Genomic DNA, 119,336 nt, shown 5'->3' with positions numbered 1-119,336 from the left:
GAGGGGGAAGATGGCCGTACAAGGTGTAGGCTAGGTCAGTACCTGCATGATAAGACCAGAACAGGTACACTCAGGTCAACGTGTGATGCATGACCACAAGATGGCTTGAGACATTCAATTTACAGATGGGATGCAATGCATAATTTGTTTTGATCATTGTATAAAAGGAAAATTGGAAAGTATGGAAACTTTGTAATGGCCTGGGGGAGCCTGCATGGTGTTGCACCAAATATCACCAACTATCACCAACATAGGTACAGATGCCTTAACTTCTGGGCTGATGTATGTGTTAGGGCTGTGATTATAGCAAATAAACCTGGCTGAATCCATGTCAGTGAACCAAGTCTGTTGTCATTCTTTAAGACAAGACTGGTATTAGGCTCTCTTGACTGTGACTTGTTAACACTGAAGTGCCTGAGACTTTAGCATTGACAACACAGCAATAGCACCCAATGAGGACATCAGCAATGATGGCACTGATATCACTCAACAACACTCATCAAGGCCTTTAGATCAGAACTGCAGCTGGTTCAAAGTGGCATTTTGCTCTGTCAAAGGTAGAGTTTGGTGCAGAGGCACCGGGTCAAGCAGTGCATTTCTGAGTTGTACTTGACATTACTCCCATACCTACCCTAACTTACCCTACTGCCATGTCTAACCCTAACCCTAACAGCTCTACCATGATGAACTCACTGTTGGGTGGGTGTCTTTAATTCTTGTATATCAATGTTTTCAAGCATATTGAATTTGCTTGCTTAAGTATGGACTAGTACAGATCCAGTTGTTGAGCTAGAGACAAGAATTGCTGGGTGACACTCCTGTGGCCTGTGTTGTACAAGAGGCTGGTTTAAATGAACATACAAGTTCCACATAGCCTTAAAACAGATGAACACCACAGCTAGCATGAATCAGCACTGTTGCTTTTAAGGCAAAGGAATTATTCTGATTTGGATCTGGCTTAGATTGCAAGCTTTTTTATTTTTGGAACAAAAAGTCTTTTTAAAAAGGAAAATGGAGGGATTGTAATTATTTACTTGAAATGGAATTAATTATTGATGAGGCTAATGTCCCATTAGTCCAAGACCTGCCGATTTCCCAAAAAACAATGAGAAGAAAAAAAGGCATATCAGTGGGAAATCCAAACTGAGCTAGAGAAGCACAATCAGAAAATAACCGGTGCAACTAAGGAAAGAAAGGTGAAGCTGGTAGTAAATATAAAGAAGCTGGGGACAGTAGAAAAGTAGAAAAAGAAAACAGAACAGAGCAAAGAAGAATCTGTGACTATGGATAAATAGGAGACATTTTGGAAGTTTAGTAGGACTCAAATGTAACTTAACAAGGTGGTTGGTCCATTATTGAATGGGTATAGTATAACCATCAAACTAATGAAAAAGAGGCAAAAAGACTCAATAAATATTTCTGTTCTGTGCCTGGAAAAAAGACAGATAATATATGGAAAAAGATGATGGCAAAAATAAAATGCTTTCCATTACAGGAAGAAGGAAGGGAAGATAGCCTGCATTCATGAGTTTTAAAAGAGCTGGCTGAGGAGCCTGCTGGACTCATAATGCTGATTTTCATTTTTCTGGAATACTAAAGTTCCAGAGGATTGGGAGAAATGTATCCTCATGCCAAAAATAAAGGTAAATACTGCTAGGAAACCCAGGTAATTATAAGTCTTTCTGCCTGAGTTTTGGCACAGGCAAATAGAGAGGCATCTGGGACTTGATTAATAAAAAAGTAAAGGGGGATAATATAATTACTTCTATTTTACATAGAGTTGTGAACAATTGCCCTTTAAAATTCTGGAGTGCACGGGGCTTGGTACATCATAATGCTTTGATTAAGAAAAGAGAATGATCTGAAATCAATAAGGGGCACCTTAAATGGATTAAAAACTGCCCCCCTGGCAGGTCTGAAAAATGTAATTATAGATGAGAAATCCTTCTTGAGCAGGTACATTTTAGTAGGATCTTGAAGGTGCTGGTTCTGAGCTCGGTGCTGTGTAACAGTTATGTTTATGACCTGAAAGAAAATAGAAAGTCATCACAGATAAAATTTGGGTGACCAAAAAATGAGAGGCATGGGGGAAAACAGTGAGTACAGGCATGTGGGGGGAGAGGTTGTGTTATCTGTGCAGTTGGCATGGCTGAGACTGCTGCTGAAATATGAGGTCTAGTTTTGGGGTCTGAACTGGAGGGGTTCGGAGAAGAGTCTCAAGACTGGAAAGCATGCCCTGCTTTGGGTGTTAAGGCTGCATTACTAGCCCACGATAAAAGGCACAAGCTGAACATAAAGTCCTAGAGAAGTCTGACTTGCAGAGACCTCCAGAGGTCACATCTAGCCCAACCCCCTGCCTGAAGCAGGATCGGCCCTGTCCAAACCAGCTCAGACACATGCATTGTCCAACCTCTTAGCAGAACAACACAGTCACCCCTAACACACTAGCAGACATCACACCTGAATCTGCCACAAGGAAAGCAGGGGGACTGTGGGCAGCCAACGTGTTGCAGCTGTAAAAGGTTTTAATATACACTTGAGAGATCCCAGGCACTCCATGAGAAAGAGGCAACCCTCCCACTCCAGTCCATACCAGTCTGACCCCAAATTTGGCATTGGTTTGACCCTGAGTAGACATCAAAGACCCTCCAGCCAGGGCCCTCTGGCTTTAGTCCCAGCAGGAGCATTGGCTAGACAAGATACAGGACCTCCACCTAACCCAGAAGGTGCACGGTCCCACCAGGGAAAATCCCTTGTTGGACCTGGTCCTGGCCACAGATGACAACCTGGTGAGGGGTCTGCGGGTGCTCGATCACCTGGGCAATAGTGATCATCGCCTACTGGGATTCACCATCCAGCGCAGGATGTCAAAGGCCTGCAGCAAGGCAGCAGCTCTGGACTTCAGGAAGGCCAACTTCAATGAGGTAAGGAGACTAGTTTGGGAGGCACTGAGGTCCCAGAGGGAAAGGGAGTTGGGAGTCCAAGAGGAGTGGTCGTTCCTTAAGGAGACGATCATGCAAGCCCAAAGGGATGACAGTCCCAACGCGAATCAAAGGGTGCAAGAGTGCTCAAAAGCCCCCGTGGCTTACCAAAGGCATTCAGGATCATCTGAAAGCTAAAAAGGAGTTGTACACCCAATGGAAGAGAGGGGCCATCATCTGGGAGGATTATACCTCCATTGTTCAAGACTGTAGCGGGGCTGTTAGGAAGGCTAAAGCGGACACAGAACTGGGACTAGCAACCCGGATCAAAGACAACAAGAAGTCCTTTTTTAAATATATAGGGAGTAAAAAGGAGGGACCGGGTAATGTGGGGCCCCTGCAGGACACTCTTAGCAAACTGGTGGTTGCACCAGATGATAAAGCTGACCTCTTTAACAAATTCTTTGCCTCCATATTTCTGAGCAGGGACTGGGACATCCACCCCACCAGGATCCCGGATGAACTCAGGAGAGGCACAGCCAGGCCCGGGGTCAATGAGGACCTGGTCAGGGAACTTCTGGTGGGACCGGACATGTTCAAATCAGCAGGTCCTGACGATCTCCACCCAAGGGTGCTGAGGGAATTGGCAGTGGTCATTACGGGATGCTCTACGAGTACTCGTGGTGCTCTGGCAAGGTGCCAGAGGATTGGAAAAGGGCCAATGTGCTTCCCATTTTTTAAAAAGGGAGGAAGGAGGACCCAGGAAACTACAGGTCTATTAGTCTTACCTTGGTCCTGGGGAAGCTCTTTGAGAAAATTATCCAGGAGCACATCTGCGGGGGACCAGCAGGGGAGATTATGCTTAGGGGCAACCAACACGGGTTCATTAGAGGCAGGTCCTGTCAGACCAACCTGGTGGCCGCCTACGACCAGGTCACAATATCCTTGGACATATGTGTCACGGTGGATGCACCTTCGACACTCTCTTACCCCATTCTCATAAAAAAAATTAGGCAACTGTGGCGTGGATGCCTACACAATCAGCTTTTCCCCCTGGTTGGGTGGGCTGTAGTAGACACCCATCCTTAAGTCCCTTTACCCATGACCCCCTTATATTCTGACCCAGAGCACTTCAGTCTGCCCTTCCTCTGACCCTGTGCTGTTTGTTGAGGATGTGTATTGCTCTTTGGTGTAGAGCGCCACACCCCCGCCTTTCCTCCCCATTTCATCCTGCCTGCACAGTCTGTAGCCCTTGAAGTTTCTACCGCCCAGGCATGGGTTGAATCTCACCACATTTCAGGAAGCTCCATTATGTCCAGGTTTGTGTTAGGAATTGCTCTTCATTGTAAACCATTGTTCTAAATTAATTAGTACTTCCAAATATTTGTTGAAACCCTTTCTTAACATGCCTTTCTTCCATAAAGGATTTGGATTACCTAGACTTTTCTCACTATTTTATTGCTTTCTGCCAGGCTTCTCTTTAGACAGGTGTAAGTTTTAAGGCCAGAAAGGACTTGTGTTTTCATCATATCTAACCACCTGCACAGCACAAGCCATCAAATTTCATCTATTGACTCTTGTATCAAGCCCAATATGTTGTAGTTAAAGCTGAGCGAATGTCTTAGAAATATCTATGCGAGTCACCACTGCACATATTACCCATTGCAATAGGTTTTACAGCTTCTTCCTGTTTACCAAGTGATTTGGTGCCTATATTAAAATCAATTAAAATGTTGGTCTAATAAAAGATATCACATTCACCCAAGGAACCTTGTCTGCCTATATTAAAATCATACATTCATAGAAAATGGGGATTGAAAGGGACCTCAGTACTCCTGCTCAAAACGGACCAGCCCCAACTACATCATCCCAGCCAAGGCTTTGTCTAGTTGGGTCTTAGACATCTCCAAGAATGGAAACTCAACCCCCTGGATAGCCTGTTCCAGTGCTTCACCACCCTCCTAGTGAGAGTTTTTCTTCATATCCAACCTCAACTTCCCTTGCTGCAGTGTGAGCCCATTGCTCCTTGTTCTGCCATATGCCACCACTGAGACCAGTCCAGCTCAATCCTCTTTTGAGCCACTCTGCAGGGAGTTGAAGGCTGCTATTAACTCCCCCATCAGACTTCTATTCTCCAAACTAAATAAGCCCAGTTCCCTCAGCCTCTCCTCACAAGTCATGGCCCCCAGCTCCCAAACTAATTTCATTGTCCTCCGCTGGACTCTCTCCAATGTGTCTACATCCTTTCTGTAGTGGGGGAGGTGGGGAACTGGACACAGGACTCCAGATGTGGCCTCCACAGGGCTGAATAGAGGGGAAGAATCACTGTCCTCCATCTGTTGGCAACGCTCCTACACATGCAGCCCAGGATGCTGTTAGCCTTCTTTGCAGAAGGGGCACACGTGATCCTGAATGAATGGAGATTGTTTTATGTCTCCACTAAAAGAGTAGACGCCATCAGGAGGGGGCTGAATGCACACTCGTGTTGATGTCCTTGGCTATGGAGGGTGCACACTAGAGCACTCCAGTCTTTGTCACTCAGTGATGAGCTCTCTTTTTGCCAGGGGCAGTCTTGCTCCCAACACTGTTTATATCTTTCTCATTGGGTGGAGATTGAACACAAAACAACCCAGGACTGCCCCCCCTAGATGCATTCCCTAACCATTTGGCCACTGCCTAAGTCAGGTTGCATATTATGCCCCTCATTTCTGGAGAGAGGCAGGGCTTCGAACATAACACTTAACTTAGTACTTCCTGTTGGGTAGCTGCACAGATCTTACCAGGTAGTTTTGTCTCTGCCTTGGCAATGTTTGCATTCTTTGTGGTCCGGTTGCAAGCGGAAAGATGGAGAGTGAGATTTCTCACAGTACGCTGTAGCTTAGTGATTTGGGCACTCTCCTAGGAGATGTGATCTGAAGCCCTTTGGGCTCAGGAAGGAAGTGAACCTAAGTCTCCTACCCACCAGGCAAGTACTCTACCAACTAAGCTGTTATGTTAATGCAGGTGACATTACCACCACCAGTCAGGTAGCAGAAGTGGCACTATTTGCTCTGGATCCTGAGTGAATGGAGATGCTTAAGTCTGGCTGCACATTGGCACCTCTAATCACATGTGGGTGCTCTGAATAGCCCTTTGGAGTCATTAAGCACTCCCCATTGACTATACAGGGTCATATTTGCATTTGGGATACACAGATGCAGTTTCATAGAATCATAGAATCATAGAAGTCGGGTCGAAAGGGACCTTGTAGATCTTCAAGTCCGACCCCCTGCCTGGGCAGGAGGAAAACTGGGCTCAAGTGACCCCAGCCAGGTAGGCATTGAGCCGCTTCTTAAAGACCCCCAGGGTCGGAGCCAGCACCACTTCCCTTGGAAGTTGATTCCAGATCCTAGCTGCCCTGACAGTGAAGTAGTTCCTACAGCTGTCTAATCTAAACCTACTCTCCAACAACTTGTGGCCGTTATTCCTTGTTATCTTGGGGGGCGCTAGGGGAAATAAGGTCCCTCCCAAACCCTTCTGGCTCCCCCTAGTGAGTTTATAGAAGGTCACCAGGTCCCCCCTCAGCCTTCTCTTGTGAAGGCTGAACAGGTTCAGGTCCTGTAGCCTCTCGTTGTAGGGTCTGCCCTGCTGTCCCCGGATCACACGGGTGGCCCTGCTCTGGACCCTCTCAATGTTGTCCACATCCCTCCTGAAGTGTGGTGCCCAGAACTGGACACAGTACTCCACCTGCGGCCTGACCAGTGTCGTATAGAGGGGGAGGATCACCTCCTTGGCTCTACTTGAGATGCACCTGTGGATGCATGACAGGGTCCAGTTGGCCCTGCCGACTGTGACCTCGCATTGTCGGCCCATGTTCATCTTGGAGTCAATAATGACTCCAAGATCCCTTTGTGCCTCTGTGTTCTCAAGAAGGGAGTTTCACATTTCATACGTGTGTTGCTACTGCCCAAGCACAGCACCCTGCACTTGTCAGTATTGAAACACATCCTGTTTTTGTTAGCCCACCCCTGCAACCTATCCAGGTCTTGCTGCAATCTTTCCCTCCCTGCTAACGTGCCCACCTCACCCCAAATTTTGTTATCATCAGCAAATTTAAACAGGCTGCTTTTCACCCCATCGTCCAAATCGCTGATAAAGAAATTGAACAGCCCAGGCCCAAGAACCGAGCCCTGGGGGACTCCGCTGCCCACTTCCCCCCCGGTCAAATATGACCCGTCCACCACCACCCTCTGAGTATGACCCTTCAGCCAATTAGCAATCCGTCTGACTGCCATGGACACGTGCAGTTCATATAAGCTGTGAATCTGACCAGTGACCTGCTCAACCTCGGTGCACTCCCCAAATGGATATCATATTGCTCTTGTATGGATCAATCCTTGTGGAGTTAGCTTTGACCCATGATCCCTGCTCTCCATGAAAAGAATCAGCCTGTATGTTATTGCTGCTTTGCATCACCATAGCTGTGCAGAGATAATGGCACAACCCCGTCATTGTGGCCTCTTGTCCTTCTCTCTTACAAACAGTGGCAGAATCACAGGACCAGGCTGGAAACCCCTGATCCACACTGGACACCGGAGTCTTAATGGTCTCTCTCATGTCTCTCAGAGCACAAGAATCATGTTCTGGCCCATAGTATTAAGTGCCCTTCCTCTAGATGGCAATGAGAGATTTTATCATGTTGTCCAACACACTCCAAGTTGCCCCAGGGTACTCCAGAATGGTTGCCAATGAACTTATATGTTTCATTGAATAGGAACAGCATTCCTGCACTGATGCAAATCACCCTTGATGACCCTTTCAAAGCTATGATTCTCTGATTGGATGAATGCCATCTCTTCCTTTGGTCAGTGGTTTTGTATACAGGATCATAGGAAAGTTTGCAGATGACACCAAGCTGAGAAGAGTAGTAGATATGCTGGAAGGTAGAGCTAGGATTCAGAAAGGGTTGGGTCAAAAGAAATTTAATGAGGTTCAACAAGGAGAAGTGCAAAGTCCTGCACTAAGAATGGAGCAATTCCATGCACTGGTACAGGTGGGGGGTGACCGTGGGCAGTAAGCTTCATAGGATCCAACAGTGTGCCCTACTTGCCTAACAGCATCCTGGGATGCATTGGTAGGGGCATTGCGAGAAGATCGAGGGAAGTTATTCTTCCCCTCTATTCAATGATGGTGAGGTCACATCTGGAGTCCTGTGCCTAGCTGTGGATCCCCCACTACAGAAAGGATGTGGACAAGTTGAAGAGAGTCCAGTGGAGGTCAATGGACATGGTTCGAGGTCTGGGGGACATGACTTGTGAGGGGAGGCTGAGGGAACTGGGCTCATTTCATCTGAAGTAGAGAAGACCAAGGCCATTCGTGAATGTCTGATTGCTAAAAAGGAGGCATACACATGGTGGAAGGGAGGGGCTATCATCAAAGAGGAGTATGCCTTCACCACTTGGGTCTGTAGGGGGGCTGTTAGAAAAGCTAAGGCAGATACCAAGCTAGGGCTAGCATAAAGAATCAAAGATAATAAAAAGTCCTTTTTCAAATATATAGGGAGGAGGAAGAAGGCACCGGGAAATGTGGGGCCCCTGAAAGATACACTGGGCAATCTGGTGGTTGCACCAGAGGAGAAGGCAGACCTCTTTAACAAATTCTTCACCTCCATTTTCTTGTGCAGGGACCAGGACTCCCCCACTGGGATTCAAGACGGACTCGAGGGGAATGCCTCCAGACCTAGGTTGAGGAGGACCAGGTTAGAGTGCTTTTGGAGGGGCTGGACATGTTCAAATAGCAGGTCCAGATGCTCTCCAACCCAGGGTGTTGAGGGAGCTAGCAGGGGTTATTGGTGGGCCCTTGGCATGGCTTTACAAATGCTCGTGGTGCTCAGGCCAGGTTCCAGATGATTGGAATATAGACAATGTAGTCCCCATCTTTAAAAAAGGGATGAGGGAGGACCCGGGCAACTATAGGCCCATCAGTCTTACCTCAATCCTGAGGAAACTCTTTGAGAAGATCAAGGAGCACATCTGTGATCTGCCGGCATCGGGGATGATGCTCATGGGCAACCAAAATGGTTTCATTAGGGGCAGGTCATATCAGACCAACCTGATTGCCTTTTACGATCAGGTCACAAAAGCATTGGATGCAGGTGTTGCCGTGGAAGTAGTCTTTCTGGACTTCAGCAAGGCCTTTGACACTGTCGACCACCCAATCCTCATTAAAAAACTAGGTGACTGTGGCATTGATGCCTACACAGTCAGATGGGTCACCAATTGGCTGAAGGGACATACTCAGAGGGTAGTGTTGGACGGGTCATATTTGACCTAGAGGGGTGTGGGTAGTGGAGTCTCCCAGGGGCTCGGTCCTTGGGCCTGCACTGTTCAATTTCTTTATTAGTGATTTGGACGATGGGGTGAAAAGTAGCCTGTTTAAATTTTCTGATGATACCAAGATTAGGGGTGAAGTGGGCACGCTAGTAGGGAAGGATTGATTACAGCAGGACCTGGACAGGTTACAGGGGTGAGCTAATGAAAATAGGATGGGCTTCAATACTGACAAGTGCAGGGTGCTGCACTTGGGCAGTGGGAACCAGCAACACACTTATAAGCTGGGAAACTCCCTTCTCAAGAGCATGGTGGAAGAAAGAGATCTTGGAGTCATTATTGACTCCAAGATGAACATGGGCCAGCAATGCGAGGTCACAGTCAGTAGGGCTAACCTTACCTTGTCCTGCATCCACAGATGCATCTCAAGCAGGTCCAAGGAGGTGATCCTCCCCCTCTAGGCAACACTGGTCAAGCCACAATTGGACTACTGCATCCAGTTCTGGGCACCCCACTTCAAGAGGGATGCGGACAGCATGGAGAGGGTCCAGAGGAGGCCACCCGCATGATCTGGGGACAGTAGGGCAGACCCTATGAGGAGAGGCTACAGAACCTTCACAAGAGAAGGCTGAGGGGGGACCTGGTGACCACCTATAAACTCACTAGGGGGGACCAGCAGGGATTGGGAGACACCTTGCTCCCCCTAGCACCTCCCAGGGTAACAAGGAATAATGGCCACAAGTTGTTAGAGAGTAGGTTTAGAGTAGATATCAGAAGGCACTACTTCACAGTCAGGGCGGCTAGGATCTGGAACCAACTTCCAAGGGAAGTTGTGCTCGCTCCTATCCTGGGGTCTTTAAGAGGAAGCTGGATGTCTACCTGGCTGGGGTCATTTGAGCCTGGCTTTCTCGCCTGTCCAGGGCAGGGGGTCAGACCTGATGATCTACAAGGTCTCTTCTGAACCACTTCTATGCAGTTCAACAAGGAGAAATGCAAAGTGCTGCACCTAGGGAGGAAAAATGTCCAGCACACCTACAGCCTAGGGAATGACCTGCTGGGTGGCACAGAGGTGGAAAGGGATCTGGGAGTCCTAGTGGACCCCAAGATGAACATGAGCCGGCAGTGTGACGAAGCCATCAGAAAAGCCAATGGCACGTTATCGTGCATCAGCAGATGCATGACGAATAGGTCCAAGGAGGTGATACTTCCCCTCTATCGGGCGCTGGTCAGACCGCAGTTGGAGTACTGCGTGCAATTCTGGGCGCCACACTTCAAGAAGGATGCGGATAACCTGGAGAGGGTCCAGAGAAGGGCAACTCGTATGGTCAAGGGCCTGCAGACCAAGCCCTATGAGGAGAGACTAGAGAAACTGGATCTTTTCAGCCTCCGCAAGAGAAGGTTGAGAGGCGACCTTGTGGCTGCCTATAAGTTCATCACGGGGGCACAGAAGGGAATTGGTGAGTATTTATTCACCAAGGCGCCCCCGGGGGTTACAAGAAATAATGGCCACAAGCTAGCAGAGAGCAGATTTAGATTGGACATTAGGAAGAACTTCTTCACAGTTCGAGTGGCCAAGGTGTGGAACGGGCTCCCAAGGGAGGTGGTGCTCTCCCCTACCCTGGGGGTCTTCAAGAGGAGGTTAGATGAGAATCTAGCTGGGGTCATCTAGACCCAGCACTCTTTCCTGCTTATGCAGGGGGTCAGACTCGATGATCTATTGATGTCCCTTCCGACACTAACATCTATGAATCTATGAATCTATGAATAAGACTGAAGCAGGATTTAACAGCAGCCTTCAACTCCCTGTAGGACTGTTCTCAGTGGAGGCAGATGACAGAACAAGGAGCAATAGGCTCCAGTTGTATATGGGGCTGGTCCTGCTTTGAGTAGAAGGTTGGACTAAATGGGACCTCCTGAGTTCCCTTCTAACCCTATTCTTCTATGATTCTATCAAAGTAGGGCTACAAGGGACCTCATTAGGTCATCTAGTCCAGCCCCTGCTAAAAGCAGGATCCTTTCTGACTAAACCATCCCAGTCAAGTATCTGTCTAAGCTGGATTTGAAAACTTCCAAGGATGGAGAGTCCATAATTTCTCTCAGTAACCTGTTCCAGTGCTTGCCACTCTCCAATATCCCCTACCTCTGAAATTATTTTCCTGATAGTCAACCTAAACTTCTCTTTGCTCACTCATCTTGTGAACCACAGTTGCATACACCCAAAATGGTTCCTCCCCTGGTTGCCTTCCCCTGTCAAATAGCTGTAGTTATTGCATCCTAAGCTGCTGACTGCTGTTTGTGGCAACCTGTTAAACAGTTCCCCTTCTTTGTATTTTAAACTTGATGGAAGGGTTTGAATTTAAATTATTCCTTAAAGAAAAGTGTGCTGTGCACAGTTCCTTAATGAACATCTTTATACAATGGCCAACAGAACAAGAGTGTCCGGAAAAGTGTTAACACAATTAAAAGTCTTATACTGATGTCCTTGTTTATAACAAATAGGATCTTTCTCTATGTTATGTAGGTCATACTCAATGTAAATGCTAGTCCCTTCCAGGCTTATCATGTACAGTTGAATTCCTCAGCTCGGGTAAGGTCAGCCAAGCCCTTCCATCTTGTGGGAGCTCTAAGTCATAGATTAAATAGATTACATAGATTTTTAGGTTCAGAAGGGACCTTAGTAGATCATATGACCCCATCCAGGTGCTTGTCCAGTCTCCTCTTAAAGACCTTCAAGGTAGGGAAGAGCACCACCTCCCTTGGAAGCCCATTCCAGATTCTGGTAACCTTTACCATAAAGAAGTTCTTCCTGATGTCTAATCCTCTTCCCTCTTGAAGTGTGGTGCCCAAAACTGAGTGAATGGGAGTCTTTGGATCCCATTCTCATGGGTCTTCAGTATTACTCTGTATTGACCCTAATGTGAGATCAGAGCCAGAGTCGTTAATTCTAATGAGGTTATGGAGCATGAACTTCCAGCAGACTCCTGTTGCTGCAAAGCTTTCTGAGGATCTGTGCACGAATCTTTTTGGTTTTCACACTATATATGATGGGATTCATCAATGGCGGGACCAACAGGTAGACATTAGCCATGAGGATATGAACAATGGGAGATGCCTGTTTCCCAAACCTATGGATCATGGAGAGTCCAATCATTGGGATGTAAAATATTAAGACTGCACAGATATGGGAGATACAGGTGTTCAGGGTTTTGAACCGCTCTTCCTTGGATGCTATGCTCAGGACTGTCTTCAGGATCACAATGTAAGACAGGACAAGCAACAGTGAGTCCAGTGCCATGGAGGAGAGAACAACGAGCAAGCCATAAATGCTGCTGACCCTTCTGTCTGACTGTGCCACCTTGATGATATCCTGGTGCAGGCAGAAGGAATACGAGAGCACATTCACTCTGCCATACTGCAGTCTCTTAAGGAGAAAAGAGGCTGGCAACACAAGCAGCACCGCTCGTACACTCAATCCCAACCCAATCTTGACAATCATGGAGTTGGTTAGGATGGACACGTACCTCAGGGGGCTCCGGATGGCAATGACACGGTCAAAAGCCATGGCCAGGAGTACAGCAGACTCAAGGATGGAGAAGGTATGGATGAAGTACATCTGGATGAGGCACGCGTTGAAGTGGATGGGTCGGTAGTTGAACCAAAGCACACTCAGCATGGTTGGCAAAGTAGTGGAGGACAGGCCCAAGTCAGAGAGGGCCAGCATAGAAAGAAAATAGTACATGGGCTCATGGAGACTCTTCTCTGTCTTGATGACAAAGAGGATTGTGCAGTTCCCCACAATAGCGGTGAGGTACATGGAACATATTGGGATAGAAATCCAAACATGGGCATTTTCTAGCCCAGGAAAGCCCGTTAGAAGGAAGACAGGGGTAGTGTGGAGAGAATCGTTGGAAGAAGACATGATGCTTGGGGGAAGATCCTGTTCTTTCACCTGCTGTAAAAAGCAATGATACAGTCATTGATAGGAAGTGAAAAATGCCTCCAAGTAAAGGCTTTGTCATATTGTTTCAGACGAAAACCCAAGGGGCATTTTCATATCTGACACAAACCCATCCAAGCCAGTGGAGCCACACGTGGGGTACATCGGGGTTCTTTGTAGTAACTATTATTTATATTAATTCATTGCTATGGTTCAGCTGTCCCTATGAGCTTTCTCAGTCAGTGGACACCTTTTTCAGAGGCAGGCCAACACCCTGGATATTCTTGAGGAAGAATACACATTTACCATCACTTTTGGGCAGGATACCCAAGAGGGTATAACCCTTGCTGCCAGCTGCAGTACCTCAGCAAGTCCAAATAATGTTGCTTCCCTGCTATAGGAATCTCACTAAGAGCTATGGTCAGCTCAGTTCCCCGCAACCTATAGAGGGAAATCAAAGGACTCAGATTGAATGCGGGAGAACCAAGTTCATGTCTTTCCTTGAATTTGAACCTAAATTGCCCAGCAGAGTTCTCTGATCATGGGACATTTGGGAACAGGGACTCTCTCATGGTCCACATATGCTACTGCAGTGTACTATATCAATCTAACATGAAACCAGTGCCAATGCTCCTGCTCAGATTTAAAACTGGAGGTTCGTGGCTAAAGGGCCAGACTGATCACCATATCTGGGGTCAAGAAGGAAATTTACCCTATGCTCAGATTGGGATGGACTGGAGGTTTTTGCTTTCCTCTGAAGTGGGAGCTGTGGCCCTCTGCTTGGGATCTCTTCAGCACATTTTAACAAATTTCATACCAAGGTGTTGGCCACCATTTTCCCATTTACATAATAAGTTATGCACTACATTTGTACAGGATGCTTTGGATAGGAATGCCCTGCTTCTGACAGGGGGCTGGACTAGAGAATCTCTAAAGGTCTTTTGTAGCCCAACTTTTCAACGAGTCTGTGATGTTGACAGAAGTCTTTTGCAGCCCAACTTTTCAATGAGTCTGTGATGCTGACAAGAATTCAGCCAAAATAAACTTTCTGGAGTATCTATCAGAATCTAACATAAGCTTTACAGCATGCCCTGAGCCTTGGGTTGCTGCAGTTGCACTGCTATAAGCACTGATGCATGCTACATCATATTCATACTACTGCCAACTTAGGCCCAGAGACATCCAGTCAGGTTACAATGAGATCTGTGAGAAGAGACGTTTTGGTTCACTGAAAAATTCTGGGGGAGAGAGGAGTACCAGTAGGTTAGATTTGGGCAACACAAAATGAACACTGTTGAAATGAGAGGAGGGAAATGAACATAATGATTTGGTATCAAAGGCAGCATTCTGTTTTCAGGTTCTTAAACCCCTTGTATTCAATTTTGTCAAGGTTTTTAAAATAAAGAGGTTTGGAAATGACATATTCAAATGTGTTCTTTCTAAAATGACCAAAAAAAAAAAAATCCTTTTCTCTATTTCTTTTCCTTCTTTTTAGGTGTGAGGCTGCTTGTCAAATTTGACCTGGGATTTGTGAACAGTTGAAGTCTCTCCAAAATAGCATTTTTGGTGAACAAGATGTTCAAAGGGTGAAAAAACACCTGTGATGAGTTGCAGCTACCTGTACCTGCTGACACTGCAAGTTCCAGCCCAGATCTGACCCAAAGAAGGAAATAATTATTAATCCTGCACACTACTGAGATACCAACTTCAAATTAAGAAAAAAACAAGACAGAAATTCAACCCTGGGATGGATGGAGTGACATAAGAATGATGTCAGTGTAAAGAAAGAGCAGAATTGCTTCGCTTCTGTTACATATTTCCTTTACCCAGATGACATCATGCTAGATATAAGTGGATAGTTGTTTCTACAACTTGCCCAAATGATATTACTCCAATAAAGCCTGTTATCAATAAAGCCCAGGGAAGAAACACTATTTGAACAAGATGAAACACTGAGACTGGCCCTCTCACGCTTCCACCAATTCTGTGGCTGGCTTCCTGCTTCTGATGTATTTTTTAAAGTTTTTATTATTAAATTTTGCATCTTTTTTTTAGATGTTCCTCAAATTCTTTTTTGGCCTGCCTTATTTGTGGTTAGCTACATAGAAATTGGAATACATATTCTTCGGCTTTTGGAGACCAGGGATGGTCCAGATATTTTCATTGGTAGGAGTGTTGTCAGCAGATGGAAGACAGTGATTCTTCCCTTCTTTTGGCACTGGTGAGGCCACATCTGGAGTCCTCTGTCCAGTTGTGGGCTCCCCATTATAGAAAGGATGTGGACACACTGGAGAGAGTTCAGTGAAGGGCAACAAAAATGGTTGTGAGGCTGGGAGACAGGACTGGTGAGGAGAGGCTGAGGGAACTGGGCTGATAAAGTCTGGAGAAGAGAAGACTGAGGTGGGATTTGATAGCAGCCTTCAACGTCCTGGAGGGGGGGTTGCAAAGGGGATGGAGCTGGACTATTCTCAGTGGGGGCAGGCAACAGAACAAGGAGCAATGGGCTCCAGTTGCAGCAAGGTAGGTTTAGGTTGGATATTAGGAAAAACTTTCTCAGGAGGAGGGTGGTGAAGCGCTGGAACAGGCTCCCCAGAGGGGTGGTGGAAGCTCCATTCTTGCAGGTGTTTAAGCCGCAGCTGGACAAAGCCTTGGCTGGGATGATGTAGTTGGGGCCAGTCCTGCTTTGAGCAGCGGGCTGGACTAGATGTGACCTCCTGAGGTCCCTCTCAACTCTCATTTTCTATGATTCTGTGATTCTAACCTGTCTCCTGCCTTGGTCACTCTGTGAGCAGAACATATAGCAAATTCTGTCTTCAGAAATGTCTTTATTGCCCCTGGAATAACCAGACTAACCAAGGTATCTTTAGTATTGTGTTACTGGCTACATGAAGAATATAGTTAAATACTTCAGTATAGACAGACAGACATATGGACAGACAGACACAACTTTACCTGAATCTTGTCCCAGTGCATCTCATTCTCTCACCCCACAGGAAAAAAAAAAGGTGAACACCCTTTATATGTGTTGCATACAATCTACAACGACAACACAGAGATATTTATACCAGGCCTCTGAAGATGCCTCCTGTCTGGCACATATTCAGCTGGGACTCTTAGCTAATGGTGATGTTGTTAAACTGCAAATAACTTTGAGCCCTGTGATGAGCCAGAAAAGCCCCTGAGAGCTACATTCATTTTGAAAAAGTGAAAGACCAAGAACCAGAGAATCAAGATTGATCATTAACCCTTGTCCTCCAAACATGGTGTGTGTGGAATTGCAGAGTTCAGGTCAAAGCTGGGGAGCCAATATCCCACACCTCATTGTGCTTAGAGACAAGGAGGATAAAACCATGTGTCAGCCTTTACATATATGCATAGTAAACTGCATTTTACTGGGTGTAACAGGGAGCCCCAGGCTCTCTGTTACTTTAAGATAAAGGCAGTCCATCCAGGGAGCACTGCAGGGCAGGCAGGGTGCAGTAGGTGCCATCTGCCAGGACAACAGGGCAAAATGAGGCTGTCAGCAGACATCTGCAACCGGTCAGCTGATCAGGTGTAGACAGGGCCCTGTGAGCAAATGGCGCTGGAAGGGGAGCCACCCAGGGATGCTGGGCTGACTGTTTTTCTTCCTACAGAAACAGGGAGACTTAGGGAACTTGCGAGGCTAGGAGGCACACTTGACTAGGGGCAAAGGTTTGCCCTCTTGAAGGGACAGGAAGATGTTACTTTGATATTATTATGTTATAGCCCAGGGACTTAGGTTATGTTGTTGCTATTCCAGAGGTTTGAGATGAGGCTGCAAGGGGAGGTAAGAAGGTGTCATTAGTGCCCAGGGGGGCTCTTGACTGCCTTGAGCCTGGCCAGGGGCAGACTGAAGCAATTATTGAGCCCAGAGTGGGCAGAGAGAGAGACAGAGGGGCCTGGGGCCAGTATACAGGGCCCAGGGGTCCAGTGTTGGAAGGGACAAACAGAGCTAGACCCTCAAAGCCAGGTACAATTCAGTGGGCCCAGGCTAGGAGGCCTAGCAAGATTAAAGTGGCAGAGGCAGAGGTGGCTGAAGACCCACACAGGAAATAACATTGCAGTAACACCTGTGAGGCACGGGGTATGGTAAAGGGGAGGATTTTGAGCCACAATTAGCTCCTAAGGCTCTGAGTGCCCTGCCAGGCACAGTGCATTAGAGTGAGGCCCAGTGAGTGCCTAAGGACCAATAAACCCAGCAAGGAGCCTGGATACAGGCAGGGACTAGTGGGGTCCAGTGGGACTGAGGTCTAGCGAAGGCCTGTAAGCACCCTCTCTATCTGTTATAAATAACATCAAGGCATGGCAGACGAGACAAGGCATGGCTGTAGAGGCACCAAGGGGCATCATGGACACCCCTGAGACCCCAACATGGTACACTGGGTCAGACCATAGGTCTGTCTTGCCCAGGATCCTATGTCACCAAGTGGCAGGGAGCAGATGTTGAAAAGGAGAGTGAACAGGGTGTGACCAGGGTTTTTTTTCCCACTGTTCCCTCTTTCCTTGCAGCCATCAGCATTTAAGGTTGAAGAGGTTCTGATTCAGAGGCTCTACCCCTCACTCCTGTGCTCAATAGGTACCGATGCCCCTTTCCTCCAAGGATGTGTCCAGTCCCTTGTTAATCTGTCTAAACTGTCAGCTCCCACCACATCTGATGGCAACAACTTCCACCATTGCATGACATGCTGGGTGAAAACAAACTTCCTGTTGATATTTTGAAATGTATTACCTACTAGCTTCATTCTCTGACCCCTAGTTATTGTCTTGTGATAGAGTCAATCATAAATCTCTACTGACTTTCTCTTTACCATTTAGTAGGCTCATAGGACATGAGGGTTGGAAGGGACCTCAGAGGTCACATCTAGTCCAACCCCCTTCTCAGAGCAGGACCAGTCCCACTATATCATCTCAGCCAAGGCTTTCTCTAGACAGGTCTTCCAAACCTCCAGGGATGGAGATTCCACCACCTCTCTGGGTAACTTGTTCCAGGGCTTTACTACTCTCCTAGTAGTTGTCTGCTCTGGTTAACAGTCTAGCCTTGCCCTTACTTTTATTTTGGGGTCATCTCCCCTAGTAACAATTAGTAGCAATTGTTACTAGCAGCCAGCTAGGAACAATTGATGTAAACTCCAATAACATTGAAAAAAATGGGCATCCTTCAGAGACTCTGTCTATTTGGCTGCATGCAATAACTTCAGTTCCACCACAAATAATCATCAAGATTGGTTTGATGAAAACAATACAAGGATGCATCCATCGTCCACTTGTAAAAGTGGAAAGGCAATAGGCAATCCTGCGACAACCATCAGGGCATCTCTTTGCTGTCAATAGCCAGTAGAATCCTTGCTTGCCATCTTCAGAACTTCAACCTGTACATGACTTTCATTGACCTGAAAAAAGGGCCTTTGGAAGATCATGGTAAAATTTGATTGCCCAGAGAAATTAATCTCAGTGATTCAGCAAGTCCACGATGGCATGCTCATCCACATTGTGGATGATGCCTCGTGAGGCATCTGAACCACTCCCAGTCACCAATGAAGTCAGCAGGGCTTTGTGTTGGCCCCAACCCTCATCAGTATGATCTTCTGTGCCATGCTTACAGATGTCTTTTGTGACTGTGACACTGGGACTGACATCAGTTATGGAATGATGGTAAACTCTTCAGTTTGAGGTGACTACAGGTGAAGACGAAGTTAGAGGAAGTGAATGTTTGTGATCTTCTGTTTATTAATGACTGTTCCCTGAATGCCAAATCTGAGTCTGACATGCAACAAAGTATGAATCATTTCTCTTTAGGTAGTGAAACCTTTGTCTCACAATCAACACTAAGAAGACAGCAATGATGCACCAGCCTGTACCAGGAAAGCCTTACATAGAGACTACTGTCACACCGAATGGCCAAACCCTTCAAGCAATGGACAAGTTCACCTATCTCAGCAGTACACTGTCACGTGCAGTTCGCATCAGGCATGTCTACATGAGATGTGTTAATGCACATTAGCCTAAGCCAATGCACATTATTGATGTACATCTACATATGAGTGCCCTTAATGCATATTAACTTAGGCTAATCATGCCTAAATTTGATACCTGCAAATGTAGGTATCAAATTTAAGCACTATTACTTAATGGTCATGAACGCACATCTAGATGCAACCAGGCACTAACTTTAGTGCCGGGTCCGCCTTGCCACTAGGGGGCTGGCGTGAGTCCAGATCCAAGGGACATCCAGAGGCTGGGGTGCTGGGCAGCCTTGCCCCCTAAGCCTCCCCCCAACTCCCACTCTGGGTTTGAAGATCCAAAATATTCTAAATAGTTTTCCCCTTGTAAGCAGGGGTGTTTTTGTTTTTTTTAATTAACAACTGCTACCCAGTTGGTGGGTAGAAAGGGTGGTAGAGGGCTTTATTGGTTGAGGGGAGAAGGGTGGAGTTGTTCTTTTTGCTGAGGGGGAAGAGGGAAGGGGGAAGGGATGGGGATGGATGTTGTGAGGGTAATAAATTTTTTTTTGTTTCACCCACATGCATATTCAGAGAGCAGAGACGGGACTTGGCAGGGGGTTGGAGGGGTGTGGGCAGAAGGCTGAGAGGCTGGAGTGGGGAATGCAGGAGGAGGGGGTTGGGCAGGGCTTCCCAAAGCCAGTACCCTAGCCCCCACTGGCAAGTTCATGGTTGTCCTGGGATGTGGGAAGGGATGGGGCCTGCCAGGGTCACCAGAGCCAGCACCATGGCCAGCAGGAGCGTGGGTCACTGGCCATCACTGGCAGGGGCAGAGGCAGGGGTAAGGAGGGAGCTGCTGCATGCTGTCCCTGCAATTGGCACATGGCTCCTGGGCAGGGAAGGGCCTGGCCAGGGATCAGAGTTTCCCTCACGGATGCCAGGTGCTGGCAGCCATGTGGCCAGAGACTGGAGCTGCTCCTGGTCACCACAGGGGCACATGGCAGGACTGCAGGGATATGGGACTAATATTATTGCCAAGTCATTGCATGTCTAGACATCTGCCAAAAATCACTGAATGTGCATTAGCTTAATGCACATTAAATTTAGTCGCATTTAAATGTACTTGTAGACATGCCCATTGATGATGAAACCAATGCTAGAATTGATAAGGCAAGTGTGGCTTTCGGCAGACTTCATACAAATGTGCAGGAGCACAGGGGCATCAAACAACAAAGAAAACTGAAGGTCTCCAAAGCCATTGTGTTTCCAATGGATGTATGCATGCAAAACCTGGACAGTGTACAGATGCCAAACAATGAAGCTGAACCACTTTCAAAAGGGCTGGCTGAGGAAACTGATGAGGATAAGATGGCAAGACAAAGTCCCAGACACTGAGGTTCTTACGTGGGCAGGCATTTCAAGCATCCACACTCTGTTGATGAAATCACAGGTGAGAGAGGCAGGCCATGTCACCAGGATGTCAGGTGAGCAACTGCCAAAAATATTTTTTGGTGAGATAAAGGAAGGAAAGCACTCTCAGGAAGGCCAGAAGAAATGCTTCAAGGACTCACTCAAGTCATTCTTGAAATGTTTCAACACTGGCTCAAAGTCTGGGGAAGATCTTGCTCAGCTGGTAAAGCCTCATCCTTACTAGATTTACTAGATATGAGTGGGGGAAAACTGCTGCAGCAGAGCAGAAGCACAAACAGTGTAAATCTTGCAAAAGAAGCACATCTTCTGGAGATCAAGCACCCGAAGGTGGCATCTTTTGCTCAGTTTGCCATAGACAGTTGAAAGCACGAATTGGCCTGAGCAGCCACTCACATGTTCACAGAAACTAAACCAACCAGTGATGTCATGGTCATCTTCAAATTTGAGGATGAACAACAACAACACCTTTCTAGTGAGAAAACTTTTTCCTAATATCTACCCAAAGTTTCCTTGTTTCTAGTTTGTAAACCCTTCTCATGTCCCCTCTCAATCATCTCTTTTATCAACTGACCAGGCATGGATTCGTTAGCCTCTTCTCACATGGGAGTCCCACCCTGCTACTGATCATCTTTGTTGCCCTTCTCTGGGCCTTCTCTAGTTCTTCTATCTCTTTTTTGAGGTGTGGGGCCCAGAACTGTACATACATGTGGATCGGACACCAAGTCATTATATGTTCCATGATCTGTTCTGGGTGACCATGGTCGCCCACTGGAGAGTTTTAAATTTTCCATTTATGCTTCTAATGGACTTACGGACATATTTTTCAATATCTTTTGTGCGTCTAGCAAGTTTCTCCTCAAATTCTCTCTTGTCTTAGTCTTACATTGGATTTGCTAGTGTTTACGCTTCTCCTCCTGATTAGGCTTGGACCTACACTTTTCAAAAGGTTTCTGCTCATTGCTTCTGCAAGTCTACCATTAAACAATACTGGATTTTTTTTAAGATCCATTTTCCATTTTTTTTAATCTGAGGTGTGCATTTCCTCTGTGTCTCCAATATGGTGATCTTAAGCCATTTCCATGCTGCTTGCCAGTTCCTTACCTCCCTTTAACTCCTGTCTAACTAGCTTCCTCATTTTGGTGTAGTCTCCCTTTTAAAGTTAAAGACTGCTTGGTAGGTTTTATCATCTCCCCTAGTGTGTGCATGTGTTTGTATATCTATGGCTATATACCTGTGTATCTAGCCATATAGTTGTAGTTGTTACTGGTTGTTGTCTGGGTAGTCATTACTGGGTGTTGTTTTAGATATGAGAAATAAACCCAAAGTAGCAAAGTTACAAATAAACCCAATTCCCCATCTTGGGGAAGATTAGATCTACATTTCTTTTCTTGGTCTATGTATGTTAGAATGGACTGAACCAAAATCCTGGGCTGAAACAGATCTGTAAGGTAGATGTCTTAACTCTCTGTCATAGACCTAGCTCTAATACACACTCTGACCAACTATTGCTACCCTAAGGGCATGTCTAAATGTTGCCGTATAGTGATTTTGTTACTGCACCGTATTTTAGTACTTTCTTTTGGAATACTAAAATACATCTTGGTAATCATCCATACTGTGCTGTACTTGCAGCGCACAGGAAGACATCCCTGCTTCGCTGCAGTAGCGGTGCACTAGAAGCAGGGACCACGCCACTGCAGTGATATAGCTAGCGATCACGTGTAGACCTATGAGATCACTACATCACCATGGCATGCCATATGGTGATATAGTGCCTTGCTACATCATTCTAGGGCAACATGCAGATGACCCTAAGTGATTCTTGACAAGGCGATAGATATGGGTCTTAAAATGCTATTGGGTTGAATTTGTTGTCATTTCCTTGGTGTGAATCTGGAATGACTGTATCAAATTCTGGTTAAAACACTCCCCCTGGTCTCAGGGAACAGAACTCAGTACTTCAGGATTCAATTTCTGCCTCTGCCACAGACTCTCTGTGTGATTTGGGCAAGAGGCCTGGCCTCATCAGAGTGAGCCTTTAAAGTGCAGATAGCAAAATGGCCTTCTTCCTTCCCTTGGGTGGTCATGCTTGGACACGAAGCTCTCTATGCAGACACTGACTCCTTTATGTATTTGGACAGAGTCCAGCATGCTTGGGACCTCTAGGAACAATTAATACCTGCAACTATATAGGGTACCCACCCCCTCTTCCTGCTTGATGAGCAGTCCACACCAAGTAGTCTCATGGATTCCTTTGGTGATTTAATGTGTTGAGAAAGGTGAGTATATACATGAAACCTCGCATATGCCAGCTGGTGAAAATGACAAGAAATCATGTCCAATCACTGTGCTGCAAAGTAACCAGGGTGCACAAATTAGCATTGATAGAGTGGCCCAGTTCAGCAGGCAATGAAACCAGTTCCAGGTATTGAATACGATAGACAGGGGTGCAGCCTCTGAATACAAATGTAACACCCCCACACACTTGTGCTGTTTAGGGCAGTGTGTGTGCCTTTGTTTCTTGGGCATTTTTATTTTGTATTTATCTTTTCTTTCCTTTATTTGCTCTAGCCTGTTGCTAAAGAGACAACATGTATCCTGGTCATGTGGACAAGATGGCCCCTGTTGTACTGGCCATGTGTACTGTGATGCTCTGCACATGGAAGGCTAGGGCCTTCGATCTGCGAAGATATGTAAAATCATCTGGCCCAATTGGCTTTTCAGACAGATTGGTTAAGAGAGAGACTGGAGCATGGGACTCCCTGACTGGACAAAGCCAAGATGGTGTCATATGGAGGGATATAAGGGGAGATACACTGGTTTGGGGAGAAGGAGACACTGCGGGGCTGCTAAAGAGTGAAGTCTCCTCTGAGGGAGAAGGAATTTGCAGCTTAATCCTGCAAGTTTTGGGCTGGGATTGAGGATTGTAACCTTCTCCCAGGGGAGCTGTGTGACCCAGACTGCCTGTAGCTCAGACCTAGAAGGTAGGCCTGGCTTTCCCCCTTTGTTTCTTTTAAAGGTCCTTTTCTGCAGCCAAGCTGAGTGGTTGGGCCAGTTGTAGCCAGGAATAAATCTGGCTCCCTTTTGAATTCATCCAGCTGTTTCTGTTTCAGCAGGCTACATATCACAGCCACAGGAAGTTGTGGAGGCTGATTGGATGGCCCAATTCAACATCTGATTACATGGGCGACTGGTGCCATTTTAGTCAGGGGGGGATCGTGACCCCAGTGCTAACAGTCCTGCTGACTGGGGGGGTGGGGAAGGTACCCCTGCAGCCAATCTCACTGCCCAGGGGCAGGAGGATCCTCCCCGTGGAGTATCTTGCTGCCCAGGGAAACCCCTGCAGCCAGTCAGGGGGTGCACCGATGATCTCAGGAGGTGCACGTGCACCCCGTGCATCCCCTATGCATCGCCACTCACTGATTAGAACAGTTCCAGGTACTAAATCCCATAGGGTGCAGCCTCTGAATACAATTGCCCTAAACCTCTGCAATGGGAGCGAGGCATAGAGTGGAAAGCTCTGGCTATGCCTTGTTTGGCCTCTCTTCAGCAGCCATAATCTGCCACTGGGCTAGATGGGAAATGCACTGGGCCATGTGGACCTATGGTTTGACCCATCAAATGGTCACTTTTAAATTGGAAAGAACAGTTTTAAAGAGCTCCGTTGTACAATGGCCCGGGGGAATTCCATACATAGACAAGGAGTTTCTCCTGAAACAGAGAACACAACAGTGGCACGCAGACACTGCGGTGACTACAGACGTCAGCACCCCATCTGCAAGACCCTCCAGCCTGGCTCAAATCCCTCTCAGATGCAACAGACGGATCACCCGGCCCTGGATCTGCCTGGTTCTTATCCCATACACAATGGGGTTCAGCATGGGGGGTACCAGGAGATAGAGATTAGCCACCATGATGTGAAGGTGGTGTGGGATGTGGTGGCCAAATCGGTGGGTGAGGAAGGTGAAGAGGGCTGGGACGTAGAACGCTAGGATGACACAGGTGTGGGAAGCACAGGTGCTGACGGCTTTGAGACGGGCCTCGGTGGATGGGAGCCTCATGACTGTCCGCAAGATCATGGCATAGGACACAGAGATCACAAGCACATCAAAGCCCACCACCATGAAAGCCACAAATAGGCCATATATGATGTTCGCTCTGACATTCCCACACACCAGCTTTACCACGGCCATGTGCTCGCAGTACGAGTGGGAGATAAGGCGGTGCCCGCAGAAGGGAAGCCGGCTGGCGAGGATGCAGAAGGGGCTTATCAAGAGGATCCCACGTGTCAGCACGAGGCTGCCTATTGTCTTGGTCATGGGGATGGAGAGGATGCTGGAGTGCCGGAGAGGGTAGCATATAGCAATGTAGCGGTCCAGCGCCATGGCCATGAGAATGCCCGATTCCACCGATGAGAAGGCATGGACAAAGAACATCTGAGTGAGGCAGGCGTGGAAACCAATTTCTCTGGAGTCCAGCCACAAGACACCCAGCATTTTGGGCAGGGTAGAGGTGGACAGGACCACATCGTTGATAGCCAGCATGGCCAGGAAAAGGTACATGGGCTCATGCAAACATGGTTCTGTCTTTATAATGAAGAAGACGATGATGTTTCCCACCACAGCAATGGCATACATAATGCAGAAAGGGAAGGCAATCCAGAACTGGGTGGCCTCCAGGCCCGGGATCCCAACCAAGAGGAAGGCAGCAGGGTGTGAGAGAGTACTGGCATTCAGAATTGACATGACAGGCTGTTCATCTCCAGCCTGGGCTGAAAGGTCTTTCTTTCCGTGGGAAGAAGCGTCCCAGAACCTGTAAGCACCAAGTCAATTAGCAGGTAACATGAGAGGAAGTGAATCACTGAAGAGAGAATCAAGTTCCTTTCTTGGAACTTGATTCTTCATTCTCAGGACACTGACTTACACACAGTCACAGGAACTAAAGGTGACAAAGACCCATTGTCAATCAAACACTGTTAGACATATCAAAGCATTCAGAGATTAATCAGCTTTTCACCCACGTAAATTAAGAGGAGTTTTGCCCTTCATTTTAGCAGAAGCAGTCAGGCAAGGGCTGTGGATTTTTTGCAATCCTCATCCTATCGATATGATGCCAGTATTGTATCATTGTCTTTTGTCCATTTCCCTTGGCCAGCTGAGATTTATTGTTTATGGAACATTTTATTGACTTTCAAAGTCAGTGGTACTTCTATTTTCCCCTTTCTTATTTCTGTCTCATTTCACCCCATAATACCTATCAGTGTTGCATTAAATCATGCCTCTCCTTGGAGAGGAGGAAAAAAAATGACATCATAACCTGAAATCAGGAGAACTGTGAGTGCATGATTAAGTTGGTCAAAGGCCTAGCCTGGCCCCTTGGGCTAGTGTGGCTAAGGCTCATCAGTTCCTGTAGCTAATTGGCACAAACAGCAATGCTATGCCCAACATTATTTCCCAACACAGAACCTGAAATCAGACAAACCACGAGTGTACCATGAAGTTGGTCAATGCCAGGCCCATGCAGCCATGTGTGTGTTAGGCTCACAGTGATGTGGCCAGCATCACATGACGGGGCTCCTGAGGCAGCTCTCTTAGACCATAAAAGCTAAAGAGGCGGTAGTCATGGGTGACCTAAACTACCCAGACATCTGCTGGGAGACACAGACGGCAAAGTCCCACTCTTCACATAGGTTTCTAACCTGTGTACAGGACCTCCACCTGACACAGAAGGTACACGGTCCCACTAGGGAGAATGCCTTACTAGATCTGGTATGGGCAGTGGGGGATGATATGGTAGAGGACCTACAGATCGGTGGTCACTTGGGGGACAGTGATCACTAAATAATAGAATTCTTCATAAGACGTCGAGTGGGTAAGGTAACTAGTAGGGTGAAAGTGCTAGACTTTAGGAAAGCTGATCTCAATGAACTCAGGCGATTAGTCAAGGATGCGCTGCAGAGTAGGAGTTTTGAAGTGATGGGAGCCCAAGAAGGGTGGCTGTGCCTTAAGGAAACGATCCTTCGGGCACAAAGGGAGACGATCCTGATGCGAGGAAAAAGAGGGAAAGGGGGCAGGAGGCTTCCCTGGCTGACCAGAGAAATCCAGGGCAGCCTACGGGCCAAAAGGGGAGCACATAAAAAGTGGAAACAGGGAAAGATCACCAAAGACAAATATACCTCCTCTGCTTGCGCTTGTAGGGAGGCAGTTAGACAGGCCAATGCTACCATGGAGCTGAGGATGGCAACCCAAGTAAAAGACAACAAGAAATTGTTTTTTAGATATACAGGGAGTAAAAGGAAGGCCCAGGGAGGAATAGGACCCCTGCTAAATTGGCAGAAGCAATTGGTGACGGACAGGGGGGACAAGGCTGAACTCCTCAACGAGTTCTTTGCCTCAGTGTTCCTAAGCGAGGGGCACGACAAGTCTCTCACTGGGGTTGTAGAGAGGCAGCAGCAAGGCGCCAGACTGCCATGCATAGATCCTGAGATGGTGCAGAGTCACTTGGAAAAACTGGATGACTTTAAGTTGGCAGGCCCAGATGAGCTCCATCCGAGGGTGCTGAAGGCAGTGGCTGACATCATTGCAGAGCCGCTGGCGGGAATATTCGAACGCTCGTGGCGCACGGGCCAAGTCCCGGAGGACTGGAAAAGGGCCAATGTGGTCCCCATTTTCAAGAAGGGGAGGAAGGAGGACCTGGGCAATTATAGGCCAGTCAGTCTCACCTCTATCCTTGGCAAAATCTTTGAAAAAATTATCAAGGCTCACATTTGCGAGAGCCCTGCAGGACAAATTATGCTGAGGGGAAACCAGCACGGGTTCATAGCAGGCAGATCGTGCCTGACTAATCTAGTCTCCTTTTATGACCAGGTTAGGAAATGCCTGGACACAGGAGTAGGGGTGGATGTCGTATATTTAGACTTCAGGAAGGCCTTCAATACGGTATTCCACCCCATACTGGTTAACAAGTTAAGAGGTTGTTACTTGGATGGCTACACAGGACGGTGGGTGGCGAATTGACTAGAAGGTCACACCCAGAGAGTCGTGGTGGATGGGTCGGTCTCGACCTGGAAGGGTGTGGGCAGTGGGGTCCCGCAGGGCTCGGTCCTTGGACCAATACTGTTCAATGTATTCATCAGCGACTTGGATGAGGGAGTGAAGTGTACTCTGTCCAAGTTTGCAGATGACACAAAGCTGTGGAGAGGAGTGGACATGCCGGAGGGCAGGGAACAGCTGCAAGCAGACCTGGACAGGTTGGACAAGTGGGCAGAAAACAACAGGATGCAGTTCAACAAGGAGAAATGCAAAGTGCTGCACCTAGGGAGGAAAAATGTCCAGCACACCTACAGCCCAGGGAATGACCTGCTGGGTGGCACGGAAGCGGAAAGGGATCTTGGAGTCCTAGTTGACTCCAAGATGAACATGAGTCGGCAGTGTGACGAAGCCATCAGAAAAGTCAATGGCACTTTATCGTGCATCAGCAGATGCATGACGAACAGATCCAAGGAGGTGATACTTCCCCTCTATCTGGCGCTGGTCAGACCGCAGTTGGAGTACTGCGTGCAATTCTGGGCACCGCACTTCAAGAGGGATGTGGGTAACCTGGAGAGGGTCCAGAGAAGGGCCACTCGTATGGTTAAGGGTTTGCAGACTAAGCCCTACGATGAGAGGCTAGAGAACCTGGACCTTTTCAGCCTCCGCAAGAGAAGGTTGAGAGGCGACCTTGTGGCTGCCTTTTAGTTCATCACGGGGGCACAGAAGGGAATTGGTGAGGATTATTCACCAAGGCGCCCCCGGGGGTTACAAGAAACAATGGCCACAAGCTAGCAGAGAGCAGATTTAGATTGGACATTAGGAAGAACTTCTTCACAGTTCGAGTGGCCAAGGTCTGGAACGGGCTCCCAAGGGAGGTGGTGCTCTCCCCTACCCTGGGGGTCTTCAAGAGGAGGTTGGAAATGCATCTAGTTGGGGTTATCTAAACCCAGCACTCTTTCCTGCCTATGCAGAGGGTCGGACTCAATGATCTATTCAGCTCCCTTCTGACCCTAACATCTATGAATCTATGACCTCCAGCCACAATTTACTCTCCTTCCCAAATGACTAGACAAAGTTTGGAGACGATTCATCCAAATTGAATCTGAAAACTGATTCGGAGCTCCAAATCAACTAACTCGCATCCAAATAGGCCAAATCAGAACCTGAATAGAATAGTTCCCTATTCGCACAGACCTACTACACATTCATTAATGTGCTTTAAGTAATCTTGCCTACATTTGGTGCATTTGCCACCAGATAGAAGAGTGGTCTCTACTGGTTACAGCCAACCAGCCACAACCAGATCATCCTAGCCAGGGCTTTGTCTAACTTGGTTTTAAAAACATCAAAGGATATAGATCTCACCACCTCTCTGGGAGCCTGTTCCAATGCTTTACTACCCTCCTAGAGAGAATATTTTTTCCTAATATATAACTTAAACTTCCCTTGCTCCAGTTTGAAATATTGGGATATGTGCAACAAAGATGTGTTTAATTGGTTCCTAGGGCAGATAATACTTAATGGGGTGTTTGCAACTGTGTGTGGCAGGCTTGGTTTCAGATGGTCTTGATGTGGCTAATTATAGTGTGGACCCTTGTTCTAGGCTCATGGTTAAGCAGCAACACCCTTATAAAAAGCAGCTCCTGGTGAAGAGACCCACTTGCAAATTTTTGGAGGGCAGGATTATACTCTAATAACATGCTTTAACATTTCAGATGGCAAAATGACATGTAACAAAGTCCTATGTAAGGTGGTGCCACTAGGGAAGAAAAGCCAAATGATAATTGATGGAATAGGGGGATAAGGAGTTAGGCAGCAGCATTGCTGAGATGGATCTGGGGGGTTTAGTGCATCACAGAGGAAGCAGGAGGTGTTCAGCAGTTCTTGCTCTTCTTTCTGCATTCACCGGTGTTTCATTCAAGCAGCAGGGAAAACTCAGCTAGCTCCTAGGGCTTGGTTCTTACCATTGTAGTGGGTGTCTTGACTGCCGTGTGCTGGTGCTCCAGCTGGTGCCTTGAAATCTCTGGAGCTCCTGGTTATGCCTCTTTTTAGGCCCAAATCAATCACCAAAATTGGGCCCAGGTAGACAAGGACAGCGTGTGTTGGAGGAAGGAGGTAGCTGGTCTGCCTTGCTCTGTGCCATATAGCCCTCCAGCCTGGATCTCCGTGCACACATTCATTAAGTAATTTATCTGCTGTAGGGCTGGGAAAACAGTCAATTGGCCGATCCAATATTGTTAATTGATCAGTCAATTAACCACATATTTTTGACTGTTCAAAAATAGTAGAAAATTTACACCCCGCAAAACAAACAACCCCCCCCAACCCTATATTTTTTGTAGTTTAGTTGCAAGAAATGTAATTTATTTCTTTTTGACATATATTGATTAATGTTCTTATTGTGATTTTTGGGGAGTCTATTTGCTTTTGCTTTTTTTTTTTTTTTTTTCTTACAAGTTTGGACTAATATATGACCAGTCAATTGACTGAATTTTAATAGACTGGTCAAATACCCAACCCTGATCTCCTGAACAGCCTTAAGATGCCCTTCCCCTTCTGCCTCTTATGTAGTGCTTTCTGTAGAGTATTTGTGGTTGTGTTTCCATGAAGTGCATGCAATATGTGTGTGTGTGTGTGTGTGTGTGTGTGTGTGAGAGTGAGAAAGGAGTTTCTAGGACTGCTCCTGATCAGCGTTTTCCTCCAAGGAAAAAAAATCAGCAGCTCCTGCTTTTGCAAAAGAAATGCCTAAAAGCTGCCCTGAACCCAGACAACTCACCTGTGTCCTGGTGCAGCAGGAGTGAGGACTCCCTGCCTGCGATATGCACAGGGATCAGCCACGATGAGCAGGGGATATTTATATTGACACCCTGTGAAGATCCGAGCCAGCTGGGACCGATTATGCTCAGATATGCCTGTTATCTCCTCCTTTCTCCAGCCTCAATTAACCGTTTCAGTGCTAGGGACTTGAATCCTGCCATTCGTTGCCTAGATTTTTCTCCAGAGGGGTAATTTAAAGGAAGTCTCTTGCAGTCACATAATAAAGGACTGTATCAGAAGGCCTACACAAGGAGTCTGTTTAAGATGGCAAGGGGAACTTGAATTCATGCATCTCTTACATAATAATTACGATTATGGTGATAAATACGTTAAGTAGCACTTTTTAATTCATGGGCTGGCCAAAGAAGAGCGTGTGAAATTCCCATCCTCTTGCTAATTTCCTGTCTCAACTGTTTTCTGACAGCTGAAGTACACGACTGGGGGAAGACTCCAGTGCTTCCCCAAGGCTGGGATTGACAACCAGCAAGCTGTGCTCGTATTACCTCCATGGAGTGGTCTGAAAAGGGCTGAACACGTGTTCCCTAAAATCTGGAGATACCACTCGCTCCTGGCATGAAAATCCCTACCCTTGCCATGCAACGTTGGCACTGCTTGGTCTAGGGGATGATCGCATTTTAACTGCAGGTAACACATCCTCAATGTCACTGCAGCATGGCCCTTAGACTGCCTGGCTCCCAGGGAGGAACTCAGATCCCGAATTTAGATGTCTGAAATCTTTCTGTGACACTATCATAGAAGACTAAGGGCTGGAGCGGACCTTGAAAGATCATCGAGTCCAACCCCCTGCCCTGGGCAGGAATATTGCTGACATGAAACGATGCCAGCAAAAGGTGTCCATCTAGTCTCCTCTTGATGACTTCCAAGACTGGGCATTGCACCACCTCCCTGGGCAGTCTAGTTCAGATTCTGGTCACCCTTACCATGAAGAAGTTCTTCTTTGCATCCAACCTGAAACCATCCTCTAATGCTTTATGTCCACTGCTCCTTGTCCTCCTCTGGGGCATCATAGTGAACAGTTTATCTCCCAGCACCCTTACACACTTGAAGATGGCCACCAAGTCCCTCCTCAGTATTCTCTTGCCCAGGCTGAACAGCCCCACATCCCTGAATCTTTCCTCATAAGGTTTGTCCTCAAGACACTTCATCATTCTTGTGGCTCTTCTCTGGACCCTTTCAAGTATCACTATGTTTTAGGGGTTTGTTTATTTTTTTAAGTGGAGCACTCAGACCTGGCCTATGTATGATAAAATAGACTGAGCCAAGATCCTGGGTTAAAACAGATCTGTAAAGCCGGTGTCTTATCTGTCTGTCCCACACACAGCTCTAACACCATGACCAGCTCTTGCTACTCTAAGAGATTTTTGACATGGCTATTTACATGAGTCCCCAATGTTATTGGGTTGGATTTGTTCTCATTGCTCTTGTATGAATCTGGAATGACTCTATTGTGGTCCACAGCATCATCTATATTACCAATTTGTTCTGATTATTGATTACTGGGAATGATCTATTGTCAGTGTCATCAGCTGGCATACGGGAGGTTTCTATCAAGAGGTTTGGACAGAAAGTAGGGGACAGAATTAGCCCCTGTTTGAAATGCCTGGAGACCACATGGCTGGGCACCAGCCCCGAACCCTAACTTTGCCATGTCTATGGAGCAGGAAACCTTCTTTTTGTTCCATATTCAAACAGTGATCTACAGCCTGAGGTCCTGGTTCTGGAACAGACTCTTAATCCTTGTAACAACAGTACCAATGATGATGATGATGATGATAATGGGAAAAGCTAGCACTTGGAGCAGCAGGTTGATTTTCTGGTTTAGACAATCACCCAGGACTCAGGAACCTGAAGTCGCTACTTGAGGATTCAATTCCTGCCTCTGCCACAGCCCCCTTGAGTGACTTGGGAAAGAGGCCTAGACTCACCAGACCAAGGCATTAAAATGCTGGTAGCAAAACATCCTTCTTCCTTGCTTTGGGTGGTCCTTCTTGGACAGGAAGCTCTCCAGGCAGGCACTAACTCCTTTCTTTATTTGGAGAGAATCCAGCATCCTTGGGATCTCTAGAATCAATTCATGACATAAAATATATAGTGGTCCCTGCTTGATGGGCAGTCCACACCGCGGGGTCTCATGGCTTCCTTTGGTTTTTGAATGAATTGAGAAATATGACTACATGCTGTGACAGCTGAAATTATGTCTGTGTGATAAAGGTGCTTGCTGAAGGCCCTATGAAGATTAGACGGTGTTTTTTTTTTTTCTGTAATTGTTTAGATATTAAGCTATATATTGTTGTTAAAAACGTAATTAAAGTCTAATTAAGGCCTTGTATAAAGTAAGGCCTAGCAAATTTAGCAAAGCCTTGAAGTACTAAGGCCCCGAGGTGTAGTTAAAATTACGTTATGAAAGGAATGCATGGCTTGTACTGTTAAATGGTCAGTCTAAGGACAGTTGATCTAAAAGAAATCTGAGTGGTTTTACGTTATCAAAACCATTCAGAAGGTTTAAATTGGCTGGAATATCTGGAAACCATTCAGAAGGAAGATAGAGCTCTGTGAAAAGGATTAGTTAGCTGTTGCCTGGATCAATGGGCCCATGGACCTCGAGGAGCCCGAGGACTGCATTCCAGGGTCCTTCCCAGTACCCCTTCAGACAGGGTAATTCAGGGATGCCTGACTTCACTGAACTTTGTGGAAGGAGAAGCTTGCTGTGTATCAGGTATTTGAGGGGACTGCCAATAAGTTGGCGACGTGAATTGCTTTGTCTGTCATTGTTTGTCTTGTTACTACGTGTATTTGTGTTTTAGTTAAGTCAATAAATCTTTCTTACCTTTCTACCCCTGACCAAACTCTCAGTCCTGAACCCTCCGCAACTGGCTGGCACACATGCATACATCATTATGCTGCAAGGTTACTACAGTGCACATATTAGCACTGAATTGTAATGAACACACTTGAATGCATGCCTTCACAAACAGTCCACCTGCACACATGAACACACACATGAAAAAACTCCTAACAATCGTCAAAATATTAGAACTACAGGACACACGTGAAAGGGTAGCAGGTTTAATACTAGGAAGATGAGCTTATTCTTCACACCAGTGTTTCAAATATAGTGCTATGGGAAGTTGTGGAGGCTAATTGGGCGGCCCAGTTCAAGAGGCTGGGCTCTGGAGTCCAGTAGATTAGTCCAGTTCCTGGTACTGAATATGAGACGGGAGTGCAGAATGTGAATAAAAATAGCCTAAACCTTTGCAATGGGACAGGTGCACAGAGTAGAAAACTCTGGATATGCCCTATTTGGCCTTCCCTTCCACATACAAACTCTGCCACTGAGCTAGATGGGCAATGGTCTGACCAGCAAATGGCCATTCTTATGGAGGTCAGGAAAGTTTTAAAGAGCTCCATGAAACAATGTTTCTGGTAAGCAGTGACACTAAAAGGCCATTTGTCAACCCCCCCCCCCCCCACGCCAGCCTGGTTCAGACCCCTTTAGGGTGGAACAGACGGATCACCCTGTCCCGGATCTGCTTGGTTCTCACCCCATACACAATAGGGTTCAGCATTGGGGGCACCAGGAGGTAGAGATTGGCCACCATGATGTGAACGTGGTGTGGGATGTGGTGGCCAAAGCGGTGGGTGAGGAAGGTGAAGAGGGCCGGGACATACAACGCGAGGATGACACAGGTGTGGGAAGTGCAGGTGCTGACGGCTTTGAGACGGGCCTCGGTGGATGGGAGCCTCATGACCGTCCGCAGGATCATGGCATAGGACACAGAGATCACAAGCACATCAAAGCCCACCACCACAAAAGCCACAAGTAGGCCATACACAACGTTGGCTCTGGCATCTCCACACACCAGCTTCACCACAGCCATGTGCTCACAGTACGAGTGGGAGATGAGGCGGTGCCCGCAGAAGGGAAGCCGGCTGGCAAGGATGGAGAAGGGGCTTATCAAGAGGACACCACGTATCAGCACGAGGCTTCCTATTGTCATGGTCATGGGGATGGAGAGGATGCGGGAGTGCCGGAGAGGGTAGCGGATAGCAATGTAGCGGTCCAGCGCCATGGCCATGAGAACGCCCGACTCCACCGATGAGAAGGTGTGAATAAAGAACATCTGAGTGAGGCAGGCATGGAAACCAATCTCCCTGGAGTCCAGCCAGAAGACACCCAGCATTTTGGGTATGGTGGAAGTGGACAGGACCAGGTCAGTGATGGCCAGCATGGCCAAGAAAAGGTACATGGGCTCATGCAAGCTCGGCTCGGTCTTTATAATGAAGGAGACAATGACATTTCCCACCATGGCAATGACATACATGATGCAGAAAGGGAAGGCGATCCAGAACTGGGTGGCCTCCAGGCCCGGGATCCCAACCAGGAGGAAGGCAGCAGGGTGGAAGGGAGTACTGGCATTCAGCATTGACATGACAGGCTGTTCATCTCCAGCCTGTGCTGAAAAGGCTCTCGTTCCCTGGCAACAACCATCACCTCACCTGGAAGCACCAAGTCAATTAGTGAGAAACATGCAAAGAAATGAATCGCTCAAGACAGGATCAGGTTCCTCAATTTGAAATCCAGTTCCATTCTCCGGACAGCGACTTACACAAAGTCACAGGAAGTAAAGGTGGGAAAGACCCATAGGCATTCAAACTATATGAGTATTTCAAAGTATTCAGAGATGAATCGACTCTTTCCCCAGGTAAATGAACAGGGATTTTGCCATTGGTTTTAGCAGAAGGAGCAAGGCAACGGATGAGGGGTTTTTGCAAACCTCATCCTAGAAATGCAATGTAGAGTTGTAGATATTGTCATTTGAAGGACAGGGCCATTTCCCTTGGCCCACTCACATTTATTCTTTATAGATGATATTGCTGCCTTTCAAAGTCAGTGGTACTTCTATTTTCCTCTACCACAGTCTCATTCCTCCCCTTACACCCATCAACTCTGAATTCAATATTATCCTTCTGGATAGAAGGAAAAATAGAAATGCTAACAGAATCTGAAATCAGGAGAAACATGAGTGTTGGCTCATGAAGTTGGTCTGAGGTCTAACTTGTCCAATGTGGACCTTTGGGCTAGCTAAGGCTCACCAGTTCCTGTAGCCAATGGCACAAACACAATGCTATGCCCAGCATTACCACCAGCATCAGAACCGGAAACCAGGCACAGAACGAGTGCACCATGAAGTTGGTCAAAGCCAGGGCCATGTGGCTAGTTGGGGATGGAGCTGGGCTGGTCTCAGTGGGGGCAGATGACAGGACAAGGAGCAATGGGCTTCAGGTGGAGCAAGGGAAGTTGAGGTTGGATGTTAGGAAAAAACTCTACTTTACTAGGAGAGTCATAAAACATTGGAATAGCAATGCATAGAGGTTGTGGACTTTCCACCCTTGGAGGTTTTGAAGACCCGGCTAGACAAAGCTTCGGCTAGGATGATGTAGATGGAGCTGGTCCATCTTTGAATAGGGGGTTGGACTAGATGTGACCTCCCAAGGTCCCTTCCAACATTTCTTTTCTATAATGCTATGACACCACTGAGTGCTATGAAGAAGGAAGCCTCAAGCACAATTGCTCCCAGAAGCAGAAATAATTAAGAGTGACAATGCAGGGAAATCATCCCGGAAGCCTGATTTTTCCCAGGATTTCCATCCAAGCATTTGCAGAGCAGCTTGGTTGCTGGTCAGTGTGAAAGGGAATCGTGCACACTCTCAGGGAAGCTTTGGATATGTTTCCAGGAATGCTAGACCTGAGCACGATGATAGACACAGCTGAGTGGCTTGTAATGATGCCGTTACAAGTCATTTTTGAACAAATCACCCAGAAAAGTAGCTTTTGCTTTTGTTAGCTTTCCATAGCCCATGTACACTTGTAGATCACTGCCAGAGACATAGCTCAGCTCCTTGGACCATTGTGTGAGGAGTTATATTGCAATCACCCGGGCACAGTGAAGCTGGCACCCATGCTACTTTTCAACACCGAGCAGAGATGAAATGGAAAATCTCCCAGATGCCCTGGAGTGTGTGGCAGCTCTTCTGTACACAATAGAAATGTAGAAATTAATGTCCAGATCCCCCCAGCCCTGCTCCTCCCCTTTCACTTTTGGCTCCAATCCTTCCATCGTTTGGACAAAGCGGTATGTCATTTCTCAACCTGAATGGCCACTATATATGCAATTGTATCTTCAGTCCATAGATTTTATACAGATTTGAAAATCTTCAGTGCATGGTGCTCCAGTTTTCAGAAAAAGGGGAGTGCTGTGCCGTGCCATTGAATCCACCCCCTGGCTTCCAGGGTCCAACCAGCGATTTGCAAAGATAAAAAGCAGAAATCCTACCTGGGACCGCAGGCTGAGAGCTGTCAGACTTGTGTGGGGAGACACAACATACACACAAGTCTATGAGCTGCACAAGCATCAGGCGTGATGCTGAACACCCCTCGGTCTTTTCCACAGCTCTCAGTATAAGATCCATAATTGTTTGCAAATAAAGTACAAGGTTTGTTCTGACATCATCATCTTGATGGGTGCATCGCAAATCACTGAATCAGCTCTCTTCTTCAAACTAGGGTTGTGTATTAGATCAGTCAAATAAAATTTGGTCAACTGACTGGCGAACTATCAATTAAAACTTTAAAAACTTGTTAAAAGGTCCAAAGAATACACAGAAAAAGCAGAATTGTTCCAATAAGAAATGTGTCAAAAACAAGGAAAGACCATATAGTTGCCAAGAAAACTACCAAAGAAATGTAGTTTTTTTGTTTAAATTGTTATAATCTTTGAAAAAACAACGCAGGGATTTCATTGATTTCCCATTATACCCTATGGCCAAATCTCTGAATTGTCTCCAAAGCTTTGGAGCCAACCAGCCGCAACCAGATCTTCCTAGCCAGGACTTTGTCTAACTTGGTTTTAAAAACCTCAAAGGATATAGATCCCACTACCTCTCTGGGAGCCTGTTCCAATGCTTTACTACCCTCCAAGGGAGATTTTTTTTTCCTAATATATAACTTTAACTTCCCTTGCTGAAATTTGTAATATTGGGGTATCTCCAACAAAGATGTGTTTGATTGGTGCCTAGGGCAGATATTACTTGATGGGGTGTTTGCAACTGTGTGTGGCAGGCTTGGTTTCAGATGGTCTTGATGTGGTTAATTATAGTGTGGACCCTTGTTCTAGGCTCATGGTTTAGCAGCAACAGCCTGATAAAAAGCATCTCCTTGTGAAGAGAAGCATTTGTAAACTTTTTGAAGGGCAGGATTATATTCTAATAACATGCTTTAACATTTCAGATGGCAAAATGACATGTAACAAAGTCCAATGTAGGGTGGTGCCCCTAGGGAAGAAAAGCCGAATCGAAATGGATGAAATAGGGGATAAAGAGTTGGACAGCAGCATTGCTGAGATGGATCTGGGGGTTTTGGTGCACCACAGAGGAAGCAGGAGGTGTTCAGCAGTTCTTGCTCTTCTTTCTGCATTCACCGGTGTTTCATTCAAGCAGCAGGGAAAACTCAGCTAGCTACTAGGGCTTGGCTCTTACCACTGAAGGGGGTGTCTTGACTGCCCCCACAACATCCCTCTTATGTTGTGCTTGCTCTAGAGTGTTTGTGGTTGTGTTTCCATGAAGTGTATGCAATACACGTGTGTGTGTGTGTGTGTGTGTGTGTGTGTGTGAAAGGAGCTTGTAGGACTGCTCCTGATCAGCATTTTTGTCCAAGGAAAAGATCAACAGCTCCTGCTATTGCAAAAGAAATGCCAAAGAGCTGCCCTGAACCCAGACAACTCACCTGTGTCCTGGTGCAGCAGGAGTGAGGACTCCCTGCCTGGGATATGCACGGGGATCAGCCACTCCGAGCAGGGATATTTATGTTGCCTCCCTGCGGTGCCCCGAGCCAGCTGGGACCAACTATTCTCAGATGTGCCTGTCTTGCCTCCTCCCTCCAGTCTCAATTAACCCTTTCAGTGCTAGGGACTAGCATCCTGCCATTCATCGCCTAGATTTTTCTCCAGAGGGGTAATTTAAGGGTAGTCTCTTGCAGTCACATAATAAAGGACTGTATCAGAAGGCCTGCATAAGGAGGCCGTGTAAGATGGCAAGGGGAACTTGACTTCATGCATCTCTTACATAATAAGTATGCTTTTCGTGATAAATATGTTAAGTAGCGCTTTTTAATTCATGGGCTGGCCAAAGAAGAGTGGGTGAAATGCCCATCCTCTTGGTAATTTCTGCTCTCAGCTGTTTTTTGATAGCTGAAGTGCACGACTGGGGGAAGACTCCAGTTCTTCCCCAGGGCTGGGATTGACAACCAGCAAGCTGTGCTCATATTATCCCCTTGAAGTGGTCTGACAAGGGCTGAACACGTGTTCCCTAAAACCATCTGGAGATACCCCTCACTCCTGGCATGAAAATCCCTACCCTTGCCATGCAACGTTGGCACTGCTTCGTCTTGGGGACGATTGCATTTTAACTGGAGGTAACACATCCTCAGTGTCACTGCAGCTTGGCCCTTAGACTGCCTGGCTCCCAGGGAGGAACTCAGATCCCAAATTTAGATGTCTAATATCTCTCTGTGACACAGTCATAGAAGAGTCAGGGCTGAAGGGACCTCAAAAGATCATCGAGTCCAACCCTCTGCCCTGGGCAGCAATACTGCTGACATCAAATGATCCCAGCAAAAAGTGTCTGTCCAGTCTGCTCTTGAAGACTTCCAAGGTTGGGCACTGCACCACCTCCCTGGGCAGTCTAGTCCAGATTCTGGTCAGCCTTACCATGAAGAAGTTCTTCCTTACATCCAACCTGAAACCATCCTCTAATGGTTTATGTCCACTGCTCCTTGTCCTCCCCTGGGGCATCCTAGCTAACAGTTTATCTCCCAGCTCCTTATATTCACCCCTTACACACTTGGAGATGGCCACCAAGGCCCCTCGCAGTCTTCTCTTGCCCAGGCTGAACAGCCCCACATCCCTGAGTCTCTCCTCATAACGTTTGTCCTCTAGGCCCTTCATCATTCTTGTGGCCCTTCCCTGGACCCTTTCAGGTAGCTCTATGTTTTTGGGTTGTTTTTTTTTTTAAGTGCAGCACCCAGACCTGGACACAGGACTCCACCTGTATTCTCACTGGCAATGAGTAGAAAGGAAATATCACTTCCTTAGCCCTGCTCATCCTGTGATCAACCATAATCCCAAGGTCCTTTTTAGTCAACGTGTTGGCCAGGACATCTCCTCCTAACCGGCCTTCATGTTGCTGGCTAGTTCTCCCCAGACGAAGCACTCTGCATTTATCCTCATTGAACTGCATCCAGTTAAGCTCCACCCACCTTTCCAGCTTGTTCAGGTGCACTTGGAAATGTATCCTATCCACTAGTGTGACCGCTTTTCTCCATAACTTACTATCAACCACAGACTTGGGCAGTGCACCTTCCACGTCCTTATCTAAATAGTTTTAAAGATGTTGAACAGCCTGGGGCCAGGAACCAAGCCCTGCAGACCCCCCACTGCCAAGACGATGCAGACCTGACCCACTCTTTGGATTTGACCCCTTAGCCAATTCCCAACCAATCCGACCATGGATTTCGCCAGCCCACAATCTGTTTTGTTTTTCATATAACTGTGTAGTTGTTACTGGTTGCTGTTCTAGATATGAGAAATAAGCTTTAAGCAACTTCTTGGATTCAGATATCTCCCCAGCTTGGGGAACATTAGATGTGCAGTAACATTTTTTGGCCTTTTGTATGCTAAAATAAACTGAACCAAAATCCTGGGTTAAAACAGATCTGTAATTTGGTGTCTTAACTGTCTGTCCCACACACAGCTCTAACACCATGACCAGCCCTTGCTACTCTAAGAGATTTTTGACATGGCTATTTACATGAGTCTCCGAATGTTATTGGTTTGGATTTGTTCTCATTACTCTGGTGTAAATCTGGAATGACTCTATTGCCGTCCACAGCATCATTCCTATTACCGCCTTGCTATGATTATTTGATTACTGGGAATGATCTATTGTTAGTGTCACCAGCTGGCATATGGGAGGTTTCTATCAAGAGATCTGTACAGAAAGAAGGGGACAGAATTAGTCCCTGTCTGAAATGCCTGGAGACCACACCGATGGGCACCACCCGAAATCCTAACTTTGCCATGTCTATATAGCAGGAAACATTTTTATTCCATATACAAACAGTGATCTACAGCATGAGGTCCTTGTTCAGGAATAGACTCATCGTCCTAGTAACAACAGTACCAATGATGATGATGCTGATGGAAACAGTGAGCAGTTGGAGCAGCAGGCTGATTTTCTGGTTAAGACAATCACCCAGGACTCAGGAAACTGAAGTCACTACTTCAGGATTCAATTCCTGCCTCTGCCACAGCCCCCATGAGTGACTTGGGAAAGAGGCCTAGTCTTGCCAGACCAAGGCTTTAATGTGCTGATAGCAAAACGTCCTTCTTCCTTTCTTTGGGTGGTCCTTCTAGGACAGGAAGCTCTCCAGGCAGGCACTGACTCCTTTCTGTATTTGGAGAGAATCCAGCATCCTTGGGACCTCTAGAATCAATTCATGACATTAAATATATAGTGGTCCCTGCTTGATGGGCAGACCACACCACAGGGTCTCATGGCTTCCTTTGGTTGTTCAATGAATTGAGAAATATGACAAACTGCTGTGACAGCTGAAATGATGTCTGTGTGATAAAGGTGCTTGCTGAGGGCCCTATGAACATTAGACGAAGTGTTTTTCTGTCTTTGTTTAGATATTAAGCTAGATGTTGTAGCTAAAAACCTAATTAAATCTAAGATGTTGTGAGGCCTTGTATAAAGTAAGGCCTAGTATATTTAGCAAAACCTTGAAGTAGTAAGGCCTGTGGTGTATTTAAAATTACCTTATGAAATGAATGCATGGCTTGTACTGCTAATTGGTCAGTGTAAGGACAGTTGAACTAAAAGAAATCTGAGTGGTTGTACGTTATCAAAACCATTCAGAAGCTTTAAATTGGCTGGAGTATCTGGAAACCACTCAGAAGGAAGATAGAGCTCTATAAAAAGGATTAGTTAGCTGTTGCCTGGATCATTGGGCCGGTGGACCTTGAGGAGCCCAAGGACTGCATTCCAGGGTCCTTCCCGGTACCCCTTCAGACAGTGTCATTCAGGAATGCCTGACTTCACTGAACTTTGTCCAAAGAGAAGCTTGCTGTGTATCAGGCATCAGAAGGAACTGCTGATAAGTTGCAGAAGTGAATTGCTTTTGCCTGTCATTGTTTTTCTTGTTAGTACGCGTAGTTGTGTTTTAGGTAAGTCAATAAATCTTTCTTACCTTTTTACCCCCGACCATACTCTCAATCATGAACCCTCCGCAGGCGGCTGGGACACATGCATACATCATTGGGCTGCAAAGTTACTAGGGTGCACATATTAGCAGTGAAAAGGGACGCACTCTCTTGAATGCACTCCTTCACACACAATCCACCTGCACTCATGTACACACACGTGAACAAAAATCCTAACAATCATCAAACTACTAGAAGTACGGGACACACATCAAAGGGTAGAGGGTTTAATATGAGCAAGATGCGCTTATTCTTACAAACCAATGTGTCAAATTCAGTGCTTTGTGAAGTTGCGGAGTCTGATTGGACACTCCATTCAAGAGGCTGGGCTTTGGAGTCCAATAGATTAGACCATTCCTGGTACTGAATATGAGATGGGAGGGCATACTCTGAATACAAATATCCTAAACCTTTGCAATGGGACAGGGGCACAGAGTGGAAAACACTGGATATGACCTATTTGGCCTCCCCTTCCTCCTGCAGACTCTGCCACTGAGCTAGATGGGTAATGGTCTGACCCAGAGAAAGTTTGTTCTTATTGAGGGCAGGGCAGTTTTAAAGAGCTCCATGAAACAATGACCCTGGTAATTAGTGACACTAAGATGCCATTTGTCAACCCCGCCACACCTTCCCCCACCAGCCTGGTTCAGACCCCTTTAGGGTGGAACAGACGGATCACCCTGTCCCGGATCTGCTTGGTTCTCACCCCATACACGATAGGGTTCAGCATTGGGGGCACCAGGAGGTAGAGATTGGCCACCATGATGTGAACGTGGTGCGGGATGTGGTGGCCAAATTGGGGGGTGAGAAAGGTGAAGAGGCCGGGGATGTAGAACGCCAAGATGATGCAGGTGTGGGAAGCACAGGTGCTGATGGCTTTGAGACGGGCCTCAGTGGATGGGAGCCTCATGACCGTCCGCAGGATCATGGCATAGGACACAGAGATCACGAGCACATCAAAGCCCACCACCACAAAAGCTGCAACTACGCCATACACAACATTGGCTCTGGCGTCACCACACACCAGCTTCACCACAGCCATGTGCTCGCAGTACGAGTGGAAGATGAGGCGGTGCCGGCAGAATGAAAGCCGGCTGGCGAGGATGGAGAAGGGGCTCACCAAGAGGACACCACGTGTCAGCACTAGGCTGCCTACTGTCTTGGTCATGGGGATGGAGAGGATGTGGGAGTGCCGGAGAGGGTAGCGGATAGCAATGTAGCGGTCCAGCGCCATGGCCATGAGAACACCGGACTCCACCGTTGAGAAGGTGTGAATAAAGAACATCTGAGCGAGGCAGGCATGGAAACCAATCTCCCTGGAATCCAGCCAGAAGACACCCAGTATTTTGGGTACTGTGGAAGTGGTCAGGACCAGGTCAGTGATGGCCAGCATGGCCAGGAAAAGGTACATGGGCTCATGCAAGCTCGGCTCGGTCTTTATAATGAAGGAGACAATGACATTTCCCACCATGGCAATGACATACATGATGCAGAAAGGGAAGGCGATCCAGAACTGGGTGGCCTCCAGGCCCGGGATCCCAACCAGGAGGAAGGCAGCAGGGTGGAAGGGAGTACTGGCATTCAGCATTGACATGACAGGCTGTTCATCTCCAGCCTGTGCTGAAAAGGCTCTCGTTCCCTGGCAACAACCATCACCTCACCTGGAAGCACCAAGTCAATTAGTCAGAAGCATGCAAAGAAATGAATCGCTCAAGATTGGATCAGGTTCCTCAATTTGAAATCCTGTCCCATTCTCCGGACAGCGACTTACACAAAGTCACAGGAAGTAAAGGTGGGAAAGACCCATAGGCATTCAAACTAAATGGGTATTTCAATGTATTCAGTGATGAATCGACTCTTTCCTCAAGTAAATAAACAGGGATTTTGCCATTGGTTTTAGCAGAAGCAGTCAGTCAAGGGCTGAGAGGTTTTTGCAAACCTCATCCTAGAAATGCAATGTAGAGTTGTAGATATTGTCATTTGAAGGACAGGGCCATTTCCCTTGGCCCACTCACATTTATTCTTTATAGATCATATTGCTGCCTTTCAAAGTCAGTGGTACTTCTATTTTCCTTTCCACAGTCTCGGTCCTCCCCCTTACACCCATCAACTCTGAATTCAATATTACCTCTCCTTGGATAGACTGAAAAATAGAAATGCCAACAGAACCTGAAATAAGGAGAACCACGAGTGCATCATGAAGTTGATCCAAGGTCTAACCTGGCCAATGTGGACCCTTGGGCTAGTGTGGCTAAGGCTCACCAGTTCCTGTATCCAATGGCACAAACACAGTGCTATGCCCAGCATTTCCACCAGCATCAGAACCAGAAACCATGCAAACCACGAGTGTGCCATGAAGATGGCCAAAGTCAGGTCCATGCAGCTCGTTGGTTTAGTGTGTCTAAGGCTCCCTGTCATGTGACTAGTACTACCTACAGCCATCACTAACTCCTCTTAAATGACTAGATACTCGTTTAAATCCAGGACTTTGGTGTAAGTCCAGAGCCAAAGCTCAACTATATGTGTTGGAGCCATGGCCACACTTCTTACCTGTTTTGCCATCATACCCCAAAGCATATGAGCCAGCAGTGTGCCCTTGTTGTGAATAAGGATAATGGCATCCTGGGCTGCCTTGGTAGGAGGGAAGTGATTCTTCCCCTCTATTTGGCATTGGTGATGCCATGTCTGGAGTCTTGTGTTCAGTTTTGGGACACAGTATTCAGGCCCCCCACCCCCTTTCACTTTTGGCTCCAATTCTTCCAAACTTTTGTACAAGGCGGCACATCATTTCTCAGACTGACTGGCCACTTGATATGCATTAGTCTCTTAATTCCTTAGATTTTATATACGGATTTGGAAATCTTCAGTGCATGGTGCTTCACTTTTCAGGAAAAGGGGAGTGCTGTGCCGTGCAGTTGAACCCACCTCTCTGGCTCTGTTAGCTAGGATGGACTTGAGTTCACAAAAGCTTGTACTCTCTATGTATCACTTACAGTTAGTGTGCAGGATTTCATAGACATCAGGGCTGGAAGGGACCTTGGGTGATCATCGAGTCCATCCCCCTGCCCCAGGGCAAGAAGTCATCTAGGATCAAAGGATCCCAACAAGATGAGCATCCAAATGCTTCTTAAAGCATCCAAACATTTCTAGACATAATGTGCATACATATCCTGCCTTCTGCCTTGTTTTAAGCTAACACAGTGAACTACCTCTCTATGCCCACCTTCCCCAAGAGTGTGAGAGGCTGCCCTGTGCTCATCAGACTCTTTGGGCCTATCCCATCTTTGTTATCCCTGCTTAAATTACTAAAAGGAAGAGCTGCAAGGACAATTTCCCACTCAACAGGGTTTCAGCTGCAGAAGGAAGACTTTTGCTTTCCCAGACGCTGCAGAGACTGCCAAGACCAAGAGCAGGAGATGCAGCAGTGCTGTTCTTAGCGTCCTCACCCCAGATGATGTGCTTGCAAAGCATCCCTTAGTTAGCAGCAAAAAGCCTCCCGAGACAGCTTCAGACACGTCCCTGCAGGCATGACGGGCGCTGTCTTCCAGGGTCCAACCAGTGATTTGCAAAGCTTAAAGCATAAATCCTACCTGGGACTGCAGGCTGAGAGCTGTCAGACTAATGTAGGACACACAACATGCGCACAAGCCTGTGAGCTGCACAAGCATCAGGTGTGATGCTGAACACACCTTGGTCTTTCCCACAGCTCTCAGTATAAGATCCATAATTCTTTGCACAAAAAGTACAGGGTTTATTCTGACATCATCATATTGATGGGTGAAATGCACATCACTGAATCAGCTCCCTTTTTCCAAGTAGGTTTGGGTATCTGATCGGTCAAATAAAGTTTGGTCAACTGACCAGAAAACTATCAATTAAAACTTGAAAAAACTTGTTAACGGGTCCAAATAATACACAGAAAAAGCAGAATTGTTCCAATAAGAAATGTGTCAAAAACAAGGAAAGACCATATTTTTGCCAAGAAAACTACCAACGAAATGTAGCTTTTTTTGTTTAAATTGTTATAATCTTTGAAAATCATAAAATATGCAGTCACTTGTCAATATTTAACTTGTCAATTAATTGGCTTCCCAAATCTAGTTCGAGCTGCTTGTTTAACCCTTGGATCTCCAGGTCCCTATATCAGACCTTAATGACTTCGGCTACTGCAATGCTAGTTGTTGTCTGAACTGGGTCGTTGGCAGGAAACTAGAGACATGCTTCCCGTGGGTTAAACACGCATTCATGTATCATTAGTACAGCAACACTGTGGAACCAGAAATCCCGGACCACAAGAGTAGTCTGTACTGGTTAGACACAGGTGAACAGAGCACACATTTGCCCTTCAGTGGAGAGCTGAAATCTTAGACCCGGCTCTGCCTTTTTTAATCCCATCTGTGTGTGTCAAACTTCTGTTCTCTTATGGGTATAGACTGGTTTCCAATCATGTATACTGTTAAAGGTGTAATATCTGTACCTGGTGGCATTACCAGACTTGACATGGTCATTTAGAAGTGCAATGTTGTGCAGTTAGCCAGCATGGTGTTTCTAGAGCAGACACCACATTGCTGCTTTACTTAGTCTATGAGGTGTACATTTGCCCTGCCTTCTTTTTTGCTGAAGCCATCATCATGGGACAAAGCCAGCCTGGTTTACGCTTTGCCCTAGTAAACGCTTCAATCAGCCACACAACCCCTACGAGGAACATAGTCCTGTGCCCACATTTGGCAACACAGAGTCAAGCTGTCCCTGCAAACAGCAACCCATATATCCCCCCACCAACTTGCAGCAAAACCACCCATTAATGCCACTATACCTCTGAAGCCATGCTGCCACCCTTCTTAAAAGTTGCTAGGCAAACTCTCCCAGTGAGCTTCCCCTCTACAACCTTAGGCAACCAAATATAGCCCAACACGCTGCTCAGAGCAGGACAAGCCCCACTTTGGTCACCCCAGCCAAGGCTTCATTTAACCAGGTCTTCAAAACCTCCAAGGATGGAGACTCCACCACCTCTCTGGGTAACCTGTTCCAGTGTTTTACTACCCTCCTCCTGAGAAAGTTGTTTTTTTCTTAATATCTAAGCACAACTTCCCTGGCTGCAACTTGCAATATCTGGGTCTCTGCCATAAGCATCTGTTTGATTGGTGCCTGAGGCACATACTATTTGCCTGGGTGTTTGCACCTGCATGTGGTGTGCTTGGTTTCTGATGGGTTTGTAGTGGCTAATTGCAGCGTGAACCTTTGCTCTAGGCTCATGGTTTGGGCTCCAGAGTCTTATAAAAGGCAGCTCCTTGTGTAGAGAAGGGCTTGCAAACTATTTGGAGGGCAGGATTATGCTCCAGTAACATGCTTTCAAATTCTAGACTGTAAAATAAAAAGTAAGAAAGGTCAATGTACAGCAGGGAAGACAAAGCAGTTGGAAATGCATGGAATAAGAGCTAAGAGACTAGGCAGGAGCTTTGCTGAGAAGGATCTGGGGGGATGGATTTGGTAGATCATAGACTCAATGTAATCAGCAGGATTTTGCAAAAGGAAAAGAAATGGCAAATGACATTGGCCAGAGCGTTGTGCAAGCTGCACGAAGTGATAGGACCCCTCCCCTGGCAGCTGCTTGGCTGGAGGCTTGTGTCCAGCTCTGGACAGTGCATTTCAAGACTCAGAGAAACTGCAGAGATCAGACATGAGCAATAAGGTGGTAGAAGGGTTGGAATGCATTGTGCAAGAAGAAATATGGGAGGGCCTGGAGTTGCCTGGCTTGAAGAAAAGGATAGTAAGGGGGGACTTGAGAGTGGTTTACAAACCTTTTAAAAGCTGCTACACAAGAGGAAAACCCTTGTTCCCCTGAACCAGAGTGTGGACACATGGCAATAGGCTTAAGCTGCAGAAAAGTAAAGGACTGTAAGAAGAAAAACATTCTAAACCTTGTAGGAAGCTGGCATCCATCCTTCAGGAAAGATGTTACGTTCTGCATGGACAGACCGGACCATTATGTTATTGCTCTTCTTGGCCTCCTTGACGAGGACATGCAACACCAAAGGTCTGGGCTCAGATGGTGACTAATGGGCTCTGGAAAAAAGTGAAAACCTCTCCCCCAAATGAGCTGGTTTTGGACCCTTGCTGCCCTTTCTGCATTCGCTGGTGTCTCCTTCAAGCACCAGGGCAAACCCAGCTAGCTCCTAGAGCTTGGTTCTTGCCATTGAAGGGGGGTGTCTTGACTTCACTGTGCTGGTGCTCCTGCTGGTGCCTTGAAACCTCTGGAGCTCCTGGCTCCTCCTCTCTTCAGTCAAAAAACTATCACCAAAATTGGAGCCATGTGGAGAAGATCTTTTTTGTGCTGGGGATGGAGGTGGCTGGGCTGCCTTGCTCTGTGCCACGGGTCATATAGCCCTCTGGCCTGGACCTCTGAGCTCACAGTCAAGAAGCAATTTATGTGCTGTAGGGTTGGGGAGCCAATCAATCGGCCAGTTAAATAGTGTCAATTCATTAGTCTATTGACAGCATATTTTTCGACCGGTCAAAAATCATAGCAGATTAACAAACAAACCAGCAAAAAAAATCCACCCTATATTTTTTGTAGTTTTGTTGATAAAGATATGATTTTTTTTTGTGGTTTCTCTGTGTGTGTGCATGTCTGTGCATGTGCATGCGTGTAGTTTGTAAGACTCCTTATCAGTGTCCTCCTGCAAATACCAAATCAGCATTGTAAAAGAAATGCCAAAGAGCTGCCCTGAACCCAGACAACTCACCTGTGTCCCGGTGCAGCAAGAGTGAGGACTCCCTGCCTGGGATATGCACGGGGATCAGCCACTCCAAGCAGGGGATATTTATGTTGCCTCCCTGTGAAACCCCAAGCCAGCTGGGACCTATTATGCTCAGATGTGCCTTTCTCGCCTCCTGCCTCAATTAAAGCTATCAGTGCTAGGGACTTGTATCCTTCAATTCTTTCACCAGATTTTTCTCCAGAGGGGTAATTTGAGGGAAGTCTCTTGCTGTCAGGTAATAAAGAACTGTATCGGAAGGCCTGCATAAGGAGGCCTTTTAAGATGGCAAGGGGAACTTGAATTCATTCGTCTTCTACATAATAATTAGGATTATGGTGATAAATGCGTAGTTGTTAAGTAGCACGTTTTAATTCATGGTCTGGCCAAAAAAGGGTGGGTGAAATGCCCATTCTCTTGCTAATTTCTTCTCTCAGCTGTTTTCTGACAGCTGAAGTGCACAACTGGGGGAAGACTCCAGTGCTTCCCCAAGGCTGGGATTGACAACCAGCAAGCTGCGTTCATATTACCCTCATGGAGTGGTCTGACAAGGGCTGAACACGTTTTCCCTAACACCATCTGGAGATACCCCTTGCTCCTGACATGAAAATCCCTACCCTTGCCATGCAACATTGGCACTGCTTCATCTTGGCGATGCTCACGTTTTAACTGCAGGTAACACATCCTCAATGTCACTGCAGCATGGCCCTTAGACTCCCGGCTCCCAGGGAAGAACGCAGATCCCCAATTTAGACGTCTGAAATCTCTCTGTGACACAATAATGGAGGACTAAGAGCAGGAGCGGACCTCAAAAGATCATCGAGTCCAACTCCCTGCCCTGGGCAGGAATACTGTTGACATCAAATGATCCCAGCAAAAGGTGTCTGTCCAGTCTGCTCTTGAAGACTTCCAAGGTTGGGCACTGCACCACCTCTCTGGGCAGTCTAGTCCAGATTCTGGTCACCCTTACCATGAAGAAGTTCTTCCTTACATCCAACCTGAAACCATCCTCTAATGGTTTATGTCCACTGCTCCTTGTCCTCCCCTGGGGCGTCCTAGCTAACAGTTTGTCTCCCAGCTCCCTTACACACTTGGAGATGGCCACCAAGTCCCCACTCAGTCTTCTCTTGCCCAGGCTTAACAGCCCCACATCCCTTAGTATTTCATCATAAGGTTTGTCCTCTAGGCCCTTCATCATACTTGTGGCCCTTCTCTGGACCCTTTCAAGTGTGGAAGAAATTCGTGTTGTGGTTGTATCAGAATTGGCAGAGCCATCTAGGTTTATTTAAAGCTATACAAGTGATCACAGGGAGAGCTCTCAAAGGAACTCTGACCTCTACAAGTTTACAAGCATATTTATACTTGAGACAGCGAAAAAAGATGCAGGGTTCAGAAAAAGGAACCTTGAGAGATACAGAAAGGTGTTGATTATTTGTTTGTTACACGTAAGCAGTTTACTTATTAAAAAAGACACTGTGTTTTGGGAACAGTTATCAGCTTCTAGTTCGGTGGAAAGGAGAAGGTTAACATCTGCACACAGACTAAACAAGGCATGAAGGTTTCTCCTTATCTTAGAACGTTGTGAAACACATAGCATCAGCATCAGCATCTTCTTCTCTTCTCTTTCTCTCTCTTTGTCTCTCCTCTTATTCAAGAAAGAGGCCTGGTTAAACTTACTTCCACATTCCCCCCTTTTGGGCCTTTTTTGGCCCAACATATTACATATTTATAGCCATGAGCCTTTTAACTTCTTATTCTTCTGTCTCTTCATCATCCATTAGTTCAACATACATATTATACACTTCGTTTCTTAGCGGCACAACTTAAGCAGCACCGTATTAGCATAAGTACTAGGTATACTCCAAAAAAAAAAATAACAAACAATATTAACAGTCCGTGAATAACTGTAGAGCCTAAGGAACTAAAAATGGAGGAGGATCAGAAGAGGGAGGAAGACGTTGGGAAAAGGTCTGATTTGACCAAAATCCTTGGCACTCACTGTAGTTGTGCTGTGAGTCTTACATATCACAAAAGTCGGTCTACTTAAGGGATAAAGCAATCATGGGCACCCCTATCATTGTACTAGGAGGCAAGTGGGAACATATCTAACATTTGAAAACATTTAAATTCTTTGCATATTGATAAGACAGTTGAAAAAAAAAGCATTTTGGTGAGCGTACCAGTGTGGGAGTGATCTTTTTGAGCTAGTTTGAAGTCTAGTCTGATTTACAAAGTTTCTTTTAGCTGGTGAGTTTTTAAGTTCATATAAGATGATAGAAAAGGAGAGGCTGAGAAGTACTCAAGTCACAACTAATCAACTCCACCTCAGGAACCAGGAACTAGGTAGAGGCCTTTTTCCTTTCCAAAAGGGCATAGTGATGTCGTTGGGGTACATTTTCTACGCTCTGTAGTGGCAAATCCTCTTCGCCAGTAGGCGCTTGGCTCACTACTGGTCTTAAGCTCTCCTGTTGGCAGGCGCTAAGCTCACTACCAGTCTGTGGAGGCTGATTACAAGGTTGATATGGAGGAGACTCTAAGTCTAACGGGGCTGATGTTTTCTTAGTGTGTGAAACATGGATCTACGGTTGGAGTCTTTGACACTTTATTGCAGTGTTGGTTGTCAGGAGTACCTGGAATGGGCCTCTCCAGGGGGTTCCAGCGATGACTTCCGTTGATGGACTTTTCCATGGACCCAGTCACCAGGCAGGATGGACTGGCATGGATCATCTGGTTCCTTGGGGAGAGTTGCTTGTACCTGTGAATGAAAAGCCTTGACACGCTTCATTAGTGCCGTGCAGTAGTCTAGAATAGTATCATCAAGTAAATGTATATCAAAAAGTGGGAGGGAACAGGCGGTGAGGCAGGGAGCCTCATGGGTTTTTTCATCAGGATTTCATGTGGGCTAAGTCTGGTCTTTCGATTGACACTAGATCTCATACTCATAAGGGCTATGGGAAGTGCATCTGGCCATTTTAAGTGAGTTTCAGAACAAATTTTGGCCAGTTTATTTTTTTAAATGCCATTTTGGTGTTTTACTTGGCCTGAGGCCTGTGGATGGTACGGGCAATGAAAGTTCTTCTGGATTTGCAGGACTTTGCAGACTTCTTTCATTATGTGCCCAGTAAAATGAGTTCCTCTATCAGAGTTTATGGATAAAGGAATACTAAACCTTGGAATAAAGTCTCTGAGTAACTTTTTTGCTCACAGTGATGGTATCAGCTTTTGCACATGGGTAGGCTTCTACCCATCCAGAAAACATACATACAATAACAAGAACATATTCATAAAAACAACATTTCTGTATTTGAATAAAATCTATTTATAAATTTACAAACGGCCCCCAAGGTGGGGGATGTGCTGCTTTTTTTTGTTTTCCCACATTATGGGCTTGACAAATAGGGCAGGTATAACAGTATTGTTGAGCCACAGATGAAAAAGTTGGAGCAAACTAATCAAGCTTAACAGCTTCTATCATCTCCTCTTTGTTTATGTGTGTTATGCCGTGGTGTATGTGAGCAAGATAGGGAAGAAGGACTACTGGGGCAACTAGGCTGCTGTCTGGGGACAGCCACAAATGGTCAGGGTGTAACAAACACTCAGCCAGTCTCCACATATATTTTTCTGGTTGTGGAGCCTGATCTTGGAGGAGGGCAACATCATGAAGACTTGCCAAAGGAGACTGGTTAGTTAAGATAGACAAAAACACAGGTGTAGCCTGAGGAGTGGAAATAGCCGCAACTTTGGCAGCGGAGTCTTCCAGAGCATTCCCACATGTAACATCATCATAAGGTTTCTGGTGAGCTTGGCATTTAATAACAGCAACAGCAGAAGGTAACTGTAATGCATTTAACAAGGCATTTACATATGGACCATTACTAATTTTGGCACCTCCTGATGTGAGGAAGCCTCTTTGCTTTTAAAGTTGACCATAATTGTGTACCATACCAAAGGCATAGCGAGAATCAGTGTAAATATTAACAGAAGTACCAGAGGCTAGGGTGCAAGCCCTGGTAAGGGCCACAAGCTCAGCAACTTGAGCTGAATACACATTGGGCAAGTGATGGCTTTCTATAACATCATATTGGGAACATACTGGATATCCTGCAACAAGAGAACTTTTTGAGTTTCTTTGACATGACCCATCAACATAAAATACTAGATTTGGGTTTTGCAAGGGGGTGTCCTTTAGATCAGTGCAGGGCATTGTTAGGAGGGCAGTAACAGCAATACAATCATGGGGTTCACCATCTAAAGGAGTAGGCAACAGGGAGGCAGGGTTTAAACAGGACATCTAGTTAGAGTAATATTTCCAGCAGAAAGAAGCAAAATGTCATACTTAGTCAATCTAGCATTTGAAAGGTGTTGAGTTTTAGTTTTTAGTAAAAGGGCTGCTACAGCATGTGGGACAGCAACAGTAAGGGGAGAGCCTAATACAAGGGTACAGGACAGTTCAACAGGAATAGCAGCTGCAGCTACAGCATGAAGACATGAAGGAAGTCTGGCTGCAACTGGGTCAAGAGCAGAGCCGGACTCTGCTTGTCTTGAGCTAGGACAGTGCTTGTCTCCATGTGCTTGAGTAAGCACAGCAAGTGCGAATCCATCTTTTTCATGACAAAAAAGAATAAAGGGTTTAGTATAATCAGGAAGGCCTAGGGCAGGAGCTTGTGACAGAGCTTGTTTAATAGAGGCAAAAGCGGCTTCAGCTTCTGAAGTCCAGGGCAAAGGCTCAGGGGTATTAACAAGTGTCAAATTTGCAGTGGCTTGACTACAGAGGCATAGCCGAGTATCCACTGGCGGCAGTAGCCAGCCATGCCTAGGAAAGTATGCATTTGGGACACAGTAGTTGGTCTAGGGATCTTAACAATAGCTTCTATCCTGGAAGAAGAAAGCAATCATTCTCCAGCGGAAATATCATGACTCAAATAGTGGACACGAGGGAGACAAAGTTGTAGCTTTTCTTTAGATGCCTTATGGCCTTTTAGGGCAAGAGAGGGGAGAAGAGATAAAGAATCAGCTTTGCAGGCTTTAAGGGAGGTAAATGCTAAGAGCAGATCATCAACGTACTGCACAAGCACAGAATTGTCTTTAAATATTATGTCATCTAAATCCTTCTTCAGAATTTGAGGAAAAAGAGAAGGAGCAATCAAGTTCAGGTATAGTGAAGTCTCTGATAGGTAAATGCAAAGAGAAACCGGCTATCAGGGTGTATAGGGATAGAGAAAAATGCAGAACACAAGTCAACAACAGTAAAATAACAGGTATTAGGAGGAATAGAGGACAAGAGAGTGCCTGGATTTGGTACAACAGGAAAAGTAGGTAAAACTGCAGAATTTACTGCACGGAGGTCTTGTACAAAGTGATAGGTATTCTTTCCAGGTTTCTTTACAGGAAGAATAGGTGTATTACAAGGGCTCTTAGTCAGGACAATGATACCTTGCTTCAAAAGAGCTGTTATAACAGGGCATATCGCTTCTTCAGCTTCTGGGCATAAAGGGTATTGAGCAGCTTTAGGTAATGGCTTAGCTGGGTTTAATATAATTTTTACAGGCTGGGCAGTATGGATTTGCCCTACTTCATTATCATGTTGGGACCAAAGAAACGGAGGGACAGCCTTTATGATGAAAGATTAGGTTACTCAGGCTCAGGAGGTGAGCTAGCTAGGTACCAAGTACAGACATTTCATTAATACAGGGAACATCCAAATAAACACCATTAGGAGAACAATAAATAGTACAGCCAAGTTTACAAAGCAAATCTCTGCCTAACAAATTAACAGGAGAACAAGGACTGAGGAGAAAAGCATGCTGATCAGAAACAGGGCCGAGAGAAACATGTAAGGGTTGGGAAACAGGATGAGGAACTATCTGATTAGAAATTCCTACAGTGTTTGCAACAGCAGAGGAGAGGGGAGCTTACAGTTATTTATTTTGGCCCAGTCAGTTTTCCTGGGGCAGATTTTAAGCACGGATTCAAGAAGGCGTTCTCGGGCACTTACTCAGCGAACTCCCATTCCGGGGTCTTGAGGAGGCCAATTAGCCTGTGTGATGAGGCGGTTACGGACTTCGGAGGGCAGAACAGTTCTCATTAATTGGTTTAAATCTGCCCATGTTGGCTCATAAAAATTGATTACAGTTTCTAATTCCTCTTTAAACTGTTGGGGTTCTTCCCTGATATTGGGAAATTGCTTAACAAGGTTTAGGAGATCTCCTGGGTCCAGGGGGCATGGACTGTGACTGTAGTTTCCCCATTTGGACCCTGCCCTGGGAGTTGGTGTAAAGGCATAAGACAAGTCTTTTTCATTTTTAAAGGTGGGACTGGACCATATTGGGTGCCTGACCTTAAGTAAGAGGAGGTTGAGGCTTCAGGAGACAGATGCCATGTCTCTGGTGGCCGTGGGCATGCCCCGGGGGCAGGTGATGGTTGTGGAGTGATGGTTTTCTGATGGGGTGGCCTGATTTCACAGGAAGAATCTATTTGGTTACTTTGAACTTCCTTGGGTTCAGATTGTGCCTGGGACTGGTATGGGGGTGGCACACTGAAAAAATCAATTAGGTCTTCTACAGATTCATTCCCAGTCAATTGTAGATAAAGTTGTGTTGGTGCTGATAATGCTGTTGATGGGGGGTCCCCTTTTGGTGCACCTTTCTGTTTTAATTCTTTTATCTGAGATTTTAGTTATTCTTGGGAGTCTTTAAGGCTCCGAACTTGAGATTCTTGACGTCTTTTGGAAGCTCCTGCATACCAATCAAAAATGCGTCCCGCTGGGTCTGTGGTGTTTTACTGCCTTGACTCAAGGGCTCCGCGGAGATGAAGGATTTTACTTAAATCAAATGTTCCCTCCAGGGGAAACTGCAAGCTAGCATCACCTCTGGTATACCAATTCCATTTGCCTAGAAACTTACAACTCTTATGGCCATAGTGTGTGTACACGTACAATGCTGGAGTCCCTTCTGGCGGAGCCGGTACGTCTTTAGACCCTCTGCTCCCCATGTCCTTAACCTCAATTCACACAGATCTTTCACACAGGAGAGGCTTATTGAGGGTGTCCGGTCAGGTCATGAGATTTGCTAGCGGCACAGAAATGCTGTGGCTTATATTCATAGCACCGGCACACAATGCAGTTGCTCACTGTGAGACACGGCTCATTCATGAGAGTGGGGGTAGGGAAAATTCATTACACAACCCTGATCTCCTTCAGTCTAAGAGTTTCCACCTTGCACCCTTGCTTTCAAAGAGCACCCAGTCTGGTGTCCTCCGGGCGGCTGTACAAGGTTTCCACTCCTAGCTTCAGAAAGACCTCATAGTTCTTTGCAGAACTTAACTCAATTCACACTGGGGAATACATTCACTGACAACAGCAACACAGTTTCTTACTCTTTTCTTTAACCTTAATTCACAATTCCTACTTACATAGTGGGTCTGATGATTCTGGCAGCAAAAGGGTTGGATAGGGTAAGCCTCAAGCAGTGAACAGGAAGACACACAGGCAGTCTCTCACTGAAAAGCCCCAATACAGATTTCAAAAGGTCCCTTACCTTAGTCTGGCTAGCCGGGGCATCAGTGAGGAGACGGTCTGTATCTCAACCAGTCACTCTGGGTGTCTCTATCCAAGTCACGGCACCAAATTGTGGAAGAAATCAAACTTCGTGTTGTGGTTGTATTAGAATTGGCAGAGCCATCTAGGTTTATTTAAAGCTATACAAGTGATCACAGGGAGAGCTCTCAAAGGAACTCTGACCTCTACAAGTTTACAAGCATATTTATACTTTAGACAGCGAGAAAAGATGCAGGGTTCAGACAAAGCAACCTTGAGAGAAACAGAAAGATGTTGATCATTTGTTTCTCACACGTAAGCAGTTTACTTATTAAAAAAAAAACACTATGTTTTGGGAACAGTTATCAGCTTCTAGTTCAGCGGAAAGGAGAAGGCTAACATCTGCACACAGACAAAACAAGGCATGAAGGTTTTTTCCTTAACTTAGAACATTCTGAAACACACAGCATCAGCATCTTCTTCTCTTCTCTTTCTCTCTCTTTGTCTCTCCTCTTAGTCAAGTAAGAGGCCTAGTAAAACTTACTTCCACAGGCCGTATACAGGGCCCAGGGGTCCAGTGTTGGAAGTGACAAACAGAGCTAGAGCCTCAAAGCCAGGTTCAGTTCAGTGGGCCCAGGCTAGGAGGCCTAGCAAGATTAAAGGGGCAGAGGCAGAGGTGGCTGAAGACCCACACAGGAAATAACATTGCAGTAACACCTGTGAGGCACGGGGTATGGTAAAGGGGAGGATTTGGAGCCACAACTAGCTCCTAAGGCTCTGAGTGCCCTGCCAAGCACAGTGCATTAGAGTGAGGCCCAGTGAGTGCCTAAGGACCAATAAACCCAGCAAGGAGCCTGGATACAGGCAGGCACTGGTGGGGTCCAGTGGGACTGAGGACTAGCGAAGGCCTGTAAGCACCCTCCCTATATGTTATAAATAACATGAAGGCATGGCAGGAGAGACAGGGCATGGCTGTAGAGGCACCAAGGGGCATCACGGACACCCCTGAGACCCCAACATGGTACACTGGGTCAGGCCATAGGTCTGTCTTGCCCAGGATCCTATGTCACCAAGTGGCAGGGAGCAGACGTTGAAAGGGAGAGTGAACAGGGTCTGACCAGGGTTTTTTTTCCCACTGTTCCCTCTTTCCTTGCAGCCATCAGCATTTCAGGTTGAAGAGGTTCTGATTCAGAGGCTGTTCCCCTCACTTCTGTGCTCCATAGGTACCAATGCCCCTTTCCTCCAAGGATGTGTCCAGTCCCTTGGTAATCTGTCTAACCTGTCAGCTCCCACCACATCTGATGGCAACAACTTCCACCATTGCATGACATGCTGGGTGAAAACCAACTTCCTGTTGGTATTTTGAAACTTACTACCTACTAGTTTCATTCTCTGACCCCTAGTTTTTGTCTTGTGATAGAGTCAATCATAAATCCCTACTGACTTTCTCTTTGCCTTTTAGTAGGCACATAGGACATGAGGGTTGGAAGGGACCTCAGAGGTCACATCTAGTCCAACCCCCTGCTCAGAGCAGGACAGGTCCCACTACATCATGCCAGCCCAGGCTTTCTTTAGCCAGGCCTTCCAAACCTCCAGGGATGGAGATTCCACCACCTCTCTGGGTAACTTGTTCCAGGGGTTTACTACCCTCCTAGTAGTTGTCTGCTCTTGTTAACAGTCTAGCCTTGTCCTTACTTTTATTTTAGGGTCAGCTCCCCTATTAACAATTTGTAGCAATTGTTACTAGCAGCCAGCTAGGAACAATTGATGAGAACTCCAATACCATTGAGAAAAAAAAAAAATGGGCATCCTTCAGAGACTCTGTCTACTTTGCTGCATACAATAACTTCCACCACACATAATCATCAAGATTGGTTTGATGAAAACAATACAAGGATGCATCCATCGTCCACTGTTAAAGGGGAAAGGCAATAGGCAAACCTGCGACAACCATCAGGGCATCTCTTTGCTGTCAATAGCCAGTAGAATCCTTGCTTGCCAATTTCAGAACTTCAACCTGTACATGACTTTCATTGACCTGAAAAAAGGGCCTTTGGAAGATCATGGTAAAATTTGATTGCCCAGAGAAATTAATCTCAGTGATTCAGCAAGTCCATGATGGCATGATCATCCACATTGTGGATGATGCCTCATGAGGCATCTGGACCACTCCCAGTCACCAATGAAGTCAGCAGGGCTTTGTGTTGGCCCCAACCCTCATCAGTATGATCTTCTGTGCCATGCTTACAGATGCCGTTTGTGACTGTGACACTGGGACTGACATCAGTTATGTAATGAGGGTAAACTCTTCAGTTTGAGGTGACTACAGGTGAAGACGAAGTTAGAGGAAGTGAATGTTTGTGATGTTTTGATTACTGATGACTGTTCCCTGAATGCCAAATCTGAGTCTGACATGCAACAAAGTATGAATCATTTCTCTTTTGGTAGTGAAACCTTTGTCTCACAATCAACACTAAGAAGACAGCAATGATGAACCAGCCTGCACCAGGAAAGCTTTACATAGAGACTACTGTCACACTGAATGGCCAAACCCTTCAAGCAATGGACAAGTTCACGTATCTCGGTAGTACACTGTCACGTGCAGTTCGCATCAAGCATGTCTACATGAGATGTGTTAATGCACATTAGCCTAAGCCAATGCACATTATTGATGTACATCTACATATGAGTGCCCTTAATGCATATTAACTTAGGCTAATCATGCCTAAATTTGATACCTGCAAGTGCACTTATCAAATTTAAGCACTGTTACTTAATGGTCATGTATGCACATCTAGATGCAACCAGGCACTAACTTTAGTGCCCGGTCTGCCTTGACACTAGGGAGCTGGCCTGAGTCCAGACCCAAGGGACATCCAGAGGCTGGGGTGCTGGGCAGCCTTGCCCCCTAAGCCTCCCCCCAACTCCCACTCTGGGTTTGAAGATCCAAAATATTCTAAATAGTTTTCCCCTTGTAAGCAGGGGTGTTTTTTCTTTTTTTTTTTTTTTTTAATTAACAACTGCTACCCAGTTGGTGGGTAGAAAGGGTGGTAGAGGGCTTTATTGGTCGAGGGGAGAAGGGTGGAGGTGTTCTTTTTGCTGAGGGGGAAGGGGGAAAGGATGGGGATGGATGTTGTGAGGGTAATAAAGTTTTTTTTGTTTCACCCACACGTGTATTCAGAGAACAGAAATGGGACTGGGCAGGGGGTTGGAGGGGTGTGGGCAGAAGGCTGACAGGCTGGAGTGGGGAGTGCAGGAGGAAGGGGTTGGGTAGGGATTCCCAAAGCCAGCACCCTAGCCCCCACTGGCAGGTTCATGGCTGTCCTGAGACCTGGGTAGGGGTGGGGCCTGCAAGGGCCACCAGAGCCAGCACCACGGGCAGCAGGAGCGTGGGTTGCTGGCCATTGCTGGCCGGGGCAGGGGCAGGGGCAGGGGCAAGGAGGGACCTGCTGCAGCAGAGCAGAAGCACAAACAGTGTAAATCTCGCAACAGAAGCACGTCCGCTGGAGATCAAGCACCCCAAGGTGGCATCTTTTGCTCAGTTTGCCATAGACAGCTGAAAGCACAAGTTGGCCTGAGCAGCCACTCACATGTTCACAGAAACTAAACCAACCAGTGATGTCATGGTCATCTTCAAATCTGAGGATGAACAACAACAACACTGTTCTAGTGAGAAAACTTTTTCCTAATATCTACCCAAAGTTTCCTTGTTTCTAGTTTGTAAACCCTTCTCATGTCCCCTCTCAATCATCTCTTTTATCAACTGACCAGGCCTGGCCTCTTTAGCCTCTTCTCACATGGGAGTCCCACCCTGCTACTGATCATCTTTGTTGCCCTTCTCTGGGCCTTCTCTAGTTCTTCTATCTCTTTTTTGAGGTGTGGGCCCAGAACTGGACATACTTCTGGATTGGACACTAAGTCGTTATTTGTTCCATGATCTGTTCTGGGTGACCATGGTCGCCCACTGGAGAGTTTTAAATTTTCCATTTATGCTTCTAATGGACTTATGGACATATTTATCAATACCTTTTGTGCGTCTAGCAAGTTTCTCCTCAAATTCTCTCTTTTCTTGTTAGTCTTAAATTGGATTTACTACTGTTTACGCTTCCCCTGTGATTAGGCTTGGACCTACACTTTTCAAAGGTTTCTGCTCATTGTTCCTGCAAGTCTACCATTAAACAATACTGGCTTTTTCTTAAGGTCCATTTTCCATTTTTTATATTTCAGGCGTGCATTTCCTCTGTGTCTCCAATATGGTGATTTTAAGCCATTTCCATGCTGCTTGCCAGTTCCTTACCTCCCTTTAATTCCTGTCTAACTAGCTTCCTCATTTTGGTGTAGTCTCCCTTTTAAAGTTAAAGACTGCTTGTTAGGTTTTATCATCTCCCCTAGTGTGTGCGTGTGTTAGTATATGTATGGCTATATACCTGTGTATATAGCCATAGATTCATAGATTCATAGAAGTTAGGGTCGGAAGGGACCTCAATATATCATCGAGTCCGACCCCCTGCATAAGCAGGAAAGAGAGCTGGGTCTAGATGACCCTAGCTAGATACTCATCTAACCTCCTCTTGAAGAGGCCCAGGGTAGGGGAGAGCACCACCTCCCTTGGGAGCCCGTTCCAGACCTTGGCCACTCGAACTGGAAAGAAGTTCTTCCTAATGTCCAGTCTAAATCTGCTCTCTGCTAGCTTGTGGCCATTGTTTCTTGTAACCCCCGGGGGCACCTTGGTGAATAAGTACTCACCAGTTCCCTTCTGTGCCCCCGTGATGAACTTAAAGGAAGCCACAAGGTCGCCTCCAAACCTTCTCTTGCGGAGGCTGAAAAGATCCAGTTTCTCTAGTCTCTCCTTGTAGGGCTTGGTCTGCAGGCCCTTGACCATATGAGTGGCCCTTCTCTGGACCCTCTCCAGGTTATCCGCATCCTTCTTGAAGTGTGGTGCCCAGAATTGCACGCAGTACTCCAACTGCGGTCTGACCAGCGCCCTATAGAGGGGAAGTATCACCTCCTTGGACCTATTCGTCATGCATCTGCTGATGCACGATAAAGTGCCATTGGCTTTTCTGATGGCTTTTGTCACACTGCCGACTCATGTTCATCTTGGAGTCCACTAGGACTCCAAGATCCCTTTCCATCTCTGTGCCACCCAGCAGGTCATTCCCTAGGCTGTAGGTGTGCTGGACATTTTTCCTCCCTAGGTGCAGCACTTTGCATTTCTCCTTGTTGAACTGCATCCTGTTGTTTTCTACCCACTTATCCAACCTATCCAGGTCTGACTGCAGCTGTTCCCTGCCCTCCGTCATGTCCACTTCTCCCCATAGCAAAGAGTATTGGTCCAAGGATCGAGCCCTGCGGGACCCCACTGCCTACACCCTTCCAGGTCGAGACCGACCCCTCCACCACGACTCTTTGGGTGTGGCCCTCTAGCCAATTCGCCACCCACCGGACTGTGTAGTCATCCAAGTCACAGCCTCTTAACTTGTTCACCAGTATGGGGTGGGATACCGTATCGAAGGCCTTCCTGAAGTCTAAGTATACGACATCCACCCCTCCTCCTGTGTCCAAGCGTTTCGTAACCTGGTCATAGAAAGAGACTAGATTGGTCAGGCATGATCTGCCCGCCACAAACCCGTGCTGGTTTCCCCTCAGCATAATTTGCCCTGCCGGGCTCTCACAAATGTGAGCCTTGATAATTTTTTTTGTATATATATATATATATATATATATATATATATATATATATACAAAAAAATATACATATAGTTGTAGTTGTTACTGTTTGTTGTTTGTGTAGTTGTTACTGGTTGTTGTTTTAGATATGAGAAATAACCCCAAAGTAGCAAAGTTACAAATATCCCCATCTTGGGGAAGCTTAGATCTACATTTCTTTTCTTGGTCTATGTATGTTAGAATGGACTGAACCAAAATCCGGGGCTGAAATAGATCTGTAAAGTAGGTGTCTTAACTCTCCATCATTGACCTAGCTCTAATATACACTGAGACCAACTATTGCTACCCTAAGGGCATGTCTAAATGTTGCCATATAGTGATGTTGTTACTGCACCGTGTTTTAGTACTTTCTTGGTACACATCTTGGTAACCGCCCATACTGTGCCATACTGGCAGCACACGGGAAGACATCCGTGCTTCATTGAAGTAGTGGTGCACTAGAAGCAGGGACCACGCCACTGTAGTGATGTAGTTAGCGATCACGTGTAGACCTATGTGCATGCCATATGGTGATTACTACATGACCATCACACACCATATGTTGATGTAGTGCCTTGCTACATCACTGTAGGGCAACATGAAGATGCCCCCTAAGTGACTCTTGACAAGGCAGTAAATATAAGTCTTAAAATGCTATTGGGTTGAATTTGTTGTCATTTCAATGGTGTGAATCTGTAATGAATGTATCAAATTCTGGTTAAAGCACTCCCCCTTGTCTCAAGTAACCAAACTCAATACTTCAGGATTCAATTTCTGCCTCTCCCACAGACTCTGCGTGTGATTTGGGCAAGAGGCCTGGCCTCATCAGAGCGAGCCTTTAAAGTGCAGATAGCAAAATGTCCTTCTTCTTTCCCTTGGGTGGTCATGTTGGACAGGAAGCTCTCTATGCAGGCACTGACTCCTTTATGTATTTGGACAGAGTCCAGCATGCTTGGGACCTCTAGGAACAATTAATACCTGCAACTATATAGGGTACCCACCCCCTCTTCCTGCTTGATGAGCAGTCCACACCAAGTAGTCTCATGGATTCCTTTGGTGATTTAATGTATTGAGAAATGTGAGTATATACATGAAACCTCGCATATGCCACCTGGTGACAATTACAAGAAATCATTCCCAATCACTCTGCTGCAAAGTAACCAGGGTGCACACATTAGGATTAATAGAGTGGCCCAGTTCAGCAGGCAATGAAACCAGTTCTAGGTATTGAATACGATAGACAGGGATGCAGCCTCTGAATACAAAAGTAACACCCACACACACGTGTGCTGTTTATGGCAGAGCATGTGCCTTTGTTTCTCGTGCATTTTTATTTTGTATTTATCTTTTTGTTTCTTTATTTCCTTTGGCCTGTTGCTAAAAACACAAGAAACATATATTCTGGTCATGTGGACAAAAAGGCCCCTATTGTACTGGACATGTGTACTGTGATCCTCTGTACATGGAAGGCTAGGGCCTTAGATCTGCAAAGATATGTAAAATCAACTGGCCTGATTGGCTTTTCAGACAGATTAGTTAAGAGAGAAACTAGAACATGGGACTCCCTGACTGGACAAAGCCAAGATGGTGTCATATGTAGGGATATAAGGGGAGATAAACTCGTTTGGGGAGAAGGAGACACTGCGGGGCTGCTGAAGAGTGAAGTCTCCTCTGAGGGAGAAGGAATTTGCAGCTTAATCCTGCAAGCTTCGGGTTGGGATTGAGGACTGTAACCTTCTGCTCCCAGGGGAGCTGTGTGACCCAGACTGCCTGCAGCTCAGACCTAGAAGGTAGGCCTGGCTTTCCCCCTTTGTTTCTTTTGAAGGTCCTTTTCTCCAGCCAAGCTGAGTGGTTGGGCTAGTTGTAGCCAGGAATAAACCTGTCTCCCTTTTGAGTTTGTCCAGCTGTTTCTGTTTCAGCAGGCTATGTATCAGAGGCGCAGGAAGTTATGGAGACTGATTGGTTGGCCCAGTCCAACATCTGATTACATGGACGACTGGTGCCAAGTTAGTCAGGGGGGGCACGTGACCCCACTGCTACCAGTCCTGCTGACTGGGGAGGGCAGATCCATCTGTAGCCGATCTCGCTGCCCAGGGGCAGGAGGATCCCCCCTGTGGAGCATCTTGCTGCCCAGGGAAACCCCTGAAGCCAGTCAGGGGGTGCACCGATGCTCTCAGGGGGTGCACGTGCAACCCGTGCATCCCCTATGCATCGCCACTCACTGATTAGAACAGTTCCAGGTACCAGATCCCATAGGGTGCAGACTCTGAATACAGTTGCCCTAAACCTCTGCAATGGGAGCGAGGCATGGAGTGGAAAGCTCTGGCTATGCCTTGTTTGGCCTCTCTTCAGCATCCATAATCTGCCACTGGGCTAGATGGGAAATGCACTGGGCCATGTGGACCTATGGTTTGACCCATCAAATGGTCACTTTTAAAGAGGAAAGAACAGTTTTAAAGAGCTCCGTTATACAACGGCCCGGGGGAATCCCATACACAGACAAGGAGTTTCTCCTGAAACAGAGAACACAACAGCGGCACGCAGACACTGCGGTGAGTACAGACGTCAGCACCCCATCTGCAAGACCCTCCACCCTGGCTCAAATCCCTCTCAGCTGGAAGAGATGGATCACCCTGTCCTGGATCTGCCTGGTTCTTATCCCATACACAATGGGGTTCAGCATGGGGGGTAGCAGGAGATAGAGGTTAGCCACCATGATGTGAAGGTGGTGTGGGATGTGGTGGCCAAATCGGTGGGTCAGGAGGGTGAAGAGGGCTGGGAAATAGAACGCCAGGATGACACAGGTGTGGGAAGCACAGGTGCTGACGGCTTTGAGACGGGCCTCGGTGGATGGGAGCCTCATGACTGTCCTCAAGATCATGGCATAGGATACAGAGATCACAAGCACATCAAAGCCCACCACCATGAAAGCCACAAATAGGCCATATGTGATGTTGACACTGACATTCCCACAAACCAGCTTTATCACAGCCATGTGCTCGCAGTAGGAGTGGGAGATGAGGCGGTGCCCACAGAAGGGAAGCTGTCTGGCAAGAATGGAGACGGGGCTCACCAAGAGGACCCCACGTGTCAGCACAAGGCTTCCTATTGCCATTGTCACTGGGATGGAGAGGATGCTGGAGTGTCGGAGAGGGTAGCAGATCGCAATGAAGCGGTCCAGTGCCATGGCCATGAGAACGCCCGACTCCACCGTTGAGAAGGCATGGACAAAGAACATCTGAGTGAGGCAGGCATGGAAACCAATTTCCCTGGAGTCCAGCCAGAAGATGCCTAGCATTTTGGGCAGGGTAGAGGTGGACAGGACCACATCGGTGATAGCCAGCATGGCCAGGAAAAGGTACATGGGCTCATGCAAACTCGGTTCTGTCTTTATAATGAAGAAGATGATGATGTTTCCCACCACAGCAATGGCATACATAATGCAGAAAGGGAAGGCGATCCAGAACTGGGTGGCCTCCAGGCCCGGGATCCCAACCAGGAGGAAGGCAGCAGGGTGTGAGAGAGTACTGGCATTCAGCATTGACATGACATGCTGTTCATCTCCAGCCTGGGCTGAAAGGTCTTTCTTTCCGTGGGAAGAAGCGTCCCAGAACCTGTAAGCCCCAAGTCAATTAGCAGGAAACATGAGAGGAAGTGAATCACTGAAGAGAGAATCAAGTTCCTTTCTTGTAAATACAGCTTCATTCTCAGGACAGTGATTTACACACAGTCACAGGAACTAAAGGTGACAAAGACCCATTGTCAATCAAACACTGTTAGACATATCAAAGCATTCAGAGTTTAATCAGCTTTTCACCCACGTAAATTAAGAGGAGTTTTGCCCTTCATTTTAGCAGAAGCAGTCAGGCAAGGGCTGTGGATTTTTTGCAAACCTCATCCTATCGATATGTTGCTAGTATTTTATCATTGTCTTTAGTCCATTTCCCTTGGCCAGCTGAGATTTTTTGATTATGGAACATTTTATTGACTTTCAAAGTCAGTGGTACTTCTATTTTCCCCTTTCTTATTTCTGTCTCATTTCACCCTGTAATACCCTTCAACATTGCATTAAATGATGCCTCTCCTTGGAGAGAAAGAAAAAGAAATGACAACATAAATTGAAATCAGGAGAACTGTGAGTGCATGATTAAGTTGGTCAAAGGCCTAGCCTGGCCCCTTGGGCTAGTGTGGCTAAGGCTCACCAGTTCCTGTAGCTAATTGGCACAAACAGCAATGCTATGCCCAACGTTATTTCCAACCACAGAACCTGAAATCAGACAAACCACGAGTGCAACATGAAGTTGGTCAATGCCAGGCCCAACAGCCATGTGTGTGTAAAGCTCACAGTGATGTGGCCAGCATCACATGACGGGGCTCCTGAGGCAGCTCTCGGAGACCATAAAAGCTAAGGAGGTGGTAGTCATGGGGGACCTAAACTACCCAGACATCTGCTGGGAGATGCAGACAGCAAAGTCCCACCATTCATGCACGTTCCTATCCTGTGTACAGGACCTCCACCTGACACAGGAGGTACACGGTCCCACTAGGGGGAATGCCTTGCTGGATCTGGTACTGGCAACGGGGGATGATATGGTAGAGGACCTACAGATCGGTAGCCATCTGGGGGACAGTGATCACCTAATAATAGAATTCTTCATAAGATGTCGAGTGGGTAAGGTAACTAGTAGGGTGAAAGTGCTAGACTTTAGGAAAGCTGATTGCAATGAACTCAGGCAATAAGCAAGGACGCACTGCAGAGTACGAGTTTTGAAGTGATGGGAGCCCAAGAAGCGTGGCTGTGCCTTAAGGAAATGATCCTTTGGGCACAAAGAGAGACAATCCCGATGCAAGGAAAAAGAGGGAAAGGGGCCAGGAGGCTTCCTTGGCTGACCAGAGAAATCCAGGGCAGACTAAGGGCCAAAAGGGGAGCACATAAAAAGTGGAAACAGAGAGAGATCACCAAAGACGAATATACCTCCTCTGCTCGCACTAGTAGGGAGGCAGTTAGATGGGCCAAAGCTACCATGGAGCTGAGGACGGTATCCCAAGTAAAGGACAACAAGAAATTGTTTTTTAGATATACAGGGAGTAAAAGGAAGGCCCAGGGAGGAATAGGACCCCTGCTAAATGGGTAGAAGCAATTGGTGATGGACAGAGGGGACAAAGCTGAACTCCTCAACGAGTTCTTTGCCTCAGTGTTCCTGAGCGAGGGGCAAGACAAGTCTCTCACTGGGGTTGTAGAGGCAGCAGCAAGGTGCCAGACTGCCATGCGTAGCCCCTGAGATGGTGCAGAGTCACTTGGAAGAACTGGATGCCTTTAAGTCGGCAGGCCCGGATGAGCTCCATCTGAGGGTGCAGAAGACACTGGCCGACGTCATTGCACAGCCACTGGCGGGAATATTTGAATGCTCGTGGCACATGGACCAAGTCCCGGAGGACTGGAAAAGGGCCAATGTGGGCCCCATTTTCAAGAAGGGGAGGAAGGAGGACCCGGGCAACTACAGGCCAGTCAGTCTCACCTCCATCCTGTGCAAAATCTTTGAAAAAAATTATCAAGGCTCACATTTGCGAGAGCCCGGCAGGACAAATTATGCTGAGGGGAAACCAGCACGGGTTTGTAGCAGGCAGATCGTGCCTGTCTAATCTAGTCTCCTTTTATGACCAGGTTAGGAAATGCCTGGAAGCAGGAGGAGGGGTGGATGTCGTATACTTAGACTTCAGGAAGGCCTTCAATACGGTATCCCACCCCATACTGGTCAACAAGTTAAGAGGTTGTTACTTGGATGACTAAACAGGCCGGTGGGTAGCAAATTGTCTAGAAGGTCACACCCAGAGAGTCGTGGTGGATGGGTCGGTTTCGACCTGGAAGGCTGTGGGCAGTGGGGTCCCGCAGGGCTCGGTCCTTGGACCAATACTCTTCAATGTCTTCATCAGCAACTTGGATGAGGGAGTGAAGTGTACTCTGTCCGAGTTTGCAGATGACACAAAGCTGTGGGGAGAAGTGGACACTCCGGAGGGCAGGGAACAGCTACAAGCAGACCTGGATAGGCTGGACAAGTGGGCAGAAAACAACAGAATGCAATTCAACAAGGAGAAATGCAAAGTGCTGCACCTAGGGAGGAAGAATTTCCAGCATACGTACTGCCTAGGGAATGACCTGCTGGGTAGCACGAAAGCGGAAAGGGATCTCCGACTCCTAGTGGACTCCATGATGAACATGAGCCGGCAGTGTGACAAAGCCATCAGAAAAGCTAATGCCACTTTATCGTGCATCAGCAGATGCATGATGAACAGATCCAAAGAGGTGATACTTGCCCTCTATCGGGCACTGGTCAGACCGCAGTTGGAGTACTGCGTGCAGTTCTGGGCACCACACATCAAAAAGGATGAGGATAACCTGGAGAGGGTCCAGAGAAGGGCCACTCGTATGGTTAAGGGCCTGCAGACCAAGCCCTACGAGGAGAGACTAGAGAAACTGGACCTTTTCAGCCTCCGCAAGAGAAGGTTGAGAGGCGACCTTGTGGCTGCCTATAAGTTCATCACGGGGGCACAGAAGGGAATTGGTGAGGTTTTATTCACCAAGGTGCCCCGGGGGTTACGAGAAATAATGGCCACAAGCTAGCAGAGAGCAGATTTAGATTGGACATTAGGAAGAACTTCTTCACAGTTCGAGTGGCCAAGGTGTGGAACGGGCTCCCAAGGGAGGTGGTGCTCTCCCCTATCCTGGGTGTCTTCAAGGGGAGGTTAGATGAGTATCTACCTGAGGTCATCTAGACCCAGCACTCTTTCCTGCCTATGCAGGGGGTCGGACTCGATGATCTGTTGAGGTCCCTTCCGACCCTAACATCTATGAATCTATGGATCTATGACCTTCAGCCACCATTGACTCTCCTTCCCAAATGACTAGACACAAATGTACAGCCAGGACTTTGGTGCAAGTCCAGAGCAAAGCTCAACCCTATGCATTGAACCCATGGCCAAACCTCTTACCTGTTTTGTCACCACCCTAAAAAGTATATAAGCCAACAGTGTCCCTATGAGCCAATAGTGGCCAGCACTTCTACTACACTGCTACATCCCCCTTCCCTTCCCCTGTCCCCCAACAGCCTGTCCCTCACCCCCTGATGCCTCAATTTCCTTTGTCACTGACTGGCTTCCTTGCTTGCATTGCGTGCCAGGCCAGCCTCTGGCTTCTTTACTATTTCTTCCATCCAGGACCATGAGACAAACCAACTGCATGTACTTCCTCAGCTTAACAAAGGGTTTTTCAACCCAAAAGCTTCCTAAGATATATATTTTTTTAAATATCGCTATTTATATAATAAACATATAGACATAAAAACACAAGATAAGCCATCATCACACAGCATGAGCAATATCTTATACCCAACACAACACAACACAACATTTTTAGTTCTTGCTGTTAATTCCTTTATAAAAGAAAGGCTCCGTGACATTTCTGTGTGGGTACCTTTGATGCTGCTGCTGATGCTACTGGTGTAGAGCCAGGTAAGTTATTTTTGTCCTGCCATCTGTTGTACAGAGGCCCCAGTACCAGTGACGGCACACCTTAACACACACAGAGTGCCAGCCACCCACATCACAAATTTTGCCTGTTAGCAGCCAGAGGTGCAGGGCCCCAGAGCCCAGACTCCTCCTGCACCTATCTCCTTGACAGCTGGCAGGCTTCGAGGCTGCAGCAGGGGCTAACACACTAGCAGTTTTCACCCTGCTGCACCTTAACACACACACAGTGTCACCCATGTCATGAGTTTTGCTTGTCAGCAGCTTGAGGTGCAGTTTCCCAGAAACTGCTCCAGTGGATGCCACTCCTGCAGTTTTCACCCCACTGTGAATTAATACAAACACATGACATGAGTTTTGCTTTCAAGAATTTGAGGTGCATTTTCCCTGAAACCCCTACACCTATCTCCTTGAGACTTGGTAGACTTCATGCTAAGAGCAGACACTACCAGCTCTGCAAGTTTCATCAGAATCAGACAAAAAACAACACAGGGATTTCACTGATTCCCCATTATATCCTATGGCCAAATCTCTGAATTGTCTCCAAAGCTTTGGAGACGATTCAGGCAAATTGAAGCTGAAAACTGATTCAGAGCTCCAAATCAAATAACTGGCATCCAAATAGGCCAAATCAGAACCTAAATCGAATAGTCCCCTATTTGCACAGGCCTACTACACATGCATTAATGTGCTTTAAGAAATCATGCCTACATTTGGTAGCTGCATTTGCCACCAGATAGAAGAGTGGTGTCTACTGGTTAGACAGAGCACACATTCATCTTTTGGCTGCTTCTGCCTTTTTTAAATCCAGTTTGTGTGCTGAACTTCTGTTCTCTTATGAGTATGGACTGGTTTCTGATCATTTATACTGGTAAAAGGGTAATATCTGTACCTCACAGGGTTTAGCAAACATGGCTTGGTCATTTAGAAGTGAAATGTCATGCAATTAGCCAGCATATTGTTTTCTATAGCAGAGACCATATTGCTACTTTACTTAGTCTATCAGGTGCAAATCTACCCTGCCTTCTCCTTGCCTGAAGCCATCAGCATGGAACAAAGCCAGCCTGGTTTAAACTTAGCCCTAGTGCACGCTTCAATCAGCTGCACAAACCCCACCTAGAACAAAGTACCGTGCACACAGTTGGCAACATACAGTCAAGCTGTCCGCCTTGTTCTGTGCCATAGGCATATAGCCCTCCAGCCTCGATCTCTGTGCACACCTTCATTAAGCAATTTATCTACTGTAGGGCTGGGAAAACAGCCAATTGGCCGGTCAAGTATTGCCAATTGATCAGTCAATTTACCGCATATTTTTGACTGTTCAAAAATAGTAGAAAATTTACACCCCCACAAAACAAACAACCCCCCCAGCCCTATATTTTTTGTAGTTTTGTTTCAAGAAATATAATGTATTGCTTTTTGACATATATTAATTTTAAAAAGTGTTCTTTTTTGTGGTTTTGGGGGAGTGTATTTGCATTTTTTGTTTTTTCTTACAAGTTTGGACTAATATTTGGCCAATGAATTGACTGAAATTCATTAGACTGGTCAAATACCCAACCCTGATATCCTGAACAGATGGAAGATGCCCTTCCCCTTCTGCCTCTCATGTTGTGCTTGTGTAGTGCTTGTGGTTGTGTTTCCATGAAGTGCATGCAATACGTGTGTGTGTGTGTGTGTGTGTGTGTGTGTGTGAAAGGAGTTTGTAGAAATGCTCCTGATCAGCGTTTTCCTCCAAGGAAAAAATCAACAGCTCCTGCTATTGTAAAAGAAAAGCCAAAGAGCTGCCCTGAACCCAGACAACTCACCTGTGTCCTGGTGCAGCAGGAGTGAGGACTCCCTGCCTGGGATATGCACGGGGATCAGCCACTCCGAGCAGGGAATATTTATGCTGCCTCCCAGTGAAGCCCAGAGCCAGCTGGGACCAACTATGCTCAGATGTGCCTGTCTTGCCTCCTGCCTCCAGCCTCTATTAACCCTTTCAGTGCTAGGGACTTTCATCCTGCCATTCCTTGCCTCGATTTTTCTCCAGAGGGGTAATTTGAGGGAAGTCTCTTGCAGTCTCATAATAAAGGACTGTATCAGAAGGCCTGCATAAGGAGGCTGTTTAAGATGCCAAGAGGAACTTGAATTCATGCATCTCCTACATAATAATTATGCTTTTGGTGATAAATAGGTTAACTAGAGCTTTTTAATTCATGGGCTGGCCAAAGAAGGGCGGGTGAAATGCCCATTCTCTTGCTAATTTCCTCTCTCAGCTGTTTTCTGACAGCTGAAGTACACGACTGGGGGAAGACTCCAGTGCTTCCCCAAGGCTGGGATTGACAACAAGCAAGCTGTGCTCATATTACCTGCGTGGACTGGTGTGACAAGGGCTGAACACGTGTTCCCTAAAACCATCTGGAGATACCCCTCGCTCCTGACATGAAAAATCCTACCCTAGCCATGCAACCTTGGCACTGCTTCGTCTTGGGGACTAACGCATTTTAATTGCAGGTAACAAATCCTTAGTGTCACTGCAACATGGCCCTTAGACTCCTTAGGTCCCAGGGAGGAATTCAGATCCCGAATTTAGACATCTGAAATCTCTCTGTGACACAATCATAGAAGACTAAGGGCTGGAGGGGACCTCATTCATCGAGTCCAGCCCTCTGCCCTGGGCGGGAATACTGCTGACATCAAATGATCCCAGCAAAAGATGTCCATCCAGTCTCCTCTTTACGACTTCCAAAGTTGCGCTCTGCACCACCTCCCTGAGCAGTCTAGTCCAGATTCTGGTCACCCTTTCCATGAAGAAGTTCTTCCTTACATCCAACCTGAAACCATCCTCTAATGGTTTATGTCCACTGCTCCTTGTCCTCCCCTGGGGCATCCTAGCGAACAGTATATTTCCCAGCTCCTGATATTCATATCTTTCACACTTGGAGATGGCCACCAAGTCCCCCCTCAGTCTTCTCTTGCCCAGGCTTAACAGCCCCACATCCCTTAGTATTTCCTCATAAAGTTTGTCCTGTAGTTCCTTCATCATACTTGTGGCCCTTCTCTGGACCCTTTCAGGTATCTCTATGTTTTTGGTGTTTTTGGGTTTTTTTTAAGTGCAGCACCCAGGCCTGGACACAGGACTCCACCTGTATTCTCACCGGCATTGAGTAGAGAGGAAATGTCACTTCCTTAGCGCTGCTCACAACCCATTGACAAATGCATCCCAGTGTGCTCTTAGCTCTGCTGACTACAGTGTTGTACTGGCGGCTCATGTTGAACCATAACCCCAAGGTCCCTTTCAGTCATCGTGTTGGCCAGTACATCTCCAACTAACCTACCTTTATTTAGCTGGCTAGTTCTCCCCAGAGGAAGCACTCTGCATTTATCTTCATTGAACTGCATTGTTAAGCTTCACGCACCTTTCAGCTTCTTCAGGTGCATGTAGATCCTATCATCTAGTGGGACCGCTTTTCCCCATAACTTACTATTGTCCACAGACTTGGGCAGTGTACCTTCCATGTCCACATCTAAATTGTGGATAAAGATGTTGAGCAGCCTGGGGTCAGGAACCAAGCCGTGCGGGATACTACTGATCACCGCCTGCCAGGACGATGCAGACCCGACCCACTGTCTGGATTTGACCACTTAGCCAATTCCCAACCAGCCCAACCACAGACTTTGCCAGCCCACAATCTGTTTTGTTTTTTATATACCTGTGTAGTTGTTACTGGTTGCTGTTCTAGATATGAGAAATAAACTTAAAGCAACTTCTCAGATTCAGATATCTCCCCGGCTTGGGGAAGCTTTAATCTACAGTTCCTTTTTTTGGCCTATGTATGCTAAAATAGACTGAACCAGAATCCTGGGTTAAATCTGTAATTCGGTGTCTTAACTGTCTGTCCCAGACACAGCTCTAACGCCATGACCAGCTCTTGCTACTCTAAGAGATTTTTGAAAAGGCTATATACATGAGTCTCCAAATGTTATTGGGTTGGATTAGTTCTCATTGTGCTGGTGTAAATCTGGAATGACTCTATTGCAGTCCACAGCATCATTCCTATTATCTCATTGCTATGATTTTTGATTACTGGGAAATATCTATTGTTAGTGTCACCAGCTGTCAGATGGGAGGTTTCTACTAAGAGGGCTGGAGAGAAAGTAGAGGACAGAAGCAGACCCTGTCTGAAATGCCTGGGGACAACACAGATGGGCACCCGCCCCGAACCCTAGCATTGCCATGTCTCTGGAGCAGGAAACCATATTTTTGTTCCATATTCAAACAGTGATCTACAGCCTGACGTCCTGTTTCAGGAATCGACTAATCATCCTCATAACAACAGTGCTAATGATGATGATGATGATGATGATGATGATTATGTGACTCATCATCCTTCTAACAACAGTACCAATGATGATGATGATGATGATGGGAACAGCTAGCAGTTGGAGCAGAAGGTTGATTTTCTAGTTAAGACAATCACCCAGGACTCAGGAACCTGAAGTCACTATTTTAGGATTCAATTCCTGCCTCTGCCACAACGCACATGAGAGACTTGGGAAAGAGACCTAGTCTCGCCAGACCAAGGCTTTAATGTGCTAATAGCAAAACATCATTCTTCCTTTCTTTGGGTGGTCCTTCTTGGACAGGAAGCTCTCCAGGAAGGCACTGACTCCTTTCTTTATTTGGAGAGAATCCAGTATCCTTGGGATCTTTAGAATAAATTAATGACATTAAATATATAGTGGTCCCTGCTGGATGGGCAGCCCGCACCGCGAGTTCACATGGATTCCTTTGGTTGTTCAATGAATTGAGAATTATGACTACATGCTGTGACAGCTGAAATTATGTCTGTGTGATAAAGGTGCTTGCTGAGGGCCCTATGAAGATTAGACTAAGTGTTTTTCTGTATTTTTTTACATATTAAGCTAGATGTTGTTGCTAAACACCTAATTAAAATCTAAGATGTAGTGAGGCCTTGTATAAAGTAAAGCCTCGTAAATTTAGCAAAGCCTTGAAGTATTAAGGCCCTGTGGCGTATTTAAAATTATCTTATCAAAGCAATGCAAGGCTTGTACTGCTAATTGGTCAGTCTAAGGACAATTGAACTAAAATTAATTTGACTGGTTGTAAGTTATCAAAACCGTTCAGAAGCTTTAATTTGGCTAGAATATCTGGAAACCATTCAGAAGGAAGATAGAGGTCTGTGAAAAGGATTAGTTAGCTTTTGCCTGGATCAGTGGGCCCGTGGACATCGAGGAGCCCAAGGGCTGCATTCCAGGGTCCTTCCCGGTAGCCCTTTTGACAGTGTCGTTCAGGAACGCCTGATATTGCTGACCTTTGAAGAAGGAGAAGCTTGCTGTGTATCAGGTAATTGAGGGGACTGCCGATAAGGTGCCGACGTGAATTGCTTTGTCTGTCATTTTTTGTCTTGTTACTACGCGTAGTTGTGTTTTAGTTAAGTCAATAAATCTTTCCTACCCTTCTACCCCTGACCACACTCTCAGTCCTGAACCCTCCACAAGCGGCTGGGACACATGCATACATCATTGTGCTGCAAAATTACTACGGTACACATATTAGCACTGAAAAGTAAAGCACACACTTGAATGCACGCCTTCACAAACAGTCCACCTGCACACACGAACACACACATGAACAAACATCCTAACAATCATCAAAATACTAGAACTACGGGACACACGTGAAAGGGTAGCAGGTTTAATACTAGGAAGATGAGCTTATTCTTCATGCCAGTGTGTCAAATTCAGTACGATGTGAAATTGCGGAGTCAATTGGGTGTTCCAGTTCAAGAGGCTGGGCTTTGGAGTGCAGTAGATTAGACCAGTTCTCTGTACTGAATATGACATGGGAGTGCATACTCTGAATACAAATATCCTGAACCTTTGCAATGGGACAGTGGCACAGAGTAGAAAACTCTGGATATGCCCTATTTGGACTCCTGTTGCACATGCAAACTCTGCCACTGAGCTAGATGGGCAATGGTGTGACCCAGTGAATTTTCATTCTTATGAAGGGCAAGGCAGTTTTAAAGAGCTCCATGAAACAATGACCCTGGTAAGTAGTGACACTAAGATGCCATTTGTCAACCCCCCCATACCTTCCCCCACCAGCCCGGTTCAGATCCCTTTTGGGTGGAACAGACGAATAACCCTGCCCTGGATCTCCTTGGTTCTCACCCCATACACGATAGGGTTCAGCATTGGGGGCACCAGGAGGTAGAGATTGGCCACCATGATGTGAACGTGGTGCGGGATGTGGTGGCCAAAGCGGTGGGTGAGAAAGGTGAAGAGGCCGGGGATGTAGAATGCCAAGAGGATGCAGGTGTGAGAAGCGCAGGTGCTAACAGCTTTGACACGGGCCTCAGTGGATGGGAGCCTCATGACTGTCCGCAAGATCATGGCATAGGACACAGAGATTACGAGCACATCAAAGCCCACCACCACAAAAGCCACAAGTAGGCCATACACAACGTTGGTTCTGGCGTCTCCACACGCCAGCTTCACCACAGCCATGTGCTCGCAGTACGAGTGGGAGATGAGGCGATGCCCGCAGAAGGGAAGCCGGCTGGTTAGGATGCAGAAGGGGCTTATCAAGAGGACCCCACGTGTCAGCACGAGGCTTCCTATTGTCTTGGTCATGGGGATGGAGAGGATGCTGGAGTGCCAGAGTGGGTAGCGGATAGCAATGTAGCGGTCCAGTGCCATGGCCATGAGAACGCCTGACTCCACTGATGAGAAGGTGTGAATAAAGAACATCTGAGTAAGGCAGGCATGGAAACCAATCTCCCTGGAGTCCAGCCAGAAGACACCCAGCATTTTGGGTACTGTGGAAGTGGACAGGACCAAGTCAGTGATGGCCAGCATGGCCAGGAAAAGGTACATGGGCTCATGCAAGCTCGGCTCGGTCTTTATAATGAAGGAGACAATGACATTTCCCACCATGGCAATGACATACATGATGCAGAAAGGGAAGGCGATCCAGAACTGGGTTGCCTCCAGGCCCGGGATCCCAACCAGGAGGAAGGCAGCAGGGTGGAAGGGAGTACTGGCATTCAGCATTGACATGACAGGCTGTTCATCTCCAGCGTGGGCTGAAAGGGCTCTCGTTCCCTTGCAACAACCATCACCTCACCTGGAAGCACCAAGTCAATTAGTTAGAAACATGCAAAGAAATGAATCGCTCAAGACAGGATCAGGTACCTCAATTTGAAATCCAGCCCTGTTCTCAGGACAGCAACTTACACAAAGTCACAGGAAGTAAAGGTATGAAAGACCCATAGGCATTCATATTATATGGGTATTTCAAAGTATTCAGAGATGAATTGACACTTGCCCAAGTAAATTAACAGGGATTTTGCCATTGGTTTTAGCAGAAGCAGCAAGGCAAGGGCTGAGGGATTTTTGCAAATCTCATCCTAGAAATGCAATGTAGAGTTGTAGATATTGTCATGTGAAGGACAGAGCCATTTCCCTTGGCCCACTCACATTTATTCTTTATAGATCATATTGCTGCCTTTCAAAGTCAGTGGCACTTCTATTTTCCTTACCACAGTCTCGTTCCTCCCCTTACAGCCATCAATGCTCAATTCAACATCACCTGTCCTTGGAAAGAAGGAAAAATAGAAATGCCAACAGAACCTGAATACAGGAGAATGACGAGTGCCTCATGAAGTTGGTCCGAGGTCTGACCTGGCCAATGTGGAACCTTGGGCTAGTGTGGCTAAGGCTCACCAGTTCCTGTAGCCAATGTCACAAACACAGTGCTATGACCATTATTACCACCAGGATCAGAACAGGAAATCAGGCAAACCACGAGTGCACCATGAAGTTGGTCAAAGCCACAGCCATGTGGCTTGTTGGTTTAGTGTGGCTAAGGCCCCCAGTCATGTGACTAGCATTGCCTACAGCCACCACTGACTCCTTCTCTAAAATGACTAGATACTCGTTTATAGCCCGAACTTTGGTATAAGTCCAGAGTCAAAGCTCATCTATATCTGTTGGACCCATGGCCAAACTTCTTATCTGTTTTGCCAACATACCCCAAAGCATGTGGTAGATATGGTGGTAGATACCCATCATGGTAGATGGGTCGGTTTTGACCTGGAAGGGTGTGGGCAGTGGGGTCCCGCAGGGCTCGGTCTTTGGACCGATACTCTTTAATGTCTTCATCAGTGACTTGGACGAGGGAGTGAAATGTACTCTGTCCAAGTTTGCAGATGACACAAAGCTATGGGGAGAAGTGGACACGCCGGAGGGCAGGGAACAGCTGCAAGCAGACCTGGACAGGTTGGACAAGGGGGCAGAAAACAACAGAATGCAGTTCAACAAGGAGAAATGCAAAGTGCTGCACCTAGGGAGGAAAAATGTCCAGCACACCTACTGCCTAGGGAATGACCTGCTGGGTGGCACAGAGGTGGAAAGGGATCTTGGAGTCCTAGTGGACTCCAAGATGAACACGAGTCGGCAGTGTGACGAAGCCATCAGAAAAGCCAATGGCACTTTATCGTGCATCAGCAGATGCATGATGAATAGGTCCAAGGAGGTGATACTTCCCCTCTATCGGGCACTGGTCAGACCGCAGTTGGAGTTCTGCGTGCAATTCTGGGCCCCGCAATTCAAGAAGGATGCGGATAACCTGGAGAGGGTCCAGAGAAGGGCCACTCATATGGTTAAGGGCCTGCAGACCAAGCCCTACGAGGAGAGACTAGAGAAACTGGACCTTTTGAGCCTCCGCAAGAGAAGGTTGAGAGGCGACCTTGTGGCTGCCTATAAGTTCATCACGGGGGCACAGAAGGGAATTGGTGAGTATTTATTCACCAAGGCACCCCCGGGGGTTACAAGAAGTAATGGCCACAAGCTAGCAGAGAGCAGATTTAGATTGGACATTAGGAAGAACTTCTTTACAAGTCGAGTGGCCAAGGTCTGGAACGGGCTTCCAAGGGAGGTGGTGCTCTCCCCTACCCTGGGGGTCTTCAAGTGGAGGTTAGATGAGTATCTAGCTGGGGTCATCTAGACCCGCACTCTTTCCTGCAAATGCAGGGGGTCAGACTCGATGATCTATTGAGGTCCCTTCCAACCCTAACATCTATGAATCTATGAATCATATGAGCCAGCAGTGTGCCCTTGTGAATAAGGATAATGGCATCCTGGGCTGCCTTGGTGTGAGGGACGTGATTCTTTCCGTGTATTTGGCATTGGTGAGGCTATATCTGAAGTCTTGTGTACAGTTTTGGGCCCCCGCTAAAGAAAGAATGGGGACACATTGGAGAGATTCCAGTGGAGGGCAACAAAAATGGTTCAGGGGCTGGGGACTTGACTGGTGAGTAGAGGCCAATGGAACTGGGCTTAGTCTGGAGAGGAGAAGACTGAGGGGAGATTTGAGAGCCACGTTCAACTCCCTGCAGGAGGGTTGCAAAGAGGATGGAGCTGGGCTGTCCTAGGTGGGGGCAGATGACAGGACAAGGAACAGTGGGCTCCAGCTGGAGCAAGGGAAGTTGAGGTTGGATGTTAGGAAAAAAACTCCTTGACTAGGATGGTCATAAAATAGTGGAACAGCAATGCATAGAGGTTGTGGACTTTCCACCCTTGGAGGTTTTGAAGACCCGGCTAGATAAAACCTTGGCTGGGATGATGTACTTGGGGCTGGACCAGCTTGGAGCAGGGGGTTGGACTACATGTGACCTCCTGAGGTCCCTTCCAACCTTTCTATTCTATGATGCAGCATAAATCCTACCTGGGACTGCAGGCTGACAGCTGTCAGACTTGCGTGGGGAGAGACAACATACACACAAGCCTGTGAGCTGCACAAGCATCAGGCGTGATGCTGAACACCCCTTGGTGTTTTCCACAGCTCTCAGTATAAGATCCATAATTGTTTGCACATAAGGTACAAGGTTTGTTCTGACATCATCATCTTCATGGGAGCATTGCACATCACTGAATCAGCTCCCTTCTTCAAACTAGGGGTGGGTATTTGATCAGTCAAATAAAGTTTGGTCTACTGACTGGTGAATTATCAATTAAAACTTGTAAAAACTTGTTAACAGGTGCAAATAATACACAGAAAAAGCAGAATTATTCCTATACGAAATGTATGGAAAACAAGGAAAGATCGTATTTTTGCCATGAAAACTACCGAAGAAATGTTTTTTTGGTTACATTATTTAAATCTCTGAAGGTCATAAAATATGCAGTCAATTGCCAATATTTAACTGGTAAATTAATTGGCTTCCCAACCTTTTTCAAGCTGTTTGTTTAACCCTTGGATCTCCAGGTCCCTACTTCAGACCCTTATGACTTTGGATACTGCAGTGCTAGTTGTTGTCTGAACTAGATCGTTGGCAGAAAACTGGAGACATGCTTCCTGTGGGTTCAACATGCATTCAGGTATCATTAGTGCAACACTGGGGAACCAGAAATCCCGGACCCCGTCCTTGCCACCAGACAAAAGAGTGGTCTGTACTGGTTAGACACAGGTGAACAGAGCACATATTTGCCCTTTGATGGAGAGCTGAAATCTTAGACACGGCTCTGCCTTTTTTAATCCCATCTGTGTGTATCAAACTTCTGTTCTCTTATGGGTATAGACTGGTTCCCAGTCATGTATACTGGTAAAAGTGTAATATCTACCTGGTGGTGTTACCAGACTTGACATGGTCGTTTAGAAGTGCATTGTTGACCACATTGCTGCTTTACTTAGTTTATCAGGTGTAAATTTGCCCTGCCTTCTATTTGGCTGAAGCCATCAACATGGGACAAAGCCAGCCTGGTTTACACTTCGCCCTAGTACACACTTCAATCAGCCGCACAACCCCTATGTGGAACAAAGTACTGTGCACACAGTTGGAAACACAGAGTCAAGCTGTTCCTGCAAACAGCCACCCAGATATCTCCACACCAACTTGCAGCAAAACCACCCATTAATGCCACTATACCTCTGAAGCCATGCTGCCACCCTTTTTTAAAGTTGCCCGGCAAATTCTCCCAGTGAGCTTCCCCTCTACAACCTTAGGCAACCAAATCTAGCCCCACACCCTGCTCACAGCAGGACAAGCCCCAATTTGGTCACCCCAGCCAAGGCTTCATCTAGCCAAGTCTTCAAAACCTCCAAGGATGGAGACTCCACCACCTCTCTGGGTAACCTGTTCCAGTGTTTTACTACCCTCCTCCTGAGAAAGTTGGTTTTTTCCTAATATCTAAGCACAACTTCCCTGGCTGCAACTTGCAATATCTGGGTCTCTGCCATAAGCATCTGTTTGATTGGTGCCTGAGGCACAAACTACTTGCCTGGGTGTTTGCAACTGCATGTTATGTACTCGGTTTCAGATGGGCTTGTAGTGTCTAATTGCAGTGTGAGCCTTTGCTTTAGTCTCATGGCTTGGGCTCTAGAGCCTTATAAAAGACAGCTCCTTGTGAAGAGAAGAGTTTGCAACCTTTCTGAGGGGCAGGGTTATGCTCCAGTAACATGCTTTCAAATTCCAGACAGAAAAATTAAAAGTAAGAAAGGCCAATGTACAGTAGGGAAGATAAACCGAATGGAAGTGGATGGAATAGGAGCTAAGAGAATAGGCAGGAACTTTGCAGAGATGGATCTGGGTGCTTTGGTATGTCATAGATTCAACGTAATCAGCAGGATTTTGCAATGGAAATAAAAAGGTTAAAGGCATATGTCAGAGTGTTGTGCAAGCCACAGGAAGTGGTAGGACCCACGCCTGGCAGCTGCTTGGCTGGTGTCTTGTGTCCAGCTCTGGACAGTGAGCTTTAAGACCCAGAGAAAATGCAGAGATCAGACATGAGCAATAAGATCGTAAAAGGGCTGGAATGTATCATGAAAGAAAAATATGGGAGGACTTGGAGTTGCCTGACTCGAAGAAAAGGATAGTAAGGGGGGACTTGAGAGTGGTTTACAAACCTTTAAAAAGCTGCTACACAAGAGGAAAACCCTTGTTCCCCTGAACCAGAGTGTGGACACATGGCAATAGGCTTAACCTGCAGAAAAGTAAAGGACTGTAAGAAGAAAAACATTCTAAACCTTGTAGGAAGCTGGCATCCATCCTTCAGGAAAGATGTTATGTTCTGCATGGACAGACCTGACCATTATGTTATAGCTGCTCTTGGCCTCCTTGACGAGGACGTGCAAAACCAAAGGTCTAGGCTCAGATGGTGACTAATGGGCTCTGGAAAAAAGTGAAAACCTCTCCCCAAAGGGGCTGGTTTTGGACCCTTGCTGCCCTTTCTGCATTCGCTGGTGTCTCCTTCAAGCACCAGGGCAAACCCAGCTAGCTCCCAGTGCTTGGCTCTTGCCATTGAAGCGGGGTGTCTTGACTGCGCTGTGCTGGTGCTCCTGTTGGTGCCTTGAAACCTCTGGAGCTCCTGGCTCCTCCTCCCTTCAGGCCCCAAAATATCACCAAAAATGGAGCCAGGTGGAGAAGAGCTGTGTGTGCTGGGGATGGAGATGGCTGGGTTGCCTTTCTCTGTGCCATGGGTCATATAGCCCTCTGGCCTGGACCTCTGAGCTAACAATCAAGATGTAATTTATCTGCTGTAGGGTTGGGGAGCCAGTCAATCGGACAGTTAAATATTGTCAATTCATTGGTCTATTGACTGCATATTTTTTGACCAGACAAAAATCAAAGCAGATTTACAAACAGACCAGCAAAAAAACTCACCCTATATTTTTTGTAGTTTTAGATGTCATTTTAGATATGTTTTTTTTTTTTTGCCTCTCTGTGTGTGTGCATGTCTGTGCATGTGCATGTGTGTAGTTTGTAGTACTCCTGATCAGTGTTCTCCTTTAAATACCAAGTCAACAGTGTAAAAGAAATGCCAAAGAGCTGCCCTGAACCCAGACAACTCACCTGTGTCCTGGTGCAGCAGGAGTGAGGACGCCCTGCCTGGGATATGCTCGGGGATCAGCCACTCCGAGCAGGGAATATTTATGTTGCGTCCACGTGAAGCCCCGAGCCAGCTGGGAACGACTATGCCCAGATGTGCCTGTCTTGCCTCCTGCCTCCAGCCTCAATTAACCCTTTCAGTGCTAGGGACTTGCATCCTGCCATTCCTTCCCTCGATTTTTCTCCAGAGGGGTAATTTGAGGGAAGTCTCTTGCCGACACATAATAAAAGACTGTATCAGAAGGCCTGCACAAGGACGCTGTTTAAGATGGCAAGGGGAACTTGAATTCATGCATCTCCTACATAATAATTATGATTAGAGTGATAAATTGGTTAAGAAGCAATTTTTAATTCATGGGCTGGCCAAAGAAGGATGGGTTAAATGCCCATCCTCTCGCTAATTTCTGCTCTCAGCTGTTTTCTGACAGCTGAAGTGCACGACTGGGGGAAGACTCCAGTGCTTCCCCAAGGCTGGGATTGACAACCGGCAAGCTGTGCTCATACTACCCCCATGGAGTGGTCTGACAAGGGCTGAACACGTGTTCCCTAACACCATCTGGAGATACCCCTTGCTCCACGCTTGTAAAGTCCTACCCTTGCCATGCAACGTTGGCACTGCTTCATCTTGGGGATGCTTGCATTTTAACTGCAGGTAATGCATCCTCAGTGTCACTGCAACATGGCCCTTAGACTCCCTAGCATCCAGGGAGGAACTCAGATCACGAATTTAGACGTCTGAAATCTCTCTGTGACACAATAATGGAAGACTAAGGGCTGGAGGGGAGCTCGAAAGATCATCAAGTCCAATCCACTGCCCCAGGCAGGAATACTGCTGACATCAAATGATCCCAGAAAAAGGTGTATGTCAAGTCTGCTCTTGAAGACATCCAAGGCTGGACACTGCACCACCTCCCTGGGCAGTCTAGTCCAGATTCTGGTCAGCCTTACCATGAACAAGTTCTTTCTTACATCCAACCTGAAACCGTCCTCTAATGGTTTATGTCCACTGCTCCTTGTCCTCCCCTGGGGCATCCCAGCTTACAGTTTATCTCCCAGCTCCCTTACACACTTGGAGATGGCCACCATGTCCCTCCTCAGTCTTCTCTTGTGCAGGCTGAAATATCACACATCCCTTAGTATTTTGTCATAAAGTTTGTCCTCTAGGCCCTTCATCGTTCTTGTGGGCCTTCTCTGGACCCTTTCAAGTATCTCTACTTTTTTTAGGGCTTTTTTTTTTTTTTAAGTGCAGCACCCAGACCTGGACAAAGGACTCCACCTGTATTCTCACCGGCGTTGAGTAGAGAAGAAATATCTTTCCTTAGCACTGCTCACGACACATTGCCTAATACATCCCAGTGTGCTCTTAGCTCTGCTGACTACAGTGTTGTACTGGCGGCTCATGTTCATCCTGTGATCAGCCATAACCCCGAGGTCCCTTTCAGTCATCGTGTTGGCCAGGACATCTCCTCCTGACTGACCTTCATGTTGCTGGCTACTTCTCCCCAGATGAAGCACTGCATTTATCCTCATTGAACTGCATCCAGTTAAGCTCCACCCACCTTTCCAGCTTGTTCAGGTGCACTTGGATCGGTATCCTGTCCCCTAGTGTGACCGCTTTTCCCCATAACTTACTATTGTCCACAGATTTGGGCAGTGCACCTTCCATGTCCACATCTAAATTGTGGATAAAGATGTTGAGCAGCCTGGGGTCAGGAACCAAGCCGTGCGGGATACTACTGACCACCGCCTGCCAGGACGATGCAGACCCAACCCACTCTCTGGATTTGACCACTTAGCCAATTCCCAACCAGCCCAACCACAGACTTTGCCAGCCCACAGTATGTTTTGTTTTTTATATACCTGTGTAGCTGTTACTGGTTGCTGTTCTAGATATGAGAAATAAACTTAAAGCAACTTCTCAGATTCAGATATCTCCCCGGCTTGGGGAAGCTTTAATCTACAGTTCCTTTTTTTGGCCTATGTATGCTAAAATAGACTGAACCAGAATCCTGGGTTAAATCTGTAATTCGGTGTCTTAACTGTCTGTCCCAGACACAGCTCTAACGCCATGACCAGCTCTTGCTACTCTAAGAGATTTTTGAAAAGGTTATATACATGAGTCTCCAAATGTTATTGGGTTGGATTAGTTCTCATTGTGCTGGTGTAAATCTGGAATGACTCTATTGCAGTCCACAGCATCATTCCTATTATCTCATTGCTATGATTTTTGATTACTGGGAATTATCTATTGGCAGTGTCACCAGCTGTCAGATGGGAGGTTTCTATCAAGAGGTCTGGACATAAAGGAGGGAACATAATTAGTCCCTGTCTGAAATGCCTGGGGACCACACAGATGGGCACCAGCCCTGAACCCTAACTTTGCCATGTCTCTGGAGCAAGAAACCTTCTTTTTGTTCCATATTCAAACAGTGATCTACAGCCTGAGGTCCTGGTTCAAGAATAGAGTCATCATCCTTCTAACAACAGTACCAATGATGATGATGATGATGATGGGAACAGCTAGCAGTTGGAGCAGAAGGTTGATTTTCTAGTTAAGACAATCCCCCAGGACTCAGGAACCTGAAGTCACTATTTTAGGATTCAATTCCTGCCCCTGCCACAGCCCCCATGAGAGACTTGGGAAAGAGGCCTAGGCTTGCCAGACCAAGGCTTTAATGTGCTGATAGCAAAACATCATTCTTCCTTTCTTTGGGTGGTCCTTCTTGGACAGGAAGCTCTCCAGGCAAGCACTGACTCCTTTCTGTATTTGGAGAGAATCCAGCATGCTTGGGACCTCTAGAAACAATTCATGACTTTAAATATATAGTGGTCCCTGCTTGATGGGCAGCCCACAACGCTGGGTCTCATGGCTTCCTTTGGTTGTTCAATGAATTGAGAAATATGACAAAATGCTGTGACAGCTGAAATTATGTCTGCGTGATAAAGGTGCTTGCTGATGGCACTTTGAAGATTAGACAAAGTGTTTTTTCTGTATTTGTTTAGATATTAAGCTATATGTTGTAGCTAAAAACCTAATTCAGTCTAAGATGTAGTTGGGCCTTGTATAAAGTAAGGCCTAGTAAATTTAGCAAAGCCTTGAAGTAGTTAGGCCCTATGGTGTATTTAAAATTACCTTGTGAAATGAATGCATGGTTTGTACTGTTAATTGGTCAGTCTAAGGAAAGTTGAACTAAAAGAAATCTGAGTGGTTGTACGTTATCAAAACCAATCCGAAGCTTTAAATTGGCTGAAATATATGGAAACCATTCAGAAGGAAGACAGAGCTCTGTGAAAAGGATTAGTTAGCTGTTGCCTGGATCAGTGGGCCCGTGGATCTCGAGGAGCCCAAGGACTGCATTCCAGGGTGCTTCCTGGTACCCCTTTGGACAGTGTCATTCAGGAAAGCCTGACTTCGCTGAACTTTGTGGAAAGAGAAGCTTGCTGTGTATCAGGCAATTGAGGGGACTGCTGATAAGATGTCGATGTAAATTGCTTTTATTTGTCATTGTTTGTCTTGTTACTACGCGTAGTTGTGTTTTAGTTAAGTCAATAAATGTTTCTTACCTTTCCACCCCCGACCATACTCTCAATCAGGAACCCTCTGTAGGTGGCTGGGCCACATGCATACATCATTGGGCTGCAAAGTAACTAGGGTGCACATATTAGCACTGAAATGGCATGCACACACTTGAATGCATGCCTTCACAAACAGTCCCACTGCACACATGAACACACACGAACAAACATCCTAACAATTGTCAAAATTGCACATCACTACGGGACACACATTAAAGGATAGCAGGTTTAATACTAGCAAGATGAGCTTATACTTCACAACAGTGTGTCAAACTCAGTGCTATGGAAAGTTTGCGGAAGATATTTGGGTGGCCCAGTTCAGGAGGCTGGGCTCTGGGGTCCAGTAGATTAGACCACTTCCTGGTACTGAATATGAGACGGGAGTGCAGAATATGAATAAAAATATCCTAAACCTTTGCAATGGCACAAGGGCACAGAGTGGAAAACTGTGGATATGCCCTATTTGGCCTTCCCTTCCGCATGCAAACTCTGCCACTGAGCTAGATGGGCAATGGCCTGACCCAGTGAATGCTCGTTCTTATGGAGGGCAGGGCAGTTTTGAAGAGCTCCATGAAACAATGACCCTGGTAAGTAGTGACACTATGATGCCATTTTTCAACCCCCCACCCCACCCAGCCTGATTCAGACCCATTTTGGGTGGAACAGACGGTTCACCCTGTCCCAGATCTGCTTGGTTCTCACCCCATACACGATAGGGTTCAACACTGGGGGCACGAGGAGGTACAGATTGGCCACCATGGTGTGAACATGGTGTGGGATGTTGTGGCCAAATTGGTGGGTGAGGAAGGTGAAGAGGACTGGGACATACAACGCCAGGATGACACAGGTGTGGGAAGTGCAGGTGCTGACGGCTTTGAGACGGGCCTCGGTGGATGGGAGCCTCATGACTGTCCGTAAGATCATGGAATAGGAAACAGAGATCACGAGCACATCAAAGCCTCCCACCAAGAAAGCCACAAATAGGCCATACACATCGTTGGCTCTGGCATCTCCACACACCAGCTTCACCACAGGCATATGCTCGCAGTACGAGTGAGAGATTAGGCGATGCGCGCAGAAGGGAAGCTGGCTGGTGAGGACGGAGAAGGGGCTTATCAAGAGGACCCCACGTGTCAGCACGAGGCTGCCTATTTTTTAGTCACGGGGATAGAGAGGATGCTGGAGTGTCGGAGAGGGTAGTGGCTAGCAATGTAGCAGTCCAGCGCCATGGCCATGAGAACGCCCGACTCCACTGACGAGATGGTGTGAATAAAGAACATCTAAGCGAGGCAGGCATGGAAACCAATCTCCCTGGAGTCCAGCCAGAAGACGCCCAGCATTTTGGGTACAGTGGAAGTGGTCAGGACCAGGTCCGTGATGGCCAGCATGGCCAGGAAAAGGTACATGGGCTCATGCAAGCTCGGCTCGGTCTTTATAATGAAGGAGACAATGACATTTCCCACCATGGCAATGACATACATGATGCAGAAAGGGAAGGTGATCCAGAACTGGGTTGCCTCCAGGCCCAGGATCCCAACCAGGAGGAAGGCAGCAGGGTGGAAGGAAGTACTGGCATTCAGCATTGACATGACAGGCTGTTCATCTCCAGCCTGGGCTGAAAGGGCTCTTGTTCCCCGGCAACAACCATCACCTCACTTGGGAGCACCAAGTCAATTAGTCAGAAACATGCAACAAAAGAATTCCTCTAGACAGGATCAGGTTCCTCAATTTGAATTCCATCCCCATTCTCCGGACAGCGACTTAAACAAAGTCACAGGAAGTAAAGGTGTGAAATACCCATAGGCATTCAAACTATATGGGTATTTCAATGTATTCAGAGATTAATCAACTCTTTCCCCATGTAAAAAAACAGGGATTTTGCCATTGGTTTTAGCAGAAGCAGTCAGGCAAGGGCTGAGAGGTTTTTGCAAAACTCATCCTAGAAATGCCACTGAGCTAGATAGGCAATGGTATGACCCAGCGAATGTTTGTTCTTATGGAGGGCAGGGCAGTTTTAAAGAGCTCCATGAAACAAATGACCCTGGTAAGTAGTGACACTAAGATGTCATTTGTCAACCCCCCCACACCTTCCCCCACCAGCCTGGCTCAGACCCCTTTTGGGTGGAACAGACAGTTCACCCTGTCCCGGATCTCCTTGGTTCTCACCCCATACATGATAGGGATCAGCATTGGGGGCACCAGGAGGTAGAGATTGGCCACCATGATGTGAACGTGGTGCGGGATGTGGTGGCCAAATCGGTGGGTGAGGAAGGTGAAGAGGCCGGGGATGTAGAATGCCAAGAGGATGCTGGTGTGGGAAGTGCCGGTGCTAACAGCTTTGAGACGGGCCTCGGTGGATGGGAGCCTCATGACCGTCCACAGGATCATGGCATAGGACAAAAGATCATGAGCACATCAAAGCCCACCACCACAAAAGCCACAAGTAGGCCATACACAACGTTGGCTCTGGTGCCTCCACACGCAAAGCTTCACCACAGCCATGTGCTCGCAGTACGAGTGGGAGATGAGGCGGTGCCCGCAGAAGGGAAGCTGGCTGGTGAGGATGGAGAAGGAGATCACCAAGAAGATGCCTCATGTCAACATTAGGCTGCCTATTGTCTTGGTCATGGGGATGGAGTGGATGCTGGAGTGCCGGAGCGGGTAGCAGATAGCAATGTAGTTGTCCAGTGCCATGACCATGAGAATGTCCGACTCCACCGTTGAGAAGGCGTGACTAAAGAACATCTGAGCGAGGCAGGCATGGAAACCAATCTCCCTGGAGTCCAGCCAGAAGAAGCCCAGCATTTTCGGTACGGTGGAAGTGGACAGGACCAGGTCAGTGATGGCCAGCATGGCCAGCAAAAGGTACATGGGCTCATGCAAGCTTGGCTCGGTCTTTATAATGAAGGAGACAATGACATTTCCCACCATGGCAATGACATGCATGATGCAGAAAGGGAAGGCAATTCAGAACTGGGTGGCCTCCAGGCCCGGGATCCCAACCAGGAGGAAGGCAGCAGGGTGGAAGAGAGTACTGGCATTCAGCATTGACATGACAGCCTGTTCATCTCCAGCCTGGCCTGAATGGGCTCTCTTTCCCTCGCAACAACCATCACTGCCCCTAGAAGCACCAAGTCAATTAGTTAGAAACATGCAAAGAAATGAATCGTTCAGGACAGGATTAGGTTCCTCAATTTGGAATGCAGCCCCGTTCTCAGGACAGAGACTTACACAAAGTCACAGGAAGTAAAGGTGTGAAAGACCGATAGGCTTTCTAACTAAATAGGTATTTCAAAGTATTCAGAGATGAATTGACTCTTCCCCAAGTAAATAAACAGGGATATTGCCATTGGTTTTAGCAGAAGCAGTCAGGCAAGGGCTGAGAGATTTTTGCAAATCTCATCCTAGAAATGTAATGTAGAGTTGTAGATATTGTCATTTGAAGGACAGGGCCATTTCCCTTGGCCCACTCACATTTATTCTTTATACATCATATTGCTGCCTTTCAAAATCAGTGGCACTTCTATTTTCCTTACTTCAGTCTCCTTCCTCCCCCTTACACCCATCAACTCTGAATTCAAATTTACTTCTCCTTGGATAGACTGAAAAATAGAAATGCCAACAGAACCTGAATTAAGGAGAACCATGAGTGCATCATGAAGTTGGTCTGAGGTCTAACCTGGCCAATGTGGACCCTTGGGCAAGCGTGGCTAAGGCTCACCAGTTCCTGTAGCCAATGGCACCAACACAATGCTATGCCCAGCATTTCCACTGGCATCAGAACCGGAAACCAGGCAAACCACGAGTGTGCCCTGAAGTTGGCCAAAGTCAGGTCCATGAGGCTCGTTGGGTTAGTGTGCCTAAGGCTCCCAGTCATGTGACTTGCACTACCTATAGCCATCACTAACTCCTCTTAAATGACTAGATACTCATTTAAAGCCTGGACTTTGGTGTAAGTGCAGAGCCAAAGCTCAACTATATGTGTTGGAGCCATGGCCACACTTCTTACCTGTTTTGCCATCATACCCCAAAGCATATGAGCCAGCAGTGTGCCCTTGTTTTGAATAAGGATAATGGCATCCTGGGATGCCTTGGTAGGAGGGAAGTGATTCTTCCCCTCTATTTGGCATTGGTGACGCCATGTCTGAAGTCTTGTGTCCAGTTTTGGGCCCCCGCTACAGAAAGGACGTGTACACATTGGAGAGGGTGCAGTGGAGGGCAACAAAAATGGTTCAGGGGCTGGGGACTTGACTGGTGAGGAGAGGCAAGGGAAGTGGGCTTAGTCTGAAGAGGAGAAGACCGAGGCGCGATTTGATAGCAACCTTCAACTCCCTGCAGGAGGGTTGCAAAAAGGATGGAGCTGGGCTGTCCTCAGTGGGGGCAGATGACAGGACAAGGAGCAATGGGCTCCAGGTGGAGCAAGGGAAGTTGAGGTTGGATGTTAGGAAAAAAACTCCTTTACTAGGAGAGCCATAAAACTTTGGAACAGCAATGCATAGAGGTTGTGGACTTTCCACCCTTGGAGGTTTTGAAGACCCGGCTAGACAAAGCTTTGGCTGGGGTGAAGAAGATGGAGCTGGTCCATCTTTGAATAGGGGGTTGGACTACATGTGACCTCCCAACGTTCCTTCCAGCATTTCTTTTCTATAATGCTGTGACACCACTGAGTGCTATGAAGAAGGAAGCCCCAAGAACAATTGCTACAAGAAGCAGAAATAATTATGAATGACAATGCAGGAAAATCATCCCGGAAGACTGATTTTTTCCAGGATTTCCATCCAAGCATTTAGAGAGCAGCTTGGCTGCTGGTCAGTGTGAAAGGGAATTGTGCACACACTCAGGGAAGATTTGGATATGTTTCCAGGAATCGTAGACCTGAGCACGATGAGAGACACAACCGAGTGGCTTATAATGATGCCGTTACAAGTCATTGTTGAACAAATCACCCAGAAAAGTAGCTTTTGCTTTTGTTAGCTTTGCATAGCCCATGTACACTTGTAGATCATCACTGCCAGAGACATAGCTCAGCTCCTTGGACCATTGTGTGAGGATTTATATTGCAGTCACCCGGGAACAGTGAAGATGGCACCCATGCTACTTTTCAACACCGAGCAGAGATGAAATGGAAAATCTCCCAGATGCCCTGGAGTGTGTGGCAGCTCTTCTGTACACAATAGAAATGTAGAAATTAATGTCCAGATCCCCCCAGCCCCGCTCCTCCCCTTTCACTTTTGGCTCCAATTCTTCCATCATTTGGACAAAGCGGTATGTCATTTCTCAACCTGAATGGCCAATAGATATGCAATTGTATCTTCAGTCCATAGATTTTATACAGATTTGGAAATCTTCAGTGCATGGTGCTCCAGTTTTCAGAAAAAGGGGAGTGCTGTGCCATGCCATTGAATCCACCCCCTGGCTTCCAGGGTCCAACCAGCGATTTGCAAAGATAAAAAGCAGAAATCCTACCTGGGACCGCAGGCTGAGAGCTGTCAGACTTGTGTGGGGAGACACAACATACACACAAGTCTATGAGCTGCAGAAGCATCAGGCGTGATGCTGAACACCCCTCGGTCTTTTCCACAGCTCTCAGTATAAGATCCATAATTGTTTGCAAATAAAGTACAGGGTTTGTTCTGACATCATCATCTTGATGGGTGCATCGCAAATCACTGAATCAGCTCTCTTCTTCAAACTAGGGTTGTGTATTAGATCGGTCAAATAAAATTTGGTCAACTGACCGGTGAACTATCAATTAAAACTTCTAAAAACTTGTTAACAGGTCCAAATATTACACAGAAAAAGCAGAATTGTTCCAATAAGAAATGTGTTAAAAACAAGGAAAGACCATATAGTTGCTAAGAAAACTGCCAAAGAAATGTAGGGTTTCTTGGTTTAAATTGTTATAAGCTTTGAAAAAACAACACAGGGACTTCACTGATTCCCCGTTATACCCTATGGCCAAATCTCTGAATTGTCTCCAAAGCTTTGGAGCCAACCAGCCGCAACCAGATCATCCTAGCCAGGGCTTTGTCTAACTTGGTTTTAGAAACCTCAAAGGATATACATCCCACCAACCTCTCTGGGAGCCTGTTCAAATGCTTTACTACCCTCCTAGTGAGAATTTTTTTTCCTAATATATAACTTAAACTTCCCTTGCTGCAGTTTGTAATATTGGGGTATCTCCAGCAAAGATGTGTTTGATTGGTGGCTAGGGAAGATATTACTTGATGGGGTGTTTGTAACTGCGCGTGACAGGCTTGGTTTCAGATGGTCTTGATGTGGCTAATTATAGTGCGGACCCTTGTTCTAAGCTCATGGTTTAGCAGCAGCAGCCTTATAAAAAGCAGCTCGTTGTGAGGAGAAGCACTTGCAAACTTTTTGGAGGGCAGGATTATACTCTAATAACATGCTTTAACATTTCAGATGGCAAAATGACATGTAACAAAGTCCAATGTAATGTGGTACCAATAGGGGAGAAAAGCCAAATGGAAATGGATGGAATAGGGAGACAAAGAGTTAGGCAGCAGCATTGCTGAGATGGATCTGGGGGGGTTGATGCATCACAGAGCAAGCAGGAGGTGTTCAGCAGTTCTTTCTCTTCTTTCTGCATTCACTGGTGTTTCGTTTAAGCACCAGGGAAAACTCAGCTAGCTCCTAGGGCTTGGCTCTTACCACTGAAGTGGGGTGTCTTGACTGCCGTGTGCTGGTGCTCCTGCTGGTGCCTTGAAATCTCTGGAGCTCCTGGTTATGCCCCTTTTTAGGCCCAAATCAATCACCAAAATTGGGCCCAGGTAGACAAGGAGAGTGTGTGTTGGAGGAAGGAGGTAGCTGGTCTGCCTTGCTCTGTGCCATAGGGCATATAGCCCTCCAGTCTGGGTCTCTGTGCAATTCATTAAGCAATTTATCTGCTGTAGGTCTGGGAAAACAGTCAATTGGCCGGTCAAATATTGTCAATTGATCAGTCAATTGACCGCATATTCTGTACCATTCAAAAATAGTAGAAAATTTACACCCCCACAAAACAAACAAAAAAACCCCAAACCCTACATTTTCTGTAGTTTTGTTGCAAGAAATATAATGTATTGCTTTTTGACATATATTAATTAAAAATGTGGGGTTTTTTGTGCTTTTCGGGGAGTCTGTTTGCTTATTTTTTTTTTTTTTACAAGTTTTGACTAATAATTGACCAGTCAATTGACTAAAATTTATTAGACTGGTCAAATACCCAACCCTGATATCCTGAACAGCTTTAAAATGCCCTTCCCATTCTCCCTCCTATGTTCTGCTTGCTGTAGAGTGTTTGCGGTTGTGTTTCCATGAAGTGTATGCAATACACGTGTGTGTGTGAAAGAAGTTTGTAGGACTGCTCCTGATCAGCATTTTCCTCCAAGGGAAAAATCAACAGATCCTGCTTTTGCAAAAGAAATGCCAAAGACCTGCCCTGAACCCAGACAACTTACCTGTGTCCTGGTGCAGCAGGAGTGAGGACTCCCTGCCTGGGATATGCATGGGGATCAGTCACTCTGAGGAGGGGACATTTATGTTGCCTCCCAGTGAAGCCTGGAGCCAGCTGGGACCGACTATGCTCAGATGTGCCTGTTATTTACTCCTGCCTCCAGGCTCAATTAACCCTTTCAGTGCTAGGGACTTGCATCCTGCCATTCCTTGCCTAGATTTTTCTCCAGAGGGGTAATATGAGGGAAGTCTCGTGCAGTCACACAATAAAGGACTGTATCTGAAGGCCTGCATAAGCAGACTGTTTAAGATGGCAAGGGAAACTTGAATTCATGCATCTCCTACATAATAATTATGCTTTTGGTGATAAATACTTTAAGTAGCACATTTCAATTCATGGGCTGGCCAAAGAAAGCTGGGTAAAATGCCCATCCTCTTGCTAATTTCTTCTCTCAGCTGTTTTCTGACAGCTGAAGTACACGACTGGGGGAAGACTCCAGTGCTTCCCCAGGGCTGGGATTGACAACCAGCAACCTGTGCTCATATTACCTCCGTGGAGTGGTCTGACAAGGGCTTTACACGTGTTCCCTAACACCATCTGGAGATACCCCTCGCTCCTGGCATGAAAAGCCCTACCCTTGCCATGCAAAGTTGGCACTGCTTCGACTTGGAGATGATCGCATTTTAACTGCAGGTAACTGCAGGTAACACATCCTCAGTGCCACTGCAGCATGACTCCCTAACTCCCAGGGAGGAACTCAGATCCCGAATTTAGATGTCTGATATCTCTCTGTGACACAATCATTGAACACTAAGGGCTGGAGGGGACCTCAAAAGATCATCGAGGCCAGCCCTCTGCCCTTGGCAGGGATACTGCTGACATCAAATGATCCCAGAAAAAGGTGTCTGTCCAGTCTCCTCTTGACGACTTTGAAGGCTGGACACTGCACCACCTCCCTGGGCAGATTCTGGTCACCCTCAGAATGAAGAAGTTCTTCCTTACATCCAACCTGAAACCATCCTCTAATGCTATATGTCCACTACTCCTTGTCCTCCCCTGGGGCATCCTACTGAACAGTTTATCTCCCAGCTCCTGATATTCACCCCTTACACACTTGGAGATGGCTACCAAGTCCCCCTCAGTCTTCTCTTGCCCAGGCTGAACAGCCCCACATCCCTGAGTCTTTCCTCATAACGTTTGTCCTCTAGTTCCTTCACCATACTTGTGGCCCTTCTCTGGACCCTTTCAAGTATCTCTATGTTTTTGGGTTTTTTTTTTTTGGGGGGGGGGGTTAAGTGCAGCACCCAGAGCTGGACACAGGACTCCATCTGTATTCTCACTGGCATTGAGTAGAGAGGAAATATCACTTCCTTAGCACTGCTCACGACACATTGCCTAATGCATCCCAGTATGCTATTAGCTCTGCTGACTACAGTGATGTACTGGCGGCCAACTTCATAACTTCAACCTGTACATGACTTTCATTGACCTGACAAAAGGGCCTTTGGAAGATCATGGTAAAATTTGATTGCCCAGAGAAATTAATCTCAGTGATTCAGCAAGTCCATGCTGGCATGATCATCCACATTGTGGATGATGCCTCGTGAGGCATCTGAACCACTCCCAGTCACCAATGAAGTCAGCAGGGCTTTGTGTTGGCCCCAACCCTCATCAGTATGATCTTCTGTGCCATGCTTACAGATGCCTTTTCTGGCTGTGACACTGGGATTGACATCAGTTATGGAATGATGGTAAACTCTTCAGTTTGAGGTGACTACAGGTGAAGATGAAGTTAGAGGAAGTGAATGTTTGTGATCTTCTGTTTACTGTTCTCTGAATTCCAGATCTGAGTCTGACATGCAACAAAGTATGAATCATTTCTCTTTTGGTAGTGAAACCTTTGTCTCACAATCGACACTAAGAAGACAGCAATGATGCACCAGCCTGCACCAGGAAAGCCTTACACAGAGACTACTGTCACACTGAATGGCCAAACCCTTCAAGCAACGGACAAGTTCACCTATCTCGGTAGTACACTGTCACGTGCAGTTCGCATCAGGCATGTCTACGTGAGCTGTGTTAATGCACATTAGCCTAAGCCAATGCACATTATTGACGTACATCTACATATGAGTGCCCTTAATGCATATTAACTTAGGCTAATCATGCCTAAATTTGATACCTGCAAATGCAGGTATCAAATTTAAGCACTATTACTTAATGGTCATGAACGCACATCTAAATGCAACCGGACACTAACTTTAGTGCCGGGTCCGCCTTGCCACTAGGGGGCTAGCCTAAGTCCAGATCCAAGGGACATCCAGAGGCTGGGGTGCTGGGCAGCCTTGCCCCCTAAGCCTCCCCCCAACTCTCACTCTGGGTTTGAAGATCCAAAATATTCTAAATAGTTTTCCCTTTGTAAGCAGGGGTGTTGTTGTTTTTTTTTAATTAACAACTGCTACAAAGTTGGTGGGTAGAAAGGGTGGTGGAGGGCTTTATTGGTTGAGGGGAGAAGGGTGGAGGTGTTCTTTTTGCTGATGGGGAAGGGGGAAGGGATGGGGATGGATGTTGTGAGGGTAATAACATTTTTTTTGTTTCACCCACATGTGTATTCAGAGAGCAGAGATGGGACTGGGCAGGGGGTTGGAGGGGTGTGGGCAGAAGGCTGACAGCTGGAGTGGAGAATGCAGGAGGAGGGGGTTGGGCAGGGCCTCCCAAAGCCAGTACCCTAGCCCCCACTGGCAGGTTCATGGCTGTCCTGGGACCTGGGTAGGAGATGGGGCTTGCCAGGGCCACCAGAGCAAGCACCATGGCCAGCAGGAGCGTGGGTCGATGGCCATCGCTGGCAGGGGCCAGGCTGGAGCAATGGGGTGCTGGGCATTGCTGTCAGGGGCAGGGGCAGGGGCAAGGAGGGGGCTGCTGCATGTTGCCCCTGCAATGGGCACATGGCTCCTGGGCTGGGAAGGGGCTGGCCAGGGATCAGAATTTCCCTGATGGATGCCAAGTGCTGGCAGCCATGTGACCAGAGATTGGAGCTGCTCCTGGTAGCCACAGGGGCACGTGGCAGGACTGCAGGGATCTGGGACTAATTTTAGAACAAAATCCTTGCATGTCTAGACATCTGCCAAAAATCACTTATGTGCATTAGCTTAATGCACATTATATTTAGTCGCATTTAAATGTTCTTGTAGACATGGCCATTGTTGATGAAACCAATCCTAGCATTGCTAAAGCAAGCGTGCCTTTCGACAGACTTCATACAAATGTGCAGGAGCACAGGGGCATCAAACAACAAAGAAAACTGAAGGTCTCCAAAGCCATTGTGTTGCCAATCGTTGTATGCATGCAAAACCTGGACAGTGTACAGATGCCAAACAATGAAGCTGAACCACTTTCAAATGGGCTGGCTGAGGAAACTGATGAGGATAAGATGGCAAGACAAAGTCCCAGACACTGAGGTTCTTACGTGGGCAGGCATTTCAAGCATCCACACTCTGTTGATGAAATCACAGGTGAGAGAGGCAGGCCATGTCACCAGGATGTCAGGTGAGCAACTGCCAAAGATCTTTTTTGGTGTGCTAAAGGAAGGAAAGCACTCTCAGGAAGGCCAGAAGAAATGCTTCAAGGACTCACTCAAGTCATTCTTGAAATGTTTCAACACTGGCTCCAAGTCTGGGGAAGATCTTGCTCACCTGGTGAAGCCTCATCCATCCTAGAGCTACTATATATGAGTGGGGAAGAAGTGCTGCAGCAGAGCAGAAGCACAAACAGTGTAAAACTCACAAGAGAAGCACGTCCACTGGAGATGAAGCACCCCAAGGTGGCATCTTTTGCTCTGTTTGCCATAGACAGTTGAAAGCACAAGTTGGCCTGAGCAGCCACTCACATGTTCACAGAAGCTAAACCAACCAGTGATGTCATGGTCATCTTCAAATTTGAGGATGAACAACAGCACCACCATTCTAGTGAGAAACGTTTTTTCCTAATATCTAAGCCAAAGTTTCCTTGTTTCTAGTTTGTAAAGCCTTCTCATGTCCCCTCTCAATCATCTCTTTTATCAACTGACCAGGCATGGATTCGTTAGCCTCTTCTCACATGGGAGTCCCACCCTGCTACTGATCATCTTTGTTGCCCTTCTCTGGGCCTTCTCTAGTTCTTCTTTCTCTTTTTTGAGGTGTGGGGCCCAGAACTGGACGTACTTGTGGATCGACGCCGAGTCATTATACGTTCCATGATCTGTTCTGGGTGACCATGGTCGCCCACTGGAGAGTTTTAAATTTTCCATTTATGCTTCTAATGGACTTATGGACATATTAATCAATACCTTTTGTGAGTCTAGCAAGTTTCTCCTCAAATTCTCTCTTTTCTTGTTAGTCTTACATTGGATTTGCAAGTGTTTACGCTTCCCCCCTGATTAGGCTTGGACTACACTTTTCAAAAGAAGCCTTGTTTCTGCTCATTGCTCCTGCAAGTCTACCATTAAACAATACTGGCTTTTTCTTAATGTCTGCTTTCCATTTTTTTTTTATTTGAGGCGTGCATTTGCTCTGTGTCTCCAATATGGTGATCTTAAGCCATTCCCATGCTGCTTGCTAGTTCCTTACCTCCCTTCAACTCCTGTCTAACTAGCTTCCTAATTTTGGTGTAGTCTCCCTTTTAAAGTTAAAGACTGCTTGGTAGGTTTTATCATCTCCTCTTGTGTGTGCGTGTGTTTGTATATCCATGGCCATATACCTGTGTATCTAGCCATATAGTTGTCGTTGTTACTGGTTGTTGTCTGGGTAGTCATTACTGGTTGTTGTTTTAGATATGAGAAATAAACCCAAAGTAGCAAAGTTACAAATAAACCCAATTCCCCATCTTGGGGAAGATTAGATCTACATTTCTTTTCTTGGTCTATGTATGTTAGAATGGACTCAACCAAAATCCTGGGCAGAAACAGATCTGTAAGGTAGGTGTCTTAACTCTCTGTCGTAGACCTAGCTCTAATATACACTCTGACCAACTATTGCTACCCTAAGGGCATGTCTAAATGTTGCCGTATAGTGATGTTGTTACTGCACCGTGTTTTAGTACTTTCTTGGTACACATCTTGGTAACCGCCCATACTGTGCCATACTGGCAGCACACGGGAAGACATCCCTGCTTCGTTGCAGTAGCGGTGCACTAGAAGCAGGGACCACGCCGCTGCAGTGATGTAGTTAATGATCACATGTGGACCTATGTGATCACTACATCACCATGGCACACCATATGGTGATATAGTGCCTTGCTACATCGCTGTAGGACAACATGCAGGTGCACCCTAAGTGATTCTTGACAAGGCAATAGATATGAGTCTTAAAATGCTATTGGGTTGAATTTGTTGTCATTTCCTTGGTGTGAATCTGGAATGACTGTATCAAATTCTGGTTAAAACACTCCCCCTGGTCTCAGGGAACCGAACTCAATACTTCAGGATTCAATTTCTGCCTCTGCCACAGACTCTGTGTGTGATTTGGGCAAGCGGCTTGGCCTCATCAGAGCGAGCCTTTAAAGTGCAGATAGCAAAATGGCCTTCTTCCTTCCCTTGGGTGGTCATGCTTGGACAGGAAGCTCTCTATGCAGGCACTGACTCCTTTATGTATTTGGACAGAGTCCAGCATGCTTGGGACCTCTAGGAACAATTAATACCTGCAACCATATAGGGTACCCACCCCCTCTTCCTGCTTGATGAGCAGTCCACACCAAGTAGTCTCATGGATTCCTTTGGTGATTTAATGTATTGAGAAATGTGAGTAGATACATGAAACCTCGCATATGCCAGCTGGTGACAATGACAAGAAATCATTTCCAATCACTGTGCTGCAATGTAACCAGGGTGCACACATTAGCTTTGACAGAGTGGCCCAGTTCAGCAGGCAATGAAACCAGTTCCAGGTATTGAATACGATAGACAGGGATGCAGCCTCTGAATACAAATGTAACACCCACACACACTTGAGCTGTTTATGGCAGAGTGTGTGCCTTTGTTTCTTGTGCATTTTTATTTTGTATTTATCTTTTCTTTTCCTTATTTCCTTTATTTCTTTATTTCCTGTTGTGCTAAAAACACAACAGGTATTCTGGTCATGTGGACAAAATGGCCCCTGTTGTACTGGCCATGTGTACTGCGATGCTCTGCACATGGAAGGCTAGGGCCTTGGATCTGCGAAAATATGTAAAATCATCTGGCCTGATTGTCTTTTCAGACAGATTAGTTAAGAGAGTGACTGGAGCATGGGACTCCCTGACTGGACAAAGCCAAGATGGTGTCATCTGGAGGGATATAAAGGGAGATACACTGGTTTGGGGAGGAGGAGACACTGTGGGGCTGCTGAAGAGTGAAGTCTCCTCTGAGGGAGAAGGAATTTGCAGCTTAATCCTGAAAGTTTTGGGCTGGGATAGAGGATTGTAACCTTCTGCTCCCAGGGGAGCTGTGTGACCCAGACTGCCTGCAGCTCAGACCTAGAAGGTAGGCCTGGCTTTCCCCCTTTGTTTCTTTTGAAGGTCCTTTTCTGCAGCCAAGCTGAGTGGTTGGGCCAGTTGTAGCCAGGAATAAACCTTTTGAGTTCGTCCAGCTGTTTCTATTTCAGCAGGCTATGTATCAGAGCCACAGGAAATTGTGGAGGCTGATTGGATGGCCCAGTTAAACATCTGATTACATGGACAACTGGTGCCACCTTAGTTAGGGGAGGCACGTGACCCCACTGCTACCAGTCCTGCTGACTGGGGGGGCAGGTCCCCCTGCAGCCTATCTCCCTGCCAGGGGCAGGAGGATCCCCCCCGTGGAGGATCTCTCTGCCCAGGGAAATCCCCACAGCTGGTCAGGGGGTGCACCGATGCTCTCAGGGGTTGCATGTGCACCCCGTGCATCCCCTATGCATCGCCACTCACTGATTAGAACAGTTCCAGGTACCAAATCCCATAGGGTGCAGCCTCTGAATACAATTGCCCTAAACCTCTGCAATGGGAGCGAGGCATGGTGTGGAAAGCTCTGGCTATGCCTTGTTTGGCCTCTCTTCAGCAGCCATAATCTGCCACTGGGCTAGATGGGAAATGCACTGGTCCACGTGGACCTATGGTTTGACCCATCAAATGGTCACTTTTAAAGAGGAAAGAACAGTTTTAAAGAGCTCCGTTATACAACGGCCCGGGGGAATTCCATGCACAGACAAGGAGTTTCTCCTGAAACAGAGAACACAACAGCGGCACGCAGACACTGCGGTGAGTACAGACGTCAGCACCCCATCTGCAAGACCCTCCACCCTGGCTCAAATCCCTCTCAGCTGGAAGAGATGGATCACCCTGTCCTGGATCTGCCTGGTTCTTATCCCATACACAATGGGGTTCAGCATGGGGGGTAGCAGGAGATAGAGGTTAGCCACCATGATGTGAAGGTGGTGTGGGATGTGGTGGCCAAATCGGTGGGTCAGGAGGGTGAAGAGGGCTGGGAAATAGAACGCCAGGATGACACAGGTGTGGGAAGCACAGGTGCTGACGGCTTTGAGACGGGCCTCGGTGGATGGGAGCCTCATGACTGTCCTCAAGATCATGGCATAGGACACAGAGATCACAAGCACATCAAAGCCCACCACCATGAAACCCATAAATAGGCCATATATGATGTTGGCTCTGACATTCCCACACACCAGCTTTACCACAGCCATGTGCTCGCAGTACGAGTGGGAGATGAGGCGGTGCCCACAGAAGGGAAGCCGTCTGACAAGGATGGAGAGGGGACTCACCAAGAGGACTCCACGAGTCAGCACTAGGCTTCCTATTGCCATTGTCACTGGGATGGAGAGGATGCTGGAGTGCCGGAGAGGGTAGCAGATCGCAATGAAGCGGTCCAGTGCCATGGCCATGAGAACGCCCGACTCCACCGTTGAGAAGGCATGGACAAAGAACATCTGAGTGAGGCAGGCACGGAAACCAATTTCCCTGGAGTCCAGCCAGAAGATGCCCAGCATTTTGGGCAGGGTAGAGGTGGACAGGACCACATCGGTGATAGCCAGCATGGCCAGGAAAAGGTACATGGGCTCATGCAAACTTGGTTCTATCTTTATAATGAACAAGATGGTGATGTTTCCCACCACAGCAATGGCATACATAATGCAGAAAGGGAAGGCAATCCAGAACTGGGTGGCCTCCAGGCCTGGGATCCCAACCAGGAGGAAGGAAGCAGGGTGTGAGACAGTACTGGTATTCAGCATTGACATAACAGGCTGTTCATCTCTGGCCTGGGCTGAAAGGTCTTTCTTTCCATGGGAAGAAGCGTCCCAGAACCTGTAAGCACCAAGTCAATTAGCAGGTAACATGAGAGGAAGTGAATCACTGAAGAGAGAATCAAGTTCCTTTCTTGGAAATACAGCTTCATTCTCAGGACACTGACTTACACAGAGTCACAGGAACTAAAGGTGACAAAGACCCATTGGCATTCAAACACCGTTAGACATATCAAAGCATTCAGAGATTTATCAGCTTTTCACCCAAGTAAATTAAGAGGAGTTTTGCCCTTCATTTTAGCAGAAGCAGTCAGGCAAGGGCTGAGGGTTTTGTGCAAACCTCATCCTATCGACAGGATGCTAGTATTGTATCGTTGTCTTTTGTCCATTTCCCTTGGCCAGCTGAGATGTATTGTTTATGGAACATTTTATTGCCTTTCAAAGTCAGCGGTACTTCTAATTTCCCCTTTCTTACTTCTGTCTCATTTCACCCCGTAATACCCATCAGTGTTGCATTAAATCATGCCTCTCCTTGGAGAGAAGGAAAAAGAAATGACAACATAACGTGAAATCAGGAGAACTGTGAGTGCATGTTTAAGTTGGTCAAAGGCCTAGCCTGGCCCCTTGGGCTAGTGTGGCTAAAGCTCACCACTTCCTGTACCTAATTGGCACAAACAACAATGCTATGCCCAACTTTATTTCCAACCACAGAACCTGAAATCAGAGAAACCACGAGTGCACCATGAAGTTGGTCAATGCCAGGCCCATGCAGCCATGTGTGTGTAAGGCTCACAGTGATGTGGCCAGCATGACCTCCAGCCACCATTGACTCTCCTTCCCAAATGACTAGACACAAACGTACAGCCAGGACTTTGGTGCAAGTCTAGAGCAAAGCTCAACCCTGTGCATTGGACCCATGGCCAAACCTCTTACCTGCTTTGCCACCAGCCTAAAAAGTATAAAAGCCAACAGTGCGCCAGCACTTCTACTGCACTGCTACATCCCCCTTCCCTCCCCCGTCCCCCACCAGCCTGTCCCTCACCCCCCGATGCCTCAATTTCCTTTGTCACTGACTGGCTTTCTTGCCTGCATTGCGTGCCAGGCCAACCTCTGGCTTCTTTATTATTCCTTCCATCCAGGACCAGGAGACACACCAACTGCATGTACTTCCTCAGCTTAACAAAGGGTTTTTCAACCCCAAAGCTTCCTAAGATATATATTTTTTTAAATATTCCTTTTTTAAAATAATAAACATGTAGACATAAACACACAAGATAAGCCATCATCACACACCATGAGTAATATCATATACCCAACACAACACAACATTTTTAGTTCTTGCTGTTAATTCCTTTATAAGAAGAAAGGCTCCGTGACAGTTCTGTGTGGGTACCTTTGATGCTGCTGCTGATGCTACTGGTGTAGAGCCAGGTAAGTTATTTTGACTGCCATCGTTTACAGTGGTGGACCAGGCAGAGGCTGTAGGGGAGGAGGAGGCTTCATGGGGCACACTGCCGTGTTGTGCAGAGGCCTCCAGCACCAGTGAGTGTGCACCTGAACACTAGTATACACACACACACACATGCACACACACAGAGTCGCACTATGAGAGCACACCTTAACAGACATGCTAGAGAAGAATCAGCTCCTACTTGAGAGAAAAGGAGGGCTCTCTGACAGTATGGCTACCTGTGATGCTTCTGGTGCTACTGCTAGTGCTCAGTCAGTCACTACGTAATCGAATAGCTCCCTATTCGCACAGGCCTACTACACATGCATTCAAGTGCTTTAAGTAATCATGCCTACATTTGGTAGCTGCATTTGCCACCAGATAGAAGAGTGGTGTCTACTGGTTAGACAGAGCACTCATTCACCTTTTGGCTGCTTCTGCCTTTTTTAAATCCAGTTTGAGTGCTGAACTTCTGTTCTCTTATGGGTATGGACTGGTTTCTGATCATTTATACTGGTAAAAGGGTAATATCAGTATCTGACAGGGTTTAGCAAACATGGCTTGGTCATTTAGAAGTGCAACGTCATGCAATTAGCCAGCATAGTGTTTTCTATAGCAGAGACCATATTGCTGCTTTACTTAGTCTATCAGGTGCAAATCTACCCTGCCTTCTGCTTGGCTGAAGCCATCAGCATGGAACAAAGCCAGCCTGGTTTAAGCTTAGCCCTAGTGCACGCGTCAGTCTGCTGCACGAACCCCACCTAGAACAAAGTACAGTGCACACAGTTGGCAACATACAGTCAAGCTGTCCCCTAAAACCGTCACCCAGATATTCCCCCCCACCAACTTGCAGCATTAATGCCATTATACCACAGAAGCCATGGTGCCGCTCCTCTCAAAAGCTTCCAGGCAAACTCTCTCAGTGAGCTTCGCCTCTTCAAGTTGGTGGAGTGAACATCTGGATATCAAAAAATCACAGTCAAGCAGGGTTGGAGGGGACCTGAGACACTCACATCTAGTCCAAACCCCTGCTCAAAGCAGGACCAGCCCCAACCAGATCATCCTAGACAGGGCTTTGTCTAACTGGGTTTTAAAAACCTCCATGGATGGAGACTCCACCACCTCTCTGGGAGCCTGTTCCAATGCTTTACTACCCTTTTAGTGAGATTTTTTTTCCCCCAAAATACAACTTAAACTTCCCTTGCTGCAGTTTGTACTATTCGGGTATCTGCAACAAAGATGTGTTTGATTGGTGCCTAGGGCAGATATTACTTGATGGGGTGTTTGCAACTGCGTGTGGCAGGCTTGGTTTCAGATGGTCTTGATGTGGCTAATTATAGTGTGGACCCTTGTTGTAGGCTCATGGTTTAGCAGCAACAGCCTTATAAAAAGCAGCTCCATGTGAGGAGAAGCACTTGCAAATTTTTGGAGGGAAGGATTATACTCTAATAACATGCTTTAACATTTCAGATGGCAAAATGACATGTAACAAAGTCCAATGTAAGGTGGAGCCACTAGGGAAGAAAAGCCAAATGGAAATGGATGGAATAGGGGATAAGGAGTTAGGCAGCAGCATTGCTGAGATGGATCTGGGGGTTTTGGTGCATCACAGAGGAAGCAGGAGGTGTTCAGCAGTTCTTGCTCTTCTTTCTGCATTCACCGGTGTTTCATTCAAGCACCAGGGAAAACTCAGCTAGCTCCTAGGGCTTGGCTCTTACCACTGACGTGGGGTGTCTTGACTGCCGTGTGCTGGTGCTCCTGCTGGTGCCTTGAAATCTCTGGATCTCCTAGTTATGCCTCTTTTTAGGCCCAAATCAATCACTAAAATTGGGCCCAGGTAGACAAGGAGAGTGTGTGTTGGTGGAAGGAGGTAGCTGGTCTGCCTTGCTCTGTGCCATTGGGCATATAGCCCTCCAGCCTGGGTCTCTGTGCAATTCATTAAGCAATTTATCAGCTGCAGGGCTGGGAAAACAGTCAATTGGCTGGTCAAATATTGTCAATTGATCAGTCAATTAACCACATATTTTTGACTGTTCAAAAATAGTAGAAAATTTACACCACCCAAAACAAACAAAAAAACCCCAAACCCTATATTTTTTGTAGTTTTGTTGCAGGAAACATAATTTATTGCTTTTTGACATATATTAATTAAAAATGTGGTGGGGTTTTGTGCTTTTCGGGGCGTTTATTTGCTTTTATTTATTTATTTATTTATTTATTTTACAATTTTTTACTTATATATCACCAGTCAATTGACTGAAATTGATTAGACTGGTCAAATACCCAACCCTGATACCCTGAACAGCTTTAAGATGCCCTTCCCCTTCTCCCTCTTAGGTTGTGCTTGTGTAGAGTGTTTGTGGTTGTGTTTCCATGAAGTGCATGCAATGTGTGTGTGTGTGTGTGTGTGTGTGTGTGTGTGTGTGTGTGTGTGTGTGTGTGTGTGTGTGTGAAAGGAGTTTGTAGGACTGCTCCTGATCAGCGTTTTCCTCCAACGAAAAAATCAACAGCTCCTGCTATTGCAAAAGAAATGCCAAAGAGCTGCCCTGACCCCAGACAACTCACCTGTGTCCTGGTGCAGCAGGAGTGAGGACTCCCTGCCTGGGATATGCACAGGGATCAGCCTCTCCGTGGTGGAGATATTTATGTTACCTCCCCCTGCCGAGCCATCTGGGACTGACTATGCTCAGATGTGCCTGTTATCTCCTCCTGCCTCCAGCCTCTATTAACCCTTTCAGTGCTAGGGACTTGCATCCTGCCATTCCTTGCCTAGATTTTTCTCCAGAGGGGTAATTAGAGGGAAGTCTTTTGCTGTCACATAATAAAGGACTGTATCAGAAGGCCTGCATAAGAAGGCTGTTTAAGATGGCGAGGGGAACTTGAATTCATGCATCTCCTACATAATAATTATGCTTTTGGTGATAAATACATTAAGGAGCACTTTTTAATTCATGGGATGGCCAAAAAAGGATAGGTGAAATGCCCATCCTCTTGCTAATTTCTTCTCTCAGCTGTTTTGTGACAGGTGAAGTACTTGACTGGGGGAAAACTCCAGTGCTTCCCCAGGGCTGGGATTGACAACCAGCAACATGTACTAATATTACCTCTGTGGAGTGGTCTGACAAGGGCTGAACACATGTTCCCTAAAACCATCTGGAGATACCCCTCGCTCCTGACATGAAAATCCCTACCCTTGCCATGCAATGTTGGCACTGCTTCGTCTTGGGGACGATTGCATTTTAACTGCAGGTAACACATCCTCAGTGTCACTGCAGCATGGCCCTTAGACTCCCTAACTCCCAGGGAGGAACTCAGATCCCAAATTTTGACATCTGAAATCTCTCTGTGACACAACCATAGAAGAGTCAGGGCTGGAGGGGACCTCAAAAGATCATTGAGTCCAGCCCTCTGCCCTGGGCAGGAATACTGCTGACATCAAATGATCCCAGCAAAAGGTGTCTGTCCAGTCTCCTCTTGATGACTTTCAAGGTTGGGCACTGTACCACCTCCCTGGGCAGTCTAGTCCAGATTCTGGTCACCCTTACCATGAAGAAGTTCTTGCTTACATCCAACCTGAAACCATCCTCTAATGGTTTATGTCCACTGCTCCTTGCCCTCTCCAGGGGCGTCCTAGAAAGCAGTTTATCTCCCAGCTCCTGATATTCACCCCTGACACACTTGGAGATGGCCACCAAGTCCCCCCTCAGTCTCCTCTTGCCCAGGCTGAACAGCCGCACATCCCTGGGTCTTTCCTCATATCGTTTGTCCTCTAGGCCCTTCATCGTTTTTGTGGCCCTTCCTTGGACCCTTTCAGGTATCTCTATGTTTTTGGGTTTTGTTTTTTTTTTAAATGCACTACCCAGACCTGGACACAGGACTCCACCTGTATTCTCACCGGCATTGAGTAGAGAGGAAATATCACTTTCTTAGTCCTGCTCGTGACACAGTGCCTAATACATCCCAGTATGCTCTTAGCTCTGCTGTGTACAGTGTTGTACTGGCGGCTCACGTTCATCCTGTCATCAACCATAACCCCGAGGTCCTTTTCCGTCAACATGTGGGCCAGGACATCTCCTCCTAAACTACCTTCATTTTACTGGCTAGTTCTCCCCAGATGAAGCACTCTGCATTTAGTCCCATTGAACTACATCCAGTTAAGCTCCAACCACCTCTCCAGTTTGTACAGGTACACGTAGATCAAATCCCCCTAGTGGGACCGCTTTTCCTCATAGCTTACTATTGTCCAGAGTCTTGGGCAGTGCACCTTCCACGTCCTCATCTAAACTGTGGATAAAGATGTTGAGCAGCCTGGGGTCAGGAACAAAGCCGTGCGTGATACTTCTGACCACCCCCTGCCAAGACGATGCAGACCCGACCCACTCTCTGGATTTGACCACTTAGCCAATTCCCAAACAGCCCAACCACAGACTTTGCCAGCCCACAATCTGTTTTGTTTTTTATATACCTGTGTAGTTGTTACTGGTTGCTGTTCTAGATATGAGAAATAAACTTAAAGCAACTTCTCAGATTCAGATATCTCCCCAGCTTGCGGAAGCTTAAATCTAAAGTTCCCTTTTTTGGCCTATGTATGGTAAATTAAACTGAACCAAAATCCTGGGTTAAATCTGTAATTCGGTGTCTTAACTGTCTGTCCCAGGCACAGCTCTAACACCATGACCCGCTCTTGCTACTCTAAGAGGTTTTTGAAAAGACTATATTCATGAGTCTCCAAATGTTATTGGGTTGGATTTCTTCTCATTGGTCTGGTGTAAGTCTGGAATGATTATATTGCGGTCCACAGCATCATTCCTATGATTTTTGATTACGGGGAATTTTTTATTGTCAGTGTCACCAGCTGTCAGATGGGAGGTTTCTACCAAGGGGGCTGGACAGAAAGTAGGGGACAGAAGTAGACCCTGTCTGAAATGCCTGTGGACAACACCGATGGGCACCCGCCCTGAACCCAAGCATTGCCATGTCTCTGGAGCAGGAAACCATATTTTTGTTCCATATTCAAACAGTGATCTACAGCCTGAGGTCCTGTTTCAGGAACCGACTCATCATCCTCATAACAACAGTACTAATGATGATGATGATGATGATGATGGGAACAGCTAGTAGCTGGAGCAGGAGGTTGATTTTCTGGTTTAGACAATCACCAAGGACTCAGGAAGCTGAAGTCACTCCTTCAGGATTCAATTCCTGCCTCTGCCATAGCCCCCATGAGTAACTTGGGAAAGAGGCCTAGTCTCATCAGACCAAGGCTTTAACGTGCTGATAGCAAAACATCCTTCTTCCCTCCTTTGGGTGGTCCTTCTTGGACAGGAAGCTCTCCAGGCAGGTACTGACTCCTTTCTGTATTTGGAGAGAATCCAGCATCCTTGGGATCTCTAGAATCAATTAATGACATTAAATATATAGTGGTCCCTGCTCGATGGGCAGCCCGCACCGCGAGGTCTCATGGCTTCCTTTGGTTGTTCAATAAATTGAGAATTATGACTACATGCTGTTACAGCTAAAATGATGTCTGTGTGATAAAGGTGCTTGCTGAAGGCCCTATGAAGATTAGACTCAGTGTTTTTTTCTGTAATAATTTAAATATTAAACTATATATTGTTGCTAAAAACTTAATTAAAGTCTAAGATGTAGTGAGGCCTTGTATAAAGTAAAGCCTAGTAAATTTAGCAAAGCCTTGAAGTACTAAGGCCCTGTGGTGTATTTAAAATTATCTTATGAAAGCAATGCAAGGCTTGTAATGCAAATTGGTCAGTCTAAGGACAGTTGAACTAAAATAAATCTGAGTGGTTGTACATTATCAAAACCATTCAGAAGCTCTAATTTGGCTGGAATATCTGGAAAGCATTCAGAAGGAAGATAGAGGTCTGTGAAAAGGATTAGTTAGCTGTTGCCTGGATCAGTCGGCCCGTGGCCCTCAAGGAGCCCAAGGACTGCATTCCAGGGTCCTTCCCGGTAGTCCTTTTGACAGTGTCGTTCAGGAATGCCTGATTATGCTGAACTTTGAGGAAAGAGAAGCTTGCTGTGTATCAGTTAATTGAGGGGACTGCAGATGAGTTGCCGACGTGAATTGCTTTGTTTGTCGTTGTTTGTCTTGTTACTACACGTAGTTATGTTTTAGTTAAGTCAATAAATCTTTCTTACCCTTCTACCCCTGACCACACTCTCAGTCCTGAACCCTCCGCAGGCAGCTGGGACACATGCATACATCATTGTGCTGCAAAGTTACTACAGTGCACATATTAGCACTGAAAAGGGATGCACACACTTGAATGCACGTCTTCACAAACAGTCCCACTGCACACATGAACACACACGAACAAACGTCCTAACAATCGTCAAAATACTAGAACTACGGGACACACGTGAAAGGGTAGCGGTTTTAATACAAGCCAGATTAGCTTATTCTTCACACCAATGTGTCAAACTCAGTGCTATGTGAAGTTGCGGAGTCTGATTGGGCACTCCAGTTCAAGAGGCTGGGCTTTGGAGTCCAAAAGATTAGACCAGTTCCTGGTACTGAATATGAGATGGGAGTGCATACTCTGAATACAAATATCCTAAACCTTTGCAATGGGACAGGGGCACAGAGTGGAAAACTCTGAGTATGCCTTATTTGGCCTCCCCTTCCACATACAGACTCTGCCACTGAGCTAGATGGGCAATGGTATGACCCAGCGAATGTTTGTTCTTATGGAGGGCAGGGCAGTTTTAAAGAGCTCCATGAAACAAATGACCCTGGTAAGTAGTGACACTAAGATGACATTTGTCAACCCCCCCACACCTTCCCCCACCAGCCTGGCTCAGACCCCTTTTGGGTGGAACAGACGGTTCACCCTATCCCGGATCTCCTTAGTTCTCACCCCATACACGATAGGGTTCAGCATTGGGGGCACTAGGAGGTAGAGATTGGCCACCATGATGTGAACGTGGTGCGGGATGTGGTGAGCAAATCGGTGGGTGAGAAAGGTGAAGAGGGCGGGGATGTAGAATGCCAAGAGGATGCTGGTGTGGGAAGCACAGGTGCTGATGGCTTTGAGACGGGCCTCAGTGGATGGGAGCCTCATGACAGTCTGCAGGATCATGGCATAGGACACAGAGATCACGAGCACATCAAAGCCCACCACCACAAAAGCCGAAACTAGGCCATACACAACGTTGGCTGTGACGTCTCCACACGCCAGCTTCACCACAGCCATGTGCTCACAGTATGAGTGGGAGATGAGGCGGTGCCCGCAGAAGGGAAGCCGGCTGGTGAGGATGGAGAAGGGGCTCACCAAGAGGACCCCACGTGTCAGCACTAGGCTGCCTACTGTCTTGGTCATGGGGATGGAGAGGATGCGGGAGTGCCGGAGTGGGTAGCGGATAGCAACGTAGTGGTCCAGCGCCATGGCCATGAGAACGCCCGACTCCACTGACGAGAAGGTGTGAATAAAGAACATCTGAGCGAGGCAGGCATGGAAACCAATCTCCCTGGAATCCAGCCAGAAGACACTCAGCATTTTGGGTACAGTGGAAGTGGACAGGACCAGGTCAGTGATGGCCAGCATGGCCAGGAAAAGGTACATGGGCTCATGCAAGCTCGGCTCGGTCTTTATAATGAAGGAGACAATGACATTTCCCACCATGGCAATGACATACATGATGCAGAAAGGGAAGGCGATCCAGAACTGGGTGGCCTCCAGGCCCGGGATCCCAACCAGGAGGAAGGCAGCAGGGTGGAAGGGAGTACTGGCATTCAGCATTGGCATGACAGGCTGTTCGTCTCCAGCCTGGGCTGAAAGGGCTCTCGTTCCCTGGCAACAACCATCACCTCACCTGGAAGCACCAAGTCAATTAGTCAGAAACATGCAAAGAAATGAATCGCTCAAGACAGGATCAGGTTCCTCTATTTGAAATCCTGCCCCATTCTCAGGACAGTGACTTACAGAAAGTCACAGGATTTAAAGGTGTGAAAGACCCATAGGCATTCAAACTATGTAGGTATTTCAAAGTATTCTGCGATGAATTGACTCTTTCCCCAAGTAAATAAACGGGGATTTTGCTATTGGTTTTAGCAGAAACTTTCAGGCAAGGGCTGCAGGGTTTTTGCAAACCTCATCCTAGAAATGCAATGTAGAGTTGTAGATATTGTCATTTGAAGGACTGGGCCATTTCCCTTGGCCCACTCACATTTATTCTTTATAGATCATATTGCTGCCTTTCAAAGTCAGTGGTACTTCTATTTTGCTTTCCACAGTCTCAGTCCTCCCCCTTACACCCATCAACTCCGAATTCAAATTTACTTCTCCTTGGATAGACTGAAAAATAGAAATGCCAACAGAACCTGAAATAAGGAGAACCATGAGTGCATCATAAAGTTGGTCCGAGGTCTAACCTGGCCAATGTGGACCCTTGGGCAAGCGTGTTCTGGTGCTCCTGCTGGTGCCTTGAAATCTCTGGAGCTTCTTGTTATGCCTCCTTTTAGGCCCAAATCAATCACCAAAATTGGGCCCAGGTACACAAGGAGAGCGTGTGTTGGAGGAAGGACTTAGCTGGTCCACCTTGCTCTGTGCCATAGGGCATATAACCCTCCAGCCTGGATCTCTGTGCACACATTCATTAAGCAATTTATCTACTGTAGGGCTGGGAAAACAGTCAACTGGCCTTCCAAATATGGTCAATTGATCAGTCAATTGACCGCATTTCTTTGATTGTTCAAAAGTAGTAGAAAATTTAAACCCCCCAAAACAAACAAAAAACCCTCAAACCCTACATTTTTTGTAGTTATGTTGCAAGAAATATAATGTATTGCTTTTTGACATATACTAATTAAAATGTGGGGGGTTTTGTGATTTTCGAGGAGCCTATCTGCTTTTATTATTTTTTTTTTTTACAAGTTTTGACTAATATATGACCAGTCAATTGACTGAATTTTAATAGACTGGTCAAATACCCAACCCTGATCTCCTGAAGAGCTTTAAGATGCCCTTCCCCTTCTCCCTCTTATGTTCTGTTTTCTGTAGAGTGTTTCTGGTTGTGTTTCCATGAATTATATGCAATACACGTGTGTGTGTGTGTGTGTGTGTGTGTGTGTGTGTGTGTGTGTGTGTGTGTGTGTGTGTGTGTGTGAGAGGAGTTTGTAGGACTGCTCCTGATCAGCGTTTTCGTCCAAGGAAAAAATCAACAGCTCTTGCTATTGTAAAAGAAAAGCCAAAGAGCTGCCCTGACCCCAGACAACTCACCTGTGTCCTGGTGCAGCAGGAGTGAGGACTCCCTACCTGGGATATGCACGGGGATCAGCCACTCCGAGCTGGGAATATTTATGTTGCCTCCCTGTGAAGCCCCGAGCCACCTGGGACCAACTATGCTCAGATGTGCCTGTTATTTACTCTTGCCTCCTGCCTCCAGCCTCTATTAACCCTTTCAGTGCTAGGGACTTGCATCCTGCCATTCGTTGCCTCGATTTTTCTCCAGAGGGGTAATTTGAGGGAAGTCTCTTACAGTCACATAATAAAGGACTGTATCAGGAGGCCTGCATAAGGAGGCCGTTTAAGATGGCAAAGGGAAATTGAATTCATGCATCTCCTACATAATAATTATGCTTTTGGTGATAAATACGTTAAGTAGCACTTTTTAATTCATGGGCTGGCCAAAGAAGGATGGGTAAAAGGCCCATCCTCTTGCTTATTTCTTCTCTCAGCTGTTTTCTGACAGGTGAAGTACTTGACTGGGGGAAAACTCCAGTGCTTCCCCAGGGCTGGGATTGACAACCAGCAACATGTGCTAATATTATCCCCTTGGAGTGGTCTGACACGGGCTTTGCACGTGTTCCCTAACACCATCTGGAGATACCCCTTGCTCCTGGCATGAAAAGCCCTACTCTTGCCATGCAACTTTGGCACTGCTTTGTCTTGGGGACGATCGCATTTTAAATGCAGGTAACACATCCTCATTGTCACTGCAGCATGGCCCTTAGACTCCCTAACTCCCAGGGAGGAACTCAGATCCCGAATTTAGATGTCTGATATCTCTCTGTGACACAATCATTGAACACTAAGGGCTGGAGGGGACCTCAAAAGATCATCGAGTCCAACCCTCTGCCCCACGCAGGAATACTGCTGACATCAAATGATCCCAGCAAAAGATGTCCATCCAGTCTCCTCTTCACGACTTTCAAGGTTGGGCACTGCACCACCTCTGTGGGCAGTACAGTACAGATTCTGGTCACCCTTAGCATGAAGAAGTTCTTCCTCACGTCCAACCTGGAACCATCCTCTAATGCCTTATGTCCACAGCTCCTTGTCCTCCCCTGGGGCATCCTAGCGAACAGTTTATCTCCCAGCTCCTTATATTCACCCCTTACACACTTGGAGATGGCCACCAAGTCCCCCTCAGTCTTCTCTTACCCAGGCTGAACAGCCCCACATCCCTGAGACTTTCCTCATAACGTGTGTCCTCTGGTTCCTTCACCATACTTGTGGCCCTGCTCTGGACCCTTTCGAGTACTCTGTGTTTTTATTTTTGTTTTATTTTTTTTAAGTGCAGCACCCAGAGCTGGACACAGGACTCCACCTGTATTCTCACTGGCATTGAGTAGAGAGGAAATATCACTTCCTTAGCACTGCTCACGACACATTGCCTAATGCATCCCAGTATGCTATTAGCTCTGCTGACTACAGTGTTGTACTGGCGGCCAACTTCAGAACTTCAACCTGTACATGACTTTCATTGACCTGACAAAAGGGCCTTTGGAAGATCATGGTAAAATTTGATTGCCCAGAGAAATTAATCTCAGTGATTCAGCAAGTCCATGATGGCATGCTTATCCACATTGTGGATGATGCTTCGTGAGGCATGTGAACCACTCCCAGTCACCAATGAAGTCAGCAGGGCTTTGTGTTGTCCCCAACCCTCATCAGTATGATCTTCTGTGCCATGCTTACAGATGTCTTTTGTGACTGTGACACTGGGATTGACATCAGTTATGGAATGATGGTAAACTCTTCAGTTTGAGGTGACTACAGGTGAAGATGAAGTTAGAGGAAGTGAATGTTTGTGATGTTTTGATTACTGATGACTGTTCCCTGAATGCCAAATCTGAGTCTGACATGCAACAAAGTATGAATCATTTCTCTTTAGGTAGTGAAACCTTTGTCTCACAATCAACACTAAGAAGATAGCAATGATGAATCAGCCTGCACCAGGAAAGCCTTAAATAGAGACTACTGTCACACTGAATGGCCAAACCCTTCAAGCAATGGACAAGTTCACCTATCTCGGTAGTACACTGTCACGTGCAGTTCACATCAGGCATGTCTACATGAGATGAGTTAATGCACATTAGCCTAAGCCAATGCACATTATTGATGTACATCTACATATGAGTGCCCTTAATCCATATTAACTTAGGCTAATCATGCCTAAATTTGATACCTGCAAATGAAGTTATCAAATTTAAGCACTATTACTTAATGGTCATGAACGCACATCTAGATGCAACCAGGCACTAACTTTAGTGCCGGGTCTGCCTTGCCACTAGGGGGCTGGCGTGAGTCCAGACCCAAGGGACATACAGAGGCTGGGGTGCTGGGCAGCCTTGCCCCCTAAGCCTCCCCCCAACTCTCACTGTGGGCTTGAAGATCCACAATATTCTAAATAGTTTTCCCCTTGTAAGCAGGGGTGTTTTGTTTTTTTTTTAATTAACAACTGCTACCCAGTTGGTGGGTAGAAAGGGTGGTGGAGGGCTTTATTGGTTGAGGGAAGAAGGGTGGAGGTGTTCTTTTAGCTGAGGGGAAGAGGGAAGGGGGAAGGGATGGGGTGGATGTGGTGAGGGTAATAAAGTTTTTTTTGTTTCACCCACATGCGTATTCAGAGAGCAGAGATGGGACTGGGCAGGGGGTTGGAGGTGTGTGGGCAGAAGGCTGACAGGCTGGAGTGGAGAATGCAGGAGGAGGGGGTTGGGCAGGGCCTCCCAAAGCCAGTACCCTAGACCCACTGGCAGGTTCATGGCTGTCCTGGGACCTGGGTAGGATATGGGGCCTGCCAGGGCCACCAGAGCCAGCACCACGGCCAGCAGGAGCGTGGGTCACTGGCCATCGCTGGCAGGGGCTAGGCTGGAGCAGTGGGGTGCTGGGCATTGCTGGCAGGGGCAGGGGCAAGGAGGGAGCTGCTGCATGCTGCCCCTGTAACTGGCACATGGCTTCTGGGCAGGGAAGGGGCTGGTCAAGGATCAGAGTTTCCCTGATGGATGCCAGGTGCTGGCAGCCATGTGGCCAGAGACTGGAGCTGCTCCTGGTGGCCACAGGGGCACGTGGCAGGACTGCAGGGATATGGGACTAATTTTAGAGCCAAATCCTTGCATGTCTAGACATCTGCCAAAAATCACTTAATGTGCATTAGCTTAATGCACATTAAATTTAGTCGCATTTAAATGTACTTGTAGACATGCTCGTTGATGATGAAACCAATGCTAGAATTGCTAAAGCAAGTATGCCTTTCTGCAGACTTCATACAAATGTGCAGGAGCACAGGGGCATCAAACAACAAAGAAAACTGAAGGTCTCCAAAGCCATTGTGTTGCCAATGGATGTATGCATGCAAAACCTGGACAGTGTACAGATGCCAAACAATGAAGCTGAACCACTTTCAAATGGGCTGGCTGAGGAAACTGATGAGGATAAGATGGCAAGACAAAGTCCCAGACACTGAGGTTCTTACGTGGGCAGGCATTTCAAGCATCCACACTCTGTTGATGAAATCACAGGTGAGAGAGGCAGGCAATGTCACCAGGATGTCAGGTGAGCAACTGCCAAAGATCTTTTTTAGTGAGCTAAAGGAAGGAAAGCACTCTCAGGAAGGCCAGAAGAAATGCTTCAAAGACTCACTCAAGTCATTCTTGAAACATTTCAACACTGGCTCAAAGTCTGGGGAAGATCTTGCTCACCTGGTGAAGCCTCATCCATACTAGAGCTAATAGATATGAGTGGGGAAGAAGTGCTGCAGCAGAGCAGAAGCACATAGTAAATCTCACCACAGAAGCACGTCCACTAGAGATCAAGCTACCCAAGGAGCTACCTTTTGCTCAGTTTGCCATAGAAAGTTCAAAGCACAAGTTGGCCTGAGCAGCCACTCACATGTTCACAGAAACTAAACCAACCAATGATGTCATGGTCATCTTCAAATTTGAGGATGAACAACAACACCGTTGTAGTGAGAAAACTTTTTCCTAATATCTACCCAAAGTTTCCTTGTTTCTAGTTTGTAAACCCTTCTCATGTCCCCTCTCAATCATCTCTTTTATCAACTGACCAGGCCTGGCCTCTTTAGCCTCTTCTCGCATGGAAGTCCCACCCTGCTACTGATCATCTTTGTTGCCCTTCTCTGGGCCTTCTCTAGTTCTTCTTTCTCTTTTTTGAGGTGTGGGGCCCAGAACTGGACGTACTTGTGGATTGGACACCGAGTCATTGTACGTTCCATGATCTGTTCTGGGTGACCATGGTCGCCCACTGGAGAGTTTTAAATTTTCCATTTATGCTTCTAATGGACTTATGGACATATTAATCAATACCTTTTGTGCGTCTAGCAAGTTTCTCCTCAAATTTTCTCTTGTCTTGTTAGTCTTAAAATGGATTTGCTAGTGTTTACGCTTCCCCCCTGATTAGGCTTGGACCTACACTTTTCAAAAGAAGTCTTGTTTCTGCTCATTGCTCCTGCAAGTCTACCATTAAACAATACTGGTTTTTTCTTAAGGACCATTTTCCATTTTTTTTTAAATTTGAGGCATGCATTTGCTCTGTGTCTCCAATATGGTGATCTTAAGCCATTTCCATGCTGCTTGCCAGTTCCTTACCCCCCTTTAACTCCTGTCTATCTAGCTTCCTCATTTTGGTGTAGTCTCCCTTTTAAAGTTAAAGACTGCTTGGTAGGTTTTATCATCTCCCCTAGTGTGTGCGTGTTTTTGTATATCTATGGCCATATACCTGTGTATCTAGCCATATAGTTGTAGTTGTTACTGGTTGTTGTCTGTGTAGTTGTTACTGGTTGTTGTTTTAGATATGAGAAATAAACCCAAAGTAGCAAAGTTACAAATATCCCCAATTCCCCATCTTGGGGAAGCTTAGATCTACATTTCTTTTCTTGGCCTATGTATGTTAGAATGGACTGAACCAAAATCCTGGGCTGAAACAGATCTGTAAGGTAGGTGTCTTAACTCTCTGTCGTAGACCTAGCTCTAATATACACTCTGACCAACTATAGCTACCCTAAGGGCATGTCTAAATGTTGCCATATAGTGATGTTGTTACTGCACTGTGTTTTAGTACTTTCTTGGTACACATCTTGGTAACCACCCATACTGTGCTGTACTTGCAGCGCACAGGAAGACATCCCTGCTTCATTGCAGTAGCGGTGCACTAGAAGCAGGGACCACGCCACTGCAGTGATGTAGTTAGCGATCATGTGTAGATATATGTGATCACTACATCACCATGGCACACCATATGGTGGTATAGTGCCTTGCTACATTGCTGTAGGACAACATGCAGATGCCCCCTAAGTGATTCTTGACAAGGCAATAGATATGAGTCTTAAAATGCTATTGGGTTGAATTTGTTGTCATTTCATTGGTGTGAATCTGGAATGTCTTTATCAAATTCTGGTTGAAACACTCCCCCTGGTCTCAGGGAACAGAACTCAGTACTTCAGGATTCAATTTCTGCCTCTGCCACAGACTCTGTGTGTGATTTGGGCAAGAGGCCTGGCCTCATCAGAGCGAGCCTTTAAAGTGCAGATAGCAAAATGGCCTTCTTCCTTCCCTTGGGTGCTCATGCTTGGACAGGAAGCTCTCTATGCAGGCACTGACTCCTTTATGTATTTGGACAGAGTCCAGCATGCTTGGGACCTCTAGGAACAATTAATACCTGTAACTATATAGGGTACCCACCCCCTCTTCCTGATTGATGAGCAGTCCACACCAAGTAGTCTCATGGATTCCTTTGGTGATTTAATGTGTTGAGAAATGTGAGTAGATACATGAAACCTCGCATATGCCAGCTGGTGACAATGACAAGAAATCATGTCCAATCGCTGTGCTGCAATGTAACCAGGGTGCACACATTAGCTTTGATAGAGTGACCCAGTTCAGCAGGCAATGAAACCAGTTCCAGGTATTGAATACGATAGACAGGGATGCAGCCTCTGAATACAAATGTAACACCCACACACACTTGAGCTGTTAATGGCAGAGTGTGTGCCTTTGTTTCTTGTGCATTTGTATTTTGTGTTTATCTTTTCATTTCTTTATTTCCTCTGGCCTGTTGCTAAAAACACAACAGGTATTCTGGTCATGTGGACAAAATGGCCCCTGTTGTACTGGCCATGTGTACTGTGATGCTCTGTACATGGAAGGCTAGGGCTTTGGATTGGCAAAGATATGTAAAATCATCTGGCCTGATTGGCTTTTCAGACAGATTATTGAAGAGAGAGACTGGAGCATGGGACTCCGTGACTGGACAAAGGGAAGATGGTGTCATATGGAGGGATATAAGTGGAGATAAGCTATTCTGGGGAGGAGGAGACACTGTGGGGCTGTTGAAAAGTGAAGTCTCCTCTGAGGCAGAAGGAATTTGCAGCTTAATCCTGCAAGTTTTGGGTTGGGATTGAGGATTGTAACCTTCTGCTCCAAGGGGAGCTGTGTGACCCAGACTGCCTGCAACTCAGACCTAGAAGGTAGGCCTGGCTTTCCCCCTTTGTTTCTTTTGAAGGTCCTTTTCTGCAGCCAAGCTGAGTGATTGGGCCTGTTGCAGCCAGGAATAAACCTGTCTCCCTTTTGAGTTTGTCCAGCTGTTTCTGTTTCAGCAGGCTATATATCAGAGCCACAGGAAGTTATGGAGGCTGATTGGATGGCCCATTTCAACATCTGATTACATGGACGACTGGTGCCACCTTAGTCAGGGGGGGCACGTGACCCCACTGCTACCAGTCCTGCTGACTTGGGGGGCAGGTCCCCCTGCAGCCTATCTCGCTGCCCAAGGGCAGGAGGATTGCCTCCGTGGAAACAATTGGTGACGGACAGGGGGGACAAGGCTGAACTCCTCAACGAGTTCTTTCGCTCAGTGTTCCTAAGTGAGGGGCACAAGTCTCTCACTGGGGTTGTAGAGAGGCAGCAGCAAGGCGCCAGACTGCCATGCGTAGACCCTGAGATGGTGAAGAGTCACTTGGAGGAACTGGATGCCTTTAAGTCGGCGGGCCCGGATGAGCTCCATCCGAGGGTGCTGAAGGCACTGGCCGACATCATTGCAGAGCCACTGGTAGGAATATTCGAATGCTCGTGGTGCACGGGCCAAGTCCCGGAGGACTGTAAAAGGCCTAACGTGGTCCCCATTTTCAAAAAGGGGAGGAAGGAGGACCCGGGCAACTATAGGCCGGTCAGTCTCACCTCCATCCTTGGTA

General features: G+C 46.8%; 8 protein-coding genes and 2 pseudogenes across 8 annotated transcripts; all 10 read right to left on the bottom strand.

Moving 5' to 3' along the window:
* Window positions 1-12,182: 12,182 nt before the first annotated feature.
* LOC102564478 (olfactory receptor 51G2) lies at window positions 12,183-13,148 on the bottom strand. Its single transcript, XM_006259092.2, has one exon. It carries the CDS (start codon window positions 13,146-13,148, stop codon window positions 12,183-12,185), a length of 966 nt encoding a protein of 321 aa, XP_006259154.1.
* A 10,670-nt stretch (window positions 13,149-23,818) lies between these two features.
* Window positions 23,819-25,360, bottom strand: LOC132249057 (olfactory receptor 52R1-like). Its single transcript, XM_059723467.1, has one exon. The coding sequence runs from the start codon at window positions 25,297-25,299 to the stop codon at window positions 24,352-24,354; it is 948 nt and encodes a 315-aa protein (XP_059579450.1). The 5' UTR covers window positions 25,300-25,360; the 3' UTR covers window positions 23,819-24,351.
* Window positions 25,361-33,905: 8,545 nt separating this feature from the next.
* On the bottom strand, window positions 33,906-34,871 carry LOC132250347 (olfactory receptor 52R1-like). The gene has a single exon (XM_059727029.1). It carries the CDS (start codon window positions 34,851-34,853, stop codon window positions 33,906-33,908), a length of 948 nt encoding a protein of 315 aa, XP_059583012.1. The 5' UTR covers window positions 34,854-34,871.
* A 7,516-nt stretch (window positions 34,872-42,387) lies between these two features.
* Window positions 42,388-43,340, bottom strand: LOC132250346 (olfactory receptor 52R1-like). Its single transcript, XM_059727028.1, has one exon. It carries the CDS (start codon window positions 43,333-43,335, stop codon window positions 42,388-42,390), a length of 948 nt encoding a protein of 315 aa, XP_059583011.1. The 5' UTR covers window positions 43,336-43,340.
* A 20,958-nt stretch (window positions 43,341-64,298) lies between these two features.
* LOC102564711 (olfactory receptor 52R1) lies at window positions 64,299-65,339 on the bottom strand. The gene has a single exon (XM_006259093.4). The coding sequence runs from the start codon at window positions 65,287-65,289 to the stop codon at window positions 64,342-64,344; it is 948 nt and encodes a 315-aa protein (XP_006259155.3). The 5' UTR covers window positions 65,290-65,339; the 3' UTR covers window positions 64,299-64,341.
* Window positions 65,340-75,386: 10,047 nt separating this feature from the next.
* LOC132250345 (olfactory receptor 52R1-like) lies at window positions 75,387-76,334 on the bottom strand. Its single transcript, XM_059727018.1, has one exon. It carries the CDS (start codon window positions 76,332-76,334, stop codon window positions 75,387-75,389), a length of 948 nt encoding a protein of 315 aa, XP_059583001.1.
* A 10,046-nt stretch (window positions 76,335-86,380) lies between these two features.
* Window positions 86,381-87,327, bottom strand: LOC102575021 (olfactory receptor 52R1-like; annotated as a pseudogene).
* A 517-nt stretch (window positions 87,328-87,844) lies between these two features.
* LOC102574787 (olfactory receptor 52R1-like) lies at window positions 87,845-88,792 on the bottom strand (annotated as a pseudogene).
* Window positions 88,793-100,486: 11,694 nt separating this feature from the next.
* LOC132250342 (olfactory receptor 52R1-like) lies at window positions 100,487-101,496 on the bottom strand. The gene has a single exon (XM_059727011.1). The coding sequence runs from the start codon at window positions 101,432-101,434 to the stop codon at window positions 100,487-100,489; it is 948 nt and encodes a 315-aa protein (XP_059582994.1). The 5' UTR covers window positions 101,435-101,496.
* Window positions 101,497-109,708: 8,212 nt separating this feature from the next.
* On the bottom strand, window positions 109,709-110,684 carry LOC132250341 (olfactory receptor 52R1-like). The gene has a single exon (XM_059727005.1). The coding sequence runs from the start codon at window positions 110,654-110,656 to the stop codon at window positions 109,709-109,711; it is 948 nt and encodes a 315-aa protein (XP_059582988.1). The 5' UTR covers window positions 110,657-110,684.
* Between the last annotated feature and the right edge of the window lie 8,652 nt (window positions 110,685-119,336).

The sequence above is a fragment of the Alligator mississippiensis genome, chromosome 1 (assembly GCF_030867095.1).
Source record: "Alligator mississippiensis isolate rAllMis1 chromosome 1, rAllMis1, whole genome shotgun sequence".
Lineage (NCBI taxonomy): Eukaryota > Metazoa > Chordata > Crocodylia > Alligatoridae > Alligator > Alligator mississippiensis.
The sequence above is the reverse complement of the archived record's forward strand: the minus strand, read 5'-3'. Positions and strand labels throughout refer to the sequence as shown.

Bases quoted from the DNA above. Each gene is read 5' to 3' on its own strand.
- LOC132250346 (XM_059727028.1), bottom strand. From the start codon at position 43,335: ATGTCAATGCTGAATGCCAGTACTCCCTTCCACCCTGCTGCCTTCCTC.
- LOC132249057 (XM_059723467.1), bottom strand. From the start codon at position 25,299: ATGTCAATTCTGAATGCCAGTACTCTCTCACACCCTGCTGCCTTCCTC.
- LOC132250341 (XM_059727005.1), bottom strand. From the start codon at position 110,656: ATGCCAATGCTGAATGCCAGTACTCCCTTCCACCCTGCTGCCTTCCTC.
- LOC132250347 (XM_059727029.1), bottom strand. From the start codon at position 34,853: ATGTCAATGCTGAATGCCAGTACTCCCTTCCACCCTGCTGCCTTCCTC.
- LOC132250345 (XM_059727018.1), bottom strand. From the start codon at position 76,334: ATGTCAATGCTGAATGCCAGTACTCCCTTCCACCCTGCTGCCTTCCTC.
- LOC102564711 (XM_006259093.4), bottom strand. From the start codon at position 65,289: ATGTCAATGCTGAATGCCAGTACTCTCTCACACCCTGCTGCCTTCCTC.
- LOC132250342 (XM_059727011.1), bottom strand. From the start codon at position 101,434: ATGTCAATGCTGAATACCAGTACTGTCTCACACCCTGCTTCCTTCCTC.
- LOC102564478 (XM_006259092.2), bottom strand. From the start codon at position 13,148: ATGTCTTCTTCCAACGATTCTCTCCACACTACCCCTGTCTTCCTTCTA.